The 106,260-nt window shown below is 39.2% G+C and overlaps 3 protein-coding genes across 6 annotated transcripts; 1 reads left to right on the forward strand and 2 right to left on the reverse strand.

The window, feature by feature from the left end:
* Positions 1–5,734: 5,734 nt before the first annotated feature.
* LOC129729600 (mucin-2) lies at positions 5,735–98,331 on the reverse strand. 4 transcript variants are annotated; one of them, XM_055688296.1, is made up of 4 exons: positions 98,226–98,331; positions 97,483–97,583; positions 8,193–8,491; positions 5,735–8,128 (listed from the first exon to the last, which is right to left on the reverse strand). In XM_055688296.1, exons 2-4 carry the CDS (start codon positions 97,483–97,485, stop codon positions 6,262–6,264), a joined length of 2,169 nt encoding a protein of 722 aa, XP_055544271.1. In that variant the 5' UTR covers positions 97,486–97,583; positions 98,226–98,331; the 3' UTR covers positions 5,735–6,261. The 4 variants fall into 4 exon arrangements, with proteins under 4 accessions (XP_055544271.1, XP_055544270.1, XP_055544273.1 ...); XM_055688295.1 differs by having other exon boundaries at positions 97,483–98,318; XM_055688298.1 differs by lacking the exons at positions 97,483–97,583; positions 98,226–98,331 and adding an exon at positions 35,880–35,977.
* Positions 62,177–78,333, forward strand: LOC129729602 (carbonic anhydrase 7). Its single transcript, XM_055688301.1, has 6 exons — positions 62,177–62,552; positions 76,476–76,600; positions 76,664–76,754; positions 76,816–76,963; positions 77,024–77,378; positions 77,440–78,333. The coding sequence occupies exons 1-6, from the start codon at positions 62,489–62,491 to the stop codon at positions 77,599–77,601; spliced, it is 945 nt and encodes a 314-aa protein (XP_055544276.1). The 5' UTR covers positions 62,177–62,488; the 3' UTR covers positions 77,602–78,333.
* Positions 77,899–81,004, reverse strand: LOC129729601 (uncharacterized). Its single transcript, XM_055688300.1, has 5 exons — positions 80,846–81,004; positions 80,114–80,765; positions 79,359–80,064; positions 78,286–79,085; positions 77,899–78,163 (listed from the first exon to the last, which is right to left on the reverse strand). The coding sequence occupies exons 2-5, from the start codon at positions 80,735–80,737 to the stop codon at positions 78,131–78,133; spliced, it is 2,163 nt and encodes a 720-aa protein (XP_055544275.1). The 5' UTR covers positions 80,738–80,765; positions 80,846–81,004; the 3' UTR covers positions 77,899–78,130.
* Positions 98,332–106,260: the final 7,929 nt, after the last annotated feature.

Genomic DNA, 106,260 nt, shown 5'->3' on the forward strand with positions numbered 1-106,260 from the left:
AACCCTTCAACAATTGATTTGGTGCTAACAGATCAAAGTCATGTATGTAGTGATTTGATCACACATGATGACTTTGATTCTGACCATCTTCCAATAACTTTTTCTTTATCACATGAATCAGTTTTAAACCCTATGAGCTCTGTTTTTAATTATAACAAGGCTAATTGGGAAAGATACAAAACTCATATTGAGAGAAATTTCAATAATGAGCTTGCTTTGCAAAACGAAGTGAATATTGATTCCGCTTTGGAAGCATTAAAATGTGCAATTGTTGATGCCAGGAATTATTCTGTTCCAAAGGCTCAAGTGAAATTTGATTCATCAATAATTGACGAAAATCTTCAACTTCTAATTCGTTTGAAAAATGTCCGCAGACGTCAATATCAACGTTCTCGTGACCCTGTTTTTAAAACTATTTATAAAGATTTACAGAAAGAGATTAAACATAGATTTACTCTTCTGAGAAATCAAAATTTTGAGACTAAAGTTGAAAAATTGAAACCATATTCAAAACCATTTTGGAAGCTGTCGAAGATTCTTAAGAAACCTTCAAAGCCTATTCCAGTTTTAAAAGATGGTGAACGTTTTCTTGTATCCAATGAACAAAAGGCTCAAAGACTTGCTCAGCAGTTTGAGAGTGTTCATAACTCAAATTTGAATTTTGTGAGTCCAATTGAAAATGAAGTCACACGTCAATTTGATTTAATTTCTTCCCAGAATTTTTTACCTGCAGAAATAATTGAAACTAACTTGAATGAGATTAAATCAATTATTAAAAATTTCAAAAATATGAAAGCACCTGGTGACGATGGAATCTTTAATATACTAATCAAACATCTCCCTGAGAGCACAATGGAATTTTTAGTGAAAATTTTCAATTGCTGCTTCAAAATTGCATATTTTCCCAAATTATGGAAAAATGCAAAAATTACTCCCATTTTAAAACCGGATAAGAACCCAGCTGAAGTTTCAAGTTATCGACCAATCAGTTTGCTTTCTTCAATAAGTAAACTGTTTGAGAGAATTATTCTTAACAGAATGATGTCACACATCAACGAAAATTCAATTTTTGCAAATAAACAGTTTGGATTTCGCCATGGGCATTCCACAACTCATCAATTGCTCAGAGTTACTAATATGATACGAGCTAACAAATCTGAAGGTTATTCCACTGGAGCTGCTCTTTTAGACATAGAAAAAGCATTCGACAGTGTTTGGCATAAAGGTTTGATTGCGAAATTGCAAACTTTTAATTTTCCAATTTTCCTAATCAAAATTTTAAAAAATTATCTTACTGATCGAACTCTGCAGGTTGTCTATCAGAATTTAAAATCTGATAGATTTCCTGTCAGAGCAGGTGTACCTCAAGGTTCAGTCTTGGGTCCAGTCCTGTACAACATATTCACTTCAGATCTTCCTGATTTGCCTCCAGGATGCACAAAGTCATTGTTCTGTGATGACACAAGCATTTCCGTAAAAGGAAAAAGTCTTCGTGTCATATGCAGTCGATTGCAGAAAAGTTTAGATATTTTTTCTTCCTACTTGCAAAAGTGGAAAATCTCTCCCAATGCTTCTAAAACTCAAATGATAATTTTTCCGCATAAGCCTAGGGCTTCTTTCCTCAAGCCAAACAATAATCACGTTGTCAAGATGAATGGGGTTATTTTAAGTTGGTCCGACAAGGTTAAGTACTTGGGACTAATTTATGATTAATAAAATAAAATTCTGAAAATGATTTTGAAGCGTCCTCCTTGGTTTGGTACACTCGAATTACATAGACTTACTGGTGTTGAACCATTAGAAGCTATGTCAAATAAAATTATTAACAATTTTCGACAAAAATCGTTGCAATCCTCAATTGCTACGATAAGCTCTCTTTATAGCCAATAAGTTAGCAATTAAGTTAGTTGTAAGTTTACTTCCCCTTTTCTGACAAGTAGGTTTAAATCCCTACGAATGATAAGTCCTAATTGCGAAATCAAACAAATCCTAACAATTAAAATTACAAATTTCTAACAGTGTTGAGAAGTCACCATTTGTGATTGGACACACATACTCATTATTTACTAATATTTATCATAAAAAAAAAAAAAGTGAGCCAAACAATAAATAATAATAAAAAGTGTTATTTTTCAACCTTTATTGATGAATACCAACAGCAAATAGAAAAAATTCTAAATAATTTGAGAGGACACGACAAAGTCATTTTTGGTGGCGATTTAAACAGCCATCATCAAGCATGGGGAAATGAAAAAACAGATAGAAAAGGAGCATATTTACTCCAAGAACTGAATAATCACAACCTGATCATAATAAACAATGGAAGTCCAACATATAAACCACAGCAATTGAATTCAAAAGAGTCTGCAATAGATTTAACTATAATAACTAGTAATCTATTTCTAGATACTTCATGGAAAGTACTTGAAGAAACGATGGGAAGCCACCATTATTTGATAGACATAGAATTACATAGACACATACGCGAAAAAAAGAAATACGTTTTAAACATGAAACATATAAACAGAGACCTACATCAGCTGGAGACTGAAGTAGAAGGAGTGAGAGATCTAATGGAAAAAGTGAACAAAATCATCAAACAAAACAAGATAAAAAATAAATATTGTCCTAAATTCTGGTGGAGTATCGAAGTAGAAAACGCATGGAAAAACAAAAAAGCTGCGTTAATACAATACAACCGACAAAGCAATCTAGAAAACTTATTAGAACTTAAAAAAACCACGGCTATCTTCCAAAGGCTAAAAAAACAAGGTATCAAAAATGGCATAAAAAAGTTCGCAGAAACAATTAACCCCCAAGCAAGCTCCGCAGAGCTCTGGAGTAAAATAAGAAAACTTACCGGTCGTCTAAAACCCTCACGGAACAATGCAATTCAAGATAGCAAGGAGTTATCAGAACAATTCATGGACCTACATTTCGGACCAAACAACATAGTCACACTACAAAATAGGACACCAAACTTAATCACCAACTCCAACATATTGAACACAACAAAATGGTACAACATTCTCCAGAAAAAGAAAAATACTGCCCCAGGTGGAGACCGGATCACGTACGATATGCTGAGACAATTAAAACCGAATATAATTCAGAACATTTTACGTGATATGAACACGATGTGGAGACAAGGATGCCTGTCTGAACAATTGAAGGAAATCCGTATAATAACAATTCCAAAGCCCGGAAAAGACCATGCAACACCTGAGGGAAACCGCCCAATATCGCTCGTCCCTACACTTACCAAAATCATCAACACAGCAGTACTCAATGATCTACAAAAAATCGTAAATGATAAAAGTCTCGTGCCACAACTCTCATTTGGATTCAGAAAAGGTTATTCCACGAATACTTGCACCCATTTTTTAACAAATTTAATCCAAGAGAACAAAAGGAATGGATTTATAAATATAGGCATTTTCATAGATATAAGCAATGCTTTTAATGCTGTTCGAACGGACATTTTGGAAAAGATTATGTGCGAAAAAGGAATTCCAAGCTCAATAACACATTGGATCACTTCGTTTCTAACTAATAGACGGCTAACAATAAAATCAGGAAATGTAGAAACTACGCGTATCATTAGCAACGGTTTACCACAAGGAGATGTACTCTCCCCATTACTATTTAATATATACACTTCTGGGCTTCACTCCTGTAGCTCTGACGACACGGTTCTTACCCAATATGCGGACGACTTTGTGGTTGTAGTAAGAGCGAAAACCAAACAGCAAGCAACAAATAGAGCACAGCAGTTTATCGATATATTCGAATCCAAAACTTTACAACTCAATCTTCAAATCAATCCAAACAAAACCAAAACAATGTTCTTTATGGCAACGAACGAAGTCATCAACCTGAAAATACAAAACATACAGATTGAAACAGTTAAACAATACAAATGTCTCGGTATTCACTTCGACAGAACCTTCAACTATGGAACACATATAAATAAACTAAAACAAAAAGTAAAAGAAAGGCTAGACATGATAAAAGTGATATCATCAATGAAACAAGGAGGACATCCTGAAACGTTGAGAAACGTTCATAAGGGATTGATTAAAAGCACATTAGAATACGGCTGTGCACTATATGGAAACGCATCTACAACCAATAAATCAGCACTCGACATAGTGGTTAATCAGTGCTGGCGAAAAATAACAGGTTGCACTAAAACCACACCGCGTAACACTCTTTCAGCAATAGCAGCTGAACCTCCGCTAGAACATCAAATTATACATGCTACCTGCAAAGAAATAGCTAGAAACGTGGTGAATAAAAATGTTATATGGTCACAGCTTATCAACCTGAAAGGGCAGGACAATATAGAAAGTAACCTAACATTTATGGAGAAAACATACCTCAAATACCAAGACATATTTGATTCAATAATTCCCAAAATCCAAATCAAAACTCCAGAAACTGTCAATATACAAACCAATTTGGGAGGAGTTTTAGTCAAAAAAGGAATAACAAGCGATCGCGTTTTAAAACAATTAGTACTAGGTCTTCAGAACGGTGTATACAAAAACAAAACAACAATCTTCACGGATGCTTCAAAAATAGAAGAAGTATGTGGAGTTGGGGTATATCACCCAGCAGCTAATACACGTATAAGTTTGCGACTTGAGAAAACAACAAGCATCATGACGGCGGAAATCTATGCAATAGATACAGCACTAGCATACATACATCAAAATGATATTGAAAACTCTGTGATACTCACGGACTCACTGTCAGCCTGCTTGGTAATTCAAGAAGAACTGAACCAGTCAGAAAGAAATGCACTAATACATAGAATAATTCAGCTGGCACATGCAACAAACACAACAATCCAATGGATTCCAAGTCATGTTGGAGTACACGGAAATGAAACAGCAGACACATTGGCCAAAGCAGGAATAAATGCGGACAGAATAATAGAAAACGGAATTATGCTGAAGGATGCACTGAAGCAATTCGAACAATTGAAATATATAAATACAAATAACTGGTACAAAAAATATGCGGAAGAAAAAGGAAAACATTTTGCAGCCATCCAACCAGAATTTATGAAAATACCTTGGTATAAAAATAAACCGTTCACCGGACATGAAACAAGATTATTAAATCGACTAATGGCTGGCCACAATTTCTCAAAATTCTGGTTAGCAAAAATTAAATTAGTAGCCGACCAAAATTGCGAAACTTGCAACGAACCCGAAACCGCCGAACACCTGATACTGTTATGCAAACGATACACACAGGAAAGGTCTCACTACTCCTTCGATCGACGATTCAACAACTTAAAAGAACTTTTTAAAACACAGGAAATGAAAACATATAAGGAAGTGATTGAATTCGTACGGGAAATCAAAATTGATCTATAAAACGTAAATCCGTAAAAATATAACATCAACATATCTACGTAAGAAAAAAAAAAATTGCTGGGTATATGGTCACGTCACCGGTCCCAATGTTCAAGCCTGTGACAGCAATAGCAATCACAGCACTAGAATTAAGAAGAAGAAGAAGAAGAACCTTTATTTGAATGCAAGTTACAAACGTCGTAACTTACATGTAAACTTTCATCAAAGACCTTTCTATTGTTTGTGTTATTTATTTTTCGGTTTCCTCTTGACTAAGATTTTCAGACTCCCTAAACCACTGTGGGATTGGTCAGTTTCTCAATTTTTTCCTCAAGAAGATCACAATCAATCAAGCTATTTATGGAGGTTTTATTTGCCACACTTTCTATGTCACCCTCTTTTGCCTACTGAATGTACAAATAAATACGAAGCTTATGTAGATTTATTTACAGAAATGAAGAAAACAAAAATCATCATTTCGTTGGTTTGCGGTTAAAATTTCAAAAGATTTCCGAAAAGTGCTGGAAATTTACTGTAATACAACTATCGTAAATTATTGCTACGTCCGTTGGAAAAGTTAATTGAGCAAATGGTACGATTCGAAAATCTGCTTGCGCGATTTAAGAAATACTGTTCTTTAGTAAGCCTAAAACCTATTCTCATTACGGTTACCGAACCCATATTTCTTACCAGATTTTCATCCCCCACAATCTAGGACCCTAATCCTTATCTAGAGTAAAAATTCGCCACAATGTCACAGAGCTCTAGCATTTGTGGGCATTTTGAGAATTTTTTTATGTATTTTACGTTTCGCTGAAAAAAAAATGCCGGAGAAAAATTCCTTCAAAACTAACAATTTTCGCTACGTAAAAATTTCGATTAGTCTCATCCTCCATTACGGCACGTTGACCGGCAGGAACCGGCTGGGATCACCGGCGCGCGGTCGGAAGTTTATGATCACTTTGTTGGGGTCTTCGCCCACCTCCAGGAACGAGTTCCAATCGGCGAGGAAATAGAATCCATTCCGGCTCGGCTGTGGTAATGGATGCTGCTCTACCGGATCCAAACCACCGAAGGAATCCTCCAGAGCTGATATTCGGGCGGGATCTGCACCGGATTTGGCACTGCCAGCGCTGGACGCTCTTGTAGTCGTTGATGATGGTGACGCTGAAACTGTCGTTGATGATGCAGTGGTAGAGGAGGAGGACGGTGGGTCGGCATCGGATTCGACGTCGATGATCGATTGGGTTTGGTTCGCTGTGGTGGAAAGGACTTCCACTTGACTGGAAGCAACGGTGGAATTGTCCGTACCGAAACCAAGTGATATTCGGGTTGGTGAATTCGCTTGTCTGGTTTGCGTTGGTTGCTGACGTTTTTTGATGTCGTTCTTACGGGTTGGTTTGAAACTTTCCAATGGATTCGGACCTTGAGCTAGCAGAGACTCACTTAGGTTGAAATTACGTAGATTGAGGGAATCAAGCGAATCATCGGTCAGGTTGGTGTTGAGCTTCTCCAGTTCACGAATCGTTTCCCACAGCTGTTCTAACTTACGGTAGTCTTCGTTGTCGATTTTCTTCTTGGAGGATTTGGTGGTTGTTAGTCGGCTAGATTTCACTTCCACACCGTTGGAGTTTTTGTCGGTTTCAAATTTTCGGCCGCTGCGTTCTTGTTTCATAGTTTGAATACCGAGCGTTTCGAGAATGGGACCCATTTGTGGCACCAAGTCTCGATCGATCATGGGGACGATTTCCATGGCTGTTGATTTAGTTATCGCTGGGGAGGCCGTAGTTTCCTCTTTCATCGATTTCTTCTTCCGATCGCTATTATCCAACAACCCAAAGGATTTGAGCAGCTGATCCAGCTCTCCATCAAGCAAAGGAACATCGTCTGGAAGCGGTTTAAATGCCACAAAGTCATCAGGTCTAATGTCCGGTTTTGCCATCGCTGGAATTTCCGGTTCATCCACCTGCGGAGTTTCGTTGTTGATTGAGTTCGCTGGTTCTATATCGGAAAGATATTCGGGAATTTCCTGAAATTTAACCGGTGGGATTTTTGTAATTCCAACTGACTCGCTACCATCCTGAAGCAATCCGAAGGATCGAAGAAGCATTTTAAGGTCATCACTAACTTCGGCGCTTTCCGAAGGAGTGAAGGGTCCACGCGTTGCTGTCGTGAGGGACATTTCAACTGGAGTGGTCATTCCCGCCGGTAGAGGTCGAAACGTTGGCGGAGGTCCATTTCCGAAACCGATCGACGCTAGAATGCTGTTGATTTCTGCTTTGTTCAAGGATTCCGGCGTCGTGCTGGCTGGTTTAGGTTCCTCTCGGATTGTGTTGACCAGCGCCGGATGGAATGTTGTGGGTTTCGGAGTTGTGAAACGGATTGTTGTTATGGGGATTTGTGTCGTGGAAAGTGGCTTTTGGTTGGTCGTTTCCGAGGTACTTCGGTGACGAAAAACTGGAAATTGGGTTGTTTTTGCTGCTGCTGCCGTTGTTGTTGTTGTAGGGGGTGTTGCAATCTGCCTACCCGTAGCACCGAGGGATTCGATCTTATTTGAAGATGCTCCTTCGGGACCAACCACTTTCGTCACTGGAGGCAAAGTATAAATATCCTCCACATTGTCCGGATTCACATTGTTCGCGTGGTACGGAAGGACCAACATCAACGCCCGCATGTGCTTCGCTCGGTTATGATCACCTTCACGTATCGATTTTTCCAGCTCTTCCCTGGTCACATTCTCGAATAATTCCTCAATTTCTCCCCTAAAAAAAGGATAGTTAGATTATCTGTTTAAAAATCGCGAATCTTACAAGTTGTTTGGCATACTTAGTCAGCCTAGGGAGGGCAGGATCCAGAGCCAATAGGCGTTGCACTTCCGAGATCGTCTGCTGGACATCAACCATGGCCTTTCGAGCCATTTGCGCATTCAGAGCATTCACTTCCCGTGGTTCAAACGACTTGTGAATATTGTAAGCCGCAATGCTGTCCCTTCTCGGGTAACGGGATCGTACCACCCCTTGCATCGGAATACCGACCGATTCGGCATGGTGATCCGCTAGGAGCACGAGCACCAGCAGCGGCAGCAAAATAATCGGTCGTTGCATTATGGCTGTTTTACGTGTCGGCTGCAAATAGAAGAAGAAAAGCATACATTTAGGCGTTTTCAGAAGGAACAAACAAACACATTCGGAATCATCGCTGATCACGCAGAAGCAAAACGGAAAGACAAAGAAAAAGAGTCCGCCCTTGACTTACACAGCTGAGGATAACATCCGCCCACACTTCTCCGCCGGATGACCACTCGGAAGATTGTGTCCAACGTACAGAGCGTCGTTAAATGTGACGGCGGCGGTTGCAACCTGAATATTTGTGCTTATTTGTTTATATTTTACCACTTTCGATTCTAGCCAATCCATCATGCGTTTAGGCTTGCAGGATTTTTGTTGTTGTTCGTGCCTGCCTGTGCGCTCCGAGCTGTGCCAAGCTGACTCGAACGTGACGAACGGAACTGTTTTACTGTGTGTTCGGGTTGCATAATAATCACTGGCGCTGGCTGCACGAAGCGACCGACGCCGCTAGACTTCGCAGCGGCTCGACTCGGTGTGTGACAATTGCACCATAAGCATAACTTTTTTTTAATGCAAATTACTAATATTGACGTTGAGGAATTTGTTAGTTATTTTGGTTAATGTAGGTCGGAGAATCGACAAAGGTTTTCTACGGCAAAAACATTGATTAATAAAATTAAGAGGTTAGAAGCTTGAGCTCTCGAGAAATGGAAGTTGGGTAGAACGAGGATTCATTTTGACAGCATTTCGGGCAACGCTCGTGCTAAACATAATTGATAAGATTATTCCGTGCTGACATAAACTAATACAAAATTGACCTGCGTAATGTAGTTTTCAGGTTCGAGTTCCTTAACGATTTTGAAATCGCGGAATGCAACAGTATGTATTTTTGAAGATAATACTGAAGATCTTTTACGACCGAGTTTCACCAAAAAAAGGAATACAATGAATACAATTGATTAGCATATACAGTCTTTTTTACGCCCACTACCGTAGTTTTTACGTAGTATGCACACCGGCAACAAACAAATCGCCGAATTAACAACTTAATATTCAGATATGAGTTGGCGCGAAAGAGTGAACTCAAATATGCTTGAATGTGTAGGGCTTCTGTAGAGGAGTTTCTACGCAACAGAAAATTTTCAAACCTCACTTGAATGTAGGTGTACCTAAAGTTACACTGTTTACTCTGAGATTGATACCCAAATTCGATGTGATGATTCCGAAGCCAGGATACAGTTGCTACGCAACAGGTGCATTGTTATAATAAATATTTGCTGGGCTATTTTTCTTGGAAGGTATTTTTATGAACGTAAATTGTGTGTAAGAACAGGTCAGCATCCTTACAAAGGCCTTTATGAAGAGAAAATTTGTTGTTGCACATTACAAAGATGTAAAATAACTTCGGAAAAAAGCCAGCTTGTTAAAAGGACTCAGATTACCGGTTCGTACGGTACCCACGTTTTCGACTCTGTATAATTCGTATGGTAACCTGGAGAAATTTATGGAATATGGGAAACACATTTTATTCAAATTGTCTTCTTCATGAAACTTCACAGATTCTTCATTTTATATTTCGTTTGACTAGTTAATCGTTCGTTTTATTTCCATTCAGTGTTTCTGTAAATTTCCAAAAGTTGCTAATTGTGCTTAATGAACAATTTCATCGCCAAAGGTGTTTTATTTATTTATTTATTTATGATATTTATGAAAGCGTAACTTCCATAGCGTTTCTTCTTGTAAGAGCTTATGACCACTGCAGTAGTTAGATATATTGTGGTATTTCCATAGAGATTATGCGCAAAAAGTTAGCACCTTACGCAAAAATTGAGTTCAAAAGGTGAAAACACCGTTCCTCAGTGCTGGTCAGAGCCCGTAACAATAGCACCCCCTTCACGCTTGTATTAATACCTGGTTGAAAAACAACAAAACATGAAGTCGACGTCATGGATCGACATATACTGGAATTGTGGTCTCGAGTATTGTTTTTTGTGTAATATTTTATTAGATTTTTTCGACGTATTTATTGTAATATTATTTTAATTTGTGTCATACCAACTGATTTTTTATCGCTGTGAATCAAACTGGTGGAGTTGAGGGGATTCGTTTTTTAACGTCCGTGCATCATCGTCACTAACTTCTGGATACCAACAATGGAGTTTGTTTGCGACAAATGCGCTAAGCCAACAAAAGAATCTGATTTCATCAAATGCCAGGGTTTCTGTGAAGCAGTAGCCCACGCTAAGTGTGTTGGATTAAACAATCAGCAAGTGAAGCTAAAAACGGCATCTGAAAATTTGTTGTGGTTTTGCGACGGGTGTTTGAAACTGCTGAAATTTGCTCGTTTTCGACAAACCGTTGCTGCACTTGGAAATACCATTGCTGAGCTACTGAAAGAGCAAACCGCCGCTATCAATGAGCTGAAAACTGAAGTTCGTAAAAGTGGAGCCAAAGCAGTTGGTTTACCCGAAAAGCTGCAAATAACTCCGCGCAGCGTAAGTAATGATTGGACAATCATTAAACGATCGGCACCAAAACGTCGTCGCGAAGAGCATTCGATTTCTAACTCCAATGCAACAGAAGGAACAAATGCCAATCTGTCGAAATTAGTTGCTACTGTTCCAGTTGAGGAGAAGAAATTTTGGATTTATTTGTCTAGAATCCACCCGGACGTGTCGGTCGAAAACGTTCAGCACTTGGTATCTGAATGTGTGCAGTGTGGGGAGCCGCCTGAAATTGTAAAACTAGTCAAAAGAGATGTGGATACAAGATCACTTCGTTTCATATCATTCAAAGTGGGGATTGATCCGAAGTATAAGGAAACCGCATTATCTTCAAGCACCTGGCCAGCAGGAATATTCTTCAGAGAGTTTGTTGATTGTCGATCAAAAAACGGTTATGCATCAGCAACACCAATATTGAGTACATCTGCAGAGCAATAGATGATATCGTCCAGCCACCGGGGGAGTCGGGGGGCCAACGGGCCCCCCCTGCAGTTAAGTATATGTATTCAAATAGTTTGCAAAAAGCTCAGGAAATGTGTGTATTTTATAGTCAACCGGAGCTAGACGTGCGGCTCGATATCGACATGAATGGAATACCGGCAGAAGTGGAACATTGCCTTTCACAACACGACGATTTCAATTCAACAACAAGGCTTTGTACATTTGACGGCGAGGGCAACAATGCCCTTGTCACAGGCGAATACATGAATGGTGTTTCCTCTCGGCCCAATCTTGCTTCTTTGCGTTTTCAGCCTGGTGAAATACCTGCGGATGATTTTACTGGATCGATCAAAATATACTACCAAAACACTAGCGGATTACGCACCAAAGTGGACGACGTATTTTTGGCTGTCATGGAGAATGATTTTGATGTTTATGTCTTCACTGAGACCTGGGGTGACATTGCGTATTTCGTTTCGAGTAACTCGAACAAAACTAAATGATCGCTGGTGGGTGTTACGTTTTGTTTTTCGTATTTTTTGACGTTGACTAACGTCTATATCGAAGTTAGGCCCCTGAATTTGAAAATCTAGTAATTCAACCAGGGAAAACCAGAGAAAAGTGGTCAGGTTTTGAGCGCTTATTTTGCAGTCATCTATAATCAGGTTTTCGAGGTTTTGGCATCAATCGATCAGAAATTCTTTTACGGTTAAATTTATGTAACAAAAATAAACTTTTGTTTAAGATACACTATTGAAAAATTGGTAATTAATATCGATTGTCTAAATCATACCGCGCAGCCAATCACAACCTCTCTTCCCAAGCACAGTCGACACTAACGGATACAATCGATCTGACTTTGTTGTTATTGTTGTTGTCACTTTCTGTTTCCGATGTTTATGCTGCTGCTAGCGGAAAAAACCTTGCAAATATGCATTTTTTTGTTGGTGTTAATATTACGACAGCGGCCGGCGCCCCATAATTCTGATTCCAAAACCGCACCAGTGACATGCGGACGCTAGGTGATAGCAGCTGAAAGGAGGAAATACAAAATAGTACCGGTCATCTCGTGCCGGTTTCACCCGTTATGCTGGTGGCTTTAGTAGTAAATGGCTACTGCAAAACACTTAAATGGCTGGAATTCTGGACGGACTAACCAGGAAACTATAATCGGCAACTGGCACCTTTTGTTGCCTCGAAATTTTGGTACAGAAGCGGCTAATTGAATTTTCTGTTTTACCAAATGCTGCTGCTAGCGGAAAAAACCTTGCAAAAATGCATGTTTGTGTTGGTGTTAATATTACGACAGCGGCCGGCGCAGCTTTCAAGAAATATTTGTCTCTACCATTCCATCATCTATGTAGCCCCGCCTTCTTTCTAATTATCTGACGAAGCCTTGGTATAAAACGTATCGTTCGAACATTTCACCCCATCAGTTTCATTACTAAACCGTACCGGCTACATACGGACGCTATCTTGAAAGAATTCTGGACGGACTGACCAAAAACATGGATATATTCGGCACCTGGCCCCTTTTGGTGCCTCGAAATTTTGTTACAGGAGCGGCTAATTGAATTTTCTGTTTTATTACACAATGCTGCTGCTAGCGGATAAAACCTTGCAAATATGCATCTGTTTGTTGGTGTTAATTTTACGACAGCGGCCGGCGCCCCATCATTTTGATTCCAAAACTGCACCAGCGACATGCGGACGCTAGGTGATAGCAGCTGAAAGGAGGAAAGACAAGAGTACCGGTCATCTCGTGCCGGTTTTACTCGTTATGCTGATGGCTGTTAGTAATAAATGGCACTGCAAAATACTAAAATGGCTGGAATTCTGGACGGACTAACCAAAAACAAAAATATATTCGGCACCTGGCCCATTTTGGTGCCTAGAAATTTTGTTACAGAAGCGGCTAATTGAATTTTCTGTTTTACCAAATGCTGCTGATAGCGGAAAAAATCATGCAAAAATGCATGTTTGTGTTGGTGTTAATATTACGACAGCGGCCGGCGCAGCTTCCAAGAAAAATTTTTCCTTACCATTCCATCACCTATGTAGCCCCACCTTCTTTTTATTTATCTGACGAAGCCTTGGTATAAAACGTACCGTTCGAACATTTCACCCCATCAGTTTCATTACTAAACCGTACCGGCTGCATACGGACGCTATCTTGAAAGAATTCTGGACGGACTGACCAAAAACATGGATATATTCGGCACCTGGCCCCTTTTGGTGCCTCGAAATTTTGTTACGGAAGCGGCTAATTGAATTTTCTGTTTTATTACAAAATGCTGCTGCTAGCGGATAAAACCTTGCAAATATGCATTTTTTTGTTGGTGTTAATTTTACGACAGCGGCCGGCGCCCCATCATTTTGATTCCAAAACTGCACCAGCGACATGCGGACGCTAGGTGATAGCAGCTGAAAGGAGGAAAGACAAGAGTACCGGTCATCTCGTGCCGGTTTTACTCGTTATGCTGATGGCTGTTAGTAATAAATGGCACTGCAAAATACTAAAATGGCTGGAATTCTGGACGGACTAACCAGGAAACTATAATCGGCAACTGGCACCCTTTGGTGCCTCGAAATTTTGTTACAGAAGCGGCAAATTGTATTTTCTGTTTTACCAAATGCTGCTGCTAGCGGAAAAAACCTTGCATAAATGCATGTTTGTGTTGGTGTTAATATTATGACAGCGGCCGGCGCAGCTTTCAAGAAACATCTGTCTCTACCATTCCATCATCTATGTAGCCCCTCCTTCTTTCTAATTATCTGACGAAGCCTTGGTATAAAAAATATCGTTCGAACATTTCACCCCATCAGTTTTATTATTAAACCGTACCGGATACATACGGACGCTCGGTGTTAGCAGCTAAAAGGAGGAAAGACAAAATAGTACCGGTCATCTCGTGCCGGTTTGACCCGTGATGCTGGTGGCTACTGCAAAATACTAAAATGGCTGGAATTCTGGACGGAAACCAGTAAACAAGAAATCGGCAACTGGCACCTTTTGGTGCCTCGCAGTTTTATAATAGAAGCGGTTAGTTGAATTTTATGTTTTACAATTGCTGTTGCTAGCGGAAAAAAACCTTGCAAAAATGCATGTTTATGTTGATGTTAATTTCACGACAGCGCTAGGTGTTAGCAGCTGAAAGGAGGAAAGACAAAATAGTACCGGTCATCTCGTGCCGGTTTCACCCGTTATGTTGGTGGCTGTTAGTAATAAATGGCTACTGCAAAATACTAAAATGGCTGGAATTCTGGACGAGAATAATCGGAAACTGGTACCTTTTGGTGCCTCGAAATTTTGTTACAGAAGTTTTGTAAAAGAAGCGTTACAATTCCCTCTACCATTTGCTTCAATGGAATATTTTTTTTTTTTAAGAATATGGTAGTCAACGTCATGCGGTCGTGTCTTGAATACCACCCTCCTACTTTTTCGAATTTGCGGGTTAGATGAGCCGAGGGACAAATGACAATGACAGCTCCTTTTGAGCTTAAAGCAAAACTGGCAGTATGTGACGTACTCGAAAATAGTGAAAATCGCTCGAATCGAGTTGCACAATGCCACCCCTGGCTAGATGATCGTTTCAATTCGGTTCAATTATTCGGAGACGCCTTCGCAGTGTATAGAACAGATCGCAACCCGCACAACAGCATACATAAGCGCGGTGGTGGTGTTCTCATCGCTGTTGCCGTATCGCATGTATCTAGCCAAATAATTGACAACGTTCCGGTCACGCTCGAAGCAGTTTGGGTGAAAATAACCACGGCAGATAAATCCGTGATCGTTGGCGCGGTTTATATTCCTCCCGAGAAGCGACTTGATTGTGACGTCATGAATGCTGAGCTGAATGTGTTGGAAACTGTTACCTCCAAACTAAATCATCAAGATGCGGTAATTTTGCTAGGCGATTTCAATCAACCTGGCCTAGAATGGAAATCGTCCAATGCTGGTTATGCCTTTGCTGACCCACTGCTTTCATCGTTTACGCCTGCCAGTCGAACTTTGCTTGACGGAGTTGCGTTCCTGGGATTACGACAAGTTAATTTAATTTGTAATCATCAATCTCGCTGTCTTGATCTCGTGTTTGCCGACGAAAGCTGTTATCCTCTTTGCACCGTTTCCGAAGCTCCTGAATCAGTTGTCTCTCGCGACGAGTACCATCCTGCTCTGTCTATCGACCTCGCGGTTCGTCACCCTGTAAGGTTTGAGGATGTGAATAACTTGCCCCAGCTCAACTATCGTAAAACGAATTTCGAATTGTTACGAAATAATCTGTCTCAAATCGACTGGAGTACTCTTTATGATTTTACCAATGTCGATGATGCCGTGGCGTATTATGAACGAATGCTGAATAACTGTCTCACTGCTGCTGTCCCACCATATCGGCCAACAAAAAAACCGCCATGGACAAACGCGAGGCTTCGATGGTTAAAAAGATTGAGGGCCAAGGCTCTAAGAAATTATTCTAAAGCGCGGTGTGCATTGTCCAAAAATAAATTCGCAGTTGCAAGCAACAATTATCGCATCTACAATAAATTCCTGTACAACCGTTACGTTCATCGGCTCCAGCAAAATATTAGGAAGAACCCCAAACAGTTCTGGGCGTTTGTTAATACAAAACGGAAAGAGACCGGGCTTCCATCATCGGTATTCTTGAATGAAATGTCTGCGAAAGCGCCTTCCGAAAAGTGCAATCTATTTGCGAAACATTTTCAGATTCAGCAAGCTTTAAGCGATATACCGGCCGATACGCTATGCATGGACATTTTTAGAGTAAATGAGCAATCCGTCTCGTCAGCAATTAACAAAGTAAAGTCGTCGTTTTCGCCCGGACCTGGCATAATTCCGACAGCTATTCTCAAGCAATGCTCTGATTACCTAGTGGTTCCATTAACATGCTTATTCAACTTATCACTACAGCAGCAACGCTTTCCGGTGGCATGGAAAGTTTCGTGCATGTTTCCAGTTTTTAAGAAAGGTGATAAATGCAACGTAACGAATTATAGAGGTATAACCTTCTTGTGTGCCGAGTCTAAAGTGTTCGAGACAATTATCAAGGATACATTATTTTCTGCCTGCCAACAGTATATCAGTACAGTACAGCACGGTTTTTTTCCAAAGCGGTCCGTTGAAACTAATCTGGTAAATTTTGTATCTTTTTGCACGAAAAACATGAGTGAAAAAGCTCAAGTCGACACAATATATACAGATCTGAGAGCAGCTTTTGATACTGTTAGTCATACAATTCTTTTGAACAAGTTAAACAAGTTGGGTTGTTCTACGCGATTCTGTAAATGGTTGGAGACATACCTCGTGGACAGGCAACTATTCGTACAGCTTGGTAACTGCCGTTCCAGCCCATTCATAAATAGCTCTGGTGTACCTCAGGGTAGCAATCTTGGGCCATTGCTATTCAGTTTGTATATAAACGACGCAGCAATACTACTCAACCGAGGTGGAAGACTGTTTGTTGCGGATGATCTGAAAATCTACTTGGTGATTAGGCGTATTGAGGACTGCAGAGAATTGCAAAAACTTCTAAATTTGTTTGGTAGTTGGTGTATGAGAAATTGCTTGTTTCTGAGTGTGGAGAAATGTTGTGTCATCAGCTACTATCGAACCAGGGATGCTATCCGCTTCGACTACGAAATCTCTGGAGTGAAACTGGACAGAGTAGTCCAGGTAAAAGATCTCGGAGTAATACTTGACGAGAAGCTAACTATGAAGTCTCACATTTCGGCTACGATCGATAAGGCAAACCGAAGTCTTGGCTTCATTTTCAAGATAGCAAGCGAATTTGACGATCCACTTTGTTTTAAAGCGCTGTATTGTTCCATCGTTCGTTCGACACTAGAATTCGCAAATGTTGTTTGGTGTCCTCACGAGACAATGTGGTCAAACAGAATTGAAAGTGTTCAACGTAAATTCGTCCGTTATGCGCTAAGGCAGCTTCCTTGGAGAGAGCAACAGTTTTTAACACCGTATGAAGATCGCTGTCGGTTACTGGGCATTGATACGCTTGACAAACGGAGGCATGTGTCCCAGGTCAGTTTTATCTCCAAATTACTGACTGGTGAGTACGATGCACCAGATCTACTGTCACAGATTGGTTTTTATGCTCCCACGCATGCTTTGCGACCGAGAATGATGCTGCAGGAAGGAAATTATTCGACACAATATGCTGCCAACTCGCCTTTAGCTTCGATGGTTCGCCAGTTTAACCGACATGCAAATTTATTTAGTTTTAACGAGCCGTCCTATTTGTTCCGACAACGTGTAACTGCATCTGCCAACCAAATTATGTTTAGTTAATTAATTTTAAGCATTCATTCAGACACATTCAGTCCGATGAATAAATAAACAACAAAATAAAAAATATAGATTGTGTTGAACCAGGAGTCAACTGGATTTCTCCACGTGATGATTGGTTGGTTTTTGGTTATTACAATCGTCCCGGCTCAAAGTGGAAGAGACTTCGGTGTTCTAATCACATGAGGCCGATGCTCTCCCATTTTATTTTAGGGCAGTGCGTACCTGTTGCACCGAATTTCACTTCTATACAGGCTTCGGATAAAGACTGCGGTGTGACACTATACGGACAACTGTTCTCTCTTTCTACTCTAACAGCCTCATGAATAAGTTATTCATGAGAGTATGTGAGCATACAGCTAAAGCTTACACAGGAAACGAACCAGTTTGTGTTGCACTCGACAGATCATTCTTGCGCATGTATTCTGTTCGTTCAGACATGCCAGCCTAGTTTTTTTTTTATTTTGAGGATATCCCGTTGGTTTGGCCTGCGCTGTTGACAGCGTGCTGATCAGTTGTGGCTGTCATGGATGATATTGGACTCGCACCTCTTCGTTTCTCTTTTTTCCTAGGCCGATGCCATGATAAACACGAAGCAAACCGTTTCATATATTTTGCCATTGTTGATATTATTCCCCACACGAGAAAAAAAGTGTTTCTCACTACCTCGCTCACATTATAGCATCAGCCTTACTCTCGTGAATCATAGCCACCTGACAACCCGTTCGGATTTCGCGCTGTAAAGGCTGTCATTAACGACAGCTTGTAAGAACCACCAGACATAAGGAGATGAAAAATAAATCGTTAGCCGCTGTCGGGCTGTTTACCGAGCTATGGGGAGCAGGAACAGCTGCGCAATACAATGAGAGCCGATCTAGTTTAGAATTTGCTGTTGCGGATATACAGTCAATTTCAGAAGCCTGCTTCTATACATGCATCAAATCAATCACGTATTGAATAATGATGAGAGAATTCGTCAATCTGCAAGCTAGGAATGTCTGTGATATCGGATCATGTGGAGAGGCTCTTCGTAGGATTGAAAGATATTATCCATTCATTCTGCTTTCCCTCCGTCGTACTGTGGACTTCTCATTCTTAGAAGAGCATGACTTTACAGCACGTGACTTTTGAAAAGCTGACTATGTCTCCATCAATGAACGGTTGAGAACTGTGAATTGGAGACTCCTTAAAAGCTTTTATTATATAAATGATGCTGTGAGATATTTCACTGAGATCGTATCGTATCGTATCGTATCGTGTATCGTAACAGATGCACGACGTGAACCAGGTTGGTGGATTGCAGAACTAAAGAGGCTGGAGCTAGTGATGGGAAACTTATCGATACTTATCGATAATACCGATAAATGCTGGTCATCGATATTATCGTTAATTTTTTGACGTTAACGATAATTATCGATATTATAAGGGTGAGCACAAGTCAGTGCAGCTGGTTACTGGAGGAGACCCAAAAGAAGGAGACCTCACCTACCCTACCCCAGGAGTTGCTTTTGCCGTTAGGTATTTGTTGGGTGCTGCTATTCGACAAGATTTAGCATTGTTGGGGGTGGTGTAACGGTTCGCCCCGGGTGTCACTGAGTTTCTGAGAAATATAGGTAACTAAAAAGGCACAGACTAACAGACATAACACTTCGAACAAATTTTCAATAAAATCATCGTTTGGATGATTGCAGTACTTTACGTTAGTAACACTAGCACCATCCGCTGTTTTATTCGCGCTGCGTCATGTATTTCGACATCAGCGCCAGCGTTACTGAATGTGTCAAATGGGGAACTACAAAATATGTATAAGATTGCATGACAGCGCCCCGGACGACGTTTTCGCGCGATGACTGTTATTCGATTGAAAATTTGAAATGAACGTTTTTTGCGGCGATGGAGCTAGGTTCCAGTGTTACGTCTGTTAGTCTGTGAAAAAGGTATTGATAGTTTTTAGTTTCCTAAGAACAGATGAATTCGACATCTTAGTACTGGAGAACTTTGAAAAAATATCCAAACTTTTTGCACTATCTCATAAAAAGCAATGATACGAAATTGTAATAAAATGCATTTTCTTTGGCTCGCCAACTCTTATAATATGATGGACATGCATAGCGGCAGTCTATTGGTAATTGTTTAGTTTAACTTGGAACTGTTTAAGTTTAAAGTATCTGTTACCCAACAAACAATTTTTAGTTCCACTAAAAATCCAAATCAACGAAATTGTTGCGCCAAAAAAGTATCCTGATTTATACAGGAGGTAGACAAAATAATTGAGATAAATAGAATTGTCTCGGATTTTAAATGGCCAGAACTTTACGAAAAATGAATCAATTTTGATAACTGGTTTCATTTCACTGGAAAACAGTATTATATTAGTATTACTTGGGAACTTGGCGTGACCAACCTACACCGAAAATGTTTCGGATTTCAAGAGTGTGTGTCAAAGTGTACATTTTTGCAACGCATAGAACGTTTTAGGCAACTAAATTGTCTATCTAAAATACTTCATTCAAAAAAATCTGAGATCACCGATATTTTCTAAAATCCTTTTTTGTTCTTAAAAATATATTTTTTTCAGAGTAGGATCTTAAACTCATTTTTTTATATTTTTGAAGGAAAGTTCAGATAATTTTTACTAAGATATATTGATTCATAAGAAAAAGGTTCAAATACAGTTAGGTTTTCTTACGCGGGGGATACATGCCTCGTGAAAAAACCATGTTAATCCAAAAATCCGCTTGATAAACCGCTTTAATTAAAAAATTCGCGTAAAAACCACGTTAATTTGAAAATCTGCATAAATAACCTTTTAGAGAAAATCCGTGTGAAAATAATCTGATCTATTTAAATGTTAATCCAGATAAATTGCTCTATGACCTACACACCCACAATGTTCGATTGAATTCTGCTAGAGTGCTGCAAGCTCAAAGAAAATTAGTACCCAACAGGGAAAAAACCGCCAAAATCAACACCCATACTTAATAAATTCATACCTCGATGATTCCTTGGTGAATTTCCAATCTTTGGCTACCAATGAACCCGAAATAAATTCTTATTTATTGACAACATATAAACCTAAGTGAAACAGAATACCATAAAAAGTTCTACGCGTTGCAAAAATGTACACTTTGGCACACACTCCGGAAATCCGAAACATTTCCAGTGAACCTTGGTCACGTCCAGTTCTCAAGTAACACTAGGAAACTAGGACAGTTTTCCAGTAAAATGAAACCTGTTTTGTCAGAATTGATTCATTTTTCGTGAAGTTTTGGCCATTTAAAAATTGACAGAATTTTGCCTGCTTCAATTATTTCCCTTATTATACAACCTTCAAAATAAACTTCGACTTGAAACTACTCCGTAGAAAGCACTCTCGGCGTAAAACCCGAGCACTTTCCAAAACAAACTGTTTAACTCGTCCGGTTGTTTGAATTTTCATTTGCAGTATCGGAAGATTTGTCATTCAAGGCCTTAACACAATGGATACGTTGCGGCTGCGTTTGCGGCAATTTGACAGTAAGCCCATACATTTATTGTCACATTGACGTCAACGCAACGCAACGTATCCATTCTGTTTGGGCCATCACTGTCTCTGTTTTTAACAAATTTATATAGCAAAATTGCATTTGTCGAATAACGTTTGCGGTAAAAAAAATGGACAAAAATTGCCGATTTTTCATGGGTTTACCTTCAATCGCACTGACGAAACTACTCATGCATCATCAATCATAGACACCCATGAGTTAGCAAAAAAAAATTGACAGCCCTATCAGTCAAACTCTAACTGTGATGGCGAAAAAAGTGAAGCTACTCCGTTCAGAAGTGTGCGCGTTCAAAGAACGGTACCCCGCCGCGTCAAAAACGGAAATCGTGCGGCACTTTGTGGACCCCGGGTATGTCGGTTTTGGCATCTACAACATCTTGACACTATTGGACAACGATCAGAGCATCGAAAGAAAGCCCGATTCCGGACGGCCAACGACCCTGAGCGACAAGAAGCTTCCAAGGATGCTGAAGAGGAAGACCGAGGGAAACGTGGCTAAATCGCTGCGTGCACTTGGCAGAGAGATTGGTGCGTGCTCTAAAACAGTGAAAAAGCATTTGGAGAACATGGACATACATGCAGGAAGCGGCATTCCCGTCCACTGGTCTTGGAGCTGCAGGCAATGGCGCAGCGACAGCGGTTGAAGATGGTCAAGTCAATTTTCCCGGCGAATCGCGACGCGGCAGTGGTATTGGACGACTAGACCTATCTCACCCTGGATGGCAACGACTAGCAGTGCTCTCCGTATTTTACCTCCCCCACGAAGGAAGTGAGCATCGAGGTAAGGTTTATTTCACAGACCAAGTTCCCCAAGAAGGTGCGGCTGTTGCTGTCAATCAGCGAGAAAGGGATGTCAAAATTGCTCTTCTTTCGCTCCGGGCTGGCCGTGAACGGGGAAATTCATAGTACGAACAGGGTTGCCACATTTAAATCTGTGTTTTCCCTTGAAAAAATCTGAACATCTGTATCTGGAACAAAAATATCTGTAAAAAAAATTTGTGTTGTTTAAACACAAAGAACTTTGTATTTTTTGAGTTTTTATGGTACATAAACGAAATTTTTAGCTTAATACGTGTGAGGAGTTGAAAATATGTTCAATTTGCTCAATATTCAATGAAATAAAATTTGGATTGTTTTTAAAAGTTAATGTTAATTTCGAAAAATCTGTAAATCTGTACTTTTCGACGAAAATCTGTATATCTGTATATACAGATTCTGAACCGTTACTTCGGCCAAAAATCTGTAAAATACAGATTAATCTGTACATGTGGCATCCCTGAGTACGAAGTGCCTGACAGGAGTTGCGTCGTTCATCAAGAAATACCATAAGCGCGAAGACACGGTGTTCTGGCCAGATTTGACGTCAGCCAACTATTCGAAGCGATCGTTGGAGAAGATGGAGCGGCTGAATATTGATGTGGTACCGAAGTCGGCGAATCCGCTCAATTTCCCCCAGCTGCTTCCCATCGAGAATTTCTGGGCAAATTTGAAGCGCAAGATCTTTTCCAACAATTTTGTCTCGAAAACGGAGGAGGAATTAAAAAAAAACGAAGAAAGAGCTTAAAAACATGGCTACACGCATGTTTTCGTCCGCCATGGCGAATGTCCCGGTTAACTGTCGGAAGGCTGCACGCAATGACGTAATATTTTTTGTGAGGAAGCTAACATGACAACCTTCCATGGGAAATTTATCCAACTCAATTATCTGTCATAGTTTTTTTTTTTTCATCGCCATCTGAAATAGTTTTTTTTCATCATCTGAAAAAAAATTTTTCACCGCAAACGTTAGCTGTCAAATTATCGATACTTATCGATAATATCGATAAAAGTCTCGGAATTATCGATTGTTATCGATGTCCGTTCTGGGCGATATTTCCCATCACTAGCTGGAGCGTCGTTGTTCACGAACTTTTCGAGCGTATCGGAATAGTCATTGTGAGCTGAAGATAAGCAATCTTTCGCTTCTGGCCCGGACGGAACTCCTGTGGTTTTGTTGAAAAGTTGCTGCGATTCTCTGAAACCTCCTCTTGCCTTTCTGTTCAGCTTGTCATAGGCAACCTCCACTTTCCCAAATATGTGGAAGTCATCTTACATGTTTCCATGCCTTCTAAATGTTTTCTAAAAAAGAGACAAATAAAACGTAAAAAAAACCCTGGGGTATTACTTCTCTGTGTGCATGCTCGAAGGTTTTGGACTCTATCGCGAACAACTACCTCTTCTTTCGGGTGAAGAATTACATTGGCACCTCCCAACATAGCTTCTTTCCAGGCAGATCGGTATTTACCAATTAACTGGAATTCTCGTCACATTGCTTGCGCACTTCAGATCAACGCCTCCAAATTGATGTGGTATACACTGTCCTGAAGACAGCATTTTAACGTGTCGACCATCATATTTTGTTGGAGAAGCTGAGACGTTCAGGTGCTTCAGATCGACTCGTTGAATGGTTTCGTACGTACCATTGTGAGAGACGGATGGCGGTAATATTTGGAGTATCGCAGTTAGAAGGCTTTTTTGCAATAAGTCAAGTGTCCCGCAGGGAAGAACATTAGGACCATTGTGGTTGCCACAGCTTCCATCGAATAGTATCAACAATATTGTTTCAGTATTCTATTGAAGGGAAAATTCTTGGACACTTTGATTGTTGCTACAACTTCACTCCCCATTTCTCCCTAGTAGACAATTCAACCTCCTTCAAACCAACTATTTATTAAGCCTGTTACATCTGAATCAGCGTAATGATCTTGATATTTGTCCCGAAACGATCCGCAATATACAGAAAAGGAAAAAGTTTTAATACCTGAGTACCGAGGAAAAAAACCATCCATCAATCAGAAAAATTTTCCAACAGCATGAAAATACCCAATGTCTTACTGGTAAAAATATTCCATCATAATCTCTAGACATCAATCCTATTGAAAGTATATGGAAATCTAAACATATAAAAATGCAGCTCTGTCTGTCTGTTTGTCTGTCTATCTGTCTGTCTGTCTGTCTGATTCATATAGGCTTGGAAACCACTCAACCGATTGGCGTGAAATTTTGTATGTAGGGGTTTTAGGGGCCGAGAAAGGTGACTAAGATAGTTTGAGACCCCTCCCTCATCTGGAAGGGACCGTCCCATACAAATGAAACACAAATTCATGCACATCTCGAAAACTAACCAAGCAAATGGAACCAAATTTGGCATGTGGATGTTTTAAGGAGTGACAAATATGTCCATGTTGGTTCGACACCCTTCCCTTTTCTGAAAGGGAGGGGTTCCATACGAATGAAACACAAATTTCTGCATATCTCAAGAACTAACCAAGTAAATGGAACCAAATTTGGCAATATATACAAATATATCTATAATGATTTGACACCCCTCCCTCTTTTATAAGGGAGGGGTCCCATACAAATGAAACACAAATTTTGCACAGCTCGAGAGCCAATCAACCAAATAGAATCAAATTTGGCATGAAATGTTTTCAGAGGTAACAAATTTGTCCAGAATGGTTCGACGCCCCTCCCTTTTATGTGAGGGAGGGGTTCCAAACAAATGGAACAAAAATTTCTGCACATCTCGAGAACTAACAAACTAAATGGAACCAAAATTAGCAGGTGAATGTTTTTAGGGGTAACAAATATATCCATAATGGTTTGATATCCCTCCCTCTTCTATAAGGGAGGAATACCATACAAATGAAACACAAATTTCGCACTCGAGAACCAATCAAGCAAATACAACAAAATTTGGCAGGTGAATGTTTTTAGGTGTAACAAACATGTCCATAATGGTTCAACATCCTTCCTTCTTCTGGCATGTCTCCAAATACATACCATTTTGAAATCCAAAATGGCGACTTCCGATTTGTGAAAAACAGCGGCAAATGACCAAATACCACCCAATATGAGTGTTTCTTTAACCAGAATGACGCTCAGAGGCCAGAAATAGTCTCCTCAGTGCCAGAGGCCAGTCTCCTTTTGAAATCCAAAATCGGTTTCCGAAGAACAGCGGAAATTGACCAAATACCACACGATATGGGTACTTCTGGAATTGTAATGATGCACTGAAGTCACAAATCGACCTCAGACAACATTTTGAATTGTAAGATGACAACTTTCTGTGTCTGGAAAACAGACAAAAATGGCCTATTTCCATCCAATATGAGTATCTCCGCAACCAGAATGATGCACAGAAGTTAAATATCGATCAAAGACACCATTCTGAATTTAAAGATGGCGACTTCCGGTGGCTGACAAACAGCCGAAAATGACCACATACCATTCAATATAAATTTTTCCGGACCCAGAATGACACCTGGAAGTCAGAAATTAATTTCACATACCATTTTGTAGTCCAAGATGCCTACTTCCGGTTTCTGAAAAACAGCCTAAAGTGACCAAATACCACCCAATATGAGTATCTGCGGAACCAGAATGATGCAAGGAGCTAAAAGTGACCTCAGACACCATTATGAATTGTAAGATTGCAGCTTCCGGTTTATGGAAAACAACCGATAATGACCAAATAACACCCAACATGGGTGTTTCTTAAACCAGAATGACGCTCAGGGGCCAGAAATTGTCTCCAAATGCCATTTTAAAATCCAAGATGGCGACTCACGGTTTCTGAAAAATAGCTTTAACCACAATGATGCCAGGAGCGTAAAATTGACCTCAGAATGAATTGTAAAATGGCAACTTCTGGGAAACAGCCGAAAATAACCGAATACATATGGATATTTCCGTAATCGAAATGATGTAAACAAGCCAAGCATTGACCCTGGACACAATTATGAATTCGAAGATGACCTATTTCAGTTTCTGGAAAACAACGAAAAAACTGAAATGCACCCAATATGTTTCCGGAATAGAGGTGATGTACAAAAGCCAAAAGTCGAGGATGTTGTCATTCCGATAAAACCAATCATTTCAAACGATATAAACAAATCGCAAGGAACCAATGAATTTGGAATGTTTAAAATTATTAAATAAAATACTAAAATAGGCGGGACGAAGTTTGCCGGGTACCTCAATAAAAAAATAGAAACCACTAGATTTTCAATAAAAATGATCTCAAACAAAATTTACAGGACGAGTGGAGTAAAATTCCTGGTGAATACCCTTACAAGCTGGTTGTAAGTGTTGCAAAACAGCTAAAAACTGTGACGAAGAGAAAAAAGAACGGTTGACCACAAGAGAGGAATACCTTATTGTACCACCTCCAGGGTAGACTCTGATCAAGAGATGCATCGAAAAGGACTCTATTCAATCATCCTTCAAAATGTAAATCTGATTGCAGCTCTTGCTATCGAGCCTGATGATTAGACAACGCGCCGTCGAAGTCGAATTCGTTTTCTCGACGCCCTCCGGAAAAACCTGTGATTTTATTGAAGCATATCATATTGGCTAAACTCTGCATAAATGGCGTTCTTTTCAGTGACGAATAGAAGTTGAAATATATTACCTTATGGCGAATGGAATATTTCAGCAAGTTGATAACCCAAAACACATCGCCGAATGGTTCGAACAATCCGAAAAGCTGGGGAATCCATTCCAATCGTTAGTCCTTCGGGATATCACATTCAGTCAGTTGTATTTAAATAATTATACTGGGTAAAACGGCAATAACGCGTGCAAAATCCATTATAAACCGACCACAACGAGGGTGAACTTGAACGCGTTGAACGAATCCGTTGAACGACTACGGAATAGTCCCTCAAAAATCAATATTTGTTCTAAAGCTAGAAAAATCATGAAATAAAGCTTGACAAAATACCAAATTGCAGGTTCCCAGTCACGTCTTTTCTCACTTAGCACCAGTTTGCAGCTTTTATTTTGAAATGCATACCAATATTCATAACTAATAGCACACTTTTTCTCCGCAGATGGAACTTTACGGTCCAATAACAGTGATAAACGAAAAAGATTTACGCACAGCAGCGAATAAAATGGGGATTCAAATTCTCTCCAAGTTCTTAAGCACGTTAGCACGATAAACCGGAAAACATTTGCGAATTTTCTAGAAATACACGAAAAAATCGCAAGCGAAATCTTTTTCACATCCACTCGCGGTCGCTGCTTGCTACGATCCGGAATCAAATCCGCTTCCAATGCAGTAAAGACTAGCAATACTTAGAGGGAGAGATATGCGAAGAGAATGTTTTGAGCCGAACGAACATGTCAAAATCCGAGCCAAACGAACAAGAAGGATAACACATTGACAGGTGTTGCGATCAAGTACAATAAAGGATAGATTTATTTTCACACATTTCCCATGTTTTATTGCTAAACAATCAATCGATAATGCTCCAAAATTGGTTTATCTCAGTGATTTTCCACTGGTGGTTCACAAACCTTTCGTATGATCAAGAAAATAATTGTCAATTATGGTGAAAGTATATGAAATTAAACATAAACAAAAAAGTTTACACCTTCACGGTTTTTGTGATGCATTTTATTATTCCCCAGGATTTTCACCGTCACCATCAGTTATACGATTCGAATGAAAAAGTTAGTCAACATTGCGCTTTGTGAAGAGATCTGGCACCCCTGACATGAGAAAACTAGTTGCCAAATTAGCGGTTTTTTCATCGCTTATCTCTCTCTCTCTATCTGAGTATCTCTAGTGAAAACTAATTCACTGATGCCACTTAAATAAGACATGACCACACCACTGAGCAAATTTCTTTTCGCTTCAACCAACACATACACAACCTCGGTAATGTTTAATTTTGATAAAATTAACTCAAAATATATTATTTTAATAACCCCAATTATTGTTTCCTAAATTCATATAAACAGATTTCATATGAAAATTTTGAAAGCATACGACTACTTGCTACTGTTTTGTCCAATACTGTTGTATTGCTATATATTAGAGATGGTCGGGTTTGGTGAAAAAAAAAATTCGGGTTCGGGTCGGGTTCGGGTTTGAAAATTTCGGTTTCAGGTCGGGTTTGGGTATGAAAACTCGAAACCCGACTATAAAACCTATGAAATCTAGGGTTCGGGTTCCAAAATTTCGGGTTCGGGTCGGGTTCGGGTTTCATAGATATAAAATTCTCGGTTTCGGGTCGGGTTCGGGTTTGAACGAATAAAAAAATTTCGGGTTCGGGTCGGACTCGGGTTTCGACCGAAAAAAAAATTCGGGTTCGGGTCGGGTACGGGTTTGAAAAACATCAAACTCGACCATCTCTACTATATATATCAGATCACAACAATTCCCAGAGAAACAAAAATCATTTAACACAAAAAATGTACCTAACCGGAGGTGATTCACGGACCTCAGTTGTTTCTCTGTTGGATAGTTTGTAGTACACCATGTTATTGCAACAGAAGACTGAATATGCAAAGGACTGTGAAAAAATAAGTAAAAGTACATTATTCAAGTTAAAATGGGGCATGTCCCAAAACCGCTGAGGTGTCCGTTACGTCTCAAACAATTGTGTGAACAGAACTGCGCAAAAATTTCGCATATTCAGAGACACAAAAGAGGCAATTAATATACTTCACTAAACCTCAATTCATCTCCCTACAGAACACTGACAGACAAGCTAAAAACCCCGTAGAGATGATAAACGTTAAAGGCTAAAAGCGCAAAAAGCTGGGAAACTTTGTTGCAGAAAACATACTTTCTATCCTTTCGCTGGTAATATTGGGTAAAATTAGAACAACACTACGGCATGAAAATTAGCGATGTTAACCTCAGATAGAAGGGGGAGCTTTTAGCTAAACGTAACAAACAAATGGCTCCAGCGAGACTGCTGTAGACGCAATTCAATAGATTTCCAAGTAATGGTCACGTTTCTGAGAAATCGCGAAATTAGTTGGAACTGAAAGAATTCGACAATTTAACAAAAAAAAATCTCTCACCGTTGAGTTTATTAAACAGATTTTTGTATTTGTTATCGTGATATTTATTGAAATAATTATCATTAAGATTAACCTTCCAAGGTTAATTTTCAGCACTTTGATATCTATTATTTTGCAGCCACTATTGATGTAACTAATATAATAAGCGGCTTGATGCAAAAATTCTTAATGTAATTATTCTGGAACGTCTAATGAGTGTTGATATAAAAACATCGATTTATTGCCAAGCTTCTCTAACCGGTAAGGCACGACATTTATGCAGTCTGCTGCAGTAATATAGATGTGATGATAGATTACGCCAGAGATCTGACGACAGATGCCGTCGGTCTGTTGTTGTCTTAGCTCTAATCCAGTTTTGATTTCTGGATGCAATTTAATTATGAAGTTCGTTCAACAAAGTTCGTTCTGAGCCAATCAAAAAGCAGAAATTTCTTCCTCCTTCTGTCTTCCACTACTAGAGAAAACAATTACCAAATCTACATACACTATCACCGTTACACTCGACCGGGCAACATTTGTGAATTGTATGCGCAACTTCCGTTCTATCGGTGCTCCGATTAACCCTTGCAGAAGAAATAAAATGCAACGCACGATTCACATGCTACCGGTGCTTCGATCTATTCTATACACAATCTGTTTAATCGAGCGCATCCACTTGTTCGCATCAAGGATGGAGAAATGAACAATTTTCTATAAATTCATTAACTACTACCGTTTAAGTAAGAATTCGATCGACGGAGGAAAACTTGCGTCATTGCCCGACACAGAGCGGTCGATGTTAAGTATCGAAATCAATCGACCCATTCTGACACGATCGAGGCAGTTTTCAACGCTGCTATAGTTAGGCCGGGAAGTAAGCGTGCGAGTACGAGCTTACGGTGGTGTGCCAAAGCTGCTATTCCGTAAAACTAGTACGTACGGTCGGGTATCAAAATCATCCGAAGCCGTTACACTCACCCACTTCGGTACTGTTGTGCGGTTTGATTAATAACACCTGTCGATCACCGGTTCTCTGCCTTCCCCGCGGCCACGGTAGGAAATTCGCAACCTTGGAAGGTTCGAGGGTGTGAACCGTGCATACACTCTTGACTGGGCGACCGGACTGCAGCCGTAAATACGATAGTCGTACGAATGTTTGCTTTGCGTGCAATTGCCATAAAGATGATTGCCATACTGTACGTTGGCATGATAGACGAGCCATAATGTATCTTAGCACGAATTATCTTACGCATGAAAGCGGAGAGAAGCGACATGAGGAGCATTTGCATGTTCTCTAGTTCCCAAACACGCCTTTCGACGGGGTTCAGTTCACAACAAAAACTAAAATAAATATTGTTCAAGAGCGTTACCAAGTTTTTAACGAGGTAATCATTATGCGTTTCATTTTCGGAAATGTATATTGTATGTGTTTTTAATATCAAGGAAAAGTAAAATGAAGCAAAACCTCGGTGCTAGATTCTAGTATCAAAATTTGACCTTTTGTTTTGAAGTAGAATACTTCTCTCAGGAAGTTCGGCTACATAGGGATGTGAAATGAAAATCTAAAACCGAAAATAGTGAAAAATATGTCCAATTTCAAATGCTAATAAATCGGTTAGTATCCGATGGATTTCCTTCGTTCTCGTAGCAATAGATAGGAAAATCTTCTAAGATTCTTCCCAAAATAAGATAATTGTAGTTTTATTATTCACACTATTGTACTATTGAAAATAGTCAAGCCTTGTCAAAACGAAAAATTCGACCTCTGATTGGTCGTTATATGATTGCTTCCCAAGCACGGTCGACAGAATCATATACCTTGCAATTGAAAACATACTATTTGGCCTATATAAGAGCCTGTTTCAGCTGAAGCCGCTCATAATAGTTCTAGACAGCGATAACAGCAGTCATCCTTCCTTAGCAGCAGCACTAGCCCTGTAGTTGGTCACCACGTCTCAGGAGCAGCGCGGTTTTTCTCAGCATGTGTCGCCAGACTGCCATTTCTTCCCCCGTGTTGGGGCAGCATGAAGATTGCCATCAGGAAACCCAATTTTGTAAATCAAAATGCCTTTTTCAAGGCAAATAAACAAGTCAATGAAAGTTAATATTTTTTGACAACGCAAGCAAGCATTATGTGTTGGATCCTAGCAATTTAAATCTGTCGCACCCGTCGCACCCCCCCCCCCCCCACTGTAGGGGCAGCGCAAAGGCTGCGATACGCATAACCGACTTTGAATAACAAACTGCCCTGTTAGAACGCATTCACAAAGACAGTTAGGCCTCTGCCATGGTGAACGCGAACGCGAGGGATGGGGCGAGAAACTTGCCGTAGGTGAATAAACAGCTCTCTTTACGGCTGTTCGGATTTCTGGATTTTGGCAATCAAAACTTCTGCTGGCTGTCTGATTTTCAGTGTGAAAACAGCCTTCAACTTTGTTGTCAGAGTGCCTGACTACGATTTGGTTTTTTTTTTTCTTCATCTATAGTTTATTTGACACGGCACAAATACAATTTAATATTTAACGGCGCCAATTATATCTGGTAGCTTACTATCAAAAAGTGATCCGCCAGTGTAGTACATATTGTCGCAGTTGATGTTTCGATATTTATTGGAAAAAATTTTAGGGATCTGCTGCACGCGTAAATGATTCGGGATTCCACGAGTTTCTTCTATCATGGATGTATCGAAAAACACAGTAGAATCAGAAGTATTTGATAAGTCGACACGATTTGGAATATTCGAAGAAGGGTTAATATTATGGGACATGTGATTGAAATACAATGTCATAAAACGGGTTTGAGAATTAAGTTCGATTAACCTTTCAAAATTTTCAATCACAGGACGGTTCAAGACCTCACATTTGACAAGAATACGAGAAGACAGGCTCCAGAAGCGGTTTTTCAATGGTAGTACTCCAGCTAAGATCTCCAAACTCATCGTATGGGTCGATTGCATGCAACCCAAGGCGATACGCAAACAACGATATTGTATTCGCTCCAGTTTGATCAAATGTGTGTTTGCTGCGGAGCGGAAGCAGAAACACCCGTACTCAATGACAGACAGTATCGTTGTTTGGTAAAGCCTAATATGGTCTCCTGGGTGGGCTCCCCACCATTGTCCGGTTATTGTACGAAGAAAATTCACTCTTTGTTGACATGTTTTCATCAGATACTTCACGTTACAACCCCAGGTGCCTTTAGAGTCGAACCAGATACCAAGATATTTGTGTACCAAAACCTGAGAAATCGTTTTACCCATTAATTGTGTTTGAAGCTGAGCAGGTTCATGCTTCGTAGAAAAAAACTACTATCTCAGTCTTCTCCGGAGAGAATTCGATACCTAACTGTAAAGCCCAAGCAGACAAATTGTCCAAGGTATCTTGCAATGGTCCTTGCAAATCGGCAGCTTTGGCTCCTGTAACAGAGATTACACTGTCGTCTGCAAGTTGTCTTATCGTGCATAAATTTGCCAGACATTCGTCGATGTCATTTACATAAAAGTTGTAAAGAAGGGGGCTTAAACATGAGCCCTGGGGAAGACCCATGTAGCTAATGCGAAAAGTTGCCAAATCGCCATGCGTAAAACGCATGTGCTTTTCGGACAGCAAATTGTGCAAAAAATTGTTCAAAATTGGAGAAAATCCTTGTAGGTGAAGTTTACCCGAAAGAATGTCAATAGAAACGGAATCAAAAGCCCCCTTAATATCCAAGAACGCAGACGCCATTTGTTCTTTGCGAGCATACGCCAGCTGAATATCTGTTGAAAGCAACGCAAGACAATCATTCGTCCCTTTGGCACGGCGGAAGCCAAATTGAGTATCTGATAGTAGACCATTTGATTCGACCCAATGGTCTAAACGACGGAGTATCATTTTTTCCATCAATTTCCGGATACAGGATAGCATTGCAATCGGCCTATAAGAGTTGTGATCAGAAGCTGGTTTCCCTGGGTTTTTGGATGGCGATCACCTTCACTTGCCTCCAATCCTGCGGTACAATGTTTTGCTCCAGGAACTTATTGAACAAGTTCAACAAGCGCCTCTTGGCATTGCCGGGTAGATTCTTCAACAAGTTGAATTTGATTCTATCTAACCCAGGCGCGTTATTGTTACAGGACAGGAGGGCAACTGAAAATTCTGCCATCGTAAAAGGTGATTCTATCGCGTCGTGGCCCGGAGACGCATCGCGAACAATGTTTTGCTCAGAAACAGAGTCCGGACATACTTTCCTGGCAAAATCAAATATCCACCGACTTGAAGACTCCTCGCTTTCGTTGACCGTTACGCGATTCCGCATTCTTCGGGCTGTGTTCCAACGAGTGCTCATCGATGTCTCCCTCGACGTCTCGTTCACGAACCGACGCCAATATCCGCGTTTCTTTGCTTTAGCCAAACTTTTAAGCTTGGTATCAAGCTCCGAATACCGTAAATAGTCGCCAGGTATACCTCCCTTCTGGAAGGCCAAAAACGCGTCGGATCTTTGCGTGTAGACATCGGAGCGCTCTTGGTCCCACCACGGAGTGGGAGGCCGTTCTTTGACCGTTACGCCGGGATATTTCTTCGTTTGGGCTTGCAACGCGGCGTCGAGAATCAAGCCCGCGAGGAGGTTGTATTCTTCAAGTGGTGGATAATGTTGAATCGACTCGACCGCTTTTGAAATCATTTCCTCGTATAACTTCCAATCGACATTCCGTGTGAGGTCATACGGAATGTTAATTGGTCGCATGCGAGTTGACCCGTTTGTAATTGAAATAAGAATAGGCAGATGGTCGCTACCGTGAGGATCGAGGATTACCTTCCATGTGCAATCCAACCGTAGCGACGTCGAACATAAGGATAGATCCAAAGCGCTTGGGCGCGCTGGAGGTTTCGGGATACGTGTCATTTCACCGTTGTTCAAAATAGTCATGTCGAAGTCATCGCAAAGGTTATAGATTAAAGAGGAGCGGTTATCATTGTAAGGGGAACCCCAAGCCACACCATGAGAGTTGAAGTCTCCCAAAATCAAACGTGGCGAGGGAAGAAGTTCTATTAAATCAAAGAGCAACCGTTGCCCAACCTGTGCTCTGGGAGGAATATATATTGAGGCAATACAAAGCTCTTTACCTTGTATTGTCATTTGACATGCGACAACTTCGATGCCTGGAGAAAGAATAGCACTTTTTAATCCCTAAAAGTACTCCTCCATATGGGGTGTCTCGATCAAGGCGAATAATATTAAAATCATGGAAGTTGAGATCAATATTTGAAATAAGCCAAGTTTCACAAAGGGAAAATGCATCGCATTGGTTTTTATCTATCAAAACTTTAAACGAATCAATTTTTGGTAAAATACTTCTACAATTCCACTGTAAGACAGAGATAGAATCCTTCATATACGCAGTTGAATTAGGCATCGAAGGATACAATCGCTGCAAGGAGGGGCCATTGGGCAGTCGACTGCTTCAAAAATGATCTAACTGTTGGGAGGAATGCTGTAAGAAAAATTTTAATTGGGTCGGGTACATTGAAATTTTCAAAAATCCAGTCCACAATGTCAGAAAATTTCACTAATCCAGAGTTTGTTTCATCAACTGGATGTGCAAAATGAACAACTGGTGTTTTAGATGTTCCTGGCAGTGCTGGGAACTCCTTCTGGGACTTTAAATTTGCAAGCCCAGGAGGAGTTTGCTTCGGTTTTTCCGCAGCACTGTTTGGTTTGTTCGTACTTTTCATTACACTTTGTGAAATCTTAGGACCTTTACGGGGAAGTTTAGAAGAAGAAACATTTTTCCTCTTCCTAGACTCCCCAGGATTGGCATAAGATGTTTTCGCTGAAGAATCGTCAGAATCGGTTTCATCAGAGGACAACAGATCAAAGGGGTTCGATGTTATGGTAGAAGTGGTCACGGTCTTCTTCAGCATCTCAGCATAGGAACGCTTTGAACGCTCCTTAAGTGACTGCTTGATTTTATCTCTGCGCTGCATGTACACCGGGCATGTGGAGAGCTCATGCTGGTTTTCCCCACAGTGAATACATTTTTCAGCATTAACACTGCAAGAATCTTCCGCATGAGTCTCCCCACACTTGCTACATCGTGCCTTATTGCAGCAGTAGGCGGCTGTGTAGCCTAACTGCTTGCAATTGGTGCAATTCATAACATGGGGTACATACAATCGCACAGGCAGACGAACCCGGTCGATCGAGACGTGGCTAGGGAGTGCAGATCCGGCAAACGTAACGCGAAACGAGTCTGACGGAGTGTAAACTTTTTTACCGCCGACGAGAGACATGGACCGCAATTGCTTAAAATCCAAAATCTTCGCCTGTGTTTCGGTATTTTTGAAGCAACCGGTTGCGCTTTTTAGGATACACTCGACAGACAGACTCGAATCGGTTATGACACCGTCGATCTCCACGTCTCGTGCGGGAATGTAAACGCGATACTCGCGTGTGAAGAGCTCAGAGCAAGCGATAGCATTGGCCTGTGCCAGATCACTGACCACGACACGGAGCTTGTTAGGTCAGACCTTGGAAATTTCGGTCACGGCCTTGTACCCCTTCGTCAGGTCTTTAGAAATTTGCAGTATGTTTAATCGCTTTGAATTCACTCCTTCCTTTGGACGAAAATAAACAGTATAGCTGCCCTGTTGAGATCCGTCCGGGTAAAGCCTGGGGCGAGGGGGGACTGGAGAATGAACAGGGGAGGGGTAACAGAAGGGTCAGTGTGAGAGGGATTCGGGGATGGTGGCACGGGAGGCGAGGGATCTATATCCATCGCGCTAAATGTAGCGCACTAGCGCCGACAGGAACACGTACCTATTTACTTCTTCCTTCCAGCAGTGGTTGTCCGATCGTTCGAAGCTGCACCCAAAGCAGCCAGAGGCACCAGTACAGCAGCACCAATACAGCCACCAGCAGTGAGCTGGGTGTGAGATCACTCAGCACAGCGATACGACTCGACTGTCAACTGATGGCCTTGAATTAGAAAGATCTATTCACTGTGCACAGATCAAAACTGCAGCTAGTGTTTTGCACCAATACAGCCAAAGTTGCGAGCCGGGTACAGAACGTAGCGACACAACTCACAATCTAGTTGGCCTTTTGCGCGAATAATACACTCTTTTGTTCGGCTATTCGTACACACGGACCGGATTGAAATAGAACGACCACTTTGCACGTCCGTTTCTGTCGAGTGTTCGACGCGGAATGACGATTTGGTAATATTGTTTGAGTTAAATGTTTACAAAATTTTACAATATTCCTCTTTCTCTCATTCAATAAAACAGGTAATACGATGCCTACGTCATACGTAAGTTCACCATAACTCCCGATATCGGCGTAATACAGAGATGCAATCAGCGTCATATCCGATTTTAAATTCAACAACAAACTGTTCTTTCTAGGACAACGAAACAAATGAATTGAAGATTTAATATTTTCTCGTTCTGAGCTTTAACCAAAAGTTATATATCTAAAATTTGAATTCATATGTACATATACTCTGACTGTTGAAACTTGTTTGCGCCGCAAAGAGTTTGTTCTTTTCCTGTTCAGTGAGGTCGTATTTATATGTGCAAACTGAAATTGAGTAGTACTTCAACTTCATTTGCACAGAATTTTCAATACTGCCAATGAGCGGTCAACATTTATTTGCTAGGAAAAATGACTGACACGCAAGCAGCCGGGTTATCTTTCTTGTAAAAGTATTCTACTTCGACCTTGCGGTCGTGGCTTTGCACACAACCCTCCTGTGATTTTTTTACACAGATTCCGCGTTCAACTGTTAATGTACAGGACAATTGTGGTGCTAGCGCTACGATCCTACTGAAAGCAACAAGCTCTTCCGTGCCCGGGTTCGCACATACGACTGGCTTATTAGATCAGATTCGTTTTACTCGGTTTTACAGTTCTGAACCCGATATCGTAAACCAGTCAGGTACACAGACTTTGTATACGATGTTGAGTTCGTCGAGATATATCTACAACTTTCATACATTGATATGCGATTTGTGGTTTAGTGAGTGTATTATGGTATTCTACAACTAACTTGCATGTGCGAAAATAAATATAAGGCAAACGTTCATAATGGCGAACGTATTTATGGTTAATGAGGCCTAACCCTCTGGAGAATTTAAATCGTATATATTAGTAACGAAAGTTTCACTTTTGAACTTCTTTTAATTATACTAGCGAATACAGTGAACCGTTAAATAACAGCTTATGCATAAAGGACTGTTTTGAATTCGCTAGTCATGATTATAGCATTCGATTCCGTTCGCCTCTAGGTCATCGCTACACAAAGCAAGCCGCGGATCCCGCTTCATTGATGACGCCGATCGAACGAATTCACCGATCGAAGTTCACCGAGCAAAAATTTCACTAACCGTCATACCAGCAACCGTCATGCGTTGTGTTTGCAGCGAATTTCACAATTCATTGAACTGTACAATATTATGGCCTTCGATGGTGGTTTAATGGATTGAAAACGAATCGAACAATAATTGGCTGCAATAATTCGATTAGATTATGTTGCTGGCGCTTTACTTCAGCATTGTATCTTCTTCTTCTTCTCTTCTCCTATAAAATGCACCATTATCTTCATTATCGTGTCACTTATCAATGACAATTCTTTCGAGCCGAGTAGGCCACAAGCTTAATTTTATAATTAACAAGCTAATTATTTTATTTTGCTCTCCATGGAATTACGAAAACAAACGAGTTTAGTAGAGCAGTGTCTAGCAAAAATTTTGTTCAAGGCTTTTCATGACTACTTCTTTGGACAGTGTTAGGACATCTAACCGAGAAGAAATTTTCACATAATTTGCCGCCTAAAACTTTTGAATTGAAATTTTAGTTGGCACAGTTGGCTGTTTTTTTTCCACTCTAAATGGCACTCGTCCACATCGCAAAACAACGGAACTAATAAAATATGTCAGTCCAAGGGAAAACCAGTCATTAAGTCAACAACGTAGCACGGCTTACTGCGGTGTGCTTCTTCCGACCTGCTACATACATTTTGGGTACACTGTCTAATAACTGTCCGAAATACGCGATGCATGTCCAGCTTGCGTTTTTTTTTTATTTCAAACTTAATCTTGCATGGCTATTGACATAGCTGAAGAGCGACGTTGAACTATAATACTCATGGTGGTTTGTGACATTGACGGTTCCTCTAAGTAATATATTAGGTTCGCCAATAGACCTTTTTGCTATGTTGACTCCATACAAAAACGGTATGCGAACTTTAAACCAATAGGTCTCTTTACTTTACAATTGCACAATATGTTTAGTTGATTGGATAATTTTGTGTTGTTTGTAGATTTTAATTATTATGTGAACTGCAGACCGTAAAATTATGTCGTTGAGAAAATATTTTATTGAATAAAATCAACAGCTGCTATCAAGCTACCTGATTATGGCAATAAAACAGCATTAGGGACGGTATATTTTATTAACCTGACATCTATACATGAAAGTTTATGCTTGACTCAATGACTGGCTAGTATTTTTTCTTCTTCACCAAAATAGTTCGGTTCTGAAAATTGCTCAAGAGTAGGCTTAGGACAAAGAATGTAGAGCAACTCTATACTGATGACTTTTCTCTCTTTTCACTCTAACAGCCTCATGAATAAGCTATTCATGAGAGCTCACATCGAGCACAGGCAACGAAACTGTCTGTGTTGCACACGACAGCTCATTCTTGCGCATGTATTTTGTTCGTTCGGATATGACAGCCTAGTTTGCTCATTTTGAGGATTTACTGTTGAGACAAAACGCGCGAAATGACCAATGGTCGAATATCGACCATTTTTGATTTGAATGAAACTTTGCACACGTATTTGGCTTAGCAAACTGAGCATTTTTTTACAGGTGGAGAGATTTTTTACACCCATGAGTTACATTCTAAAAGGGCGTATGTCTTTTGGCACAGGTTTTATTCGAAGCATTGTAGCCCAGAAACCGTTGGTTGTATAGAAAAACTGTCTGAGAATGAGTTGTAGGAAATTAAAAATGCACCATAAAAAAAATATACACTGCACAAAAAAAATTTTTTTTTGACCAAAAAAATTAAAAGTAAACATTAAATTTCAATTTAAAAAAAAGAGTTGAATTTTTTTTATTTTTTTTTTTTTGTAAAGAAACTTGACGTTGAAACGCAACTTGTTAAAAAAAAGTCCAGGATGAAAAAATGAAAAATATTTTTTTTATGGTGGATTAATTTTTTTATAAAAATTCTAATTCAAACATTTTTCAAAATATTTATATTCTGATGATTTTAAAAGATGCAGAAAGTCATTTTGAATCAAAAAGCACTTGGTAGTAAACATTTTAAAGGCATCGATTTTCGATTTATTTTAAATTTAAGCTCGAAAAATTATTAATATTTGGTTCTCCAGCGAAAACCATACGTTCATTGGAATGCTTGATCAAAAATATACAAAACGATTGGATAAATAACTCAAGCGCTAAGCCTTAGCCTACCTACACGTTCACCCTTGCCGAATGTTCTATAAAAAAATATGTTTGTCGTGCAACACTACCTACTTGTTTACTAATAATAACTGTTTGTAAAGTACGCAACCAATAACTACTGGGTTAGGTACCTATAATGTCTGTTTTCGTATAAAAATACGATTGCACTAGTCCAGATGTGTTAGTACCAGTTTGCATTTTGTGAAGATGAATAAAGTGAAAATGGAATACACCAAGCCCAAATGCTGTAAACCCTTTCCTGATCATCGGTGCTCATCAAGCTTACGCAAATTAAAAAAAAAACCTTATTGCAAAATTAAAAATATTGAACAGTCAAGCTCATTTTAATACGTCTTTATCAATTTGTGATTCGTGTAGTTATTGGAATAATAGTCAAGCCACCATTCATCCCTTCGTTGTTTACTATTCAGAAACTGGAACACTTAAGAATATCAGCTTCTTCATAATATCGGAAGTACTCCATCATGATACTGTTGCGGTTCAGGTGTTCATTGCCAAATTAATGAATTTTTTTAAAACAACAATACAGTTGAAAAAAGCGAAATTAATGTCGGATGGAGCTGCCTCGATGCAAAGTCGATGCAAAGTGGCATTTTTTGCGACTTCTCATGGTAAATGCCCATGCGATGCAATTGGTTGCATATTAAAACGAATGGCAGGAAATGCAAGTTTAGCTAAAGAACATGAACATCCCATTACAAGCGCAAAAGAATTGTATGATTGGTCTAATCAGAAAAGTAATAAAAATTCATCAAAAATGTCATTTAGTCGGGTAGGTATCATATGAAGAATATGAACAAGGAGTAACAGAATGGAGCATTATTTTCAAAAAATCTATAATAATAGCTGCCACATAAAAGTATTACTCTTTTGTTCCGATTTCAGAAAATAAGATACAAACGAAGCTGTTTTCAAAAGATGACGAATCATTTACCTATGATGTATATAAAATATAAGGTGAAACTAGTTCTGTAAAGTATATATGTTATAAAAAAATATGTTCCTAAGATAATAAAACTCGAAAATAAATATTTGATTCTTATATATATTTATGTTACTTAGAACATCTAACTCTTTTCTTGAGAACCGTTCTCCCAATCGTCTTGTTGTCAAAGAATGAATTGTATATTTTTGATCAAACATTCCAATAAACGTATGGTTTTTGCTGGAGAACCATGGACAAATTAAGAAAAACGTGTATTTTCCTAAATTGATATAATTTTTCGAGCTTAAATTAGAAATAACTCGAAAACCAATGCCTTTAGAATGTTTACTACCAAGAGCTTTTTGATTCAAAATGACTTTCTGCATCTTTCAAAATCATCAGAATACAAATATTTTGAAAAATGTTTGAATTAGAATTTTCATAAAAAAAATAATCTACCATAAATAAATCATTTTTCATTTCTCCATCCTGGACTTTTTTAAAAAAGTTGCGTATTAACGTCAAGTTTCTTTAAAAAAAAAATGAAACAAAAATTCAACTCTTTTTTTTTAATCGAAATTTAATGTTTATTTTTAATTTTTGTTGGTCGAAAAAAATTTTTTTGTACAGTGTATATTTTTTTATGGTGCATTTTTAATTTCCTACAACTCATTCTCAGACAGTTTTTCCTATACAACCAACGGTTTCTGGGCTACAATGCTTCTAATAAAACCTGTGCCCTTTTAGAATGTAACTCATGGGTGTGAAAAATCTCTCCACCTGTGAAAAATGCTCAGTTTGCTTAGTCAAATACGTGTGCAGTTTCATTCAAATTAAAAAATGGTCGATAAAATTTTCGCGTATTTCCAGGCGATTTGAAATGATTTTGCACTGTTGGCTTAACTTGCACTGTTGAAAGCCTGCTGATCGACTGCGGCTGTCATCGACTCGAGCTTTTTCCTTTTTTTAGGCCGGTGGCATTTTGAACACAAAGCAAACCGTTTCATATGTATTTCCATTGTTGATATTATTCGCCACGTAAGAAAAAACATGCTTCGCACCATGTCACTTTCATTAAAGCATCAGCCTTACTGTCGTGATACAGGGTTGATATTTGTTGACACTCTTGAGTGAAAGTGAAAAAAAAGCATCCATAAACGTTATTTTTTTACAATCCTTTCAGAGTTCTCCCTTCCCGCTTTTTGCTTGGAAGTGAACTGTCAAAACACCTCATTATATTTCAAGCGATGGAAGCAAGCCAACAAAATCAGTTTATCAGTTAACGAAGATTGTCAAGGCATCGGTCAGTGTCAGTGAAAAAGTGTTTCGGTGAGGTTCATTTTGGTTGAGTGGACTGTTTGTTTTTCTTTTTCGCTTTGAAGTGAAGATCATTTGGTTGGATTTGTCGTCAAATTTTATTCCGTAACCGTGAACGATGCGCGCGATCTATTTCATCTGAGTATAACAGCACGTTACTAGAACGAAAATCTAGTGTATCTGAAAGAGTGCTGCGATCGTTGAAAGTGAAAATTGAAAATGATTGGCTGTAATTTTCGAAGAATTTTGCTGGGGAAAATGACTTTTATCAGCACTGGTCGTGAATCATAATCACCTGACATCCCGCTCGGATTCGTGCCGGAGGATGCCGAAGATTATAGGCTGTAAATAGCGACTGCTTGGAAGAACCAACAGACATAAGGAGATGAAGAATAAAAGCCCGTTTGGCATTGCATGTGTGTGCTGTCAGTTACTGTCGGGTTATGTACCGAACGTACGGAGAACAGGGAGAGCTGTGCAATGCAATGACAGCCGAATTAGTTGAATACTTGCTGTTATAGATATGCAGTCTTTTTCAAAAGTTGAAGAGTAGTTGAGCCGAGAACAAACTTATTAAAAAAAGGTTTGAATTTGGTCGAGTTAGAACCTACTTGCGTGCGAATGAAAATACATACGAATTTTCGGTTTTGATCACTTAGTATATATAAAAATTTAATAGAAGTGTAAAATGTAAGCCTTTAAGTTTCAATGAATAAATAATACCCACAAAAAATGTAACTCGATAATTTACGGAACATCCACAGGCTGATACGAAGAAAAAAGAAATATCGCTTCGATATTCGTTCCACTAACGCGCTGTAAGCATGGAGATGCGACACGAAATTCACATTCAACGAATACTGGGTCCTCCTCGACGGCCTCTATCGGGATCTCTGTTAAATATATTATCCGCTTTACTATATCCACCGATTTGTAGTCCTGGTACACCTCATGGTCCATGCATTCTACACTCAAAAACACAATGAGCTTACCGATCAGCCTCTTTCAGTATTAAAGAGGGCCACCGGGAGAATCAGTGTTGTACAGGGTGCAAGTTTTGTACAGGTTTGCAGGCTGCGGGACTTCAATCCTTAGAATGTCCTTTTTGTAACCGCTATCCACCTCTTTATTTCATACTCCCTCTTGAAAGGTCCAAAAATCTCTTCAACCACTCTACTCTAGGAGCATATGAGACTTTGTAACAATGGTGCCATTTCTTTGCACACCTTCCAATGCGATGTTGAACAATTAGTTTGACAGACCATCACCCTGATTCCAACCATCTAACTTCACAATAGCGTCCGATATTTCCACGGCTACCCTAACGCTTGATGTGGAACCATCAAGGGAGGCACGTATCTGTTTTGTTGGGAAACCATGATCGAGCATAATCCGCCATATCCGCCATTTCTCTAAATTGAACGGTATGCTGTCCAAAAGTCTATGTACAAATGGTGATTCTACATGTTGAAATTTACCGAGGATTTGTCGCAAGGTGAACGAGAACGTCTCGAAGCTCGCTGTCCCGCCGAACTGGCTCGTTTCTACGTTTCCCTGATCGGGATCCCTCAGCGAAGAGAAGATGTTGACGGCGGCTTCCGCCTGGTAATAGGCACCATGCAGTCCTGAAAGTCTCCAGGGTTTGTCGTCCTCCACGGTATTATCTCGTCCACTACTTCTCGTTATGTGATGTAATGTAACTTTCTTCTTTAACTTGTTTTTCACTCTGAAAAATTTGGCATGCGTGTACTCGATCTGACCAGAGATGCCAGATGTTTTTAAAAAATGTATGCAACTGTTCGAAAAACCAGAAAAATCTGCTTGAAATCTGAAAAAAATCTATCCATGATTCGGTAAAATTTCGCTCGCGCAGGTAAAAATCTGCACACATCTTGAGAAAATCTGCGAAAATATAAGAAAACTTCGAGAAAAAGCTGTAGAAACTATTAAAAATTTGCAAATATCTGCGAATCAATAAAAGTCTGCGCATGAGCTCCAAAAATCTGAGTTTTGCAGACAAATCTGTACATCTGGTATCCCTGGATCTGACGGTTCGAACTGGAGTCATCTTCCCGTCCGTCTGTCAAATAGTGTATAGATCCTTCCTTCGTCTTCTATTTCCCTCTCTCCTTTTCTCTCTCTCTCTCTTTCTCTCTCTTCCTTTACCCGGATACTGTCATCTTGATGCAAACAGTTTTCTTCTGTTGCAAAATCTTGGGTGGCGTTGTATCAGGTTGGGCACGATTAGTGATTATTCAGCGGTTTGAAAATTTTTAGTTCGGACTATTTTGCCGTCTTTTGACGTTGCGGTTTTTCCGATACATATTGGTTCTTATTTTTGTAAACACCTGCAAGTTGAGACCGCCTTCTAAGGATTGACAGCTAACAACAATATTAAAGAACCAATCACAAACAAAACAAAATATTTACACTTACATACTTCGTTCCGTACGTCGGAAGGACTTAGGAATCCTTTATCAAGGATACGCAGTCTGCGTTGTATTAATACTAAACATTCGCAGTGTAGGTGTTTCGAGGTTTCGTTTTCAAGTCTGTAGAAGTGGCACCTCTCATCATCGAGTTTGCCTAACTTCTTGAGATAATACTTGCTCGGATACTGACCAGTTAAAAGTCCTGTTATCGTACTTAGGTCTTTTTTGATGAGCCTGAGTAAGGCCATGGTTTTCCCGCAGTTTGGTTTTATAAACTTTTTTGATTTTATTTTCTCTTATGACCATCCTTTCCCACTCATCAAGTTCCGTTCATGAAGCCCTTGATGAGACACCACAGAAGGGTTCTAGATCTATTAAATTTTCAGTGAATCGACTTTTTATTGCCTCCAATTCCGCAGTGTCCAGGTATCCGGTATTAAAGAATCTGTTTTTTTTTGTGCTAAGTGAAAAAATTCATTCCCATACTAGCGTGCTGCTAAGGGTCTTCACGTCGAACTCGTATAAAAATACCCAGCTGTAAGCTGTGTATCTTCCATCAACGGGGGTAAGTATTTTTTACAGCTGGTTATTTGTATACGAGTTTGAGTACCCATAATAAATTTAGTATTTTACTTTTCTGAATATCACACTGCCAAAATGTACGTAACGCATGATGGGGGGAGGGGGGTTGAGTCTGCGTTACTCATTGTTACATAGGGGGAGGTGGGGGGGGGTAGTAGGGACAGTTACGTAACTACGATGTTGGCTCGAAATTGAAAATTTTGAAGGGGGTCACGTTGATCAGCGTTACGTGATTTGGGGGGGGGGGGAGTCATATCGAACGTTACTTATCATTACATAGGGGGGCAGGGGGTCTGAAATCTAGACTTCTAGTGTTACGTAATTTGTGTACGACGCCTTATCAGATAATCAATTCCGAATTCGATGTTTTCCGTTGCGGGCCCACATGCAAATAGTTTGAAACTTTCAGGTGGTGGAGTACTTAACGCGGTGAAAAAAGGCTGAAAGCTCAAGAATTAGTAGACGATCAGTGGAAAAATATCGGCCAGCCAGGGCCGGATTTAGGTGGTGGGGGGCCCTGGCAGATATTTTCGTGGGGCCCTCTATGATTGAAAGAAAAAAAGTAGGAGGGTGGTATCCAAGACACGACCGCATAGTTGACGTAGGACTACAATAGTTTTATATTTTCTTTTGAGGCTCTGTTTGATTTGAGATTGTTTTACTTTTGGCACGGTTCGATTTTGGCACACATGTGTTACAAACGAGCGATTATGTTTAATCACATATTTTAGTTTTCTTGACTTTTTTAACCAATTTAAGCTCAAAATCCTCCAAAAAAAAGGTATTTTGGTTCTTTATGTTGCCGAAGCGAATGGAATCGTTGAAACGGTTCCTGAGAAATGACCGTATTATCAATTAATATAATCAATTTTCTTCAATACGCGAAATGGAAAATTGAATACGACTTACTAGAAATTAAACATCCTTCTATATTTATTTGTCTTGTGAAAAATGGCTCACTCACAAATCGTCAAGTGGCAAAGATGTCACATAAATAAATTTCTGAAGTTACAAGTTCGTGGGAGAAATAACGATAAAGAATTACAGTTTTTAGACGAAACTGTATACAGTCATACCTCGATATAAGGCAACTTTATTTTTATTTTCGTTACGTTATATCGAGTTACGTTATATCGAAGCAAAAAAAAATTTTTTTAAATTTATGCAAGAATGTTAATGGTTACTCAAATATGCGCGAAAACCCATTTTCCATCACCTATCAGTATTTTTAAACCTTTCTTATGCCCACAGGTTACTCAAAGATGCGTGAAAACCTATTTCTTATCACCTATCAGTATTTTTAAACCATTCTTATGCCCATTAGGACAATTTTCAACGAGCAAAAAAAATTTTTTTTTAATTGATGCAAGACTGTTGACGGTTACTCAAAGATGTGCGAAAACCTATTTCTCATCACCTATCAGTATTTTTAAACCTTTCTTATGCCCATTTAAAGAAAATTTCAACAAGCAAAAAAAATTTTTATTTTCTAATTGATGCAAGACTGTGAATTGTTACTGAAGGATGCGTGAAAACCTACTTTCCATCACCTATTAGTATTTTTAAACCTTTCTTATGCCCATTTAGGACAATTTTCGCATTAGTTTCATTAATTTTAAAACTTACTGCAAACATTTTTTTGAAGCAATTTATACCCCGAAAACAGTTGCTGCATCATTTATTTTCAATTTCAATACATTTTCAAAGTTACGTTATATCGAGGTAAAAGTTACGTTATATCGAGTTACGTTATATCGAGGTTGCCTTATATCGAGGTTGCCTTATATCGAGGTTGCCTTATATCGAGGTTGCCTTATATCGAGGTATGACTGTATTCACTGAAAATTACAAATTGACCTAGAATTTTATAAACATGTTAACATTCAATTCAGGTAAACTTAAACATTTTATCAGTAAACAGAATCAGAAAAAAATGAATCAGTTTCAAAATACCACAAAACAACGAACATGCCATATTTGAAAGACATATGTCTGTTATCTTCAAAAATAAACCGGGCTAGAAGGATAAACAACAATAGCCTCAGCAATTAATGTTTGCATAGTGTTGTTCAATTACAAGTAAGGTTATGGAGAGTAATAATATCTTGAAGAAAAATTAACCGAAAAATACATATACAAATGTGGGAACTCTAATATCAAGATGAAATGAATTTGGTTTTCCTCTATACCGCCAAATCGGGATGCAACTAGGATTATTATATTGAACTAAATTCATTTTGCTAGCAGAATATAATTCATCAGTACAGCTCATTTAAATACCTTTTCAAGATCTGTATGAAGCATTTTGGTTCTCTATTGTCTGTTAAATACTCTATATTTAGTTATTTTAATAAATCTGAGAAAAAAAGCAGAGTGTAGAGTTAAAAAATGAACAACGCATTTTATCTGTACAATGGACCAAATTTGGATGCTCTACCTCTACCGATCCGTACAAAATTTTGTTATCCCCGGTGGCGCAGCGTTTTTGCGGCGACCGAATAATTGAATACTGGTATTTGCTACTATACGAAACAAGAAAAAGAAGAAGACAATTCAAACGGCAATTCGATTGTGTTCCAGATCGCAAAACGACACCTACGCGTTAACCCAACACGCCTCACTGTGCGTCGGCAGCGGCAATGTAGTCTTTTGGCTTGGCTGCACACTTATGAATATCGAGTTCTTCTGCACTGCTGGATGACGTGTGACCAGCGCTCTATTCATACATTGCTCGGTGCTGCACTGCCACCATGGTACCTGTGCCACCATGTTTTCCTTCAAGACATCAGTTTTAAAAACATTCTAACAGCAGAACGTAAAACTGTCTGATAGTGGAGGTGGTTAAGAACTTTCCGAAAAAGCTTCACCTTCAAGACATCAAAATAGTCTAGACTCATGGAAGCAAACATTAGTTGACCTATTGGGACGGGGAGATTCTGTCAATTTTTTTTGCCACTGCTATGCAGGAAACACAGCAGGAAGTTGGTGTCTATTCATGAAGTCTGTGCCAGGCGTGCTTGCATGTGATTGGTACATTGTTCGTGAAAACTCGACCTTGAAACTTTTATGGAATTTTCACTGTTTAACAATGAAGTGATAAAAATAGCTGAAAAATCACAAAATTGTCCATCATTTTATCAATCCAAAGACATATTTATTATTGTGATCCGTCCTGTGGTTACATCAGTATTACCGTTTAAAATCTTTCATTCCAACGTTACATCTTGGTTTCAGTTTCCGCAGAATGTATCTCAATATAGTGCGGTTAGACGTAGTCCTACGTCAATAGTTACAAAAGGTTGAACACAGTATACAAAAGAGCCAGCCAGAAATATTTCAGACGACATCTGTAAAATATTCAGCGAAGTTGGACGGCTAAACCAAATACATTCTGGCGTCCAGAGCGTAAGGACGTTCACGTCCAGCATAAGAAATCGAGTCTTCCTTTAACCATGACTCGCGATAGTAAGGTTGCATTCGAGCCGTAGATGGTCTGCCAAGTGATCCCGGCTGACCAAGTTACTCAAACTGCTTGCAAAGTTCCGCTAATACCTAGTTGGGAATACTTCGAGTAGACTCAACATTGATGAAGCGATGATCTATAGAGTCCCTTCCACATTGCAATCACCGTCAAAAGTCGGTCCGGATGAATTTCCGACCGCATTTTTGAAAAAGCACATTGATAATCTTTTAGCCACTCTTCAGCTCGTGTTTGACTTGCCATTTTCAAGTGGGGTATTTTCGACGGTATGGAAAACTGCATACATGCTATCCGTTCACAAAAAAGAAACCGGGAAGATGTGAACAACTACCGAAGAATATCACACCGATGAAACTTTACCTATATCATTCACACTATCCCTTTTTTTTCGAATGAACGAACATTTTTTGAAAGGTGCGCTCTAGGTCCACTATTTTGTACACAGATGTTGTGTAATGATAAGCCATCGGACGTGAGAATGTAATCTTTACACAGCTGGCTTCGTTCAGCATTTTAACATAGGAACACAAAACAGTATGTTGTACTGCAGAAAAAGATAATTCACTCAGCAATCATTCGGCTTCTGGTAAAGCAGTCAGAACGTTGCGATTCTTGCGAAGCTGTGGAATCAACAACATTGAAAAAAATGATACCGACTCACAAGTAAGGCGTGAAATCGTGAACTAAAACAGTCAAACAAATAACGTAAGCCACATCACACTTGCGCCATTTCTTTTTGATAAATTTTCAGAATGTTGGAAAAACTCAAACTGTAAAAAAGGTAATTTACTGTGAAGGTAGTACAACAGCCCACTGCGACCAGTGTCGTCCCCCTTGACTATCATCAGCCAGGTGAAATTGTTGACATCGTGCCGCCTCTGACGGACTCCTTAGATGAACTAAATATGTAGAGCATCCAAACAACCCCAACCCCTCTCCCGTTGTCTCTAGTTAGCCGCTTCCAGACGAAGTTACGAGTGATTGCAGCACGATGCATTGCGTGGGACGCATCGGATGCTATTTAGTAGTGAAAGTGCTCGAACCAGGCCACCACTTGGCTTATCACTTTATCTCGCTCGACGACATCTATTCGCGACGACAACCACCGCTGCTTCCTCGTCTTTTGGCGGTTCGCTACAAATTACTACGAGCGAAGAAGTAGGTACATAATACGTAATAGAAAGTACGACTGGTTTATTGTACAACCGAGGTGGTCTACAGGAAAGGCAACGGGAAATATTAAAAATTGCATCACCATACCGGCAGTTGAGGTAATACATAGTATTAGTTAATAATAATCTCAACTTGATTCCGATCGGAGTAACAAAACAACATCAGCAGCATCAACTACCATCAACACCACCGAGAGGTGAAACAAGCCGAGTTTGGGCCGGGTGCGTGAAACCGGAAAATTTGCCTAAAGTCTATGCACCCCGTAAAGAAGGTGCAATTGTGGATCGATAATTATACGGTTCGGTGTTGGCTACATTAATGGAACTTGAACGAACCTAGCGGAGCCTCGTGCGACCCCACGGACGAATGGACAGCAGCCCGCAACGGTGATCATGACCACTAAACAAACCACACTTCAGCTTTGAACGGACGGCATGCAATGACATTGAGCTTGGACCGTTTATGGCTGAGATGGCTCGGGTGGGGCTACGATTTACGATTTTGTTATACAAATTGGTTCTTAATTTGTATTCATTCAATTTTTACATAAGATCCAACTTAGAAACTGTTGTTCAGTGTCTCAGCTCCTTTGAATTTGTGTACATTCAATGCCCTTTGAGCTCAATTAATGACTACCGTGCTGGATCGAAACCCGTACAGTATCGAAATCCGTACACCTTGACGTTTCTCTTCAATTTTAAGCATTATAAAAATAAAAATTCATATGATAGTTACATGTACATGTCCGTTGAGCTGTTGGCCTTCTGTTAAATTAAACTATGCGCCAGTAGGCCATGAAATAAAAATAATAAAAATAAAAAATCAATCGTGGATCGGTTTCAGTTGTCATTTCGTTGTATCGTTAGAGAATTTACTAAGAAAACGTTCTTCAGATGAAAACGTTTTTCAAGTGGGATATACGTGTTTTACTCTGTGAATCTTTTTGAAATTGATGGGAAAGGTAAGTCTTCGTAATTTTCGAGCTGTATATTGTCTAGTGAATAGTGTAAATTGTATTAATTCAACCAAAACTGTGTTCAACCGGTTGCTACAATAAGGGGTGCCGCAACGAAACGCTACGAAAAATTGCACTCTTTCAGCTGATATAAAAAGTTAGAAAACCGTGTGAAACTTTAGGAACAAATTGATCCTCAAAATATATTTATTCGTAAATTTAAAGATAAATTATAAATAAAAGATGTTCATTTATGTACTTCTATATCTATACGGATTTTGATTTATTTCTGTATGGACTCTAATCCAGTCTATATCGCGTGTGTGCGGATTTCGATTCAAAAGTGTACGGTTTTTGATTCAGACAAAAAACTGTGTACGGATTTCGATTCAAAACATGTTCTATTAAAACATGATTTTTTCGAGTTTCAGAGTGATTTTAATCATTTTGCTTGAAAATAGCACATCCCTGTCACGAACGTCATCCCCACACATTTCGCTTGAAGCCGTTTTTCTCTGGCTCTCTGGCTCGATTATACGTCAAAAGGCTGTCAGTGCTTGCGAAACAGCCGATTAAGCACCGTTCATGCGAGATCAACTGTTGCTGCAAGTGTTGTAAAGAAATGCAGAAAGCGAAAACGATTGTTTTGTTTTGAACGTTTCATGGATTTTGTGCAGGACATAAATGGTCACGTTCAAACATGTTTTAACACGTTCCGGATAGCCCTATATTCAATATAGTTAGAAGCACGCAAAAAATCCGTACAGTAACACATGCGGCACAATGAACGGAGCTTATGACCATATTTCCAAAAGTAGCGCCATCATCATCGGCGGCGGCTTCAGGAAACTGTTGCCATGACATCGGTCTGGAAAATAGTGATAAAATATAAGTAGACTTATAAGTAAACATGTCAGTTTAAAGCAATATGTGATTTCTTGATTTTATATTGACCGTCGAAGATTATCATGTGCTTAGGTGTACGGATTTCGGTCCAGCACGGTACTAACGATGAATTGGCGACCAAAAGTTGCGCCCAATCACAGCAATTTGTCGATTCCGAGGTCGTGCAAAACCTTATGGTCGTGGTTAAGGCCAAAGCGCGGGTGTTTTGTTGAAAAAGCGAAAAAATAATCGATAATGACAAAACTAGCAATAATTGCTTCCTTTTCACCCTAAAAAGTTTTAGGGTGTAAAAGGAGCCATGAAAATCTGAATTTTGGAGGTTAATTTTGTTATAAACTTAAAGCTGACGTCTTTCCCAAAAGAACCGTCACCAACTGTCTCCAGTGAAGAATCTTTATCAACTGCATTATTCAACAAACACAAATATCATGCACTTGTACCTGGCAAGTGCCAACTCACGGATTTTATCACACTAATAGAATTGCATTTTCTCGACATTTTAAATAATGTCATGTCCTGATTTCGTCACAACACTGAAGGATAATCGTGACTATTAATGTATAGTTTCACTGCAGTTAATAAGTTTACGATCTCGTCGTAAAAATGCGCTATTGAGAATCTTGTAAAAGTCAGTTCAACTCCACTTTCAAGATAGCCTGCTTTTGCTTGTATTAATCATACTAACGTTAGTTTTCAGCACACCTGCTGACAGACAAACTTTGACTCGATCGAACTATTTTTCTGGCTAATCGGCACTTTGTGACGCGAGGTGTTAAAATCATGTTACCAGGGAACGTTTTTCGCTGATTCTTTAACCCGGCCCTAATTAACACCTTAGCTTACAAACATGTTCGCTTGTCTGTAGTTCTAAAATCTCGAGACGACTCATTAGAAGCTCGACAAATTGTTTCTTTAGATTAAATCAAAATAATAAATTAGGAAGCACCAAACGGCCCAAAACAATTAACACATAGGGTTCTGTACGTCAGAAGGGCTGGTCCAGGTGAGAATAATATTACGATAGTAATGATCTTCCGAGATTTTTACATAGGAAATTTACTAGTAGTGTTTACTTTTCTGATTCTGCCTGCCTTCAAATCCGTTTTAATTATCAACCAGCTAGGGTTTACTTTCTGTTGTTATGATCAACAACTTCTTGGGAATGTTACAGTGAAATATAATATTTTACAACAAGTTGGATGATTTATTCATTCACACTAACCGAGTAACAGCGGTTGTCTCCGCTATCCGCACTGACTAGCGTTAAGGAACTGGTCCGTTTTCAAAAGCCAGAATTCGACTATAGCTTTGGATGCAGAAAATTCGAACAAAAAACATAGTTTCTAGAGCTGGGGGTCATCCCAAAAACGTTACACGCGCTTTCGAGACGACGCGCAAAGGTGTCATCGATTAACGACTTTCGTTTACGACCGATAAACCGAAAAAAGACTATAAATTCGTTATAAAAGAACACTCCAAGGTAGCAATAGATTGACATTTTTACTGTACTTACTGGCGCTAAGCGACGATCGAGTAGGAGGAGCACGCGCGCCTGGAAAACTATAAAATGACGAAAAATTCTTGCCCGCCACGCGGTCGTAAATCACGAATATAAAATTTTCACATACGCAAATGTTTGGCATAGCCCTGTATGTGAAATCCAATAAGTACTCCATCGTATCGTATTGAAGGCTAAATTTAAGTCCTTTGATTGTACCACTCGTTATGAGAAAACAACTTAAAAAATCTAGAATCTATTATTATTGAAAATATCAAACATATAGCATAAATTTACTAACTCCTTACTTCTCGGGTCGGTTGTTATATTTCATCGTCTATTAGAATATGATAGTCACGACTAGCGCTTCTTCACCAATTAATTGGTGTCTGCAAAAATTCTTCTCACATTAAAAGTTTTAGGAGTACAGTTTTGTGCGACAGGAATTTTTAAGCTAGGAAAGCTCGCAAATGCTTCTTTTTTCTCGAATAGCTGCAAACGCGGGAAGCTATTCGGTACATAACCGACCAGTGATGCCAAATATGTCACCTACCAGGCATCTGAACATTTCTGTTGGTTTTATTTGCTCAAAAATGACCGCGGATCTCCGTTTATAGACGCGCGATTTGATAAGAATAGAGAGGCATGTTAATTGAACTACTAGAAATTAGCATCCCAGTCTAACGAATCTATTTATGGAAATATATCTCACTGAACAGATATCTGATCAAACAGGGTGTAAACTTTTTCGTGCAATTTATGGGTGCTAAATAAAGCTATCAGAAATATTATTTGAAAACATGACAGTATGCTTCAAAATTCGACCACAATATGAGTGTAGTTTTGAGTATTTCGAACTTTAGTTATCTCGTGAATCCGACCATTCAGAGAGATGCCGTCAGCAAAGTTGTTCAGGATCAAGACCTCTTAGTTGGTGCGAATTTCGACTAGAAATTCGACCAGCAACTCCACGGTTGACATTTCTCAAAAGGAAATATATATTACATTGTAATTCAGTGGTTTAGTCAATCGTGGACGGTTAGGCTTTAATTTTAATTTAATATTTGGATTCAGCATTACCGTTTATTAGGGTGTCAATGGAATATATGCACCCAAAACAAACGGAGAAGACTGGTTACTTTTGAGCAACATTTTTCGCTTTGAAAAAATCAAATGTTTGTGTTTATTTTAAACGCAGGCGGATCGTGGTGTGACTTTCAGATACCAGTCTTTGAAATCATCAACGTTTGCATACTGTATGACGGAGAAAAATATGATACCTGACAGCTCTTGCCATATTTTTCTCTACTCCGTATGCCTACAACGAACAAGCTTGACTTCTGAAAAGTCGATTCTTTAGAGAATATTTGTAGAGACGGTACTAGAGCTCGACGATTTATAGATATCTAAGACATTCGGCATAAAAAATCGATATCGGAGATTGTATGCTTTTTCATATGTCAAAAAAGTGAAACTTTGACGGCCGATTACAAAGGTTAACGTTTGCCTTGAAAAAAATCACAAGAAGGTTGTATGCAAAGCCACGACCGCAAGGTTGAAGTAGAATACTTTTACAAGAAAGATAACCTGGCTGCTTGCGTGTCAGTCATTTTTTCTAGTAAATAAACGTTGACCGTTCATTGGTAGTATTGTAATTTCTTTTTGTCTGATATTTTGAATGAAGTTCATTGGATATTTTTAAATTTTGTGCAAATGAGAAGTTGAAGTGCTGCCGAATTGTAATATGCACATTTAACGACATCATTAAACGGGAACGGAACAAATGCTACGGTTATGCATAACGCGAATGCCGGCGCGATGCGATTCGCCTTACCGTGGTGAAATGTACAGCTCTTTTTAAGGCGAAGTAGAGCTATACATTTCAACAGATTTCGTCTTGCCGAATCGCATCGCGCCGTTATTTGCGTTCTGCATGACCGTAGCCAAACACTAAGCGACGCAGACACGTAATAATAGTCAGAGTATGCATGTAGATGAAGATAATTAACTTTGGATTAAAGCGCAAAACGAGAAAATATTAACCCTTCAAATAATCATTTGTGTTCTTCAAATTTCAGTTGTTCAATTTAATATCCGATGAAATGTTTGTTTATTATCTGATGAAGCTCTTATATAGGCCAAATGATGCATTCCCAATTTACTAGGTCCATAACTCTGCCGACCGTGCTTGGGAAAGCGCGGTATAACGACCAATCAGAGGTCGAATTTTGTTTTGACAAGACTTAAGAGTTTTCAATAGTACAATAGTTCGAATGATAAAATTGCAATTTCATGCATTTGGTAGGAATCTTAGAAGATTTTCTAATCGATTGCTGCAAAAACGAAGGAAATCCATCGAAAACTAACGGATTTATTAGCATTTGAAATTTTTCTCACTTTTTTCAGTTTTAGATTTTCATTTTACATCCCTATGTAGCCGAACTTCATGAGAGAAGTATTCTAATTCAAAATTAAATCTTCATTTATTCATTTGTTGTCCTTATAAGGACAATTGTTCAATTTATCATAGGATGTAGTGTTTATCTTACATCTCTGTGTTACCTTGATAGTGAGGACTAAGGCGCACGGTCAACACAATGAGAAAGGTGTTTTCACATTGAAAACTAGACACGGCTTTACTGGAGGAAGTGTTGGCAAATGCATCTACCGCTAATACCACCGCTATCATACGAAATCGCGTCGTTTCATGTGGGGAACGTCAACAACAAAAAATGACGCGCGTCTCAGCATAACCCGAACTGTTTCGCCGTGCTGCTCCCATTTACCTTTACATCGGCCTCAGGGAAGTACCGGCTGCATCTGCATCTACCGCTGAGGCTGTCACTATACTGCTATTGGTACCAAAAGCTATTAACTCTTCAAATAAGTGTTTTATTTGTTCTCAAAAGAACAATTGTTCAATTCAAAATCGGATTTACGCGATCGCATCTCTGTAATATTACCGACAATAAAATTCTTCTGAACAAACTGATACAACTGTCCCATTAGGCCTCTGCCATAATAGACGCGAAAAGCGACGCGAACCGATTCGCTCAGCTGTAGGTTAATAGTAGAGCCATCAGTAGAGCTGTACATCAACCTACGGCCGAGCGAATCGGTTCGCGCCGCTTTTCGCGTCTACTATGGCAGAGGCCTTAGAGAAAGTTGCTGGCTGATGTATTCACTTCATGCAAGCCTGCTGCTGATGCTTCCCGCTACCACACTGAAACAGCATTTTAGTGAAGGAAGTGTCGTTGCATCAGCTGAACCTGCTACTATCGATGCTGATATACCCGCTGCAACAGCTACGCTATGCATAGCCATGCCACAGTTGTGGCCGCTATACGCTGGCCCAACTGCTGAGCACCTGCAACGCTATCCGTAGCCATGCCACAGTTGTGGCCGCCATTGGTATCCGCTGTACCTGCATCTGCTGGCCCTGCTGCTATCGATGGTGAGATCCGCTGAAACTGCTATGCTTATTCACAGCCATGCCACAGTTGTGGCCGCTATCCGCTATCGATGGTACCCACTGCTCGCTCCCGCTGCTGCTAAGGAAGGACTGCTGTCATCGCTGTTCGGAACTACTATGAGCGGCTTCGACTAAAACAGGCTCTTATATAGGGATGAAAATAGGAATTAATTATTTTACGTACGTGGTGGAATGATATAACTTGAAAAATATGTGTGACTTCATTCTGGTTCAGAGCGATCATTTGATAAGCCCCACCTCTTTTTTCAGTTTCTAAAGTTTTTCCTCAGTTCCGTAGCACGGATGCACAAAAATGATTTCTTGTGAACATTCTGTCGAGCCGGACCGATAGCACTCTCATTGAAGCAACAAAATAACATGTTTTGTGTCGTGTTGTGTAGCTTGGTTGAAGAAAATGTTCCCGTCCCCATGTCGCATGTAATTGATTGAATCGACTTCATATTAGCTCTGCATAGTCGAACTAACTGCTTTTGTGAATGCGTACTAACAGGGCAGTTTATTATTCAATGTCGGTTATGCTGATCGCAGCCTTTGCGCTGCCCCTACAGTGGGGGGGGGGGTTTACTAAATAAAGTGAAAATTAGCCAACTACAACAGAATTTGATTGCATCCCGCACAGAATGTCTGCTTGTGTTGATGCCAGAAAATTATTAACCTTCAATTATTTTTTTATTTGCCTTCAAAAAAGCAATTTGCTGTTCAAAATCGGTTGCTAATTACAACCTTTGAGCTGCCCTAACATTGGGGGAATTAAGATACACGGACAACATGCACTGTGGAAGCTATTTCACATTCAGTAAATTAGACGGGTGCGACAAATTTGAATTGCTAGGATGCAACACAGAATGCTTGCTTGCGTTGACAAAAATTATTAACTTTCAATGACTTGTTTATTTGCCTTAAAAAAGGCATTTTGATTTCCAAAATTTGATTTCCTGATAGCAATCTCCATGCTGCCCCAACACGGGGGGAATAATGGCTGTCTGGCGACACACGCTGAGAAAAACCGCGCTGCTCCTGAGACGTGGTGACCAACCACAGGGCTAGTGCTGCTGCTAAGGAAGGACGACTTGTCGCTGTCTAGAACTATTATGAGCGGCTCCGGCTGAAACAGCTCTTATATAGGGATGAAAATAGGAATGAATTATTTTTCGTAGGTGGTGGAATGACATAACTTGAGAAATATGTGTGACTTCATTCCGGCTCAGAGCGATCATTTGATAAGCTCCACCTCTTTTTTCAGTTTCTAAAGTTTTTCCTCAGTTTCGTAGCACGGATGCACAAAAATGATTTCTTGTCGAACCGGACCGATAGCACTCTCATTGAAGCAACAAAATAACATGTTTTGTGTCGTGTTGCGCAGCTTCGTTGAAGAAAATGTTCCCGTCCGCGTGTCGCATGTACGCAGATTATTGCGTTCAGTAGACAGTAGATAGTGTATCCAGCGAATAAACACCGATGGTGCTCTCACACACGCAACGGTTTTAACCCGTATCTTATTGCGGTTTGTAACATCAAGCGATTTCGTTTGCTCGCTGTTGCGTGTTGCATCATGTTGCAACTTGGCAGCTGGGAGACGACGAAATTCTGTTTATGCTGATTGATAGAATCGTCTTCATATTAGCTCTGCATAGTCGAACTGGCAGCTTTTGTGAATGCGTTCTAACAGGGCAGTTTATTATTCAATGTCGGTTATGCTGATCGCAGCCTTTGCGCTGCCCCTACAGTGGGGGGTTTACTAAATAAAGTGAAAATTAGACAACTACAACAGAATTTGATTGCATCCCGCACAGAATGTCTGCTTGTGTTGATGCCAGAAAATTATTAACCTTCAATTATTTTTTTATTTGCCTTCAAAAAAGCATTTTGCTGTTCAAAATCGGTTGCTAATTACAACCTTTGAGCTGCCCTAACATTGGGGGAATTAAGATACACGGACAAATGCACTGTGGAAGCTATTTCACATTCAGTAAATTAGACGGGTGCGACAAATTTAAATTGCTAGGATGCAACACAGAATACTTGCTTGCGTTGACAAAAATTATTAACTTTCAATGACTTGTTTATTTGCCTTCAAAAAGGCATTTTGATTTCCAAAATTGGATTTCCTGATGGCAATCTTCATGCTGCCCCAACACGGGGGGAATAATGGCTGTCTGGCGACACACGCTGAGAAAAACCGCGCTGCTCCTGAGACGTGGTGACCAACCACAGGGCTAGTGCTGCTGCTGAGAAGGACGACTGCTGTTGTCGCTGTCTAGAACTATTATGAGCGGCTCCGGCTGAAACAGGCTCTTATATAGGCCAAATAGCATGTTTTCAATTGCAAGGTATATGATCCTGTCGACCGTGCTTGGGAAGCAAGCATATAACGACCAATCAGAGGTCGAATTTTTCGTTTTGACAAGGCTTGCCTATTTTCAATAGTACAATAGTGTGAATAATAAAATTACAATTATCCTATTTTGGGAAGAATCCTAAAAGATTTTCCAATCTATTGCTGCAAGAACGAAGGAAATCCATCGAATACTAACCGATTTATTAGCATTTGAAATTGGACATATTTTTCACTTTTTCCTGTTTTAGATTTTCATTTCACATCCCTATGTAGCCGAACTTCCTGAGAGAAGTATTCTACTTCAAAATAAACTTTAAATTAATATAGAAATAATAGAAAAAAATAAATTTCCCATGGAAGGTAATTATATAAGCTTACTTGCAAAAAAAATCTACGCCCGTGGGGAATTGAAATACGAAGTGTCCTGCCAATCATATACAGGGTGAGATAGGTCTCGTCACCCATTACCACCATCACGTCAGGGTCGTCGGCCGTCCGGAACCGAGCTTTCTTTCGATTCTCTGATTGTTCCATAATAGTGCTCAGATGTTGTAGATGCCGTATAGAATTTCTTCATCGAGTTTAAAAAAGTCAACCATGTACATTTTGTTCATTGACCCGAAAAATGATCTGTGCAAAATTTCAGCTCAATCCGACATGATTTAGGGGTGCCTCAAAGTACTAAAAGCTGTGATTTTTTTGTGATGCCAAATTACTTAGAAATGCATAAAACGTCGAAATCCAGAGTTTTCTTGAAAAAAAGCAGAAGGTTGTATCCAAGGCACGACCGTATGACTGACGCGCATTTGGCATTAACAAATGCATGGTTGAGTTCACGCCCTTCTTCAGAAGATGACAGTGCAATCAATATCAATATTTGACACCAACCGCATTCTGCTGCTCCAGAAAGAATGAGAAATTCAATTCGATGGCGTGCGCTTTTATAAGCGACTAATATTTGTCACCACCCGCTTGCCGGTCGATGCGTATGGTGCAGCAAAAACCATACAAAAATGAAATCATCGCCTGCTGCGCTGTGGCACTGGTAAGTCTGCTTGCTACTGGTCGATTTAGTTTCCACTAAATCATCCGTTTAACTACAATGATCGGATGAACAATGAAGGCTAGATTGTTGCATGCCAACTTTTATATGTGACTAATGACAGTTATACTTCCGGTGGGCGTGTGGTTATGCACTCGAGCGAACAAAGCAACAACAGCAACTACAAATCGTTTAAAAAGTCGAATCTTTTGTATGCTTGAGTGTTTGGAATCTTTATTGCTGTCGTTTTACTCCATTCTCGATTTTTTGGAATGCCACCCTACTAAAGTAAGACGTTATTCAACGTCAAAAATTTGGCTGAAAATCAACCTTCTGGGACTTAGCCGTCTGGGCAACCGAAGGCTAAATATGGAATATTCTGAAGCTGGTTTCTGGTCATTTTTACAACTCGTTCCAAACTGGATGTAAACTACTTCAGTGTTCATTAGATATCTCAAAGTTGATTTTCATTAGGGTGGTTTATTTTTTTTTTTACTAGTGTGGTTACAAAAACAATGAAAAAGAAATTTATTGTTATTGAATAGGAAAAAGCAATCATAGAAGGAAAACTATGTCATTAACGTTGCGTTACTCGTGCCATGACTAGGAATATTTTGTGAATGGAAAATTTGAATTTCTAAAATTTCATGGTTTTCGTAGTTACCATCACCCTTACGGAAACTAGTTGATCCATCTTTGTGGTACAACAAGCATAAGATGTCAAGTAGGTAAATAAATATGAGCATTTCTCCTACTGAACCACTTCAAATTAAATGTTAATTGTGCTTAGAACCACCCTAATGAACGCCAAGTTTGAGATACCTAAGCACAACACATTAATTTACATCTGGTTTAGAACGAGTTGTGAGTCATTTTAGAAGTCAGTATTGAAATATTCCATATTAAGCCTTCAGTTGGTCCCAGATGGTCGATTTTCGGTCGAAAATTTTCTTTCGAGAAAACACCAGATCCTCGACGTGTTTTATGCATTTTAAAGTCATTTGGCATCGAAAAAAAAGTTTCGATTTCCCCAATTTCATGTACTCACACAATTACAACTTTGAGCGCTTTGAGGTACTCCTCATGTCCGATTGAGCTGAAATTTTGCACAGATGATTTTTTTTTGGGCCAATGAACAAAATGTACATGGTCGATTTGCGAAATTCGATATGACCCTTTCCGCTGTCACCCTAGCGGAGTAACTTCACTGTTTTCGTCATCACCATTAGAGTTCGACTTATAGAGCTGTCCTTTTTTTCTGCTGGGTTATGGGCTACTATGATTGATGCTGCATGATTAGTTTTATCATTGCGTGTGATGGTACCCCTACCTATTTTTGTTCTTTTTTTTTTAATTCAAACGTTATGTTTGATTTTATTTAACAAGTTCTACCTAAACCCAACCCCCTTAAACCTACAAGAGAAACATTCTCTTTTTCGATTTTTCTTCTTGTCTTTCTTTAGCTTTGTTTTGTTTTAGCCAAGAAACGAAAATTTATCGCCACTTTTTCCACCTGCTTGTTTCGCTACCATGCGGTCGTCGTTGTTTCTTCCACGGGAAAGAAGGTGTCTAGTATCAGCAGTTTATTCCGGCTTTCACTTGAGCACGTTACAACATGTGCATAAATGTTTAGGCCGATCCGAAGCGACTTATAGATTTTGGGCACAAAGGTAAAATATTTCTTAGTTGACATTACCACTGGTGGATCTGGCCCAAGACTGCAATTCTCTAGAAGGTAAAAACCGCGGGATAAGTAAAGGTCAAAAAGCGAAGAACTGCGTGCACACTGACCTCCTGAACAACTCTGTCCGCATCTATCTAGGAAGTCGCATGAAAATAATTTATTTTAATTTAAATTTAATTTAAAACGTCTCATAAAATGGTCTATATTCAGTGAAGTAATTCCATGATGGTATCATGAGCAGAATTAGATTGGATCATTTCATTAGATTTTCTTCAGCTTTAGATTTAACCGTTTGAAATTATCCATATCAGAAATAAACTGCAGAAACTCTCAGAAGCCTGAAAATCCCATGAACGGTTAACAACACATATTGTAATATTCTATCAGTAAATCAATAAAAATCAAATCTCTTGTCATTCAGCTGTAAATTGTAACTCTTCCCCAGAAGCTACAAAAATCCCTTCACCAGCCTGAATGCACTTAACCTACAGCACCGGGGGAATGCCATACACGGTGTTGCATAGTGCACAGAGGGATTTTTCTTGGACCGGTCTGCAAATTACCCACCCTCAGCACCGGTCAGTGCCGGCAGCGGGAAAACATTCGCTCCATTCTGGCAGCACTTCCTATCGCACCTGATATAGCTACTAATTCTATTCTCCCAGCGATTGGCGCCGTCGTCATCACCGTCGCGACGCGGTGACGTCAACGCTAGGAGTATCCCCATTCGAGTACGGTAATTCTATATAACACTATCATCTATCAGAGCGCGAATCCAGTTATCACTCGGTAATCAGCGGTGGCACAAACCTTCCATCGGTGGTTGAGTCCTTCGGAGGACCTTCGTTTTCGCGTTTGTGCGGATGTAGAAGTGATGTTTTGTAGTTCCAACGGAATAATCCCGATCCAATTGCGCCAGTTTCAATAAGAACTAAGAGGTGGTTAAGTGTGACCGTTTGTGCGAATTTATTCGATAAACTCTCGTCGTCGCGGGTGCTAATTGACGATTGGCAAACATATGCCGCTTGAGAACAACACTCGCAAATCATTTGATAGTTCCAATCTGATCCAGTTGCTGAGCAGGTAGAACAAGCGTGCGCAGAAGATGATGAGTCGATCGGCAGAAAAAATCTGGGTCACGCTGATGGCTCTGGTGATACTCACCGCAGGTGAGCAAAAGTTATTAATCGATAAAAGCACTGCAGCACACGGTAGAAAGCGTTTTTATTTTCGATAGTTTTGGTCATAGAAAAAACCTATAGAAAAACACGAGTGAGGGGCACATACGATTGGTTACGGCAATAAAAGTGATTGTAAAACATAATAGTCAGTCATAATAATGAGCGCGGCAATGATGAGTGAAACCACGATCGATTCCCAGTGTAGTTTGTACTACGCATCCTGAAGTGGCTTTCGATAAGTAAATACTGTGCTAAAAGTACTTTGGCGTGTAAATCGCAAGTGCTAGTGGGTTGATACGAACCACTTCAACCGGTGGAGATAAGTTTAATTTCGCTGCTGATGTCGCGCGTGATGTTCAATCAATCGGGGCAAACATTGCCGGACTGTGCACGGAACGTGAAATGTAGATTTATCATGAAAAATTTTAGTTTCTGATAATTACGAGATCAATTTTATTTGCCCGAATTGTTCGGGATTAAAATATCGACTTCTCTCGGTGGCCTCGAGCCAAGAGACGGGCATTATTATTGCTACAAAATCGTAAAGAATCGACAACGACTGATAGTTATTGTATTATGAACTAGCAACGTGACTGTTTATACATTCATAAAGATTTCCGCGACATCATGTTTTTATCAATACGTTGTCTTGCACAAATAGAAAACCACAAGTTGGTACCAGTTTATTTCATATTCAAAAGTGTTTCGGACGACTCCGAAAGAATACTGAGCTGTTCCTGAAAACCTTTAAGAAGTGTTACGCGTTTCTACCGCTGATGAAAGTTTTTTTGATGACTGAATTCCATGTTCGATAGACACATGTTTTTCAGTTATTACGGACGGAAGTCCTTTACACTTGGATTAGATTGATGAACATGTTTGGACCAGAGATACCACATGTAGAGATTTATCTGTAAAATGCTGATATTCAGAGTTCGTGTGCAGAAAAAACTTTCCTTGAAAAAGTTAGAGAGTTAGAAGTTAGAGAGATCAAAAAGAAGATCCACATTCAAATGTTATCTTTAATAACTTAAAATAGAGAATGATCGAGGATTTAATTTGAACGTTGCATTTTTTTTTTCCTGTGTGGGCTCATCACTGCGACCAGAGACTAGATCTATTGTGATATTGCCCAAGTGTTTTCTGTACTCCGCACTTCATATTATTGGCAGTATCACTATTGATAGTAAGTGATACGCTTATTATTCATATCCGTGCTTGTGTGTAAATTTAACCTTTCCGTTTCAAACTTACTACTCTACTATACCGAGCCTCTGTCCCTCCTAACAATATCGCCTAATTACAATTCCCTGGAGAGAACTTTCATACGTTACTCACACCAGTTTTATTATAACAGGGACTTATTTTTGTTAGAAGGAGAGTCAACAGAGGTACTGTAGAACTTAGATTGAGGGAAAGGTACTTGGTGGGAAGCCTGAGAATAAACCCATGCTAAAGTCCTTTGGCAACCAAATGACCTGATTCTACTAAGATTCGAACCCACGACCATCCGCTTACCAAGGTGGACTCTGTAACCTTGCGGCTACGAAGCTCCCCGTTGCATGGTTGTAGCCAACATAACAAAAAGCCACAAAATTAGTCTGCTAGTATTACATTTATATCTAATGGATGGATGCGGCACTGGTATCTTGATCAGGTTCTACACCAAGTTTGCGTAAAAAAAAACAATACTCCTGAAAGTATACACCCAACGCAAACGGGGAACATTTTATTACTTTAGGGCAATTTTTTATTACTTATTGTGTCTTATGACTGCGCATTATACACAAATAGTAACAAACGAAAAGTAATAAAAATTATGACGGCCACACGCTTGTATGTGTTTCTGGAGGAGAACATACAGCCAAGCACCCACCGCAATGCATGTGTTAGCAAGACTTTACTCGCTGCATTTGTATTGATGCAACGATCAGATTCATTTTTGCTTCCCTTCATCCACACATAATGGGAATCTCACCCGTCAACCTCAAATGTCTAATTAGAAACACTTTCGTTTCGTCCCCCAATGTTTACATGAAATGGAAATATGTAATACTGTCTGACCAGAGTTGCCGAAGTTGCGAATATTGTCTGGATAGGCACGAGTATTGTATTTTCAAACAGGTGCAAATGAGTTTCCATGAACCAATGAGTATGTGTTTTAGATATCTTGCAGGAAAGCGAATGTTTTTGTTTTTCTCTAACGCAGTTTACAGATCGTGATGTCATTTAAAGACGCATTTCAAGTCTTTGAAATCATCAACGTTTGCCTACTCTATGACGGGGAAAATGCTGCTTGGCAGCTCTTGTCATATTTTTTCTCTACTCCGTATGCGAACTAATACACGCACACCGGATGAATTGGAGATTGAAGAAACTTGTAACATGTGCTACATATGCGACGGTGTGTGATTTATTTTTTTGCTTGAGATGGAAAGTAAGCAGTTTTCGACAGAAAAAATCTTGCATGTGGTTGAAACGACCATTATTAGATAGTCGTACTCCCGTAACACGTGCTAAATTTATGTCAGTATGTGTTGTTACTTGACTGGGGAAGAATTTTATTGCCTTTAAAGTAATAGGTTTGTTACCCAAAAGGCAATTTTGCGCTATTGCTTCTAAAGTAATAAGGAAAAGTTTTGCGTGTAATCATGTCCTCACATCAACATATTTAGATTATGGGCCATAAAATTAAAATAAAATATCATGATAGAATAGTAAAGTCACAGTTGAATCAGTTCAATGCGAATCTTTCGTGTTTGCATTTGATTGCGGTTCGCAAACGTCTTTTAAAATTATTACAAAACCGCACGCATGACCTTGATCGGCATTCTATCCCAGATCTTCACCAAACGGTTCTAAAAAAGTTCAAAGTCATATGTTTCACTTCACTGAATCCTGCCGAAAGCAGAAACTTTCTTTTCCAAAAAAAATTCTTGGCACATTGATGACGTATTATGGACATTGATGACGTATTATGGATAATAATCTTTGTAGATTTTAACGCCTCTGTCGATGGTTAGCAGTGGTAACTTTTATTTGTTGTATATTGCTCCCAAAACAATGGTTTTGCTGAAGAGTTCTGGAATCCTTACACTCCTCTTTTATCGGCTGTAATATTACGAAAACATGCTCCATATACACGATCATTTTGCTAGAACTAGATAATTTTTAGTCTGAGAAAAATATGCGATCAGCAGCGTCCGTGAATGTTTTGTTTCTTTAAAGTTCCGTATCCTAGGTCATTTTTCATTCTTTTATGCATAGCGTTATGATTCCTGTTCATTACATGAGCTATTTTTCTTGCCGTCCGAGCTAGGGTTCGTCAGATACGCTCTTTAATTGCTTTGATCAACGCTGCAGTCCTGCTTAAATTCAGATATGATAGCATGTTGCTTATTACAGGAAGATAAAAAGACATCAAACCCGACCATCTCTAGTAGGAGACTGAACCACTGCGATCATTATTTGATCTATTGTGGTATGTCCCAACTTACTCCAAGTGCTTACGAGCAGATTCATCACTATTTAGCGAGTTGATGTTCTTGCCACATTGCACATTTATCCCAGTTAGGAAACGCACTCCGTAAGAAGTTCACTACCTCCCCTGTACTTTCACTCCAAATATCGGTAGATTCTACGTGTCCACACAACCTGCATAAAATCGGCATTCACAGAGTAGATTCCGATGTTTCGCTTTTGATGCCACAAAGGCGACATCATCATCAGCCTAGCTTCTTGAGATGATACTTGCTCGGACTTGCCCTGTGATTAGACCTGTGAATATCATCGGATCTTTCTTAATAAGCCTGAGAACAACGAGGCTCTTCTCGCATTTTGGCGCCATGATTTTTTTCGATTGTCGTAACCCGCTTGTGCTAAGCCAGTTTGCGTATATGGTTGCTCTCTGCCATTCATTGAGTTCTGGTTTCAAAAAACTCGGTGAGACCCCACTAAAATTCTGGGCCAGCAAAGTTAGTTAACGACCTTCGTCTGGCTAATGATTCAGCCTCCTCATTTCCTTCGATTCAGTGACCAGAAACTCAGTATAAATTAACCAGGGAAAAAAATATTTATTTCGGTCGTCTGAATCCCGCTCCCGCGGAATCGATCATTTTAGAACCATCTGTGTAGAAACGAAGTGAACCGTCATGAATTCTGGGCCCACCTTGTTCTCAACTTTCCCGTTCTGTCTCTTGTTTTCTAGAGGGAATTTCAAATTTTGCTTTTTTTTTCACCCAATCCTCGCTTCTTTTTATTAGGTTATTTATTTGGAAATCTTTCAGAATTCTTAAAATGTACCGTCGGATTTCCATCTTTTAGATAAGCCTGTCGATTAAGCCTTAGAGTGCTTTTTTCCGGTTCTAGTTACACCACCGCATGAAGTGGAAGAAGGTAAAGTAATGCTTCTAAGGCTTTCGATGGAGTATTTCTCATAGTTCCACCAATCTATGCGCAGGTCAATCTAGGATTTTACTAAGCTTAGCTTGAGTGTCGTTTTGGGCCACCAAACTAATGAGGCGTAGGTTATTTTTGTTCTAATTATTGTTATATATATATCCAGTTGGTTTGAGACCCCAGCTTTTTCCAATGGCTCCGCATATCCATAGAACGTTTGTAGCTTTGGTGATTGTTTGTTCGATTTGAGCATTTCAGTTTAGTTCCTGGTCTAGTACGATCCGCCAATATTTTGCTTCAATGAATAGCTTAATTTCGGTGCCTTCCAGTCACCGTGCAGGAAAAATGTATTTTCTTTTTCGAGTGAAGGGATCAAGAGTTGTTTTGGAGGGATTAACCTTCAACTCCTCTCGTCTGCACCATTGAACTGTAAGATTTAGTGCAGTTTGCATTCTGTTAGAGATAACGCAGTCGTGCTTTTATCTTATTAAAATCAGTATGTCATCTGCAAGAACAATAGCTTCGAAACCTTTTTCAGTTAGGCTTTGAATAAAGTCGTCCATGATTAATGACCACAACAAGGGAGGTAAAACCCCGCCTTGAGGGCATACTTTGGTGGTTTTTCTTGTTAGGGAATTACCCAAGTAACCAGTAAGCACTAAATCATTGCCCTACTACAATACTATATTTGATTACAGAATTCTGGATAAGAACTTATTCTGACCTAAATGCTTGTATATATTTGAAATAATGTTAAAAAGGCGAAACAGCGAGCTGATAAAATGCTGCAGGTGGCAACCATTGATAATGCTGATTTGGAGCACCCATGAGATTTCTCTTTTCTGACATGTGAGTTAAGCAAACAAACGAAAAAAATATTAGAACCTTAATTATTTGGTGTCTGGAACGAATGCAAAAAAATATTCAGGAGTAATACATATTGTTCATTTTGTGCATGTGTTCTTCCTCAACATCGTTTGGAATTCAACAGGGACTTTTCTTTTGATCTTCTGTTGTTGACGGTTTAGAAACCACGAGCCCAGGAGATGTAGATCCTGAATCCAACTCACTAGTTTGCAATTGTTTTGTATTGGGTATTTTCGGAAAGTTTCATGCTTTTATTTCCATTTACGTGGAGTATCCATGTTCCGTCTATTTTTAATTGACCACTCGATATCGCCCGTTGTCAGCACTTAAAAATGTAATACGTGTTCTATATGGGTCATGACCACGAAAAAGCACAAACTTGGACACGACCTACACAGATTCTGCTCAAAGTTAGGAGAATTATTCATCTACCGTCACTTTGGAAAAATCCCAAATTTGGTGTCGATTGGAATACCCCCCGCTTTGTGGGACCCCCCTGCTTATTGCAAAGTGCAAAGCATTTTTTGTTCAAAATCTCTTTTTTCTTTTTCTTACAATTCATAGACGTTAGATGTCCGAAAAATACTGATAGATGATTTTTGAAGAAAATAAACCAAGGAATCCAGAAAAAATGCAAGTTTTGACCGGAAGTGTTGCCAGATAAATTATTTTTGTATTTGAAAACTAAATTTACATTTTTCAGCAAATGCAGCCATTTTGATTTTAAATTTGATTTTTTCATCGTGTTCCTTGGAAAATTTCACATAAGAAACAACTATCATCCCGAGATAATATGAGCCAATCTCGAGATATAACATTTTTACGAAAAAAGTTGTAAACTTCGTAATTATTTTTTTTTACAATTTATAGATGTAAGACACCCCAAAAATAGTGATAGATGATTTTTTGAAGAAAATAAACCAAGAAATCCAGAAAAAAATATTTTTTTTGACCGGAAGTGTTGCCAGATGGATTATTTTTGTAATTTAAAACTAAATTTACATTTTTCGGCAAATGCATCCATTTTAATTTTAAATTTGATAATTTCATCGTGTTCCTTGGAAAATCTCACATAAGAAACAACTATCAGCCCGAGGTAATATGAGCCAATCTCGAGATATAGCATTTTTACGAAAATAGTTCTGAATTTCGTAATCAATTTTTCGTAAAAATGTTATTTCTTAAGATTGGCTCATATTACCACGGCGTGATAAGTGCTTCTTACGTGAAATTTCCCGAGAAATACGATGAAACCATTAAATTCAAAACAAAATTAGCTGCATTGAGCATGAGCCTGAGCATGATTGACCGCCCGCGGTTGCTACTCCGTTATTGCCAGATCAGCTGTAATTACACAAAGAACCAACAGATGATGTTTGGGACCAACATGCGTCCTCAATGTGTAAAAACAGGTGACCTAAATCTTTATATTAGGCAATACCAGCGCCGGCCGCATCCGAATGCAGGTCAAAGAAGGAGTTTGTATAGAAATATGTTGACGTGATACTCGCTTTATTGGATGCCGAGAACACCTCTGCACTTCCACGAGAAATCACTGGGATGTTGGATAAAGGGGAAGGTATACAGCAGGGTTCGTTTTGGTATACGATGCGCTAATGTCGGGTTCTTCAGAACAAGTGCCGCGTCTACAAGTTTATTACATCCGCCACGATATTCATAATGTGATTCGAACTTATTTAGTTTGACAATGTAACACCGCAACAATAAAACGTACGCGAGGATACAGGATTTTTGACTAAACCGAGACAACTTAAAATTACCGTATATCTCCACGTAAGGTGATGCTCTTTATACCTAAAACTATTGCGCGTTGTTGATCCATCTGAAGATAATGCGACCTCATGGAAGGTACCGACGCGGGGGTTGAAATGATATTTATCGACTCAACGAAATCTACTTCGATTTCCGATGTAATAATTTAGATGCAACGCGCGAGCAGTCTCCGACTTAACGTTGATGAAGATAAGAGAGATATGATGAAATATCTGGGTTCACTTCGCGAAATCACCACACGCCGGAAGTCCATATATCAGCAAAACTCGCCCGGGCTGAATACGCGTTTACACCGAAGCGTTACGAACAACCGCTTTAATCCCCCCGGCCGACACATACGCGCAGGAACTTGGCGTTTACGTCGATTATCTCTTAACAATGTACGCCTAATACGCCTAATAAATATAAAAATTGGCAATGTTCCATGCATCCAAAGCCTCAACAATTTAATAAAAGCAAATATACATATAAGCCTGAATATATTTTTAAATATATTGACAAAGTGCCGAACTAGTCATAAATATAACAAATTATGTAAAACAACTGGTCAAAAGCTAGAACAATCAAAAAATCAAAGCATATGATTCCTGAGAAACACATACTCCAAACTCCACAAACCACACTAACACTTTGTGGACAAAAATAAAACTTGTTACTGAAACCCTGCGGAAAAAAATACCGCGCACACAATTTCAACGATGAAATCAAAATCTCTTTGTATCTGTTTTCTCACATAAAGTAAAACAAGAAACAAGCATCAAAATATCACTTTACAATACAGACAAGACAAAACGTATACTTAGCTTTCATCTCTTCATTTTCCAGTTGTTTTCATCGTTTTTGGACTTTCTTCAAATGGAAGTACAGTGGCAACATGCGTGTATGCCTTCACACACTCGTTTAATCCATACAACATTTTATTCGTTGAAAAGAGATAGCACATAAACACTGTAAAAAACATGCATGGTTTTGATCTTATTGGCAAATTTTCACTTCAAGTTTAATTAGATACAAGCCAAATATAATTTGCACTATGCCAATGAATAAATCCCTAATGAGCATTCAATCACTATAAAACACTCTCCTTATTGTATGTAATAACACCACACACTCCACACTTTCAAACCGTCGCCAAGACAGCGATAGAAAAAAAAACAAGAAAAAATAAACACTTTGGTGAATCTAAAAAGCAACGCAATAATATTCAATTTTCACAATTAAATTCACTTTTTTCTGTGGAACTTCACACTTTTCGCACTCAGCACATTTCAATAGAACACCTGTATATATGTTTAACAATTCTTTAGGTGTAAAATAACCGAAAATCACCAAACAATGTGATGATTTCAAAGCAGGAACCAGCTGGCCAATCTTGATCACGGCCTCGCACAACCATCCGCGAACTTTTCCAAGAAAAAACAATTTTAAATTTAGAAAATAAACTCACTCCGCGATAACATCTATAACGAACATGCACAACTAAATTAAACAACTTTTCTTCCGATATAACATGCGAGCGAAAAATTTTTGCGTCCGATTTCGGTCATGGCTTGCTTCGACCTCCTCAAAACAAAATTAGCTGCATTGGCCGAAAAATGCAAATTTTATTTTAAAATACAAAAATAATCTATCTGGCAACACTTCCGGTCAAAAACAATATTTTTTCTGGATTTCTTGGTTCATTTTCTTTAAAATTCAACAATCACTATTTCTCGGGTGTCTTACGTCTATAAATTATAAAACAAAATAATTACGAAGTTTACAACTTTTTTCGTAAAAATGTTATATCTCGAGATTGGCTCATACAGGGTGTCCGCAAATTATCCGTACATACTTTGACAGCATGCCTCTGCACAAACAAACGGATTCAACTAACCATACCTGCATGGTATAATATCTTGATCTATTAACTTTATACGCAGTACGTTTGGTACAGTTGTGATTTCAAATTCCTGCAAAATGAAGCCGAATGAGTTGCGCGGAGCTGTTGTTGAACTGTTTCGTCAGGAAAAAAATGTGTCAGTGATTGCGAAGACCTTGAATATGGCGAAATCTACTGTGAGTGATACAATAAAACGATTCCAAGAGCGTTCCAACGCTAGATGATCGCACCAGAGAGGAAAATAACGCACAGTTCGGACTCCAAAAATGCGCGAGACAATCCAATAACGAATCAAGCGAAAATGTACAATATTCATCCGAAATTTGGCGAAAATCTTTAAAAATTTCGAAAACATCCGTTGCTGCCATCGTCCATGATGATTTGAAGCTTCAGTCATATAAACTATGCAAAAACCACTATTTGACACTATGAAAGCAAACCGGTTGAGAAAAGCTATGGTTATTCTGAACCAATTGTCCGAGGGCCGCTTTTGATCAGTGCTGTTTACCGATGAAAAAATTTTTACTATCGAGCAGCATCACAATCACCATTATGATCGGCAGTTGTTTCCTGCTACTTCCCAAAATCGAAAAAGTATTTCAAGGAGTCATCATCCCGCTTCTGTCATGGTTTGGGCTGGAATAACTCACACCGGTAAAACCCATTTGATCTTTATCGAAAAAGGGGTAAAAGTGAACCAAACAGTGTATCAGAAGCTACTGACTGACTCAGTAGCTCCCTGGGCAGCACAGCATTTCGGCAATAATGACTGGATTTTTCAGCAAGACTGGGCACCGGCTCATGGGACAAAAAAGACTATTAGTCTTTGTGAACGCCTTTTTCCGAGCTTTTTTAGGAAAGAAGAATTGCCCTCCATCTCACCGGATTTGAACTCGATGGACTATTCGGCTTGGTCCATCTTGGAGTCAAGAGCCTGCAGAACACCCCATAAATCAATAGAACATCAAAAATCATCTCTTCTAAAGGCTTGGGAGGAAATAACTGCAGAAGACCTTGCGGCCATCGTGGATAACTTCCCGAAACGTTTAAAGACGTGTGTCTCAGCACGGGGTGGCCATTTTGAAATGAACAAATAACGCTTGTTTCTTGTAAACATATTCATATAATATACTATGTATGTTGATTTTCAAGTCGTCAATAAAGGTTAATTCTAACACTGTTTTGTTGTACGGATAATATCCGGACACCCTGTATTACCTCGGGATGATAGTTGTTTCTTATGTGAAATTTTCCAAGGAACACGATGAAATTATCAAATTTAAAACAAAAATGGCTGCATTTGCCGAAAAATGTAAATTTAGTTTTCAAATACAAAAATAATTTATCTGGCAACACTTCCGGTCAAAACTTCTATTTTTTCTGGATTCCTTGGTTTATTTTCTTCAAAAATCATCTATCAGTATTTTTCGGACATCTTACGTCTATGAATTGTAAGAAAAAGAAAAAAGAGATTTTTGACAAAAATTGCGTGACTTTGCAATAAAGAGGGGCGTCATAGAGAGCGGGGGGTCCTCCAATCGATACCAAAATTGGGATTTTTCCAAAGAGACAGTGATGAATAATTCCCCCCACTTTGAGCAAAATCTGTGATGGTCGTGCCCACGTGGCATGTACACTTCGTATGGAATGACCCATATGCATTTAAAACACTACATCGTAGCACCTACGGTAGCCCGTTAAGCTCATGTTTTGCTCTCAGTAATGCTAGTTTAGCATAATGCCCTAAACATAGAAAAACATGATATAACGCTATTTGGCATTACAAAGGCTGAATTAGTGCTAATAAAATGCTATCTCCTAATGCTTATGATTACTTGGGGAACCCACTTTATTGTGTTCCTGCCCATGCCATGCCTTTCCATGGCTATCTGCATTGAGTTGAGTGATGTATTATCAAATGCTCTCTCAATGTCAAGAAAAGCTGCTAAGGAAATTTCATTGGCTTTAATGGATTTTTAGATTTCACCCACAAACATTCGCAGCGCGTCAGTGGCTGATATATTGTTTTTATAAGAAAATTAACATTTGCTCAATGAATTGGTTATCTTATACAGTAAGATTCTTTTTTACACGTTTTTTTTACGCGGGTTGCTTTTCTTAATTAGGTACTTCGTGAGACTTCCACACAAACATTTTTATTTATATACATATTTTTTTTTTTTAATAGGGGGGGGATGTTTTGTGATGAATTAATTATCTACTATATAAAAATGGAATTCCGTAACGCTTGATCTTATTGATATTATTCCCTCAGTCTCTGAGGTGTGCAGTAATCATCATCATCTTGAATCGTTCTAAATCAAAAATAATAAGCGATGACATGTAGATTTTTTAACATGAAAATGTTCGCTGATGTTCAGGAAAGATATTTGAGAAAAAATAATAGGTATGTAATTACTAAAACTTGAGAAATTATCCACAAAACTACGTAAAACATGCAAAACTATGACTTTCTGTGCTAAATTTGACTCTAAATCAAAATTCAAAGCGATGACATATGATTCTTTTTTCACTAAAATGTTTGTTGATGTTTAGGAAAGGCATTTAAGAAAAAATAATTAGTATCTGATCACTAAAACTTGAGATATTATTTACAAAACTACGTAAAACATGCAAAATTATGACTTTTTATACTTAATTCGTCTCCAAATCAAAATTCAAAGCGATGACATGTGATTTTTTTTTCATTCAAATGTTCGTTGATGTTTAAGAAAGACATTTGAGAAAAAATAATAGGTATCTAATTACTAAAACTTGAGAAATTATTCACGAAACTGCGTAAAACATGCAAAATTATGACTTTCTGTGCTAAATTTGCCTCTAAATCAAAATTCAAAGCGATGACACATGATTCTTTTTCCACTAAAATGTTTGTTAATGTTCAGGAAAGACATTTGAGGAAAAATAATTAGTATCTGATCACTAAAACTTGAGATATTATCCACAAAACTACGTAAAACATGCAAAATTATGACTTTTTATACAATTCATCTCCAAAGCAAAATTCAAAGCGATGACATGTGATTCTGTTTGTTATTAAAATGTTCGTTGATGTTTAAGAAAGACATTTGAGAAAAAATAACAGGTATCTGAGTACGAAAACTCGAGATATTATTCACAAAACTACGTGAAACATGCAAAATTATGGCTTTTATGTTGAATTTGCCTCTAAATCAAAACTCGAAGCAGTGATCTATGATGTTTACTATAATAAAATGTTCGTTGTGTTTAGGAAAGATATTTGAGGGAAAAATAATAGGTATCTGATTATTTGAAATTTAAATATTTTCCACAAAACCACATGAAAAATGCAAAACCATAATTTTTAGGCTCAGTTTGTCTCTAAATCATAATTCAAAGCGATGACACGTGATTTTTTTCAATAAAATGTTCGTTGATATTGAATGACATTCGAGATAAAAAATAGTTATCTGGTAACTGAAAATAGAGATATTATTCATAAAACTAAGTAAAACATACAATATCATGAATATTTTGGCTCAATTTTTCTCAAAGCTACGATATATGATTTTTTAATATATGAGTATGAGTGATATATGAGTAAAAATAACAGATTTTTGGTTACTGAAAATTGAGATATTATTCACAACACTACGTTAAACAAGCAAAATCATGAATATTTGAACTCAATTCGCCTTTATATCTAAATTCAAAGCTATAATATGTAATTGTTCTTCACTGAAATGTTTGTTAATGTTCAGGAAAGACATTTGAGGAATAATAATAGGTATCTCATTGCTAAGAGTTATATATTACTTTAAAAACTACGTATGTTTGAAGATGATTTTCTGCATACAGAAAAACACATTAAAATACTCTTTTTAAAATTTATATATATTATACATTTAATGCATGCAAAATTTTGACTTTTTGATCATGAGCTCAATTCGCCTGTTAATTAATTTTTTTTTTTCAATAAAATGTTCGTTGTTCCTTCAACATCTGCAAATATTTTCTTGCAGAAAAATTTATGTTTTAATTTGGTGCGAGTCGAGCAGAAAAAAAATACATTTCTGATGTTTTCGTAGTTTTACGAATAGTAACACATTGCGGAATTCGAAATATTTTTTTACTTTTACCAAAACTAGATCTTGGCACATTTGGCTGAAGTAAAGGTCGCATTTCATTGGTTTAATTTATTTTTTTTTATTTCTACGTAGTTATGTGGATTAAAACGTTAACTTTTTCTCAGACGTGTTCCTTGGACATCAACAAACATTTTCGTTATAAAAATTCACATGTTATCTCTTTATATATGATTATAGAGGAGAACTAAGCATGTCACGCTAAATTCTTCTTACTTTGATTTCTTTCTTCTAAAAGTTACATAAAAAGATGTTTTACTGTGAACGATTGACGAATATCCGGTTATCACCCGAGTGTGGTATATTCGGAACTCGGATGACCCCACATAACATTTTCCAAAATAACGACTTATGGTTTAAGGAAAATAATCTAAAGTGGTATTTGGCCAACCATTTCAATACGTCCGAAACTTCCGAACTCCATACGTCATTTTGAAATCCGAAATGGCGACTTACAGTTTCTGTAAAACATCCCCAAATCACAAAATTCAATCCAATATTGGTATTTCCGTTCTGTGCGTTCTCAAAATGTTTAAGTACTTAAAGTGATGTTGGACGTATAAGATGTGAAATATTTTTGAAGTGCTAATAATGCAATGAATTATAAAAAATGATTCCTAATTTTGAAACTTTTGATCCCGAGCATCGCCGGGAACGTTCAACTAGTTTACTAATATTTATTCAGAATTTTTATTATGTGTTCTGCCACAAACGATGACTTATCAACACTATTACATATATTATAAGCTTTATTTCATTAAAAAATTGTAATTGCTTTCGCAGTTAAATACATACTAAATAATTTAATAATAAATTAGACAATTAAATTAATCTTCTCAAAAGCTCCATTTTCCGAGGCTGCCCATCACCGTTTCGGTTACACTAAACCAGAGCAGCGTCGCTGGGCAAGGGCGCATCAAAGTTGCGCGGGAAGACATCAATCACCGATCGCCATTTCGAACAACAGGGTAAGTGAACCGAAACTAGGAAATTAATGTTGCAAGAATCATAACAAAACAATCTTGTCGTAGGCCATTCCACTGAATATGCCAGCCATTGAACTGGTCGGATACAACAATCTTCTTCCAGGACCAATTACCTTACATAACAATGGACACTCGGGTAAGTTTAAGACTGATCTCTGCAACACTGACAAATATCACCAGTAATCGTTTGTTTCCAGTTTCGCTCGATATCCCAAAATCTGAACGGGGCACCCATCCTTACATTTTCGGAGGTAAAATGCTGAACGAGTACGAACTGGAGGGGTTGCACTTTCACTGGGGGGATAAAAACAACCGCGGGTCGGAGCACGTGCTAAACGATATCAGGTAGGATGTTTCACTAACATGAAAGATGTTTCACTAACATGAAATAATGACCTGTTTCAGATATCCCCTTGAAATGCACATCATCCATCGCAATAAGAAGTACAAGACCGTTGCCGAAGCACTGGGATATTCCGACGGTTTAACGGTGCTCGGATTCTTGTATCAGGTCACCGAGCACGAGAGTCCCGAGATAGCCCACTTGCTGCGAAGCTTTCCCATGATCGAGGAATTTAACAATCAGGTTCAGCTGAATTTTACATTCACTCTCAACTCGATTCTCGGTGATTTGGATCTGACACGGTTCTACACGTACAAAGGCTCGTTGACGACACCACCCTGTTCCGAGGCAGTTACCTGGGTTCTCTTCCCAGACCTGCTCAGCATATCTATCATGCAAATTCGTCGGTTTCGAATGGTATTGAAAACTCTACTACCGAACATCATTTTAGTAATAACGTTTCTTAATTCGGTTTCAGCTTGATACTAGCTTACAGGGAGTTCCGATGGTCGATAACTTCCGAGCACTACAACCAGTGGGTAATCGGCGGATTTTCGTTCGAAAAGTGAACTCACGCAACACGGCACTAAGTGAGCTGACGAGCGATATCGACTATACGCGATGGGAATGGGTCCACTAACAATGCAGAAAAGTTGTTAGATAATGAACTGTTAAAGCTACAACTCATGTAAAGTAATAAAAGATCACAGCTTAATTCAATAAGCACGAACTAAACTAGTTGGTATTGTTAGAGTAAGTGTAAACGTGTTCGCATAAAAGTTAAAAATATTACATGTAGATACTAGCTGATTGAAATATTCTTAGATTGTAACAATTTTCTCAAGCAATAGAACAGTTAAATTCTTAAAAAATAAATGATTTATTTTGAATTGATATAGGGCAGTAATTTGTAAAATCGAATAGATTAGAACATGAATTTTATTCAAACAAAATGGATCGAATTTATTCAACATCGAATAAGAAACATTGTTTGTTTTCTCTGAAGGGTTTTGTTCTTATCACTAGGTTCGTCATTATTAACAAGCCATAGAACCTTAAAACGTAGTTAAACAAAATATAGAAAACCTAAAAAGTAACGAGAGCTGAGCACAGCAAAATCATTTTATCGTAAAAATATAACAACAAATGCGAAAAAAACATATGGTCCTTCAAATGTGAGAAGTTTTGCGTTTGTCCTTTACCTGTAAGAAGAAAAAACACAAACGTCTCAACAAATTCAATTCCGTGTTCTACTCTACTAAGGAAACAGAACTTTGCAAAATCTTCCTCTGCAACCTGCTTTTCAAACCGGGCGAACACTCACCGAACGTTTCATCTCTTGACAGGTGTGCTTCACCGGTGTCTCGCGGAACTTCTTTTTACAAAACTGACACACAAATTGCGTGTCGTGGATTTTACGATGCATATCCAGATGATCCTGGGAGCGGAACGTTTTCTTGCAAATTTTACAAACAAGCAGATTATCTATGTTAAAAGCCGACGACAGGATCTCGATAGCCAACCGTTCACTCTTCTTGTGACTCGCAGAGGATCGCTTCTTTTTTGCTCCCAAAGACGGCTGATCGTTCTGTGAGTTTTGTGAAGACGTTTTCGTTGCAGACGCAGTGTGAGTTTCGTAGTTTCGTCCTTCGATCGGAATGGAGTTCCGCGTCCTCTCTTTTCTAGTATCTCTACTAGAGCCGTGGTTTTTATTGGTTTTCATAAACATGCTCGCATCCGCACAGTTTTGTCGATGGAGCGTCAGTGACAGAGGGGACATGAAAATCTTACAACAGAACGGGCACTGGATCGATTCCGTATTACCAGGAAGTTTACATTTAGAAACATCTTTCGATCCAGATTCCAACTGAATGGAAAGCGCAGCGGAATCGGACTCTTCCTCGGAGCTATCCAAGATTTCAATCGACTCCACCGGTTGACCAATGACTCGCTTGTTCTTTGGCACCGTCTGAACACGATATTGCGTGACCCGCTTATTCACGGTTGGATAGCGATCCGCCGACGGACACTTGCTAACGCTTGAATCGATAACGGCCGAACGGGGAATTGCTCGCCGAATCGGACGAAGCTGTTGGGGTTCTTTCTTAACTTTTCCATCGGAATCTAGAAAAAGGAATCAGTGCAATAAATAGTATCGTGAAATAGATTTTTGGTATTCGTAGTTTGAAGCACCGCGTTACTCAAAGTCACTTGTTTTATCACTCACCTAGAGCTACATATAAAACTATGTATATAGAACCGTAACAATTATTAAATTAGAATCGAATTCATATAAACCATAACTGTTCAAATACGTCATCTTTCATCGAAAATTTTTTTCCACAATAGTTTCAATAATGTCATTAACCGTTACAACTCGACTGCAAGAGCACTCACCTTTAATCGTTACGGTCACAAAATCATTCGGGCTACGAGCTCGCGACTGCTGCACCTTTCGGGGTGCCTCCTGGCAGAAACTGGCACTTGTTGAGAGGGACGTCTCCTTGAAAATCACATCGCACTGGGCGAGAGATTGCAACTTTTGCTTTCGTGGTTGCTTACTGACCAACGAAATCGTTGGAACTTCGATTCGTGTGGAGTCGATCTGACTAAAACGGTGTCGTAGCGGTGCCTCGACCGGAAAATCATCAAGAGGCTCTTGTTTGATGATCGGCATAGGAAAATGTTTGGGAAGCGGAAGGCTATCCGTTTCAGCACTGGAAGCGATCGTTCGCTTAGGAGCTTTGATTACAACAGAAGATATTGCACGGTTATTAGAGCTACTTGTTCGGAACGTAGTTGATGGGTTTGTGCTTAGAACTTGTGTGAGCGTGACATTCTGATTGCTGTTGGCTAACCTTTCAATTTTGTTAGCCACTGAAGGACTTACATTCACCAGCTGAGTCGACTGTAGTAGTTCAGAGATGGGTCTGTATGGAATTGGGCTTCTTATGCTTCTTGGGTTCGGAACAGAAGATTGAAGTTTCGGATGTTTCTGGATGGTGATATGCTCATAGTATTTAGCTTTGAATTTGGATCCATTACCATCTATCATATCCACGCATCGAAATCCTCGCTCCTTGTCGCGCTTTAGAATATCCAACTAAAAATTTTCCACTGGTTAAACCGAACTTTATGAATAGATTGCTTACCTTTGGTACGCCACGACCATCGTGTTGCAAACTGTCCTTCAAAAGTACGCTCATGTAACATGGATCTTCTGTTGATGAAATTTTCGTGAGTTCTTCCATTAATCGACTGCCTGGACGAGTCCCCGTAGAAACATTTTTCACTTGTGGAAAAAACTTTTCCATTTCCGCTACCAACTGCTGCTCAAACTCGGTCATCGATTGATTACCGGCCACAGGATATTGACATAGAGCAAGTCCCTCACCGGCCTGCAGTTCATCTTCCATCCGGAACACATCATCCACCACTTGCTGTGGTATTCCATTTTCCGAAAAATACATATCTTGCTGCTGGGGTTCTTCTAAACCCGGTTCGTAAGAATCAAAGCACATACTAGAGTTTAACTGCATGTACAGATCGCTGCCTGGTTCGATCACCTGAAACGGTCCATCAAACACTGGAAACGAGTCAACCGACTGGTTGAAATAAACCAACGGGTGTGTTTCATTGATGGCAGCTAATGCATCCATGGTGACAAATTGAATATCATTCGTAGCGGGACTCGCTGTATAACTGAAAATCTGCTTATTTGTTTGCTTCCGGTTCAACAACGATGGCAACGAAGGATACCGCTTGCTACGGATCATGTTTCATAGGAGTAACCACGGTAACACACTGTGTTATGAGAAAGAACGGCAAACAATACGATACTTAAGTCAACACCTTCCGACTAGAGATAGCAAACTAGAACTTACCTTGTGTAACTGTTAAACATTACTCTTGTCGATTTTTATGGCTTTGGTTCGGAAGCAAACACGATCATGAAACGCGGATTTTATACAAAAGTTGCGTATTTTGGTATACAAATCACAAATTCACCATCGCCATGTGCACTGCACCACAGATGCCAGATGTTTTTGATAAATGTCTGCAACTGCTCGAAAAACCGAAAACATGTGCTCGAAATCTGAACAAAATCTATCCGTAACCTGAAAAAATTTCGCTCGCGCAGGCAAAAGTCTGTGAAAATCTGCACACATTTTAAGAAAATCTGCGCAAATATAAGGAGACTCTGACAAAAATCTGCAGAAACCGTGGAAAAACTGCAAATATCTGCAAATCAATAAATATCTGCACACGGACTCCAGAAATCTGCGTTTTGCAGACAAATCTGCACATTTGGTATCCCTGCACTTAGGATTGTTCGATCTTGGACCGATCTTCAAAAAATCTATTTTTTACACCCCGATTTTCGATTTTTTGGATCGATTTTTTAGCTTTGAAAAGATCGAAAAGATCGTTATTTTTTCGATCCGATCTTGTCGATCTCTTGAAAATTTTTTTTAGCGTGCAGCAGTTTTTCGGGTGAAAATGCCTTCATGACCCATTGAAAAATGGGAACTACCATTTCTAATGGCATTCGCTCATTGACAGAGATGTACGTTAAAACCCAAAAGTACGTGTGTTTTGCTGGTACTAACACAGACAAAAGTCTCTTTCTTTCCCACCTGTATATGTCTTATTGACCTTGTGTAACATTCCACGAACGATTAACAAAATTGAGACGTTTTGCGCTTCTCATCTACGGGATTGTTTGTTGAAATTTCATTTCATTTTCTGAAGCTCTGTTGTGGTATTGCTGTGAAAGTTGTTTTTATTGAAACTATGGCTCCGCGAAGCGACGTTTGGACATATTTCGTCAAGAAATCTAAATCAGGTGTATGCAAAACATGTCGCTTGGAAGTTATGACAAGTGGAAACACCAGAAACCTCTGGAATCACCTGAACAGACATCATCCCCAGCTGAGCACGGTGAGGAAAAATCAGGAAAAAGCAGAATCGAGCTCGATGGTTCCGATGAAAAATGTTGTTTCAAAACTGAAGCCTGCTACTGGTGCTAGCCATGAAAATAGACCTGGATGTCAAACCATCCAAGATTCGTTCTCACAAGTGATTAAATACAAAGGTTAGTCATATATTATACAAATTATTATCTGTTTCTTTTAAAACAAAACGCGCCGACTTCGTCGTCGTGTTGTTTTAATTTTTTGCAGGTATCCGTTATAGTTACGGATGGGGGAGCCAACATCGTGTCTGCTGCAAAAAATGTTTTTGGAGATGCGAGACATGTTATATGTGTCGACCACAGCTTGAGTCGCATCACCACTGTTGCTATTGACCAATCGCCTCTATTTAAAATTCTTCTGACGAAAATACGGTCCATCGTAGCTTTTTTCAAGAAATCCATCAATGCTGCGGATGAGATTCGCGCCCTGCAGCTCAAAGAGGTTAGCTCCGATGCTGACATATTAAAGTTAATCAAGGATGAGCCTACCAGGTGGGGCAGCAACTACGCGATGCTGGAACGCTTCATTAAGCTTGCAGATAAGGTTAGTTTAATACTTTTGCGGTATACTTCCGTTCAAATGTTAACCGGCTCAGAACTGGCGGCGGCTACTGAGGGGCGCGATTTACTGCAACCTGTGGCTCATACGATAACTGAGCTGGAAGGTGAAACTGTTTCCCTTTCTGGGAAGATGATCCCGATGTTAAAGAACATGAAAAGGGTAGGATGAAGAGTGCTCTTCAGAATTTAATTTAAGTTATAGCTATCGAAAAATATTACTCCAGAGTATCGACTCAATGAGTCCTACTACCGAGCCAGTCAGACAATTGAAAACGATGTTTCAGGCACAATATGAGCGAAAATTCAAGGATATAGAATTCGTAGATACATTTTCTATTGCGACGCTGTTAGATCCCCGTTTTAAAACCCTCTATCTCTGTCCGTTAGCTCATGCAAAGGTGCTTAAAAACGTATCCGATATGGTTCAAATTGCAAACAAAGACTCAACGACTAATCCTAATGAAATTTCATCGTTTGCACCGAAAGCCTGGTCGAACAATTTATGGAATTTTCACCACCAAATGGTAAGCAATAAAATAAAATTTTCGATATTGGCGACGTCAGTTAATAAGACCGTAATTATTGAACTTCGAGGTGCACGAATCATCTTTGAACCATGAACCTGATACCCCTGGAGGTTATCAGGGGAACTACGAAATTTTTTACACCAAAAAGTCGTAAGTCTTGATTCCAACCCTTTGGCAATCTGGGAATCAATTAGAAGCGAGTATCCAACACTCTATCCAATAGCTCGAGAATACCTCAGCAAGATGGTAACATCTGTACCATCCGAGAGGCTGTTTTCCAGAACTGGTGCAACCATTAAAAACCGATACCGGTTAAATGCCAAACGGATGGCACGGTTGGCATTTATGGGATCATTGTCTGCAAACTTTTGGGCCAGCTGTTGATTTTTTATTAAATCTTTTGTTATATCTTTTTAAATTTTAAATCTGTAAACGAACAAAACAATAGTTAGCTTGATTCCTACAGGGTTTACAAAACAAACGCCATTCATTCCATTTTTTTGTGCGTTACAACCATCGACGATCTTATAACATCACAAATTTCAGTTACAATCGGTTGGTATGAATTTCACAGCGCCGCAAAAATGTATTGGAAAAGATCGATCCAGCAGAACTCGATCCTGCAGCTCCGATTTTTCATGTGAATCGATCCTGGGAGGGGTCAGCTGAATCGATCCTCGAGATCGATCTTTTCCTGGAGATCGCCCAATCCTACCTGCACTGCACTTATGTCGAGCAGAGATGCCAGATGTTTTTGAAAAATGTCTGCTACCTACTCGAAAACCCTATTACTCGAAAACCCAGAAAATCTGCTTGAAATTTGAACAAAAATCTGTCCCTAATTCGAAAAAATTACTTTCGCACTGGCAACAGCGGTTGCGAGCAGTTTTATTTCGAAATTTAAAAAACCGAAGGACAGTGGGACAATGATATAATTTTTTAAAATCATTTTTTGCTCAAAAAAGTAGCTTTTTCAAATGATATACAAACACAAGTCTAGCTGAACAACACAACAATGAAACAACAGGCATTGGTTTTTCAAATGTTAAAAAAAAACGATAATGTCAAAATAGAGAACTCTACTTATTCTCGATTTTTTGAGAGTTTTCTGCATTTTTCGATTTGCAAAAATGAGCCAGTGTATTTGTGGAAGCCAATTTCGTCCTTATAAAAACCAATTTTTGTCTTTCATTTTGATCCCCTCTTTATGAAAAATAATTTAACTAATTTAAGTTAGCCTAAGTTAATTTCACGAAAGTTAAACGTGATTTCGCTATACTCAACGAAGTTTTCTCCCAAGCACTCCAAATTCTGAATTTTGCGAAATTATACGGAATTATTCAAAATCTCCATGCAAAAATAAAATAAATTCGATGTTGGTTACGTGTGGTAAAATTAGCGGTTCAATTTTCTCTACAGGTTCGTCAATAATAAAAGAAAATGTTTGCTGCAACATGCAGGTACTTCACATCTTATTATTAGTTTATGTAATTTCGCTCACTGTGAACATTTTGATCCTATCCTGCCGAAGTAATTAACAAGCGACATTATTCATGCGTCATCTACGCAAATTAACACATTTACTACACGCGTCATCCAATCGAAAACTGTGCTAGTAGGCTGCAGTTTATGTAGTTAGTCATGTTAAAATCGACTCAAAATTACCGTGGCGAAAAAGGAAACCGGCAAAACACTTTCCTTCGGAGAGCTGCTGTAGTAGCAGGGGGTACAACAACAAGGGGCTCGTATAGTACCTATGTTTGTGATGTTATGCAACCAACGATGATGGTAAATTGTCCGACTATGCACCGAAGGCAGCAACAAAACCATGGTTGTGGCCTCTTGCAACAGGCATTTACTCTCATCTCGTAAGCTTTACTCCCGTGCTAAGTGGAGGATTACAGCATGGAATGTAATAAATGTACAAGCTTAAATCTAGCTTACCGAGGAACTTCGCGAAATAATTTCATTCAGTGCTGATGAGAGTGTCAGAGTAATATTTTATTTGTAATGGAACGATTTGTTTGCGTTCAGCTAAAAGATTTTCACTCATTTGCCAAACTCGAACGCAATTATTGCTAAACTTTTGGCTTACGAGTCGAAAATGTTGCTCATTCGCATTTTGCTGTATTTGAGCATCGTATCTCTCAGCTATAATTAGCGTGCGTAGAAGATGGAGAGACGCCGTGGACAACCAAAGAGACCGATCCTGGGGTCGTGAATCATGATGGTTATGCGATATATGATCTCACTCAAAATTCATACTGATGAAGGATAATTAGATGGGTGCTCTAGAAGGCACGTCTATATAACTTTGCGATTAAGATAATAAAATTACGTAAAGTCTGAAGGGCAAGACAGTTTGGCTCTCTGATATTTTAATCAAGTTTCCACTTCTATAAAAAAAATAAAAGATTTTTTAAGAACTCCAAGAATCAAGAATGCTTCTAAACTCATCACAACAAGTTTTCCCCTTGTCCCAAAACTACAGATTTTCTGATGTTCCTATCTTCTAACAGTGGACCGTTATATCTCGGCCTGAGCTTTCTTCAAGTTTTCAGCCTGTAATGCATCTATACATTAGTTTCTCTTATACTGTAACATCAATCATAAATGACCTACATTAAACTCTCATCGCTAACACTGCCTCCCGACCCAGCTAAAATAAGAATAATTATATAACGTCAGTTTTTTTTTTTTTTTTTTTTTGTTAAGCTTCACAGTCGGTTATTAAATAATCAGATCGGACCGGAGATTTTGTACGTTCTTCTTTCGATTCTCATTCGTATACAATGAACAAAATCGGGCGTTTATATTCCCATCCCATCGATGAATGACGTATGCGCACGACGCACTCCTCCGCCGAACGAAATGTATGTCAAGAATAGGTTTCGCATGCCGGTAATCATCGAAGAGCTTTTCAATTCATAGAAACCGATTGTGCTACGGAGGCCTGCATCAGATTTGACCAAGTTTCCAAAAGAAGTCAAGATCAGTTATATTCATCTGTAAGCACACGAAACATGATTGTTCTTTTCGCGTGATGCTTTATCAATTCACAGGAACTCAGATGAGTTCGAGTTATGAGTATCTGACTGGAAAAGATAGTTACAGTCTCAGTAGGATTGTAGCTCAAAATTAATAAAGTCTTTGTAAACGAGTTACACCTTGAATCTAGTAAAACATGATGATTAAATTTACCAGTTCCCTTCTAAGCGTGTAATCTGAAATCTGCGGTTCTATTTACCCCAAGATTGACCGTAGAAATAACCAATCCACATATACGAACATGACAAAAAAAAATCGCATAGTTATATGAGTTCACCACCATTCGATCCAGTTTTTTTATTAGTATTTCAGTTAACTTCCGTATCACCATAGTTGCGTTGGTAAGGCGTTAATCGTAACGGCTAAACGATGTCCGAAAGCAACGCGACGCGACCTCGATCGCGTGCCGACTTCCAATATAAACATGAAGACCACTTGGTCACTGCATGTAGACTCACAGAAAATCGCTTAGAGAACTGGTCTATTGGTCTATGAGCAAATATACAGCAAAAAATACACCTTACACGATAAGAAACAATGAATATAAGAGAAATAAGTCTTGTCGATTGTTTGTGTGGTAATATACTTTTATCGAGTTACGGTCGTGCGAATGATGGTACAAAACCTGCTGCACATTACCCGTTGCCAGTTTTACAGCAGATAGCTAGAAACGGAAAATGTGGAGCCACAGTAAGGGATATGGTGTGCTGTTAGCTTTATTTGCTACCAGGTTTGCCGTCAGTGTACAGTGTAAAAAAAACACTCGATATCATCAACAGTTTCGGCCGTGCGACCCCGAATTAGCAACAGACAGGGTAAACCCAGCATAAACAAGCTGTCACTATTTTTTGAATGCGAAAGGACAGAGCAGGAAACGTGGCAGGAGATTGATTCGTTTCATTTTGGTTGATGTGTTAATTATTTTATACACGTTATCTCAAATCAATCATGAAGATTACTGTGACAGAAATATGAAATAGTATATAGTATTGTTTTGGGCTCTTATCTGGTATTATTTTGTTTAAACATGTTAACCGAAACTGTTATTAAGTCGTTAAGAGATGAACTCTACCCAAACACGTAACCCAAAAGCCAAAAGTAAACAAACTAAGTCAGTGCGTCTTGAACTGTCCTACAGATCAGACGTTTTTTCGGTTGCTTGTGGACTGGTCTTTGACTGCCTATAGCTTCAAAGTTTGTGTTTTGTCAGTGTGTCTTTTAAAGACTACCTGAAAGTTATTTCCCATCAGTCTTTCTCAAGACTACCTACTTTTGAATTTAACATTTGTTTTAACTTTTTTCGTATCACCTGAAATGGCTGGACGGAAAAAGAAACCTCGCATCGCTGCGGGGAGGAAAAGAGAGGCATCTCTTTCTGACACATCGAGTGTCTGTAGTGACAATCCTTTTGATATTTTGCCTGAGCAAGAAGCTGGTGAAATGGAAGTTAGTAATAACTAAACTATACAAAATATAAAATCTTTAAAAAAGGAGAAAGTTCCACCTATTGTGGTAACTATTTCTTCTGAATTTAATATATTCAAAAAGGAACTTTCAACGTTTGTTTCTGACGTTAAAGTTACCTATCAAATTGGCCGTAGAGGTGAATGCCGCTTATTAGCCGACTCAGTAAAGGGTCGTGATCGTCTTGTTCAGTATTTAACTGACGAGATGTACATTTTTTTTACATATGACACCAAGAACGCCAAGCCGCTCAAGGTTGTCTTGAAAGGTCTCACCAACGATCAAACCGTTAATGAGATCAAACTTACTTTAACAGAATTACTTGGCATAGCCCCTACCCAAGTAATTCTAATGAAACAAAAATCACGAGGCGAAAACAGTCAGAGAACTGGAATTTCCCTTGTTAATTATTTGATTCATTTTAACCGCAATGAGGTTAACAACTTAAAATTTTTTGAAAAAGCACATGCTTTGTATAATGTGCGTGTAAAGTGGGAAATTTATAGGAAGTATGGCGGAGGTGAAAAGCATATCGTTATGGCACGTTAGCAACGTTATGGCCATGGTTCCAAATTCTGTAACATGGACCAAAAATGTCTTAATTGTGGAGACTCTTCTCACAAAAAGGACACATGTCCTGTGAAAGAGAGTAAAAATTTTCGCTGTGCGAAATGTAACGGCAACCATATGTCAAATTTTTATCAATGCCCAGTCCGTTTAGCAATTGTTAAGGCAAGGCAAGGTAAACAAAATTCAATTTCTCAATTAAAACCAACTTCAAAACAAAATTCTCCAAGCGTACCAGTGACGCATAGTTTACCTACTCCTTTGCATACCCGTTTAACTTATGCACAGGTTACAGGTAGTTCGAACATTATACCGCCTAGTGTTGGTAGTTCGAAAATGACCGTTAATATGGGTAAGCAAAACAGACTAGAAAATAATTGTACACCTATCACTCCAGCTAATATTGCTGCCGAAAATATTTTTTCTAATGTCAACTGCCTGGGGCCTATTACGGCAGGTAAATTTTCTTTTTTGCAACAGGCAATGTTCGATCTTATGAACGCCATGTTGCAGGCAAAATCAATGTTTGAAGCCATTCAAATAGGCACAAATTGGAATGCTCGCTCATTGAAGGCCAATGAGAATGAGCTTTTTAACTTTTTAACAATAAATAATGTGCATATTGCAATTATTACTGAAACATTTTTGAAACCTAACATAAAATTAAAATATGATCCCAATTACGTGGTTCATAGATATGATAGGATTCAGGGTTCCGGCGGTGGAGTTGCAATTGTTATTCATCGCCGAATCAAACATCGTGCTCTTCCCCATCTTGAGACGAAAGTTATTGAAACTTTGAGAATTGGAGTTCAAACTGAACTTGGGATTTTATTTATTGCCGCAGCATATTTACCATTTCAATGCACACGCGAGCTCAAAAATTATTTTAAAGGTGATTTACAAAAACTCACCAGAAATCGTTCGAAATTTTTCATAATCGGCGATTTTAACGCTAAACATCGTTCATGGAATAATTCTCAAAGTAATTCCAATGGCAAAATTTTATTCAACGATTGTTCTTCAGTATACTATTCTATTTTGTCTCCGAATAGTCCTACATGCTTTTCTTCTGTAAGAAACCCTTCAACAATTGATTTGGTGCTTACAGATCAAAGTCATGTATGTAGTGATTTGATCACACATGCTGACTTTGATTCTGACCATCTTCCAATAACTTTTTCTTTATCACATGAATCAGTTTTAAACCCTATGAGCTCTGTTTTTAATTATAACAAGGCTAATTGGGAAAGATACAAAACTCATATTGAGAGAAATTTCAATAATGAGCTTGATTTGCAAAACGAAGTGAATATTGATTCCGCTTTGGACGCATTAAAATGTGCAATTGTTGATGCCAGGAATTATTCTGTTCCAAAGGCTCAAGTGAAATTTGATTCACCAATAATTGACGAAAATCTTCAACTTCTAATTCGTTTGAAAAATGTCCGCAGACGTCAATATCAACGTTCTCGTGACCCTGTTTTTAAAACTATTTATAAAGATTTACAGAAAGAGATTAAACATAGATTTACTCTTCTGAGAAATCAAAATTTTGAGACTAAAGTTGAAAAATTGAAACCATATTCAAAACCATTTTGGAAGCTGTCGAAGATTCTTAAGAAACCTTCAAAGCCTATTCCAGTTTTAAAAGATGGTGAACGTTTTCTTGTATCCAATGAACAAAAGGCTCAAAGACTTGCTCAGCAGTGTTCATAAGAGAGTGTTCATAACTCAAATTTGAATTTTGTGAGTCCAATTGAAAATGAAGTCACACGTCAATTTGATTTAATTTCTTCCCAGAATTTTTTACCTGCAGAAATAATTGAAACTAACTTGAATGAGATTAAATCAATTATTAAAAATTTCAAAAATATGAAAGCACCTGGTGACGATGGAATCTTTAATATACTAATCAAACCTCTCCCTGAGAGCACAATGGAATTTTTAGTAAAAATTTTCAATTGCTGCTTCAAAATTGCATATTTTCCCAAATTATGGAAAAATGCAAAAACTACTCCCATTTTAAAACCGGATAAGAACCCAGCTGAAGTTTCAAGTTATCGACCAATCAGTTTGCTTTCTTCAATAAGTAAACTGTTTGAGAGAATTATTCTTAACAGAATGATGTCACACATCAACGAAAATTCAATTTTTGCAAATGAACAGTTTGGATTTCGCCATGGGCATTCCACAACTCATCAATTGCTCAGAGTTACTAATATGATACGAGCTAACAAATCTGAAGGTTATTCCACTGCAGCTGCTCTTTTAGACATAGAAAAAGCATTCGACAGTGTTTGGCATAAAGGTTTGATTGCGAAATTGCAAACTTTTAATTTTCCAATTTTCCTAATCAAAATTTTAAAAAATTATCTTACTGATCGAACTCTGCAGGTTGTCTATCAGAATTCAAAATCTGATAGATTTCCTGTCAGAGCAGGTGTACCTCAAGGTTCAGTCTTGGGTCCAGTCCTGTACAACATATTCACTTCAGATCTTCCTGATTTGCCTCCAGGATGCACAAAGTCATTGTTCTGCGATGACACAAGCATTTCCGTAAAAGGAAAAAGTCTTCGTGTCATATGCAGTCGATTGCAGAAAAGTTTAGATATTTTTTCTTCCTACTTGCAAAAGTGGAAAATCTCTCCCAATGCTTCTAAAACTCAAATGATAATTTTTCCGCATAAGCCTAGGGCTTCTTTCCTCAAGCCAAACAATAATCACGTTGTCAAGATGAATGGGGTTATTTTAAGTTGGTCCGACAAGGTTAAGTACTTGGGACTAATTTATGATAAAAAACTTATTTTTAAAGAGCACATTGAGAGTATACAAGCCAAGTGCATCAAATATACGAGATGTTTATATCCTCTCATTAACAGGAATTCTAAACTTTGTTTAAAGAACAAACTTTTGATTTACAAACAAATTTTTAGACCAGCAATGCTTTATGCTGTACCGATCTGGTCAAGTTGCTGTTCAACAAGGAAGAAAACGCTTCAAAGGATTCAGAATAAAATTCTGAAAATGATTTTGAAGCGTCCTCCTTGGTTTGGTACACTCGAATTACACAGACTTACTGGTGTTGAACCATTAGAAGCTATGTCAAATAAAATTATTAACAATTTTCGACAAAAATCGTTGCAATCCTCAATTGCTACGATAAGCTCTCTTTATAGCCAATAAGTTAGCAATTAAGTTAGTTGTAAGTTTACTTCCCCTTTTCTGACAAGTAGGTTTAAATCCTTACGAATGATAAGTCCTAATTGCGAAAGCAAACAAATCCTAACAATTAAAATTACAAATTTCTAACAGTGTTGAGAAGTCACCATTTGTGATTGGGCACACATACTCATTATTTACTAATATTTATCATAAATACTTAAGCTACTAACAAATCCCCCCTTAAAAAAAAAAAAAAAAAAAAAAAAAAAAACAAACTAAGTTGTTGGGTTATATCAAACAATGCATTTATATTCATTAGATTATTTGAAGAGCTATAATCTCTATTTCGTTTTGATCCCATTTTCTCTGTTTGATATTGATTCTATTCCAGCACTGCTTCTATATATAGGCGCAAGCAAGTTTGCAAATTTGTGATTGCTGGCAACATGAAAATAATCTCGTCGTTGCGATTATTCTTGTGCGATAGACAGGCATTTTTTGAATTGGGTTGTTTGGTTGTTGGATTTCTGTTCTCTATTATCAGTTAAAAGAGTGCAATTTTTCGGACAAAACGTGATTTTAAAAAATTTTATATCACTGTTCCTCACATAATCAATAACCATAAACGAATGATTATCCATGTGGCTCAACGTTAACCCATACAGTCGTGACTAAATTCAGAACTATTAGGCACCTTTTATGGTTGATCATGCGGCCTTCAATTTTTGAATGAAAAATAAAAATCCCCCAGAATCTGTTGCATGGCGAACTGTCATTCAATGGATTTTGAGCAGTTTCATTTCGTTATTTAAAAAAATAACAGGAGAGTTGTGTGCAAAGCCACGACCGTAAGGTTGAAGTAGAATACTTTTACAAGACAGATAACCCGGTTGCTTGCGTGTCAGTCATTTTTTTCTAGTAAATAAACGTTGACTAATCAGATCAATCGACTTCCGCGCTTCAACAAAGATTGACCATTTTCAATAATAGTTGCTTGTCATGGTTGGGACTTGACAATTTTTAAATTTTGAGATGAATTTTTTTTTATGTCGTGCTCATGACTGAAAGAAAAGATAATTCAGTACGTTCTGAGACACGTAGATAAAATAAAATTTATAACTTTTAGAAATTAAAAAATATGAATTAACTCATTAGAAAATATTAACTCTTCAATCAAGTTTTTATTTCATCCTGAAAAGGACAATTTGATGTTCATTTTAGTACCGGATAAGATGCCGATCACATCTTTGCGTTATCACTGACAGTGTGAATAGAATATTCATTGTGATAAAACAAACAGTGGGAACCTGATTTAACACTCAAAACTAGACGGCTCACGTGTTGTCAAAATGAGTCAACTTTTCATTGAATGCATTTACTAGTGCCCACTATCGCACAGAGACTGCATTTCACTAAAGTGCCTCACTGCATCAGCCTGCTATCGATGCTGGGATTCGCTGCAACTATTGCGCTATCCATAGCCATGCCACAGTTGTGGCCGCTATACGCTACCATCGGTATCCACTGTCCCTGCATCAGCTGGCTCAGCTGCTATCGTTGCTGGAATCCGCTGCAACTAGTGCGCTATCCATTGCTACGCCACAGCTGTGGCCGCTTTCCGCTATCGCTGGTATCCACTACACTGCTGGTGCTGCTGCTAAGGGAGGACGACTGCTGTTGTCGCTGTCTAGAACTATTATGAGCGGCTTCGGCTGAAACAGGCTCTTATATAGGCCAAATAGCATGTTTTAAATAGTGATGGGAAACTTATCGATACTTATCGATGATATCGATAAGTGCTTGACATCGATATTATCGTTAATTTTTTGACGTTAACGATAATTATCGATATTAGAAGGGTGAGCACAAGTCAGTGCGGCTGGTTACTGGAGGAGACTAACAATTATCATGGTCTCAACTTTCAATCTGACCTTTTTAAATGTTAATCCAGATAAATTTTCAAACGCAAGTTTGCAAAGTTGCTTGGTTTAATAAGACCTACACACCCACAATGTTCGATTGAATTCTGCTAGAGTGCTGCAAGCTCAAAGAAAATTAGTACCCAACAGGGAAAAAACCGCCAAAGTCACCCATACTCAATAAATTCATACCTCGATGATTCCTTGGCGAATTTTCAATCTTTGGCTACCAATGAACCTGAAATAAATTCTGATTTATTGACAACATATAAACCTATGTGAAACAGAATGTCAGAAAAAGTTCTACGCGTTGCAAAAATGTACACTTTGGCACACACTCCGGAAATCTGAAACAATTCCAGTGACCCTTGGTCACGTCCAGTTCTCAAGTTATACTAGGAATCTAGGACAGTTTTCCAGTAAAATGAAACCTGTTTTGTCTGAATTGATTCATTTTTCGTGAAGTTTTGGCCATTTGAAAATTGACAGAATTTTGCCTGCTTCAATTATTTCCCTTATTACACAACCTTCAAAATGAACTTCGGCTTGAAACTACTCCGTAGAAAGCACTCCCGGCGTAAAACTCAAAGACTTTCCAAAACAAACTGTTTAACTCGTCCGGTAGTTTGAATTATCATTCGCAGTATCGTAAGATTTGTCATTCAAGGCCTTAACACAATGGATACGTTGCGACTGCGTTTGCGGCAATTTGACAGTTAGCCCATACATTTACTGTCAAATTGACGCCAACGCAACGCAAACGTATCCATTCTGTTTGGGCCGTTACTATAACCGCAATAACGTTTGCGGTAAAAAAAATAGACAAAAATTGCCGATTTCATGGGTTTCAAAATGGCGTCAAAAACAGACATCGTGCGGCACTTTGTGGACGCCGGGTATGCCGGTTCTGGCATCTACAACATTTTGACACTATTGGACAATGATCAGAGCATCGAAAGAAAACCCGGTTCTGGACAGCCAACGACCCTGAGTGACAAGAAGCTTCAAAGGATGCTGAAGAGGAAGACCGAGGGAAAAGTGGCTAAATCGCTGCGTGCACTTGGCCGAGAGGTTGGTGCATGCTCTAAAACAGTGAAAAAGTATCTGGAGAACATGAACATGCATACAAGAAGCTGCAGTCCCGACCACTGGTCTCGGAGCTGCAGGCAATGACGCAGCGACAGCGGTTGAATAAGATGGTCAAGTCGATTTTCCCGGCGAATCGCGACGTGGCAGTGGTGATGGACGACTAGACCTATCTCACCCTGGATGGCAACGACTAGCAGGGTTCTTCGTATTTGACCTCCCCCACGAAGGAAGTGAGCACCGAGGTAAAGTTTATTTCACAGACCAAGTTCCCCAAGAAGGTGCGGCTGTGGCTGACAATCAGCGAGAAAGGGATGTCAAAGTTACTCTTCTTTCGCTCCGGGCTGGCCGTGAACGGGGAAATTTATAGTACGAAGTGCCTGACAGACGTTGCGTCGTTCATCAAGAAATACCATAAGCGCGAAGACACGGTGTTCTGGCCAGATTTGACGTCGGCCAACTACTCGAAGCGATCGTAGGAGGAGATGGAGCGGCTGAATATCGATGTGGTACCGAAGTCGGCGAATCCGCCCAATGTCCCCCACCTGCTTCCCATCGAGAATTTCTGGGCAAACTTGAAGCGCAAGATCTATTCCAACAATTTTGTCGCGAAAACGGAGGAGGAATTAATAAAAAAAAACGAATAAAAGAGCTTAAAAATATGGCTACACGCATGTTTTCGTCCGCCATGGCAAATGTTACGGTTAACTGCCGGAAGGCCGCACGCAAGGACGTAATATTTTTTTGCGAGGAAGCTAACATGATAACCTTGCATGGGAAATTCATCCAACTCAATTATCTGTCATAGTTTCTTTTTCATCCCCATCTGAAATAGTTTTTTTTTCATCATCTGAAAAAAAATTTTTTTTACCGCAAACGTTAGCTGTCAAATTATCGATACTTATCGATAATATCGATAAAACCCCCGGAATTATCGATTGTTATCGATGTACGTTTTGGGCGATATTTCCCATCACTAGTTTTAAATTGCAAGGTATATGATTCTGTCGACCGTGCTTGGGAAGCAATCATATAACGACTAATCAGAGGTCGAATTTTACGTTTTGACAAGGCTTGACTATTTTCAATAGTTCAATAGTGTGAATAACAAAATTACAATTATTTTCTTTTGGGAAGAATCTTAGAAGATTTTCCAATCTATTGCCGCAAGAACGAAGGAAATCCATCGAATACTAACCGATTTATTAACATTTGAAATTGGACATATTTTTCACTTTTTTCGGTTTTAGATTTCCATTTCACATCCCTATGTAGCCGAACTTCCTGAAAGAAGTATTCTACTTCAAAACCGAAGGATAACGATTTAGTTTTTTAAATCACGTTTTGCTTAGAAAACTCTTATTGTACCATTCATACGAGAACGGAAAAAAAACGAAAACGAAAAAAGAAACGAAACTTCGAGCCACCATGGCGTCGACTTCGAATTTTCTAAGGTACAAGCCTCGGTAATGCCTCAGTCCTCGTACGATGGCAGTTTCCGTGGATCTTACCATGGAGATAGCGAAGAGCAGAGCGTACGTATTGTTTTTGCAGCATTTCCATTTTGTTGTACAAGTTTCCATAACGGGTCACGGAATTCATCGGCAATTATCAATATGAATACCAATTGTCGGTTATCCTTGGCGATTATGTTCTTGACTGTCAACTCGCTATCCAGGTATACTTCAAGACTCATCAAGCACTGTACACGGAAAAGGTGCTGTGATGATATGAAATAGTCAAATTCGAGAGGCTTACACTTTCTGTTAAAACAATATACTACATCTTTTCCACGCACATACTTAGTGAAGCGTCGTTTATAGAATTGGAGAAGAGTATTGAGTCCAGTTTGCTTCCTTGAGGAACTCCTGGCATGTTAGAAAAACGATTCGAAACGGCTGAACTTATTTTTCACACACACACAACCAGCATACGCACTCAAATGAGACACCGAGTCGTTCCAATTAACTGAGCAGTATTTCGTGATCTACCGGGTCAAACGCTCCTTTCAAATCCAGGTAAATCGTGTCGGTTTATAATCCATACATTGCATACAGCGAGAATTGAACTGCAATAAATCAGTGGCAACAAATCGTACAGGAAAAACCCGTGTTGCTCAGCGTCAATATAATGCGACACCAGTACAGTGGTAAAATTGAGAGAAAAATATGCTTTTCAGTAAGCAAATTCCACATACTTAAGTTAAAACTGCTATACCATTTTGTAACATCCTAGCACCCAATTGTCTTCGTAAAAGTTATAAGGCACCTAAAAGAATATACTCTTAGGTCATTAAAATTGAGCTTTTATGGATAGAAAATTCAGTTGCCTCAAAATCTTCTAAACTTTTTCGAAGGCACTCTGAACCCAATGTGGACCGAAACTATTTCCCACAACCTAGTTTTTACTGTTCGTTTTATATTACAGTAGGCCCTAGCGTAAAAAATGCTTGCAGAACATTGATAAAAGGTGTCATCTAAACGTGAACAGTGGCATGAAAATGGTTTTTGTTAATGACACTTTTTTCTTGGCATTTGAAATGTTCAGACGAGTTTTGGGCAGCTAAATTGTTTTTTTTAAAACACATTTTAAACAATATTCGGGATAACCGTTTTTTGAATCTTTTTTTTTTTTCAATAGCAATTTGAAATTATGGGAAATAGATAAACTTTGAACTTAATTGAATTCCTCAAAAAATACCGACAGTTCAGCCATTTCAACCAGGTTTTGGAATTTCCAGCTGTCTCGAAAAAATCTTACCGAAATTCTGATTGAAATATACAGGCATAGATATTTAGGTTAAACAACAATCTCGTTCATTATTTTAACTGTTAGAATCTCGGAGATTTCTTCTCTACTCAGTGATGAATGTGTAGAATCAAATGAAGTTTTGTCTACTAAAATGCCTTTTTGTTTTTATTATAATTCAATAGTTGATTTTAAATAAAGAATTTGCACAAAACATTGAAGGCCCAAACACAATGGATACGTTGCGGCTACATTTCGGCAATTTGACAGTTAATCCATACATTTTCTGACAAATTAACGTCAACGCAACGAAAACGTATCCATTGTGCTTGGACCTTGGGAATCAGAATCACAGCAAACTAAGTAGAGTTTGGTCAATAAGACTAAATTTTCCCATGAAGTACCATGAGTTACAGCAGTTGCCCTTCGAAGCCGCTAAATACTCAAAATAACAAACTCACCATTCACTTCCGATGCCGGGGCGGCCAAGCTAAAGGTGATGCGGCTTCGACTCGTTGCCAGATTGAAAATAAATTCAGCAAAACTTGTAAAACACTCGCACCTTTGATATAGTGATGAAAAACAAACATACAAATTTAGAGTTGATCAACTTTATTGCACTTGCTTCTTAAAACAACTTTTTACGAGACTCGGGCAACGCACTTCCCACCCAATTATTCAATCCGCTTGCTGGTGCGATCAACAGTCTCTCTCTCTCTCGATCGCGAGCACTCACACACGGGTACGGTCAACCACGACAAACACCAACACCGCTAGTAGCTAAAACCACCTTCCAGATAGTAAATATTTTCAAGGCATACCACTTGCACTTTCAGCGGACGCCGTCACGCGGCTGTATTATCCAATCTACGTCACAGATTACGCGATCGACTGCGGTCTGCTTTTGATACGCGGATACACCGTCGATCGCTTCGAAAGGGGTCGACAGCGGCGAGTGCAAAACTGTCTAAAAATCACCGTAACAATACACGCAGGTCGTGTTCCCTGCGTTCGTCAGTGACTGTCACTGCCGGGAAAGGTAAACAATTTCACTCTAACACCTTCAGCTTTCTCTGTAGATCCGAATGAGCTCTAACACCCAAAAATACCGATTCGTATATCACCGTGCAAACTTGGAAAAATATCTCGGAAATATCCTTCCAATCAAATCTAAAGCTATAATGACACACTAACTGGGGCTAACCTTTACGAAACGATAGACCTTCAGAGGTCGCGGGTCAAGTGTCACGGTGCGTGTGACACAGACTTGTACTCGCCGTTTCACGTCCAAATAAGTCGAAGGCTCTCCGTTGACTGACGGTTCAGTCCACGACTAGCTAGCTGAAGGTGTTTTCGCTCGGAGGCCAACCTCCACCAACGCCTCGGTTCGTTGCTTAGGCTGCAGCGGCTGCTCAAGTCACCGGTGGCTCAGTCGGTCGATACTGCGTGCCGTGAGCGAAGAGCGTGTTGCCCGCTTTACTATGTGAAGTGCTTATGCTTACGAGAAACGATGCAGTATGAATGAATCGTTAGGTGTTGGGCGCATGAGAGCGAGATAGGCACCAATTGTGTTTAATAATTTGCTATGCTAATGGAATCATATTTGAAAAAGTAAGATGCAAAAACCTATGAATGAAGCAGTCTAAGTTTGTATACTTCATCGATTTGTCTACTATTAGGGGTTTACTAGATACTGGGAAGGTATTCATCGTCTCATCGAAAATTTTCAACAGCTGTTCTGCCGGTACCCGGATAACTGTCCCATAATGAAAAACAACATGTTGAGAAAACGGCGATTTAATATTATCCGTAAATTTTCTGATTTCCGGCTATTTTAAGCAATTACATCCAAAACCAATGACCAGAACATTTTCATGGCACCCAGAGCCGGATTAAAGGGGGGGCCCAGGGGGCCCGGGCCCCCACATTTTTGGGGCCCCCACAGAACGAGAAAAAGTTCTTTTCTCTATCAAAAATGAGATTCAATCAAAAGTTCAATTTACAGTAAGAAAATTTGAACAGACCATTTCAATCTGAAACTTTCCTTCAGTGTTATTTTTTCGCGAGCGCCAATATCACAACCACATCCATAAGATTTCACCTTCGATTCTCTTGGAATGACACACATTAACACACCATTTAAATCGAACCAGCGCGCATGGGAAATCAAGCAGGAAAGAAGATAATCCACAAGTTTTTTTAATACATTGCTGTTGATTCCGAAAATAAGTTTACCTATCCGAATCAGGGATACTAGATTTGCGTTGCGAAATGCAGATTTTCAGAGTCCGTGCGCAGATAAGGGTAAGACCGCCCTGCGGGGTAAGACCGCCCACTGTAGTTTTACTACCAAGTTATAAAATAATTGAAAAATTTCTTTAACGTGTCTATCACAGTATAATTACATAACATTTTGCACGTTTTTCTGTTTTGATAGTGCGCGAACGGTCGCAGAAATAATCAAAAACAACCTTTCAGCTGGCAACCAGTCAATGCGCTATTGTTTTGCGGCAACGGGACTTAAGGTTTTTCAGTCTAAAAATCTATTGTTTTGTTCGTGAATATACGTTTAATCGCTTGCCTGAATCTATCTTCTTTCGGGAATATCGAAGGCCGTGAGTAATCTTGTAATTTTGACTACTTTTTCGGTCAAATATGAATTCGTTCCACTGGGGGTAAAGTCGCCCACTATACAAGGGGTACAACCGCCACGTATCCAACTGCTTGTTGTTTTACTTCAAGACCCAAATGCCTCGACACTACAAAGAGAATATTTACAGGATCAGTAAAGCAACTTCAAGCCACATATGACATCGATGTTAATCGACCATTTTCGATTTGGTTGAAGCTTTTCTAGTAATATATTTTAACAAGACTTATTTTTGAAAAAAGTTAACCTGTGTGAAAATGGTGTTAATGAACCAAAATAATTTTAGAGCCATGACGGTTTGTTTGATTGGTATGGCGTCTCCGGCAGAATTGAAAATAGTAGTTTTTGAAGTAGAATACTTCTCTCAGGAAGTTCGGCCACATAGGGATGTGAAATGAAAATCTAAAACCGAAAATAGTGAAAAATATGTCCAATTTCAAATGCTAATAAATCGGTTAGTATCCGATGGATTTCCTTCGTTCTCGTAGCAATAGATAGGAAAATCTTCTAAGATTCTTCCCAAAATAAGATAATTGTAATTTTATTATTCACACTATTGTACTATTGAAAATAGTCAAGCCTTGTCAAAACGAAAAATTCAACCTCTGATTGGTCGTTATATGATTGCTTCCCAAGCACGGTCGACAGAATCATATACCTTGCAATTGAAAACATACTATTTGGCCTATAAAAGAGCCTGTTTCAGCTGAAGCCGCTCATAATAGTTCTAGACAGCGATAACAGCAGTCATCCTTCTTTAGCAGCAGCACTAGCCCTGTAGTTGGTCACCACGTCTCAGGAGCAGCGCGGTTTTTCTCAGCATGTGTCGCCAGACTGCCATTTCTCTCCCCGTGTTGGGGCAGCATGAAGATTGCCATCAGGAAACCCAATTTTGTAAATCAAAATGCCTTTTTCAAGGCAAATAAACAAGTCAATGAAAGTTAATATTTTTTGACAACGCAAGCAAGCATTATGTGTTGGATCCTAGCAATTTAAATCTGTCGCACCCGTCGAATTTACTGAATGTGAAACCCCCCCCCCCACTGTAGGGGCAGCGCAAAGGCTGCGATACGCATAACCGACTTTGAATAACAAACTGCCCTGTTAGAACGCATTCACAAAGACAGTTAGGCCTCTGCCATGGTGAACGCGAACGCGAGGGATGGGGCGAGAAACTTGCCGTAGGTGAATAAACAGCTCTCTTTACGGCTGTTCGGATTTCTGGATTTTGGCAATCAAAACTTCTGCTGGCTGTCTGATTTTCAGTGTGAAAACAGCCTTCAACTTTGTTGTCAGAGTGCCTGACTACGATTTGGTTTTTTTTTCTTCATCTATAGTTTATTTGACACGGCACAAATACAATTTAATATTTAACGGCGCCAATTATATCTGGTAGCTTACTATCAAAAAGTGATCCGCCAGTGTAGTACATATTGTCGCAGTTGATGTTTCGATATTTATTGGAAAAAATTTTAGGGATCTGCTGCACGCGTAAATGATCCGGGATTCCACGAGTTTCTTCTATCATGGATGTATCGAAAAACACAGTAGAATCAGAAGTATTTGATAAGTCGACACGATTTGGAATATTCGAAGAAGGGTTAATATTATGGGACATGTGATTGAAATACAATGTCATAAAACGGGTTTGAAAATTAAGTTCGATTAACCTTTCAAAATTTTAATCACGGGACGGTTCAAGACCTCACATTTGATTAGAATACGAAAAGACAGGCTCCAGAAGCGGTTTTTCAATGGTAGTACTCCAGCTAAGACCTCCAAACTCATCGTATGGGTCGACTGCATGCAACCCAAGGCGATACGCAAACAACGATATTGTATTCGCTCCAGTTTGATCAAATGTGTGTTTGCTGCGGAGCGGAAGCAGAAACACCCGTACTCAATGACAGACAGTATCGTTGTTTGGTAAAGCCTAATATGGTCTCCTGGGTGGGCTCCCCACCATTGTCCGGTTATTGTACGAAGAAAATTCACTCTTTGTTGACATGTTTTCATCAGATACTTCACGTTACAACCCCAGGTACCTTTAGAGTCGAACCAGATACCAAGATATTTGTGTACCAAAACCTGAGAAATCGTTTTACCCATTAATTGTGTTTGAAGCTGAGCAGGTTCATGCTTCCTAGAAAAAAACTACTATCTCAGTCTTCTCCGGAGAGAATTCGATACCTAGCTGTAAAGCCCAAGCAGACAAATTGTCCAAGGTATCTTGCAATGGTCCTTGCAAATCGGCAGCTTTGGCTCCTGTAACAGAGATTACACTGTCGTCTGCAAGTTGTCTTATCGTGCATGAATTTGCCAGACATTCGTCGATGTCATTTACATAAAAGTTGTAAAGAAGGGGGCTTAAACATGAGCCCTGGGGAAGACCCATGTAGCTAATGCAAAAAGTTGCCAAATCGCCGTGCGTAAAATGCATGTGCTTTTCGGACAACAAATTGTGCAAAAAAATGGTCAAAATTGGAGAAAATCCTTGTAGGTGAAGTTTACCCGAAAGAATGTCAATAGAAACGGAATCAAAAGCCCCCTTAATATCCAAGAACGCAGACGCCATTTGTTCTTTGCGAGCATACGCCAGCTGAATATCTGTTGAAAGCAACGCAAGACAATCATTCTTCCCTTTGGCACGGCGGAAGCCAAATTGAGTATCTGATAGTAGACCATTTGATTCGACCCAATGGTCTAAACGACGGAGTATCATTTTTTCCATCAATTTCCGGATACAGGATAGCATTGCAATCGGCCTATAAGAGTTGTGATCAGAAGCTGGTTTCCCTGGGTTTTTGGATGGCGATCACCTTCACTTGCCTCCAATCCTGCGGTACAATGTTTTGCTCCAGGAACTTATTGAACAAGTTCAACAAGCGCCTCTTGGCATTGCCGGGTAGATTCTTCAACAAGTTGAATTTGATTCTATCTAACCCAGGCGCGTTTTTGTTACAGGACAGGAAGGCAACTGAAAATCCTGCCATCGTAAAAGGTGATTCTATCGCGTCGTGACCCGGAGACGTATCGCGAACAAAGTTTTGCGCAGGAACAGAGTCCGGACATACTTTCCTGGCAAAATCAAATATCCACCGACTTGAAGACTCCTCGCTTTCGTTGACCGTTACGCGATTCCGCATTCTTCGGGCTGTGTTCCAAAGAGTGCTCATCGATGTCTCCCTCGACGTCTCGTTCACGAACCGATATCCGCCAATATCCAAACGCCAATCGCCAATATCCGCGTTTCTTTGCTTTAGCCAAACTTTTAAGCTTGGTATCAAGCTCCGAATACCGTAAATAGTCGCCAGGTATACCTCCCTTCTGGAAGGCCAAAAACGCGTCGGATCTTTGCGTGTAGACATCGGAGCACTCTTGGTCCCACCACGGAGTGGGAGGCCGTTCTTTGACCGTTACGCCGGGATATTTCTTCGTTTGGGCTTGCAACGCGGCGTCGAGAATCAAGCCCGCGAGGAGGTTGTATTCTTCAAGTGGTGGATAATGTTGAATCGACTCGACCGCTTTTGAAATCATTTCCTCGTATAACTTCCAATCGACATTCCGTGTGAGGTCATACGGAATGTTAATTGGTCGCATGCGAGTTGACCCGTTTGTAATTGAAATAAGAATAGGCAGATGGTCGCTACCGTGAGGATCGAGGATTACCTTCCATGTGCAATCCAACCGTAGCGACGTCGAACATAAGGATAGATCCAAAGCGCTTGGGCGCGCTGGAGGTTTCGGGATACGTGTCATTTCACCGTTGTTCAAAATAGTCATGTCGAAGTCATCGCAAAGGTTATAGATTAAAGAGGAGCGGTTATCATTGTAAGGGGAACCCCAAGCCACACCATGAGAGTTGAAGTCTCCCAAAATCAAACGTGGCGAGGGAAGAAGTTCTATTAAATCAAAGAGCAGCCGTTGCCCAACCTGTGCTTTGGGAGGAATATAGGCAATACAAAGCTCTTTACCTTGTATTGTCATTTGACATGCGACAACTTCGATGCCTGGAGAAAGAATAGCACTTTTTAATCCCTAAAAGTACTCCTCCATATGGGGTGTCTCGATCAAGGCGAATAATATTAAAATCATGGAAGTTGAGATCAATATTTGAAATAAGCCAAGTTTCACAAAGGGAAAATGCATCGCATTGGTTTTTATCTATCAAAACTTTAAACGAATCAATTTTTGGTAAAATACTTCTACAATTCCACTGTAAGACAGAGATAGAATCCTTCATATACGCAGTTGAATTAGGCATCGAAGGATACAATCGCTGCAAGGAGGGGCCATTGGGCAGTCAACTGCTTCAAAAATGATCTAACTGTTGGGAGGAATGCTGTAAGAAAAATTTTAATTGGGTCGGGTACATTGAAATTTTCAAAAATCCAGTCCACAATGTCAGAAAATTTCACTAATCCAGAGTTTGTAGCATCAACTGGATGTGCAAAATGAACAACTGGTGTTTTAGATGTTCCTGGCAGTGCTGGGAACTCCTTCTGGGACTTTAAATTTGCCCAGGAGGAGTTTGCTTCGGTTTTTCCGCAGCACTGTTTGGTTTGTTCGTACTTTTCATTACACTTTGTGAAATCTTAGGACCTTTACGGGGAAGTTTAGAAGAAGAAACATTTTTCCTCTTCCTAGACTCCCCAGGATTGGCATAAGATGTTCCCGCTGAAGAATCGTTAGAATCGGTTTCATCAGAGGACAACAGATCAAAGGGGTTCGATGTTATGGTAGAAGTGGTCACGGTCTTCTTCAGCATCTCAGCATAAGAACGCTTTGAACGCTCCTTTTATGCTTGATTTTATCTCTGCGCTGCGCTACACCGGGCATGTGGAGAGCTCATGCTGGTTTTCCCCACAGTGAATACATTTTTCAGCATTAACACTGCAAGAATCTTCCGCATGAGTCTCCCCACACTTGCTACATCGTGCCTTATTGCAGCAGTAGGCGGCTGTGTAGCCTAACTGCTTGCAATTGGTGCAATTCATAACACGGGGTACATACAATCGCACAGGCAGACGAACCCGGTCGATCGAGACGTGGCTAGGGAGTGCAGATCCGGCAAACGTAACGCGAAACGAGTCTGACGGAGTGTAAACTTTTTTACCGCCGACGAGAGACATGGACCGCAATTGCTTACAATCCAAAATCTTCGCCTGTGTTTCGGTATTTTTGAAGCAACCGGTTGCGCTTTTTAGGATACACTCGACAGACAGACTCGAATCGGTTATGACACCGTCGATCTCCACGTCTCGTGCGGGAATGTAAACGCGATACTCGCGTGTGAAGAGCTCAGAGCAAGCGATAGCATTGGCCTGTGCCAGATCACTGACCACGACACGGAGCTTGTTAGGTCAGACCTTGGAAATTTCGGTCACGGCCTTGTACCCCTTCGTCAGGTCTTTAGAAATTTGCAGTATGTTTAATCGCTTTGAATTCACTCCTGCCTTTGGACGAAAATAAACAGTATAGCTGCCCTGTTGAGATCCGTCCGGGTAAAGCCTGGGACGAGGGGGGACTGGAGAATGAACAGGGGAGGGGGTAACAGAAGGGTCAGGGTCAAGGGGGTTCGAGGATGGTGGCACGGGAGGCGAGGGATCTATATCCATCGCGCTAAATGTAGCGCACTAGCGCACTAGCGCCGACAAGAACACGTACCTCTTTACTTCTTCCTTCCAGCAGTGGTTGTCCGATCGTTCGAAGCTGCACCCAAAGCAGCCAGAGGCACCAGTACAGCAGCACCAATACAGCCACCAGCAGTGAGCCGGGTGTGAGATCACTCAGCACAGCGATACGACTCGACTGTCAACTGATGGCCTTGAATTAGAAAGATCTATTCACTGTGCACAGATCAAAACTGCAGCTAGTATTTTGCACCAATACAGCCAAAGTTGCGAGCCGGGTACAGAACGTAGCGACACAACTCACAATCTAGTTGGCCTTTTGCGCGAATAATACACTCTTTTGTTTGGCTATTCGTACACACGGACCGGATTGAAATAGAACGACCACTTTGCACGTCCGTTTCTGTCGAGTGTTCGACGCGGAATTACGATTTGGTAATATTGTTTGAGTTAAATGTTTACAAAATTTTACAATATTCCTCTTTCTCTCATTCAATAAAACAGGTAATACGATGCCTACGTCATACGTAAGTTCACCATAACTCCCGATATCGGCGTAATACAGAGATGCAATCAGCGTCATATCCGATTTCAAATTCAACAACAAACTGTTCTTTCTAGGACAACGAAACAAATGAATTGAAGATTTAATATTTTCTCGTTCTGAGCTTTAACCAAAAGTTATATATATTAATTTGAATTCATATGTACACATACTCTGACTGTTGAAACTTGTTTGCGCCGCAAAGAGTTTGTTCTTTTCCTGTTCAGTGAGGTCGTATTTATATGTGCAAACTGAAATTGAGTAGTACTTCAACTTCATTTGCACAGAATTTTCAATACTGCCAATGAGCGGTCAACATTTATTTGCTAGGAAAAATGACTGACACGCAAGCAGCCGGGTTATCTTTCTTGTAAAAGTATTCTACTTCGACCTTGCGGTCGTGGCTTTGCAC

Source organism: Wyeomyia smithii, chromosome 3 (assembly GCF_029784165.1).
Source record: "Wyeomyia smithii strain HCP4-BCI-WySm-NY-G18 chromosome 3, ASM2978416v1, whole genome shotgun sequence".
Classification (NCBI taxonomy): Eukaryota; Metazoa; Arthropoda; class Insecta; order Diptera; family Culicidae; genus Wyeomyia; species Wyeomyia smithii.

Bases quoted from the DNA above. Each gene is read 5' to 3' on its own strand.
- LOC129729601 (XM_055688300.1), bottom strand. From the start codon at position 80,737: ATGATCCGTAGCAAGCGGTATCCTTCGTTGCCATCGTTGTTGAACCGG. The intron at 80,065-80,113 runs GTAAGCAATCTA...GAAAATTTTTAG, and splicing joins ATGGTCGTGGCGTACCAAAG to TTGGATATTCTAAAGCGCGA. The intron at 79,086-79,358 runs GTGAGTGCTCTT...TCCTTTTTCTAG, and splicing joins TGTGACCGTAACGATTAAAG to ATTCCGATGGAAAAGTTAAG.
- LOC129729600 (XM_055688296.1), bottom strand. The intron at 8,129-8,192 runs GTATGCCAAACA...TCCTTTTTTTAG, and splicing joins GCCCTCCCTAGGCTGACTAA to GGGAGAAATTGAGGAATTAT.
- LOC129729602 (XM_055688301.1), top strand. From the start codon at position 62,489: ATGATGAGTCGATCGGCAGAAAAAATCTGGGTCACGCTGATGGCTCTG. The intron at 76,755-76,815 runs GTAAGTTTAAGA...GTTTGTTTCCAG, and splicing joins ACATAACAATGGACACTCGG to TTTCGCTCGATATCCCAAAA. The intron at 77,379-77,439 runs GTATTGAAAACT...ATTCGGTTTCAG, and splicing joins AAATTCGTCGGTTTCGAATG to CTTGATACTAGCTTACAGGG.